Source organism: Rhododendron vialii, chromosome 8a (genome assembly GCF_030253575.1).
Source record: "Rhododendron vialii isolate Sample 1 chromosome 8a, ASM3025357v1".
Lineage (NCBI taxonomy): Eukaryota > Viridiplantae > Streptophyta > Magnoliopsida > Ericales > Ericaceae > Rhododendron > Rhododendron vialii.
Window position 1 is genome coordinate 11,119,514 of NC_080564.1, and position 143,311 is coordinate 11,262,824.

The following is a 143,311-nucleotide window of genomic DNA, read 5'->3' on the forward strand; positions in this document are numbered from 1 at the left end:
TAAAATAATTCGTAGTATGGTCTTATTGGACAAAAGGAGTATGACAAATAGGATAGAAGCCAGTAATACGGATAAGAGCAGATTTAAAGTGAAATTTAATAAAAATAATGCAAAAAATAATGATAGATTATTGTGGCAAAAAAACATATGTGTGAATGATGATGGTAGTGGACGAGGTTAACAATTTTGATGTACAAAAATAATACATATCAACATGATGTTGCGCATAAATTGAGAACTGTGACAAATCGGTTCTAATTATAATTTGATAGCATAATCATATGTGTGAGTATTATTTATCAATAGTTATCGACGATTGACTTAACTACTATGATGACCGATGGATCGATTGAGCATGTGCAAAGCATGTGTCCAAGTGTTATGTTTTGTTTGGATTGCTTTTTGAAAAAAAAAAAATTTTAACTCAAAAAATATTTATTACTTATACTTCCAATCATTACTCACCCATATCTTCAATTATTATTTTCATTTCTCTATTTATCTCTCCAATCATTACCTTTATTTTCAATTATTACTCTCATTTTTTCTTTTCACTCATAACCTTACAAAAAATTGTTTAATACTCATCCAAACAGAGCATAACATGACAAAAATCTTACACTGCATGAGACGCAAGTACTCGTCACACTGAAAAGGAGAATTTTTATTTACACCCTTGTGCTTTGAGAAAATTTCACTTAAAACTCTAAGCTTCTTTATTGAATATATATATACACCCCTCGTGGTTTCAAGTAAAGTTAAAATATTAAGTTATATATTAAAATTAAATTATCCGTTAAAATTGAAAGAAAAAAAGAAAAACAATATACAGCCATTGATAAACAGTCACAAAAATTGAGAAAAAAAGAGGAAAGATAAAGAGTAAAACTTTCTCATTGGTTCCATTAAAAGTTTTGGTTAACAAGAAGAGAGTAACTTATTTACGGAAGTGCTCAATCTTAGCCGTCCAAAATTATTTTGGATAATCCGAATTAGAAACAATCTATTACCGCTATTCTCTAACAAGAAGACATGATTGATCGATCTAGCTTGGTTTCTAACTGTTAATAAACATCCCCAAAATTTTTGTAGTAATATTTTCGGGGGAAAGAAAAATAAACGGAGGTTTTCAACTGCACAAGTCCTCAAAACAACTGTCTGAGCAGCAGTCAGAGCAACTGCAAAAAAATTAACCCCACAGAACAAAATCAACTACAGAATCGAATAATTCAATGCAAATACAAAAAAGAACCTACAGGAAAAAAAGAAAAAAAAAACTCCTTCATATATATTGGACTGAATTGGGAGATGGTGCTGTTCAGTGGTGTGCGCAGCACCGTGCTGCGCACCTCCGAGCCGTCGGATCGTGCATCTGATAGCTCGGATCTCATTTTGGCAATGAACGGTTCTCGATTGTTGGTTACCGAGATGAGATTCGAGCTGTTGGATGCACAATCCGACGGCTCGAAGGTGCGCAGCACGGTTATTAGACTGCACTCCAAAAAGGGGAATGAGAAATTACCATTCGTCTGCGATGCTGTCCAGATCATCTTCAGCTTGGCAAATCATCTCTTGCGCAGGCGGTGGTTCCATCTCTCCCTTTTCCTTTATGGAGGCCAAATTGAATCAGTACACTTTTTTTTTTCTCCCGATCAAGTAGATGAGTTCAAACGGAAATTTTTAGAGATGTTAAGCCATTACCTATGACTTAATGGTGAAGATGAACAAAAAGAAAACCTTGGTCTAAATGTATTTAGTAACAACTATTATGGTAAATTAAATAGTCATCCTATTTTGAGGACTTATTAATTTAGGTGTCCATTTTAGCTGATTTGAATAATGATGTTCTCATTTTGTAATTGATGGAATGGCCAATTATGCCCTTATTTATTAAACTATTTTTCTTTTTTCTTTTTCCGTCTGGGATTTCTTTTTCTTATTTATTATGGAAACACACACACACTCTCTCTCTCTCTCTGATCAAACTGGAAATGAGGTTGAAACCATCTATTTTCATAGTAAATTTGCAGAAATATTTCATGAAAACACATGGAATATATTTTTGCACAATGCTCACTGACATGAAAATTAAATGGTTTAAATTCACCATATTTATCATGATTTTTTCCTTCAAAAACCATCAAAATTGATCATTATAGATTTCGGAAAAAACAACAATTCTTATGATTTATTTGTCCAAATCGATCATGTTTATCATGATATATTTTTGCAAAATTATCATGTATTCAAAATTGACCATGTTTTACATAAATACAACCATTTCCAATCAATCTTCTTCAAAACCAAACCACGCCCCAACAAACAAACAAAATCTCAAAACCCACACCTTATAGTAACAAAAAGATCATTGAAAAAACCCATATAAATCGAACCCATCAAAATTGTAAAGACCCGGTATTTTAAGGGGAAAAAAAATACTACTGGAGTAATAAGAATTACCAAAAAAAAATATTATTTTGTTCGTTAGTTTATTTAAATGTGAAAAAATTGTTTATGTTGTCACACCGATTTTATTTCCGTAATCGTTTATGTGCGCGCGTGTCCGGCGAGTAATCTTTCCGAGTGTGTGCGCGTGTTACCCTGAACCACACCCAACCCTTCCCCATTTCTTATAAAATCTCGGCTGAAAATTGGAGGGAGCAAAATCCCCATTTTTACTCCTTGAAACCTTCCCAATGTGACAACACCATATTAACCAAGGCTAATACTCCCTAGGCAAAAATCCAAAACCCACCTTTATATCCCACGCCATTGCACCCTTTTGTTTTTTCCCAGCCAACATTTCGGCAGAGGAGAGAGAGAAAGCAGCAAGAGAGAGAACAAAACCATTTTCTTTTTCTTAGTTCTAGCCGAGATCATCACATCACCTTCCCATTCTTTTTATTTTCTCCATACCAAACACCACTATGTATATCCCATTTCCTCCTACCCTTCACCCACCATTTCCAACCCCATTAAGGTTCCAAAAGCAGCCCTGGAACTGCCCTGAAAATCAGCCATTTCGATTCCGAGTCGCCGCAACCGAGTCACCACCTCACCGCCGAGCTCACCACCACCTCTAATCACCACTGGAGCCATCACCACCAAACCTGGACATCATCACCACCACCGGAGCCACCCTCACGCCGAGAAAATCACCACCTCTCGTCACAGCCGGGTCACCGTCAGCCGAGCTCCGCCTCCGCCTCCGCTCCGACTCGCCACTGAAATCTCTCCGAAAACCATTTCGCCGGATGAGAGGTAGTCCAAACTCACCTCCCTACGTATATATCGTGCTCTATATTGATTTTTAGCATTCTGTGTGATTGTATTCGGACCCCACGTCGCTGGTCGAGTCCGGGCCAAAAACCCACTGTTTTGTACGAGAAATATATATGAAACCACTGTCTCGGTTTTGCTTTTCGAAAAATATGGCAGTACTGGATTTGACACTTTAGTTAGATTAATTACGATCTAGCCCATCATGTTTGAATAACTTATAGAACTACCCTAGTGAATAGGTCAATAATATTATAACTCCCAAAGTTAATAGTTCCGATTCGATGTTAGTTTAATCACATGATTAATATATTCGCATGATAAATTCTATGGCATGATAAATTTTAACGCATGAGTAGTTATTATTGTAGAACTAATTATTGTTAGTTTATTGGCATGTTCGTAAAAATATTAAATTTGTGTGAACTGTTGTGGTACTATAGATCGGACAAATAGGTTCCTGGGATTGGTTGCGATGTGTAGATTTATCACCTTAGATGTGAAAATAAGATTAATGGAAAAGGGAAACAGATGAAAGGTAATGGGCTTAGCAAGATCTCGGGGATAGCCTGATAGGATCTCGTGTTATCGAAGGTAGCTAGGTAGGACCTTGAGGGCAACTTGAAAGACCCAGTGTAACTAGGGTGGCCAAGCAGGACCTCAGATATTGAGGGTAGCTTGACAGGACATTGAGGGCAGCCTGATGGACCTAGAATTATGAGAGTAGTCTACCAGCTAGGGCTGCAAACGAACCGAGCCGTTCGCGAGCGGCTCGCAGCTCGGCTCGTTAATGGCTCGTTCAAGCTCGGCTCGGAAGTTAAACGAACGAGCTCAAGTCGAATTTTTAAGCTCGTTTTGTAAACGAGCCGAGCTCGAGCTATGATAAGCTCGGCTCGAGTCGGCTCGCGAGCCGGGGTATATATACTTAAGTTTAGGATTTTTATTGTTATTTCATAATTTGTTTTTTCCGTTTTCACTTTCTAGTCAACCAAGGGAAGCGACAACACATGCACACCAGTACACCCCCGCTCCATAGGAAAATGAAAGATACATACCTTCACAATCAATATTATTTTGGTTGTATTAGGCCTATGCGAGGATATATATATATTTTTCGTTGATTCGTTAAGACTCGTGAACAAGCTCGAGTCAAGCCAAGGCCTACTCGGCTCGAGCTCGACTCGTTAAGTTTTCACTGAGCTCGAGCTCGAGCTCCTGTTCGTTAAAAACTTAATAAACAAGCTTGAACATCGTAAAGCTCGGCTCGGCTCGGCTCGTTTGCAGTCCTACTACCAGCAGAACCTGTAAAGTATGTCAAGTGAAATTCTGAGTTAATGGCTAGTAATTGAATTTGATCGGCTGCTGCTTAAATTGGATGTTAATTTAACCGTATTGTACATGCCTTTATTTGTAAGTTATGGGTTTCGAGTGGATTTTGGCTATTAGGCATCATTGCTCATGGTACTATGTTGACCTGGTAACTCGAACGCCAGGTATTAAAGATGAAACAGAAGGGCGTATATAAAGAATGATTTGACGCTGACCGAAGAAAATATTATCGAACTCTGGTTACATCCTTAGTTGTTCTGTAATTTCAATTTAACTATTTTAATACTCTATTGTACAGTAAGAGAATTTGGCAAAATAAAGTTGATACGTTGCGATTTGACTGAAATTGACACTTTTGGGATTTTAATGCTTCAAAAATGGAAATTTATTTAGAAATCTTAATTCAATATTTTTGTTATGTCTCCAAATTTTCAGAGCGTTACAAAAATCAAACAGTTAAATAGCAACAAAAATCGTTTATCAACTAGATGACAGATCACCAAAAACATGAAAAATACTGTACAACCTTAGGACCCATATAACCACAACCACAGTGAGCGAGGTCATCGGAGAAGGAGAGATGGTGGGCGGCTTCATTGGAGCGGCGACGACATCACTAAACTAATTGGGGTTTCCGTCCGTGAAGTTGTACCCGCCGTTCGTCGACAGCTTCACAATAAAAAATTGTGGTCTCCATCGACGTGCGCGGAGGCGTGTGTTTCTCCGTCGAACTGCCGTTTCATTCCCCCACGTAGAGTTCAGTTTTACTCTCTCTCTCTCTCTTTTTGAAAGGAGTTTGGTTTGGGTAATGGAGTAGTGGAAGTCTATCCCAACCCGTTTTGTTTGGGATTATCGGTCAAAATTATAAAATAAACCATGAGGTCAAATATGAACGAAGGGTGCATGTTTTGGGTTTTTTTTTGAAATTCAGGATGGGAACATAAACATTCAAACCCACTAACTTCCCCTTCAGAAACTTCCCCTTCAGAAACTTCCCCTTCAGAAAATTATTCGAACTTCGAGATAAGGAAGCTGCTCCCAATTAGTAATATGTTTGATAAACGGAATCCGAACTAGCTCCATGAAGTGAAAAGGGCATGGAACTTACAGAGCTGTTTGAAAATATCTCAGACATTGTCTTCTTCAACGATGAGCTTCTCTCTGTACAATCATAAAGACTTTCTTGAGACAGATCGAGATTGAAAGGAATATACAGCATAATTAATACTAGTTACAAGAATTACAAAAAATAAAATAAAATAAAAAATAGTATCATATGAGCAAAGTAAATGGACAACCTTTATCAATGACTTCCTCTTCCATATCCCAGCATGCATCTAAGAAGTTCAGAGCCTTACGAGACTTCTCAAGAGCCGTTTTATAATCCGGTTTCTGTATATGTAAAAACAGTTAGAATAGTATCCGCTGACAAATGGAATCACCATACAAAAGAATTGGATAAAGATTTAGCACCGGCATCTGTATCAAGAAGCGGAAAAAAGTGAAAACTAAAAAATCAAGGGAATGTTAATTGCAGAAATGTACTACTTTTACGCATGTCAAATGTGTGCTTTTTCTTTACTAGAGGGTGAAAACTCATGAGTCAATGCCACCGCTTGCATTGGGAACTCTCTCTTTTTTTTGGAGGAGATAGAGGAAGAGAGGAGAAGAGAAAGTTCGCGTTACAAGAAAATTGACAGCACATAAGATGAAACATTTTTAACTTCTACCTTGAAATGTTCATTTCCGAAAGCTGTAATGGAGTCTACAGCACTCGTGCACCAAGAAGTTTTGTCTGTCTTCACATCAAGGTCACTTGGCGAATCAGAAGAATCATCTCCATCTTTAAAGAAGTCAGACGTTCCATCATCCGCCCCCTCAGCAATTTCTCCACAATTCACTATTACAACGTCAAGAGTTGGATAATAATTGTCAACCGTAGCTACATTCTCAATAAAACGAACCACCCTTATCCCTTTTATTACCTTCCCAAAAACAACATGCCTTCCATCCAAATGAGAAGTTCGGGTGGTAGTAATAAAAAACTGGGATCCGTTGGTATTGGGACTGCCGTCATTAGCCATTGAGAGCATTCCTTTTCTTCCATGTTTTAGCTCAAAATTTTCATCTTCGAATTTCAAGCCATAGATGGATTCTCCACCAGTGCCGTTCCTAGCAGATATGTCTCCGCCTTGTATCATAAAGCCTTTTCTGATGCAATGAAAACAGGAACCCTGCAAGGAATACTGAGCTATAATTAGTATTTACTATTTAGCAAACAGATAGCTCAGCAAGACAAATACTTTAGCAGTAATGCAGTATTAAATGCTTTCTCCAATGAAATAGGCAATTATCTACAATTGAAGTCAAAGGACTCTTAACCATTTTTTTTTTTTTTATGGGAGGATCTAACCATTTCTGAAGCTAGAAGTTACAAGACTTCAACAAGAAAGAATAAATCTATATTATTGAGAGCAGCAGTATTTATACGACATTCCATGTAATCTAATGGATACTCCTGAATCGTGTCTGCAAAGAAAACCCCCAATTTTGTGCAGTTTGGAAAGGGGAGGGAAGCAGGAGACAAAGCAACAACAGCCAAAAATAGGACAACAAGTAAAGATGAACCACAAAATATGCACTTGTTCAGGCATTATATCTGATTGCGCATACAATAGAGGAGTGTAGGAAATTCTGATTTGTGGGGCAGAATTTTTTGCTCTATCTTCAGTAGGTTGCAAAACATCATCCCATTATGGATACAGGATGCATAACGCCTTTGGTAATAAGAAATACAATCACTGTAACTTTAAAAATATCATGAAGATGTCATATAGCCCATCATTTAGAGGAATGATGTCTTTTAACACTCACAATATGAGAAGTTGAAAGCTTACTAGAAATACAAGTCATAGAAACAATTTTCTGAGGAAGGAACATTGGCGTAAGTGTAAACCTATGTATGCACAGAGATGCGTGTAATCCTTCAAGGTAAAATTTTGAGAAACTTGTTTGAAACACTTGAAGTTTAATGTGATACTTTGTGCAATGTTTCCTTGGGCAATTTCTAGGGCTGGTATTCCTAGAATCTAGCTATTAATACCTGGTTAAAATTTGACTCCCTAAGAATGATTCCAGAAAGGAATGGAATGGTCATTTCTCCTCCACCAATGGCCATTTACCTAAATTCATGAAAGACGAAACATGTTTGAAATGTGATTCTTCTTTAGCGAACCAAGTATTTAATCAAGCATTTTAAGGGAAGGAACATTCAAGTCTAGCTTCATTCCAATCCCAATCAAATGTATGATACTGTGTCCTAAAACTTGCTGTGGTATAACTATTAAGGGAGCTTTTTTGGATTCCTAGCTAGAGTCGTCTTCTCCTCCACCTGTTTTCCCTCCCTCCGTGTTACTCTACTAAGTAATTACTTTTCCCTTCTACTACTAGTGGACTTATTTAACATACAAAAACGTCACTCACTGACCAAAGCAAACAAGATTACAAAAGATGATTTCAAGAATGAGAGCCACAAATCACAAATGCAAATACATGAATACATGAATACATGAGAAGTGATAGGAACAATGTGTATAGATATACAAGAAAGAGAAAGAAAGGGGACCTTGAAATGGAGGGGAACGGCCGTGTTAGGGCCAATGCCCTTCTCGTCGGTACAAAGAGCCCTGAAGTTCTCAGCGGTTTTGGGGACAACATCTTTGTAAAGCTCCACTACAATCCTCCCTTCCACCTCTCCTCCAATGCTTATGTCCAAGAAGCACCTCGGATTCATCATTCTCTCTCCTTCTCCCTCTCTCTCAATACAGAATGAAGCAACAAAAACAATTTAAAACCTTCTGAGGTGGCTTCTCGGCAGTTGGGGAAACCCAACTGCTGCGTGCAGTTTGCCCGTGTTAGAGCTTGTGCCAGGTTTGTTTCGATGATCTAAATTATTCACATTGCAGAGCTCATTGAGAGCATCTGACAAAAATCATGTTCATCGAATACTAACTCATATCTTTTCAGAGCACATCTCCCTTGGAAAAATGAACTACTGAATGAAAACCATTTTTATCCAGTTTTCTCAAGAGAAATGTGCTCTGCAAAGATATGATTCGATATCTGAAAAACTTGTTTTTGTCATGGTTTAAGCTCTTGAAGAGTGGTACAAAGTGAACGATTTAGATTATTGAAGAAAAGTCTGTACAAGCCCTACAACGTGGGAACTGCACGCAGCAGTTGGGTTTTCCATATCATTGCCGAAAAGCCACCTCCCCTCCTTAAACCCCTGGGATACAGAGTTGACTTGTTTGTCCAGTAGGAATTGGACGATCAAGAAGGAGGGCGGGCTTAGGGGTGATTCGTTTATCCTGCAGTCGAGATTCGTGCGGTTGCATCCGGTCAGAAACTTGGCCAATAGAAAACCTCCCACGTTACATATTAACACGTGAGCAAAACACAAGACACCGTGTTTGTTCACATTGCGGGAACCGGCTGATCCGGGTGTTAATTTTTGATAGCGCTGGTATAGCAATCGTGTAGTCGCATCGGAGTACCACCGAAAAACCCGCTGTGTAGCGGCCAATGCACCACCACGTTGCGGATGATATTTAAATCCGTGGTAGAAACTGAAATCCTTCCGAGAAGTCTTCAGTTTCGGGAACTTGATTGCTCGAATCTTGCTTTCAAATATGATTTTCGATCGACTTTGGGTTTTTCTTTTATCTTTTTGAATGAAGATGACTAGGGGGTTTTGGTTTGGGGGGGGGTGTTTGGTGAGTATTACTATATGTACCGACCATGGGGGAGGGAAAATGTACCGACGGCCGCCGGTGCGTCGTCTCCGGCCACCGGACGGCCGATCCGAGCCGTCCAAAAATTCTAAAAAAAAAAACCTCGGATCGGCCGTCCGGTGGCCGGAGACGGCTCACCGGCGGCCGTCGGTACATTTTCCCTCCCTCATGGTCGGTACTCATAGGTTTTCTGGTGTTTGGTGGTGTATGGTATTCTTGACGAAACTGTGGTGGTGTATGGTATTCTTGACGAAACGTCAGAAATTCATGCTCACCCTCGATTCTGACGTGGCCGTTGCAGACACAAAAAGAATCAAGGCCATGCGGACCATGTTGTGATGGCTGATTATGCGTCTATGGAGGAAGAAAGGGCGTGATAGAAAGAGAGAATGAAAAAAAGAGAGTCGGAATGAACCAGATAACGAGAAATTTTTCAGTGACGGGTGGATAGCACGTTACTCGGCTGGCGTGGTTTCCGAGCAGGCACCGTCCATAAGTATATCGAACGGTCCAGATTGAAATACTCTCTCTCCTCTCACCCCCACATTCTCTCTTTTATTTCTCTCTCATTTTTCTCTTTCCAAATCTGAGCCGTCCAAAACCGAAATGGACGGCCCGGATGCACCGAGCAAGCGCCACGTGGTACCCGCTCGGCATTGAAAAATTTCTCCCAGATAAGAGAGAACATAGGTTAACGGAAATGATCGGTACAAATCACATTTGCACAGATCCAAGTACACTCCTTTCGGACTCAGAAAGTCTACACACACATACAATTTGAGATTGTGCACAGTGGGGCCCACCACGGGTCCCACACAAATCATCCGAGCCGTTCATTAAATGTAAAATATTTTTTCAAGGGTCCCCCATAAAAATAATCTCAATCCGATACCTATAGGTGCTCGATCCAATCATATAACGTTTCATTATCCTGAAATCTGAATTAAAAGTTAGATGGTTGGATGAAGCACCTATAGGTATTGGATTGAGCTTATTTTTTACCGGGACCCTTGAAAAAATATTTTACATTTAATGAACGGCTCGGATGATTTGTGTGGGACCCGTGGTGGGCCCCACAACAAAATTTGTTGCACAAATTGCTGTGTGTGTAGCACAGTTCCAATTTCCCTTCAGTCTAGTTTACCGTCCAGTCCGGTCCAGTTTTAGCATTCGTGGGCCCTTCTCGAGCCCACAACAATTATCAAAATCGTTCATCTTTCAGAACTCGTCGAGAACATTGGCCCCATAAACAATTAAATGGATCGAAAACCGCTTGATATAATTGTAAAGAGTTTTTTTTTTTTGTATGTTTTCATCCTTCAAACTATCACCTCTTTTTCTATTTCGTCTTCAAACTACCTGATTGCATTTTATTTAGTCAAATTGGTAACGGCATCCACGAATTTGGTCGGAAAATTGGGCTTATTACTTCTTCTTTTTTTGTCTCCGAAGTATTAGCAAACTACCAATTTGGTCTTCAATTTAGATTGCAATCCATTTAACACATTTATCTAAAACTTAATGCATTTAAAAATCATATCAAATGGTATCCGATCAACATAATTTTTCACATGGCCAATGTTCTCGATGAGCTTTAAAAGATGAACGATTCCGATAATTGTTATGAGCCCTAAAAAGGCCCACAAATGCCGAAACTAGACCGGACTGGAAAGTAATTGAGTCCACTCCTCTCATGCGGCCACACCATCTCACAGGGGCGGAGCTAGTATGGTAGTAGTGACACGTGCCCCCGTTCCGAAAATGCAAAAAAATATAATAATGATTATTTATTATAAGTTTAAATTATAAATACTTGAAGAATTCAGCACAAAATCCAGCTTGGTGAGAGTGGCAAAGCGCTTCTTGTAAGTTGCATACTAGTTGTACTGGGGTCCGAATCCCCTTGCTTGTATCCTGTTTGTTTTCCTTTTTCAATCACTCTCTCTCTCTCTCTCTCTGCACAAGTTCTTACAAGATTTGTACAGTAATTTTTTCCCACTAGTCGAAAAAGAACGTGACCCATTTGGAAATTAAATTTTTCCATGACCAATTCGAACAAATAATCTTTTTTAGAAGACTAACTAATGTGGTTCGAGTAGATATTTAGAAGTATGAAAAAAACTAATACTTTATAGAAATACTGTAAAAAAATGAAATTTAGCAATTGGTAGGTTCGGATTAAGAAAATTAATATCGTAATCTCTTGCATTTGCATACCACAAGAGAGTTGAGGCGGACCAATTTTTTTTTTTTTTCAAAGCAAAAAACCCACGGCAAAACCTAACTATACGACTTCATACTTAATTTTTTTTCTTCATATTTTTCCCCACAACATGAAATTAGATTTCTATTGAATGGTTGGATTTGTGCATTTGTGGTTTGTTTTCCCACAATCTCAAGTCTTGCAACATCATTATATTAAATCCATCTCATTTTTATGTGCAAATCAAATAGCTTTGACGTTGCCGGAGAAATGACAATAGGTGAACCTGAATTTTGCCATAGAAATTGCTAAGGCACCCTAAATGGCAATAGTTGGAGTTGCACGCATTACTGGTCAAAAAAATTATAAACTAATCTCCCATGGACAAAAATGAGACATTCTTAAAAGTTCAAATGGCCCATTGGTCAAACCAGGCCATCTTTGCAGTAGAACATTGAAAAAAGATGTCAATCGTTTCCGAGATATTTTTGGGTGCCAAGCGGGTATCACATGACTGTACCTGTCAGAGATTTCAACCGTCCAAACGTGTTTTGGACAGTCCAAATTTATTCCCTCTCTCATCCCTCACCCCACCATTCTCTCTCCTATTTTACTCTCTCTAAAATCAGGACCATCCAAAATACGTTTGGACGGCTGAAATCGCCGATGGAGTACCACGTGTGTGGTACCCGCCCAGCACCCAAAAACTTCTCATCGTTTCCGCATGAAGTTCATGAAGCTTGGCTTCATCATTCAAGCAGATCTTAAGCGTTTTTTCGTCGATTTGAGCTCAAGTATCTTGGTTTTCTACACAAAATGAGATTATTCTCGATCAAGCCGAGCTTACAAAACTAAGGAGTTTCAGAACTGCGTTTTAAATGTTCTTGTTTAGTGGAGTAAACTTTAAACTGTCACAAATACGAGCCAAGCTACCTAAAGTCAAGGCATGTAGCTCCGAAGGTACCTGCATGCCTATGGGCTATACAATGTACAACGAGAAAGGAGCTCATAGTTCAACCCCTCTTCAAATGTGATAATCTAACTATTCTAACAATATCGACTTTTGCGGATACAAAAAAATAAGTACAAGGAAAACACATGACCAAAATTTGAGAAGTTTCTAGTGGCATCCAACAGTTTCTTATTCATGCATCAGATGTTAAAACTTGCTTTATGTTACGATACACATTTCATATTAGCAAAGCCTTACGACCCTTAGAAATGCTTACCAATTAGCACACAGTTTGATTTCTAGTTCACTACCCTGCAATTCTTTCTTATCTGCCCATCTTGTCCGGTAAGCACACCAACGGTGCTCAACTTCACCATTGACGCTCCGAATTCCTTTGCGAAAAGCAAAGGGAACTTGCTGTAGATGTTCACCAATGCAGCAGTTGTGTTGTCCCCCATAAGCGCTTGGTCCGACTGGAGCAGGCCAGAACTGTTCAAGAGGTTCTTGTAATAGACGTTGTCAAACTTGGTAGAAGAAACAGGATCCAGTGGAGCCAAGTTGGTGTTTGAATCATCTCGATTTGGGCACACACTCTGCAGATTGCTTCGCAGAGATGCATCAAGGGTCGGATCAGGGTTACCGGACCCATCGAAGTTGAAGAGCCTTTGCTTGAATGTGAAGCACTGGGCAAAGCCTATAGTATGTGCACCTATATGAAACATACACATATTATATACAGATGGCTTAGAAGAGTGATCTGGATGTTAAGATGCTTAAAAGAGTAATCTGGACTCGTTGTAGTAAATATGATTTCGGATGGTTCATACCTGAGAGCACAACCATGTCTTTTATGTCTAATCCCTTTGCAGTAAATTTTGCAGTCAAATTTTTCAAAGGCTCAAAAGGTGATGGAACATCTCTGTTAGCTGCAGCCTCACTAGCTGTTAAGCCATCTCGACGACCTAAGGGTACAGCCCAGAAAGGCCCTCCAGCCTGAAAATATACGCAACAAAAATATCTGTTAAAAATAAAAAGTCACATCTAATTGCTGACATAATGAAATGACATGGATTAAGTACTGGTGATTCTTAGCACAAGTAACTTAATCAAAAAGTTTCTTACGAGAAAGACAGCCTCTCTCACTGCAAGAGTGAGTATATCAGCACAAGAAACAGTTGATGGGCATGCTTTCTCGACGTTAGCTTTTATTGCGTCAATGACCTCAAAACCTCTAGCCGAATTTTGATTAGGAAAAGCGTTTTTCTCCCCCTTAATGGTGCTAGTATCATCGAGCAACACGGACCCCTCACAGCCCTGTGCACCAAAACATATATATAAATACATGGTTAAATTGAAAGGAAGGAACATAAGTACAGTATCATGAGTTTCTAGGCACATTTCATATAGAATTCCTTCATAATTTTCCTTAACCATCATTGTCTTCTCACTGGTTAACTATGCAGGGAATACTTCCTACAAATTTTTATTTCTTAATATTTTTATGCTCTCCCACTTTAGAGAGTATTTATTCTAAGAGTAGGATTAGACGAAAAAACTGAAATGACGTGAAACACAATTGTGATTACATCAACGATACAGTCATGGAAGTGCAAGCGCAGGAGAGACGCTGCCATCCTAGTGTCATTGGCAATAGCAGACCACACGCTGAATCTGACAATCTTTGTCAGGTTCGGACACGTGGAATCATAGAACTTATAGTCAAGTTGACTCCACACAAAATGACTGAGGAACAAGAGGCAGAACAAGGGAACGAATGAAAGTCTGAAGGCGCTCTGACTCATTTCTTTGAATGTGCAGAACAAGAACACATCCAAAGGTATCACGAGATAGTGGGAAGCAGTAGGAAGCGAAAACAGCTTATATACTTAAAACAGAATTGAAGAGAATGTGGGCTGCTTAATACATTATATTTTCCGCGCAGTGGCAGATCCACTGAAGTTGTCCCTTTCAATTAAGCTGTTTGGCACAAATCCACAAATTTCCCATAAGTGGAAAAACCAGCTACCCCCACTAAAACAATGATAGAACTCCTCAGTGCATGGCAGGATGAGTATCCCTTTTGAAAAGAACTGGTAATCTACAGTGGATTTTCCACATCAAGTTGACTAGAATCTTCTTTAGACAGAGAAAAAATATGAGTTCTAGCGATTGTCGCGCTCCCTTTTCGGCTAATGTACCTTTCACCTTTGAAATAAGTCAAGGTGTGGGAGCTAGCTGGGAGCATAAATTTTCTCACAAACAGTCAATTTAATGTCCAGAAACACTAAAGTGCAATGTATGCATTATCTTTCAGACTAGTTGGATAAGGTGAAGACTTTTGCAAGAGAAGTTTCCATGTAGATTGGTGCTTGGAGATAAAGGTAGTACAATTGACCGATAAGAGTGGAAGGGAGGTGGTGGTGGAGTGGTTTGCTAATTAACAGTCTATGGTGCATGTCTCCAAATCAAGAATATACCCGAAATCCACGCTGCTTCGAGCATAAGAAAAATCCAGGGTTCATATTTCCAGTATCCCCGAAAGCCACAATATAATATCACAAGCGCTTTACATAGGAAGAGCTCGGGTTTGTAGATCCAATGTATCTTTCAATTGTTTTCCTTTTTAGACCCACCTAGGGGGAGGATAGGGCATCCAAATGCAAGAAACCAGAGGATCTGAATTCTCCCATCGCATTCTGGAATCGTTTAGTTTTGCCCGTCCACGTTGATCCATAATGTTGTGGTGATCACTTGACTACTCATCCCTATTGTAATCTGACAATAATAACCAAATAACATAACTAGATAGATAATATTTGCATTTCTAATTTAGAGTTCTTATAGTATATGGAACAGCTAGCATGCCTCTAATCCCTATTCTGATCAATTTGGTGGAGCATGGGAAGCCATAAAACCTTATTATACGATTCATACCTGTACAGGCTGTACTGGGTATCGGTACTTTGAATGCTAGAGAAGCATGCCCACTCAAATTTTTTCCTCCAGTGTTAGCCATACTTAAGTGTATAATAATTGAGCCTATTTCTTTCTATTGGTGTTATTTTCAAGCAAAGGTTGAAAGCGTGGGAGGAATATCATTCTCCGAAAGAAATTGCCAATAGAAAGGTAGAAAACTAACATATAAGCCCATATGGGGTCTGTGCGCGAGAGGGAGGGGGGAGAAAGAGAGAAAAAGCCAATAAAAACTAGAGAAAGGGTAATGGTACCAACTCGCACAAATCCTTTTTAGGTAAAAGAAAAATGATTGAAACCACCAATTTTATTTAAAATATTTTGTTTATGGTCTTTATAAAAAAAAAGCCAATCGGTATCGGTAAAGGCGTTTACAAAATATCAAATTTTGTTTCAGAATTCAGGCTTGAATTCTTAGACAAAGTTGGATGTTTCGCAGATGCCCTATCTGATACCGGATTGAGCTTAATTTTTGAAGGGACCGTAGACAAAATATTTTAAACAAAATGAGCGGCTCCGATCATTTTTCTAAAATCCAAAACGGGCCCAAAAAGGATATGTGCGTATGTGAAATCTGTACCAATAGCACATCTGTATAAAAAAATTTACTCTCTTCGTCCCCCTTTCAAAGTCCAGTATTCCTTTTGGTTGTCCCTTAATAAGTGTCTATTTTGTAAAGTTAATGGGTAAAAGTTGGTACATTTTCCATTTTGCCCCTAAAAGTAGATTCCATTTTAAAAAGTTAGTGAATAAAAGTGTAATGATGATGTCTCCATAGAGGGTAAATAGGGAAAGTTGAGATAAAAATTGATGTAAAAGATGTAATGATGATATTTTCTTAATAAATTCAAGTTACAAAGCGGAACATTTAAAAATGGACAGAGGGAGTAATAGATTTTTTTCAAGAGTCCCGGTTATGGTTAGCTCATCAACCCAACCAGATGCCAAAATCTATTTGACTTTTTGCTACTACCCTATTGTGGTCCTGTCCGGTCTTATTGTGGTCCTATCCGGTTCAATTTGGCCCCACCTGAGTCATAACGATCGAAATCGTTTATTTTATGAAAATCGTCTAGTATGTTATCCACATGCACAAAAATTAGGCTTAGTTGAATATTTTTGTGGAACAAAATTGGACGTTTTGCAAACGCCCTAATCAGTACCGGATTAAGCTTATTTTTTGAAGGAATCATAAAAATTTTTTTTAAACAAAATGAGTTACTTCAATCATTTTTCTAAAACCCAAAACGGACCCAAAAAGAATATGTGCGCTTTGGCACATATATGAAATCTGTACCAATAGCACCTCCGTAAAAACTAATAGCTCTATATTTTTTGCAAGAGTCCTGGTTATGGTTACCTGGGAGGGGAATTTCCCAACCTGGTTTTGAATAGACGCTTTGTTAGACTCTATTATTACTTTACTGTAACGAATAAAACTGATTGACGATTGACAAAAAAAAAAACAAAAACAAGAAAAAAACAACCCAACCAGATGCCAAATTCTATTTAACTTTTTGCTACTACTCAATTGTGGTCCTGCCCGTTCAATTTGGCCCCATCTGGGTCATAACAATCAGAGTCGTTCATTTTGTAGAAATCATCTATTATATCATCTCTCCGCACACAAAAAAAAACTAGGCTTAATTGAATTATCAATAGTTACTTGAACAAAACAGATTTTTACAAAAAAAAAAGTTGCCTTGAAAATAATGTGATCCAGTTATGACCTACTATTACACCACTTCGGATTATTTGGGCGAAAGATTGTATCCAAAATGTAGTACTTCTTTCACACGTGTAATTGTTTTTCGTGTGTACATGTATAATACAAAGTCAGTCTCTAATTAGCCGAACTAGTGACGAGGATATGGTAGACGAGAGATTAGTTAAGAGAGAGTGATTATTTTGGACTTGGCGGTTTGATTGGTAAGTTGTACGTGCGAGTAGATAATGTTGGGTGGATGATGAAAATGTGTAAGAAAATACTTGGTTGCCCTTCATATTAAGATCCTTCCAATGACCACCATTTCTGGGGGTGGGGATGGGTAATTGGGCAATAAATATATCCTTCCAAATAGTCCGACAAACAAACTGGCTCAGAGACATTAAACCAGTGCTCTGGATATACCTGGTTGATTACGGTTGGGTGATTAAAAATGTTGATCATCAGTATCGGTGAAAAATCATTCCGAATTGGTAACTAACGGTTCGGATGTGCTTGACAGTCCCCCATAATATGCTCACTTGGGGACTTTACTCTAGCTATTCTAAAAGTCTCCGCTAGTTGAACCGCGTCTAGTGATTACACCTTACTTTTGATATAGGCTCCTCTAGAGGCCTTCCGTAAACTAGCTATAGTAGTACTTTTTACCCCCGGGGGAAGGAGGGCCGACCGCCATCTCCTGTTCACTTTGGGGGGGGGGGGGGGTGGGGGGGGGGGGGGCGGGGTGGGGACAAGAAAGACTACTTCAGAAATTTACTTTTGATATAGGCTCCTCTAGAGGCCTTCCGTAAACTAGCTATAGTAGTACTTTTTACCCCCGGGGGAAGGAGGGCCGACCGCCATCTCCTGTTCACTTTGGGGGGGGGGGCGGGGTGGGGACAAGAAAGACTACTTCAGAAATTGAGCTAGATAGATTGGGTTGAGATAGAGGCCAATACCTCCTTCCAACATGCTTGCTACCAGAATGACTTAACTGAACCGAGAAATTGTTAGTTAATGTGTGGCTTGCTCTCAAAACCCTGGACTTTTGGTTATGGTTTAGATAAAGAGAAAATTGCTGATTTTTATGGTTCGATTTTAGATATAAGTTTCGATTTTGATTTTAACAATACCCGAACCGAATATTTGTCATCCATGCAACCCAACCAAGTATCCACATAGTGAGGATCCTAATTATAGCCGGTCACTACGGCTTTGTTTCAGAATGGGAGAAGCATCTTGTAGAGCGGTGCAAAGCAGTCAATCCGGCCACTCGTCTCGGTAATCGACGGCTCGGATTTTAACCGAGCAACGGACGGTTCAGACTTGTATTCGATTTGTATTCACTTGGCTTCGAGCCGAGCCATCTGTGCCGAGATGAATGGCGGGATCGACCGCTCTACACCCGCTCGGCAGGAAGCTGGTCGACACTAACAATGGTAATAACAAAAGAAAGAAGAGAAACGGAGCAACCAAAACTATCGGAACAATCCCAAGGGGTTGGCCAAACGGTCTTGACCCGAGACTTAAGTGTTTGCTCCTTCTTAAGGTTTCAGGTTCGACTTTTCTTGCCAACAACTCTTAAGACTATCTCACCTCCACGTGTAAGTGTGAGAAACGGCTGTGAAAGAGACTGTAGGGATTAGTTCGAGGTGCGAGCAAGCTGGTCCGGAACACCCTACTTTACTGATTAATAAAAAAAAAAGAACTATCGGAACATCTTGTCTGCTGTAAAACGCAATCTAAAGTAGTCCCAGCGGCTCACCTACACAAGAATTCCCGAAAGAATTTGCACAACATTCTACTCCAACCCCATCGCCCTCGTCCTTCTTGGCAGGTAACTTATAAAATACACTTCAAATATTGACTAATCGATCATTGGCATACTTTGTGGGTCACTTAACATTTTTGTGGTGTGACTAATCGGCTTCACTTCGTTCACTCCGCTTTCACATCTTTAAAATGTTTAGAATCCGACTTCCATCCGCTGGATTAATCCTGAAGGAAACGGAACATTTCTATCGAGCCACCGATGGGGTATTCGGCTCTAAAGAACGCGCTAATTTTCATGTACTACACCGTCCCATTGTTGGGAAGAATCGGCGTCGTCATGTCGATTGGCCAAGCTGACGACTACTTCCCCGAGGAACGAGACGGTCTGCTTCAGCTGAGAGATTTCATCAACTCAACGTCCAACCTGCATGGGAATTGGACAGGGCCGCCGTGCCACAAGAACGGCAGCCGATGGGCCGGGATCGGCTGCAGGAATGGGCACGTTGTTCACCTCGTCCTTGAAGGGAATCAGCTCACTGGTTCCCTCCCACAAACGCCATTCCTCGGTAACATGGCTTTCCTTCGAAAACTCAGCTTCAGAAACAATTCCATCCGCGGCCGGCTTCCCAGCCTCAAGAATCTCCTATACCTCGAACAGGTGTTCCTCTCCCGAAACAGCTTTTCGGGTTCCATCCCATCCGAGTACACTGACTTGCCGAGGCTAACAAAGTTAGAGCTTCAACACAATTCTCTGACCGGATCAATCCCTCCCTTTGATCAGCCGACGTTAACCACATTGAACGTCTCCCATAATCGTTTGGCGGGTCGCATCCCATCAAACCAAGTACTCGATAGATTTCCGAAAAGCTCGTACGATCACAATTCCGCCTTGTGTGGGAAACCATTAGGAATTCCCTGCTCAGTACCACCACCACATCATCGTTCTCCGGCAGCCAACGGCAAAACAAAGGGAACACGCGGAATATGGAGATTTGTTTTAATTGCAGCTTGCGCTGCTGGACTTGTTGCTTTCTTAGTTATGCTTGTCTTCCTCTGCTATTACAGGAAAGTCCGCGGAAAAGATGCAAAAGGGGATCAGTCAGGTATACGATTTACAATCACCAAGCCCCATTGTAATTCTGTTAATAGGCAGTAGTTTTTATATCTCATTCTTCTTTCGGCAGGAAAGGGATACGCTGGGATAGAAGAAAAGAAAAGGTATCGGTCAGAGAATGCAGATGATCCTGAAAGGATGGTGAAACTGGAATTTTTTGACAAGAGAAGACCGGTCTTTGACTCCGATGATTTACTCAGGGCATCAGCTAAAGTAATGGGAAAGGGAAAACTAGGCACTACGTACAGGGCAACGCTAGAATCAGGTTCTGCTGTGGTCGTGAAGAGACTCAAAGAGACGAGTGCATGGAGCAATAAGGATTTTGTTCAGCAGATGCAGCAGCTAGGAAGTATGAGGCATGAAAACCTAGTAGAGATCATTTCTTTCTATTATGAGGAGGAGAAGCTGGTCATTTATGAGTTCATCCCCCACGGCAGTTTGTTCGAGCTTTTACATGGTGAGTCCTTTTAGATTGAAGTCATTATATAAATACTCTACTTCACATGGGTACTAGTAATAGGATTTGATCACAAAACAAAGAGTTTAACGATGCGATACAATCCTAGTAAATGAACTGACTGATATATTCCGCAAAATGTTACTTATTTTCTTCAAGAATCATGTGCCATTGCCTTCTTGAAATAAGGGTCCTGTGATGAGGTTCTCAGTAGGAAATTATTTAAGCCTCAAATCTGCTAAAATATTCCAAATTGCTATTTTGTGTATGTTTTTTGTTCGTATAATTAATCAGATCGATGTTCATCGGTGATAGATAACAGAGGAGTTGGTAGAGTACCTTTGAACTGGACTGCAAGACTATCCATTATCAAAGAAATAGCAGAGGGTCTCGCTTTCATACATCAGTCCCTGCCTTATCACGGAGTGCCTCATGCAAATCTCAAATCATCAAACGTACTTATACAGTGCGATGGGCTAAAACTCCACTCGAAGCTCACAGACTTCGGCCTCTTACCCATCCTTACACCTCGAAAATCATTCGAAAATCTGGCTGTTGGAAAAACACCTGAATTCTCTCAAGGGAAGAATTTGACATACAAGGCCGATGTCTACTGCTTCGGGATTATTCTTCTGGAGATCATAACTGGGAAGAACCCGGATGAGATGTCAAGGGGAAGCGGGGGAATGTTTGATGATCTTTCTGATTGGGTTAGATCAGCTGTTAACAGTGACTGTTTAACTGATGTGTTGGATGTGGAAATACTGTCAGCTAGAGAGGACCGCAATGATATGTTGAGACTTGTGGAAATGGCACTTCAGTGCACAGATGTGACGCCAGCGAAACGGCCTAAGATGAGTGAATTTTTAAGAAGGATAGAAGAAATGGAGCGACTGAACAAGCAGACCGGTGATGCTATTACCCGTCCCACTCCAGTGAGCAGTGACCCCGTGTTCCAAATCCAGCCAGACATAGAGGAGACTTGCCTCGCGGGATTCCACTTCGAAGAAGCCGGCTTCCTGGAAACAAGCCCCAAGCAGAGTGCACCGCGTCGTTCCCGATTGAATCATGTGTTTAAACGGAACCCTTAGGTTTTGAGTTCGAAAATCAGCAGTAGCATTTTTATAACCTAAAATGGTTGCAAATAGAATCTATCTTGGAGTAAAAAACATACCCAGGAAGGTTTGAATTGCTGACCGAAGAGTACCAGTGGAGACTTCCTACCCCTGAACCAAAGGGATGCACATAAGTGGGGACCATAGGCGGCGGGCTCGCTGGCCTATGCCCAGGGCCGACCGTATTTATGCTAGGGCTCTATTCTCTGATAAAGAGATCACCAAACCACTGCTGCGCGTGGTATTGTCTAACATCTCTCTCTCTCTCTCTTTACACTTTGATTGTTCGGTACCATAAGCTAGAATCAAATCTTTGAATTCTTAAAACTTTTATTGTATTGTCTCATAGCTTTGTCACTTTATTGTGAATCTCTTGTCATTGTTGCTTTGATGTTTTAGAATAAAATCTTTAGCCTCTTTGAAATTGTTTGAGATGTTTCGCCCCTCTTTTTCATGATCCTATTTGGTCGTTGTCTCTTTTCCAACTGCTTTGTTGTTTCTGGTATTTAGATTTGCAAGAGAAGCTAAGCTGGTTTTCAACTATAAACAGGGTAACATCACCGATCACATAAAAAAATATGAGGTAACACTGTAGGGAAAAACCTTTCTGATTAGCTCTGGCTCAACAAGGAATAAGGAGCAGCTGCTACTTAAAACTAAAATTTCATGAATTGGCAGTTCAGCTGTTTGGCATCTAACTTTGAGGAGATTGAGCTGTTGTTTGGTTTCGAAATGAAAATACAATCACCTTAGAAATTGGTCGTCTCCAATCCCTGACAAGTTCAGTTTAGGTCCTTTGTGGGCTCTCTTTGAATCCATATTGTTTGGCTCGACTGTCCCGGGCCAGCTTACACAAATTTCAACTAATCTCCTTTGCGATACGATCAAAAGCAAACCATTCACGCCGAGACTAGAGAATTCAAAATTAATTTCTAGTGACCTATCCCAAAAATCAAACCAGGTGAATTGTTTGGAGAGCAAACCCACCAACTAACCAGACTAACCCTCGGTAGTTTCTTAGCCGTGTCTTTTATTTGTGTTTTAGGGTTATTTTCTTTTTCTTTTGCAGCTTCCTGTTTTGGTTGTCTACTGTTGTTTAGAGTTCAGAGATATTCCCTTGCTCTGGTTGGTTACAAATCATCAATTTTCAAGAAAAGCAAAACAAATTATATGTGCAGATTAAATACTAAAGCAAAACAATATACAGCAAGTGATAAACAATCGCAAAAATTGAGAAGAAAAAAAAAAAGAGAGGAAAAAGATGAGAGTAAAACTTTCTCATGGGCTCAATTTGAAGTTTGGTTAACAAGAGACATGGTCGATACTTGATAGATCTAGCTTGGTTTCTAAGCTGATGGCTTCCATCACTGACAGACAGAACAACCCACAAAATTGATACTAAAATTTCAGAGAAACTAAAACCAGAAGTTTCCAATTTCAACAGCAGAAGTACTCAAAGCAGCTGTCTGAGCAGTCAAAGCAGCAAGAGCAACTGCCAAAAAAATAAAACCCACTGAGCAAATCAATCACAGAATCCAAGAGTGAGTTGAATGCAAATACATGAAACCCAGTTTTTTGTTTGAAAAAAGTACTAATCGAATTCTTAATAAACACTACATATAATATCCAAATAAATCCAGTAATGAAAAAGGTATTGGATCCTCTTCGGTTCATAATTTGGATGGGATGGGACGGTTCAAATCTAGATCGTTTGCTCAGAGACTCTTACCGGTGAGGCTTTTTGAGCAAATCGGAACCATCGATTACACACCAATATATGGTCCACATTTAGATTGTTCCGTCCATTCCAAAACTTGGACCGAAAAAAATCTGAACCCAAATGAGAAATTACCATTGGTCAGTGATTCTGTCCTGTTCATCTTCTTGGTAACTCATCGACTGTGCCGCCGGTGGTTCCATCTCTCTCTCTCTCTCTCTCTCTCTAGATGGGATGTAGACTGGGGGACTTGAAACGTAATGAGGAGGGACTTTCTTTCTTTTATGGTGGGGTGAACTGTTAGGCCACGGGATTAGTGGGGTTAGAAAGATGCGAAGAGTTACCTTTTCAAAGATTTACAGTAACGATGATTCCATCTTTAGAAAAGGATTGACGCATTTAGACTAGTGTTTGACCACATCGGGAGAGAATCGAGGGACGAAGAAAATGTTACTATATACGTGAAAATTTTCCATAAAATTGTACATGAAAGGCAGACGAACTGTTCAGATTTTCATGAAACTCCACATGGAAGGCAGATGAACTATTTAGATTCACATTGTCTTTATCTGCCTTTCACGTATAGTTTTATGAAAAAATTTCATGTACTGTATCAATCTTCATTGATAGAACTTAAAATAAGGAAATTGATGCTTGCAACGTCGCCGTTTTGTGAGCGATTAAAGTTTGGTAACTAGTGTATCTCGTTACTGGGTGCCGTGGCACATCTACTAAATTATACTTCATTGAAGTACTTAAAATTATACTTCATTGAAGTACTTCAAATCAACAAACTGGAGCTAGCTCAGTTAGCCAAAACTCTTGCATCTCATTAGGAGATCAAAACCTCGAGTCTTTTCACCTGTGTGTGAGTGTTTTTCCCTTAGAGGGCTTATCATTTCTTTCTTTCTTTCTATCCTATAATAGCTTATTTCTTGTATGGGAGATTTGTTTCTATTCTATAATGGGCTTATTTCTTGTATGAGAGACTTAAATAATCATCCTCAGAAGTCACTCTCCGTAAATTTTCATCCGGCCCTTTTTTGGCACGTATGTTTCTATCCTTATTTTTTCATAATACCAATTGTGTCCTCAGATACTATATATATAGTCCGTTTCCCGTAAGGACCACCTCATTTTAATAAAATGCGGACCTCCCTTTTTCGATTGAATTTCGATGATCTGAGCCGCTCAATGTGTTCAGAACGTGATTTTAAGGGTACCCGCTATAAATCAACAAAAAAAATGACCGGAAAGGGCTTCATCCGAGCAGTTTTTGTTTGTTTTTTATCGAACGGTTCAAACAAAAACTGCTCGGATAAAGCCCTTCCCAGTCATTTTTTTTGCCAATTTTTCGCGGGTGCCCTTAAAATCACGTTCTGAACACATTGAGCGGCTCGGATCATCGAAATTCGATCGGAAAATGGGAGAAATGAGGAGGTCCGCATTTTAACTAAAATAAAGACTCCCTCATTTGAGACTGGCTGTGTGTGTGTATATATATATATATATATATATATATATATATATATATATATATATATATATATATATATATATATATATATATATATATATATATATATATATATATACAGAATGGTTCTGAGAACCCTTAAAAAAACCTCCAAATCTTAATCTCATAGTTCCCGATCAAATTTTGATGATCTGAACAGCTTATTATTGGGTTAGGTGGCACATCTACTAAATTACACTTCACTGAAATACTTAAAATCAACCAACTGGAATTAACTCAGTTAGCCAGAACTCTTGCATCGCATTAGGAGATCAGAAGCTCGAGTCTTCCCACCTATGTATGAGTATTTTTCCCTTAGAGGGCTTTTCATTTCTTTTTTTTTGTTTTTGTTTTTATCCTATAATGGACTTATTTCTTGTATGGAAGACTTAAAGAATCATATCCTCAGAAGTCACTCTCCGTAAATTTTCATCCGGTCCTTTTTTGGCACGTAGGTTTCCATCCTTATCTTTTCATAATACCAATAGTGTCCTCAGGTTCCGGAGACCATTAAAAAAATCTCTAAAAAAATCCTCCAAATCTTAATCTTGTTGTTCCCGATCAAATTTTGATGATCCGAGCCGCTCAATGTGTTCAGAACGTGATTTTTAAGGGTGTTTGCGAGAAATTGGCAAAAAAAAATAACCGGGAAGGGCTTGATTTGAGTAGTTTTTTATTAAACCATTCAATAAAGTTCAATAAAAAATTGTTCGGATGAAGCTCTTCCTGGTAATTTTTTTTGCTGATTTCTCACGAGTACACTTAAAATCATGTTCTGATTACATTAAGCGGCCTGGATCATCAAAATTCGATCGGGAACTTGGAGAGGTTTTTTTAAGGGTCCTCGGAACCGCCCCGATATATATACAATTCCCATTTGGTAGGGATGTCCTAATTTTTGCAAAATGCGGACTTCTCATTTAAGCCGTTGGATCTCATCCAACGGCTGTGAAACAGAAGAGCAACACGCGGGTAAAAAAGGGAGTGGGTCGGGTAAAAATGGTTCGCGGGTCACTCCAGGTTATAACAACTGGATCCAAACAAAACCCTCAATCCCACTGTACGCTTCATTTTTTCCATCAAACGGAGAGAGAGAGAGAGAGAGAGAGAGAGAGAGAGAGAGAGAGAGAGAGAGAGAGAGAGAGAGAGAGAGAGCAGGTCGAACGTAGATGAATCGAAGGAGCGAACGCTGAATCGAAGACTAATCAATTGAAGAATAAGAACTCTGAAAGGCCCTTTCCCATTCCTTTCCCGTTCAAACTCAAAAAATGAAATTGAAGAAGGAGGATACAAACCATGAAATCGAACCAGAAACCCTAAACGAATTGAACAAGGTAACTCCTCCTCCTCTCTCTCTTTCTCGATTTGTCGATCTGTATTTTTTAATTTCGAGTTAGGGTTTTTTATTTCGTTCTTTAGGGTTTTTTTTTTTAACTTCGAGTTAGGGTTTCATTTTTTGAGAAAATTGGTATTTTAGAAGTAGCTCATGTGTCGATCTGTAGTTTTTTTAACTTCGAGTTAGGGCTTTTTTTGAAAGAGAAAAAAAAACCAATTGTGATACCACTTATCGATCTATATTTTAGAAGTAACTATTCTGTTTTTGCTTCATATATGTTTTTGGAATACCACTTGTGGTCTGTTTCCGTAATAGCACTTGTGATGTGGTCTGTTTTTTTGGAACTCTTGGAGTTTTTGGAAATATTGGTTTAGTGCAGTTGTTTATACTTTCTGCAGTAGAATTTGGAACACATGGGTGTATTCTGAACTTATTGGTCTACGATATGAAGCTATTAAGTTTTCTGCATCATGTGTTTGAACTCTCTGAACTTAAGTAGTTGTGACTGTTTTGCACCAGTTTTGCACTTGTTGTGGATGTATGCACCGTTTGGGCAGCTTCAAGTATGCCAATTGATTCAAAATCCCATAAAAACGATGTGGTGTATAAACCGTTTTCGTTTGTGATATTTTGTATGCCATATTTAGTTTTCTAATCTCTGGTTCATTTGTGACATTGTGGTCTCTCTCTCTGGTTCAATTTACTACCAGATATCTAGTTCTTTGTGGAGCAACACATCTTATTAACTTATGGAGTTCTTGTGCAGGTTGGCAAGTTAGCTGGAAGAATATGCATTGTGGATGGCAACACGTACTGGACTAGAGCTTCAACTTAGAACTATATACTTAAAAGTACTCTTGTGTTTCTTTTCTGTGACGTGGGCAATGGGAATGAAAATATGTTTCGATTAAGTTCCCAAATGTCACAGGTTCAGCAATTTAGGATTCGGTTGCACTTTTATAATTCTGAGGCTTGTGAAATTGAAGCTCTGTAATTTGCCAAATCAAACTAGTTGGCTCTTGTGAGTTTTTGCCCCATATTTGGCTCTTGTGAATGGGAATGATGTTTTTGTGGTTTACATCTAAGTTTGGAGACTTGATACTTGATCAGGAAAATAGGGGAATTTTGTTTCTTTTTTGCGGCGTGGGGAATGGGAATGAAAATCTGTTTTGGTTAAGTTCCCAAATTTCACAGGTTTAGCAATTTTAGGATTTGGTTACACTTATAATTTTGAGGCTTGTGAGAAGCTTTGTAATTTTCCAAATCAAACCAGTTGGCGCTTGTGATTTTTTGCCCCATATTTGAACAAGAAGTGGGAATGAAAATCTCTTCTTCCTTGTTTTCATTTCGTTTTTTGCTACCTCCATTTTTAACTCCTGGGTCCTCAACAACTTGTGGGTCCATTTTTAATTGGTAATGCATGGTACAAGAAGTTGAAAATGCTAGAACCCACTTTGAGACAGATTTGTGAAAAGCAGCAACATGTAAATTGCAGAATAACAATCTCTTTTAACACGAAATAAATGCAGATTTCCTATAACACTTCAAGAAGCACAACCACCACCATAACTACTCAAATTCTCAATGTTCATAACAAATTTTCATTCCATTCATTCAGAAATCAGTTATGATCACTACAAAAAACATGTCTATGCCATTCATCCTCTGGTGGCTTCCAAGCAAACTTAGGATCTCTGATTTCTAAAAACTTCCTACGAGCAAATATTTGAGTGATTTGCCACAAACTTTCAACTTCCTATAAGTAGAGTAGGCTTTTTGTTCTCCTTGGTCACGCTTCTCAGCAAATACCTCAGATTCTCTTTACGATCAGCTGTCATCACCGGCGAAGAAAACATGGACTTTCTCAACCCCTCAAGCCTCTTCGAATCCCTTTTTTTGGCCGATTCGACCTTAACACCAAGATAATTCAAAGTTACAATTCAAACACATAATGCAGAAAACTTAATAGCTTCATAACATAGACCAATAAGTTCTTAATACACCCATGTGTTCCAAATTCTATTGTAGAAAGTATAAACAACTTCACTAACAGCTTCCAAAATAGAAGGCAGCAACAAGATATAAGTAATAAGATAACCCTGAAATCAAAGAAAAGAAGAGGAGTTCCAGGGCTACCAAACAGCAGTTGACAAATGAACTTGGATCATAACATAATCCACATCATGATCCAAGCAAACTTTCTTACCAACTGTAAATGAAATCCATAGAGACAGCATTTGGAAGCCCTAACTCAAAATTAAAAACCTTTGACAATTTTCCTAGTGCAAATCAGAGAAAGATACCTTCAAAACGAGCCCAAACAAACACACACACACACACACAAACGTGTGCCCTAATCGAAAAAACATAACTCGAAACTAGGATTTTCTTTGTAAACATACTGCTAAAATACCATTTTTTCAAAAAAAAAGCCCTAACTCGGAATTAAAAAAACTACAGATCGACTGATGAGTTACTTCTAAAATACCAATGATCAACAGATGAGTTACTTCTAAAATACCAATTTTCTCAAAAAACGAAACCCTAACTTGAAGTAAAAAAAAAAAAACCCTAAAGAACGAAATACAAAACCCTAACTCAAAATTAAAAAATACAGATCGACAGATCGAGAAAGAGAGAGAGGAGGAGGAGGAGGAGTTACCTTGTTCGATTCGTCTAGGGTTTCTGGTTCGATTTTATGGTTTGTATCCTCCTTTGATTTCGTTTTTTGAGTTTGAACGAGAAAGGAATGGGAAAGGGCCTTTTAGAATTCTTATTCTTCGATTGATTCGTCTTCAATTCAGCGTCCGCTCCTTTGATTCGTCTACGTTCGACCTGCTTGCTCTCTCTCTCTCTCTCTCTCTCTCTCTCTCTCTCTCTCTCTCTCTCTCTCCGTTTGATGGAAAAAATGAAGCGTACAGTGGGATTGGGGGTTTTGTTTGGATCCGATTGTTATAACCCGGAGTGGACCGTGAACCATTTTTACCCTACCCATTCCCTTTTTTACCTGCATGTTGCTCCTCTGTTCCACAGCCGTTGGATGAGATCCAACGGCTTAAACGAGAAGATATAGTGTCCGGATCCAGTCAGGGATCTATTCCGCGCAAACAAACTATCCGCAGATCCCAACCATTCAAAACACAATCCAACGGCTGAGGAAAGAAGTCCGCACCAGAGCCTCCGTCCGGGCTATATATATATATATATATATAACCAAAAATAGGGACGAAAAGATAACTCCGGCAATCCCCGCAATTAAACCGTCAATTGATCCCACGTTAATTTCACCTCTCAATCCCGAGATTCTCGCTATTTATCTTTACTACGGGATCTACTATATATAGCAACGATTTTTAGGATGGAAACTTAATTCTTGAAGTCCCCCAATAGAAAAGATATCGTTCAGTTCCTGTAAAACTCGTCATTAATTCAAAGCTCCCATATATCTCGGTGGATTGATCACAATCTCTCCACAAACGAAACCCCCAACCGTCCTCCATTGGTGCCAACTCTTTCGTGGCTTGCCGCCGCATCGTCGCTCTCCGCTCTCCACTCGCTGCTTGTTGCTACCGCTCACTGCTCGCCGCCGCCGCCTCACTGCTCGTCACTCACCGCAGCCTTTTTGTTTCTCTTGTCCCGATCTATTCTCGTCTTTGCGATTTGTTCTTGTTTGATCCAACAATTGAGCATATCATGCTCTTACGCGACACCGAGGGTCAATCTGTTTCTCAAATCGACCATGTTCATGGTTCTCGTTCATGATTTGGTATTTTTCATCTAATTGGGAAAGTTGTTGGTTTAGGTTTTCTTATTGAAAAACTTCTTTAGGTATTGTGTTCCAAAACAAGTTTAATTTGTGGATGGATTTTGATTTGTGGATGGTTTGGGGAAGTAGTTACAGAAAACACACTTTCTTAATTGTATGCAAATAATCCATGAAAATTTTATGATTTTCATGATAGTTATAGTCCTGATTTTAGTCTTAGTTTTCATGGTGATTTCGCATAAATAATCAATAAAAATATGACTGATTTTGATATATCCACCATATTTTGAAACTATGTTTTATGGTGAAAACATGGTTGATTTTGATTTTGCAAAATAATCCATAAAGTGGGAAAGATGATCCATGGAAAACATGGCCGATTTGATTTATGCACCATGATTTGAAATATGTTTTATGGTGAAAACATGGTTGATTTTGACTCCCCAAAAATAATCCATAAAAATATGATCGATTTTGATATATCCTCCATGTTTTGAAATATGTTTTATGGTGAAAAAAATGATCCATGAAAAACATTGTTGATTTGAGTATCCACCATATTTTGAAATATATATTTCATGGCAATTTTGTATAAATATGTTTTATGGTGGAAAAATAATCCATGAAATCATTTTACAAATTTAAATCGGTGAAAAATAAACAGAGATTTACCGGCCGGTCTTAAAAATGTGTGTAAAATTTCTGTTAAGGATTAATCATGATTTAATTTACATCTAAGTCTAGTTACCTCTATGAAGTTACATTAATACCCTTACACATCAAAACAGAAACGAACGGCAACAACTTCATTCAAACTTCGCCCCACCTCATTCCACTTTGCTCAAACTTCACTCTCTCTGCTTGCTAGCGATTTCCTAGGGTTTGTTCGCGATTTCCTGGTAAACACACACACACACACACACACACACACACACACTCTCTCTCTCTCTCTCTCTCTCTCTCTCTCTGTCTAGCTTATTGCATGACATCGATTTTTGTAGAAATCGATTTTTGAAAGCTAATACAAAAAAGTTTATTCTGATTCGCTTTCATTGTTCTGTTTTGTTAACCACTTGTTGTTGCTGCTGCGATATAATCTCTGATCTGTATTCCAGGAGAGTTAATTGGGCCCCTGTGTTGATGATCTACTAGTCTTTGATTCGATCTGGTTAATTTACGCCATTTAACTAGTGCCTCTGAAACTAATAGTCAAAAAAATTGAATTTCTATACAAAAATCGTTTATCCAAAACACTGTCAATTCTATCATTTTTACATTAGAAACTGTGAATTTTTCAATATTAAATTTGCAAACACTATTTTTTTATATTTTACGAACACTGTCAATTTATATTTTTAAATGCCGACACTGTCAATTTTATCATTTTCACATTTCCAAAAACACTATCATTTAACTGATATGCTTTTGTTTTCCACTGTTTTTGAAGAACAATATGGAGGATCCTGCTGTATTGTTGTGCAGGCGGGCCGATAAAAGTGTTGCTATCATTTTGTCACAGAATTTGGATTTTGAGTCATTGGTTTGCAAGTTGTCTCACAAATGGAAGGATTTTACTAAAGGTTGTTTTGAAATATCTTATACGCTAGATGGTCATCCAAACTGTGATGTTGACTGTGATGAAGATTTGATTGCTTTACGTACTTTAGCAAAGAAGTTTAGAATTGGTCGTATTGATGTTTTTGTTCATAACTTGAATGGATCTATTACTAGTTTGAATGTTGGAGAGTGTGGTGATAGATATAGTTCTAGTTTGAATGTAGGAGGGTCTGGTGAGTTGATATCTGAAATTGACAATGGTTCTGAGATGACATTGTCGTTATATGATCAAGAAAGGAATCAGTTGAAGTCAGATGCTTGGCGCATTGCGATTAAGGGAGTTGATCAGGTGTTTGTTAGTGGTGTGTTGTTTTCCGCGACTCTTTAAGCAAGTATTCGTTATTTCATGGCTTTCAATACATTTATGTTAAGAATGATGCTGAGACTGTGAAAGCACGTTGTCGTACATTGCATTGCACATGTTTTGTGAAGGCCAAGGTAGACAAGCCAAGTGGACTATTTAGGATAAAAGAGTTGATGAATGAGCATTCTTATGGGGCTGCATCGTTGTCGACTAGTAGTTCTCGTAGTAGTTCCGGTTTGATAGACAGAATATTTTCAGAAGCTATTCGGTTGAGTCCGTTGAAACGTCCAGTGGATGTTAGGAACGAGTTGAAGAAAGACTATGGGATAGATGTGGCTTATTGAAGAGCATGGATGGGTGTTGAGAAGGCTAGAAGTTTTGTGTATGGGAATTATACAAAATCATTTAAGGAATTAAAATGGTTTGTGAAATCCTTGAAGGCTTCAAATCCTGATAGCGCATGCAATTTAGAGAGCGATGAGGCCCAGCGTTTCAAGAGATTGTTTGTCGGGTTTGCAGCTTGCAACCACGGGTTTAAATTCTGTCTACCTCTTCTGTTTCTTGATGGAACTTTTTTGAAGGGAACTCACAAAGGATGTTTGCTCGCTGCTTGTGCTAAAGAATTATGTTGATGACATAATTCAATCGATTTAGAGTTATGATTGCCTTTCCTTCGATTGTAATCTTATAACAGATTTTATATGGCTAACCATCTCTGGCCATTCTGAACAGATTTTATCAAGAGTTATGTTGATGACACAAATTGTTCTATTGCCGCATGGGCAATCATTCGAGACTGGAGAGCTACAACAATACTCTACGACTCAAACAAAAAGTCCTCTAAATCAACATCTATCTCCATGGACTACAATGCCAATAGTACACTATTGTGCTTGACTCTTACAAAGGGTCAGAGTGATCCTCGTTTTTTATGAATGAGGTCAAATTCATAAAAATATATACTCTTTGTGTAGTTCAAAGTTGACAGTGTCTAGGTAGTGTAAAGTTGACAGTGTTTGCATAACAAATTGTTGAAAAATTATGGTAATATATACCTTCTTTTCATAGAGAAAATCCTTCCAAAAACGAGACAATTGACATTGCTATTTGATTTTAGGGCCTTGTTTCACCCTAAGTTGATAATGCTTGAACTCTGGTTTCAGAGCCTTTGAAGATTCTGCAATTTGCTTGAGGTTTTGCATTGGTTGTGGAACCTTTAAAGTGCTCGACTTGCTTTGGTCACTCAAAAAAGCAAGTATCATCTCGGCTCTTGTTTTCCTACATTCCTCAATACTTATTACTTTGCTCCGTTCTTGGTTCATCAAATATTGCTTCATCAAGAAGATAACGACGACCCCACACTCAACACTGCAACAAATATAATTGTGCCATGATATCTTATTGTTGGTCATTCATTGATAGAAAAAAGAGAATAGGTTTGAGATTTTGTAGTACTTACAATCCAACCGGTTGTTGCGGAGAAAACTGCTCAATGTGGACTGTGTTACCAATAACTTTACCAGCATTTGATTTGGAATGACTATTGATATAGTCTGCAACAAGTTTTCTTTGTGTAGTTTATGTAAACATGTTTAGCATTCAAAACATAAATGTGTAACAGAAAAAAGATGATAGATGTTTGCTCACCAAATTATTTGTTGTCTCACAGTAAAAATCTTTTCGATTCCCTTTAAACAAAGAATTGTAGAATATCCACTTTCCCTCATCTTTATGAAGCACCAGCAATGTCCAATGGAATTGATGAGTTATGGGGAAAAGCAGGAAAGTTGCATATACGGCCTTTGGCATCATCTTATCAAGAATCTTCTTCACTTTGATTGGTTGTTTGTCATTGAGGATTGACTAAAGCAATAAAATGGATCTTATGGTGAAAGGAAATTACATTAACTCACCAAAAACAAATATGCATGAAAATCACCAGAAATAAGTATAAGACCGACGTATATCACGAGTTCACTACTAGTGTCTTACCACAAAAAAGCTGGGAAACACAAAAGACTTGGCTGGTTGTGTTTCCAATATGAACGTAGGTTGCTGGTCTACGTGTTGTTGCATAAGGATATTCATGTAAGCATCAACAGACTGTATAAAAGAACAGAATCCGTATAGTTAGCAAAGTATCTGCGATCAGCAGTATTTGTATAGTTAACTAGTGAAATTTAAACGTTAGGGTTGATAATGCTGATTCAAACAACAACGTCTGTATGTCATGAGCAGTGACATGCACTAGTTCATCTTTCGAAGACCATACTTCAGTACTGCAAAAGAAAAATAACTTGTCAAAAGTCTCCAAACTCTGCGATCAGCAGTATTTGTATAGTTAACCAGTGAAATTTAAACGTTAGGGTTGATAATGCTGATTCAAACAACAACGTCTGTATGTCATGAGCAGTGACATGCACTAGTTCATCTTTCGAAGACCATACTTCAGTACTGCAAAAGAAAAATAACTTGTCAAAAGTCTCCAAACTCTGCATTATTTCGACATTACACAGAAATAAGACTAATTTTTTTTACCTGATGTCTGCTGTATTCCAAAGTGTTTCAATCGCCATCCAACTTTCATGACTTAAAAGCTTTGGTACCTCAGCATTTGCCTTCAACTTTCTCAGTTTCTTATTTTCTCTTTCGTCCTTTTGAGACTCGACTAAGTCATCTACATCTATGAAAAGTTCTTTTCCAGTCTTCGTCTTCTTCTTTACTTCTTCATAGACAAAGTGTGCATCTGTGTTCTTCTTTCTTTCTCTTGCTTTGAGTGCTATTATGTTCGAATTTGGAGAGATCAGAGATTTTACTGCCTTGCGTTTCTGTTTCTCTTCATGCACTCTAATATCTAAGAGTTCCAATTCAAGCTCCTCCTTCTCACGTTCAAGTCTTCGAATCTTCTCACGAGTTGCATTTTGCGTTACTTGATGCACTGCGCCCTCGGTCTCATCAGCATAGTATTGTGTTACCTCATGAATTTTGAACTCGTCAATTTGCATTTGTAATACATTGTTGACGTCTTGTTGTTTAGCCTTTTGCTTCTTTAGGACACTGGCTTTGTTCAAAAGTGTCTGTATGTATCTGTCCTTTGCCAAACACAGCTTTTTATTTTGTTTGTCAAGATTCTGGATTTGATTCTTCATTTCCTCTTCTGTTTCTTCAATTTTTCTTACCAATGCTATAATTTGCTGATCTTTAGATTGTAGCACAACGTCATTGTCTTCTTGCATTTTCAATTTCTGAAACTCCAATTGCTTCTTTTCCTTCTCCAGACTTTCAACCTTCTCAATCAGATCCTTCTCCAACGATTGTTTTTGGTTCTTGAGTTCATGCATCGTTGTGAGTGGGCCTTTGCTCATATCATCTTTCAACATTACAATCTGTTTGTCTTGACTTTCCACCAGTTTCTTCAATTTTGCAATCTCGTCATTGAGAGGCTCGCAAATTGATATTTTCTCAATCTCCATCTGCTTCTTTTCATTCTCCAAATGTTCGATCTTTGTGGACATGTCATTCGTAATTGAGTCTTTTTCCTTCCTCAATTCGACATTCATGGCAAGTGCATCCTTATTTGATTGTTTCTCAATCTCCATCTGCTTCTCCAAATATACAATCTTTATAGTGAGATTATCACTAATTGAGTGTCTTTCTTCTGTCAATTCATCAACCATTGCAGGTGCATACTTCTTTGAATCATCTAATATGTTATCCACAAGTTTCTTCAAACATTCATCTTCTTTTTGTGGTAGTGATTTTCCACTCAATGTATTAGGTTCAAGAGTTGAATCCGAATTATATTTGGGAAAGGTCACTTCATCACGTCTGAAACTAACAGGCTGTGATTCATCTATTTCGCAAGAGCACAATGGAGACTGAAACATATCAGTGGGAGTATTGAAATCATCCAACCCACAACTATCAGGCACGTTCTCAACTTCAGCAACTTCAACTTTCTCCTCCTTATCTTGCTGAACTTCAAATTGAGCTTCAACAAGTTGAACAAATTCATCATTCTCCACCTCATGTTGCTTGACTTCATATTTTTCCCCAGCATCTTGCTGAACCTGATCTTGCTGAAATTCACATTCAACTTTTTCTTCAATGGTTTGTTCAAGTGTTTCATCTTTTACCTACAAAGAGGCAATGCCATTAAATCACATTAAACCACGAAGTTTCGTCATAGACAGGTCTACTTATGAACATTAAAATCAAATATGAACAATAAACCACCATGTTACCTTTTCATTTGGGAGTTGATGCAACTGTTTCACGTTTTTGAGTGCTTTCCGCAGCTTTGCAATGTTCTACTTGAGCAACCTTGGAATAGAATATGGGCTCTCTTGCTTCAGGATGTTGCTATGCTCACAAAGCCAATACCGCACAACAGAATTACAACTTAAAAGGACACATATAATTATTTTTTAGACAAACAAATGTAAAGAGTTATATTGTCAATTACCAATAATAGAATTGAAGAACCTTTGACTTCTTTGGGATCTTTATGTTCCACGTGAGTAGATTTCAGCAAGTAGTTACAAATAGCTCCCGCCCAATCAAATTGTTTAATGTTATTCAAGTCTTCCATGTAGCGAACATAAACCCAATTGATTGTGGTTCCACTTGTAGAGAAGAACAACGTCCCACAAAGGAATAAACACAACAATCTTGCGATATCATCCACATCTTCTTGCAACTTGCTGTTTTCCTTTTCTTTTAAAAGCTTCTTGATTATTGAGGTATCCAATCTTTTCCCCTTTATTTGCCACTTGACTACAAACTGCACATCTTCTTTCTTACAATAACCTTGGTTTATCTCCTCATTTCCACATGAAATCCCAAAAATCAACTTCACATCTTCCTTTTTGAGCTTGACATGTTTGTTTCCCAATCTAAATGCTCTTTTATTTGCATCATACGACTCTGCAATTTTAACAACCACCTCATCAAACTTTCTACAATGATCACTCTTCACCTTTTCCTCAATAAATGCATTGATCAAATGCCAAAAATGTGGTTTTTTTCAGCGAATCCTTGAGCGCAGGAGTGATAGGAAACCCCTTCATTAATCTAATCATTGCTTGCATGTTACATCGATTAAAAGCGATGTGTTGTGACTCTTCAGTCGCTTGTGTCTCTTGAGTCTCAACCACAATTCTTGGTCTCTTTCTAAGAGGTTGTGACCGAGGCGTAGCTTATTCTACGTTGATTCCTTTATTTTTTGGCGATCTAACCCGAAGGTCATATTGAGATTGAGCATGTCTTTCATGTGAAGCCTTTGGGACAGATGATGAAGTAACTTCAATTGGTTTTCTTCCCGCCAATTTTTCCATCTTTAACTTCTTTAGTGGATTTGAGATTGTGTCAGCTTCTATAATTCCTTTAGATACTTCCTTATGAGGCAGCACTTCCTCATCATTTGTCTTTTCCTTTGTATCTTCTTCATCACTAATGTAATCTAACTGCTTTGCCTTCCCTTTTCCTCGAACTACTGCATACAAAAACAATAAGAAAAAGCTTATAACACATGTTTCCAAATGTAAAATTTTCAGTGTTTGCGAATGTAAAATTGCTATAACATTCTAAATTCAAATGAGAGAGTCTAAAACTGTCAATTTACAGTATTGTTTTCAAATTATAAAACCTAATTTATGGGCAAGTCACGTGGCGTGTCACAAAAAGTTGAGCATATCTTTTCTTTGGGAACCATCTTTGCTTGAAACAGATGTTTTGAAGCGTCACTTTTAAGCATATAGTAGCCATGTTGATGCTAAGCTTTGATTTGTACATACGCTTTCAAAAAATATGAAAAAAATCAACTGATTTTGGCACATAAGAAGGTGGAGGAAATTGAATTCAGGGCTACTTACTCTAGTATCACTATGGAGTCAGGTGGGCCTTGGGGTCAAATGTTTTATGGGTGGTAAACTGCGTAGGGTGGAACCATGGAAGATTGGAAGTGGAACCTAAATTAGTTCTGTCTCAAAACGGATTTGTGTAGCCAATCCCAAATTGATTAGGATTGACCTCATTTTATTTTCGTTCAACAAGTTCGAATGGAGCTAGCAAGAAGCTGGTACAGAAATAGAGGTTATCTTAATGACAAATGCACATAGCTCAGAGGCCCAATTTTACATCTTCACCTACAGTGCACTCTCACCAATAGGAGGTGATTTCTTGCAAGCCCTTTACTGAACGAGATTCCCTTTCCTTTTCCAACTTATTGAATCAAGGGACAATAGCTTACTGAAAATCCCAGAACCGTTTCATCTCTAACTTTATGCGTTAGAGAACATATTTTCCTAAATATCCTTGGCAAACAAGAAGTGGGAGGAACTATAAAACCTAATTTATGCTTTTAAACATGGCCAAAGGGTTACGATGCACAAAAATACTGCCACACAGCTTTAAAACAATTGAAAGAGAATTTTTTAGTCCCTAGAAACTGATGGTTTTAAGTTTGAGTTGTATTGTAGAAAGTCCCATAGATTGCTACGTGGCAATGCGAGCAATACTAGCCAAAGAAATATGGAATCGCACCGGGTAGTGATTTCATAAGTAGCTGTCTGCTAAATGCTTAACCGATTTTACTAGGGTTGATGAGAATTAGAGTTAGTGTAAATTCCTGTGACAATGGGGAAAAAAAACTCATTCATTTCAACATCTCCTCAATCCTCACTATTGAGAGGAGGATGTGTAAATATAGGATTCTGTTTGTAGCATTGTTCTTCCATTATTGCAGCTTACCTTCTGTTACCATCCTCTGCTTAGCCTCCGAACCTCGCCTTCAAATATAAGGTTGAAAATCCCAAGCGTAGGGCTAGGTCGTCGATAGCATAATAACCGGAAAGTCCGGGATCGTACCCACAGAGAATCGAATATAGCTTAATTGGATTGTAGGTTTTATATGATGGTTTCAGCATTTAAGACGGCCAACTTGGTTTTCCTTTAAACAGTGGAAAAGATAGCGAAAAAGACTAGAAATGAACTTTATGAACTAAAAGAGGTAAGTCTAGGGATCATTCTTCCCTTAACAAAGGCCGCTATTGGTTCTCAAAATAACTCTAGCGAGAGACACAACCGCGTGCTCACGCCCAGAAGATTTAACTTTAACGACTACGTTTATCAAAAGATGTGATTAAACGGAACTAAACCAACTTATTTTTGCTAATGTATCTAACACGTAGGAGGCCACGAGCCCTCGGTATGCTGCTTGCCAAGACTGCTTGACTAAATGACATAGTAAGGAGTTGAGACCTCTCGCTTAGACCAAAATGGCTAGGTTAGTTCAATTCTGAAAACCATGATTTTAAGCTCGAAGGTTCGAGAAACAAATTACCACCTAAGTCATTGGGAAAGATTACCCCAAGACTTAACCAAACAACTACTCAACCATAGCTAAAGCACAAAAGAAAGTATAAAAATGAGACATGATATTTAACCGACGGAAACGAAAATAAACTTGAGATTAAAAAAGATCTAATTCGTAGCTACAACATTAATACACGACAAAACAATAAACGAGAAAGACTTACTTGAGTTCTCAAGGAAATTAACTAAGAAAGCTTAAAAAGACATTAATGGAGTAAGTCCTAAGAAAATAATGTGCTAGGTGATAAAGGGAGAGAGGTGGTCCTATTTTTACAAAAAGACTCTCTCTCTCCTCCAAAATATCCAGAAACATACCGAAAGTAGAAAGTTGCCACTTATGGAAAGTTAAAAGCTGTCAAAAAGTAAGTCGGTAAGCCTCCCGTATCGATACTCCAGAGCCGTATCGATACGGTTCTATCTTGCTCTGAAACCCAAGATTCCCCGTAGACGACCCGTATCGATACAAAAGGAACCGTATCGATACTCCAAGATTTGTATCGATACGCTAAAGCTTGCAAAACCCACTGTTTTAATGAAGTATCAATACTCCAGGAACCGTATCGATACGGTTTAGCTTCCTGGCAGGCCAAGTTCCTCAAGCCTTGTCTTGCCACCCGACAGCCCATAGCGTGCTCCGGACACTCCCGAACTCGGATTTAGGTGTTCTTTAGACCGTTGGAAAGCTTGTCGAGTCTACTTTCTAACCCAAGTGGTTTGGATCAAAAGTAATTTGTACATAAAAAGTTATGATAATTATACCCTCAGCTGGTCGGAAGATGAGTAGCTTTGGTAAAATCCTCACTTCTCCTTCAATTCCCTTGACCCTTGAGCGACCCGAGCAACCTCCAAACCATCTCTTCTTGACTCTTCGGGCACCACATCATGGTGGCACGTGGCCTTAAGTACTTGGTTGCACCCGGAGCATTCCTTGGCATTCAAACGTGTCTTATTTATACGAATTACCTGAAACACACAAAAACCTACCTTACGTGCAATATCGCATAAAAACGACAACATATATGTACAAACATAACATACTAGAGGACTTAAGCACCAAGAATATGCATTATTGAGTGCTTATCATCCTCCATCCATTTTTTGTTAGGCAACGTCTTCTTTTTCGGAAAAGTACTAAACCTAATAAATCAGAATCAATCAATTTCATTCTAAGAACCTAATAAATCTCTAGCAAAATCAGTGCAAAACCACAGCTCGTACAGTAATACACACAAAATTAAAAAACACATACCTTTTCTCCCCATTACAAGACGATGAAGACGTATTTGGAGTCGGAGGAGTCGAAGGGAAGAGTCTGGGGAGAAGTCGAAGGGAGCGAAGACGATGACGGAGGGAGGAGTTGGATGGAAGGAGGAGTCGGATGGTGACACGCGAAAAAGCCGCCGGCCTCGACGACGTCGGAATCGCAAAACACGCAGCAGAGGTGGGTGCGGGAGGCGAAGAGGGGAGAGCTTATTTGAAAAGGGGTATTTCTTTTTTTGATCAGAAAAAGGGGTATTTCGGGTAGGGAAATTAAGGGCCATCCTTACTGGTTCTTTTAGGAATTGGGCTGGACTGCGAGGGAAGTAGGCCAAAAAAGGTAGACCGACCCGTAATTTTTTTGAAAAATAAATCGGTAGAATTTGGTTATTATGAATTTTTTTAATTTTGAAATCATCTTTTGTAATTATCTCTCATAATTATTGTGATTGAATCTCACTAAATTAGGAAATGGTTGAATCCCACCAAATTAGGAAATTGTTGAATCCCACTAATTTAGGAATGCAATATATACACACATGAATATTTTATTAAAAGGGTAAGATCGGTAATTCACTATCTAAGAGGATGAAAACATAACTATTCCAAATAACCGGAATGAATACTTACGTGAGATGGATTATGAGGATGAATATTTAAAAACTCCCTCAATAATTAATTCCATAAACATAAAATTAACAACCGGGCTTCTATGAGATTACATTTCGTTATTGTCTCATATCCACTCTACTAATTTACCTTCGGCTTAGGGGTTGTTTGATATTCCATATTCAGCACTTAAAACTGAAATAATTAAGTAATAAGTGATTAAGTAGGTTTAATAACCACATTTTACATTGCTAAACAGATTAAGTGTCACTTAAAATATAGTGTAAAAAAGTGATAAAAATTAAGTAGCTTTGAGCTACTTAATTCTGACTGAATTCTTATATGCTTGTATTCAACCACCACCAATTCACCACCACCGTCGTCACTCAACCACCACCACCACCACCACAACCGCCACCGCTCCCACCACCACCCCACCACCAACACCATCACTACTCCACTACCACCACTACCATGCTACTGCCACCACAACCACCATCACTCCACCACCACCACCAACACCGCCACCACCACACCAACACTTCACCACCAGCAACATCGTCCCCACTCCACCCCCACCACCATCTCACCACCAATACTCCCCCACCACCACTACTCCACTCCACCCCTACCACCACCACTACTCCACCACGCTACCACCACCACTACCACGCCACCACAACTACACGCGTCCCTTACCACTACTACCACGCCACCGCCGCCACACCACCATTGCACCACCATCACTCCACCACCACCCTCACCACTACCATTCCATCACCACCACCACCACAATCACCAAAATTAAAGAGAATCAGAATTAAAATTAATTAATTAATTTTTAATTCAGTACTTAATATGTTTATCAAATTGTTTTTCAACTTAAAAAAATCAACATTCAACTTTCAGTACTCAATTTTTCAGCTTTCAATTTCAGTTTTCAGTTTTATCAAACAGCCCCTAAGTACTCACCTTATAATCGACCAATTCTTGGATGCAATCACACAATTTTCATTGGCAACCACTCCACGCTAAATCAAAGTTGATTGAAAAATATAAAATTTATTGATTGATTTTGAATTAGGGAAGCCGCTATGACTTGACACAACACCGGTATTGTGACTTGCCAATTGGACCACTCCGGCCCCATGATCTATTAACCATGGACTAGTGATTTGTAAGGTATTGGAAAAATTATTAACTGTCGTGATTTAGGGCCATCACCAACACACATTAGGGGCTCAAACCACAATGTATAGTTCTCTCATCAATATGTTCACGGAAAGGTCCTCGAGCACCATGTAGAGCAATGAATAATCACTCACGGTATTGGGGCGTCGATGGACCTATTTTGGCTCACCATTTATGTAGCTCCAGCATCTCCAATAATCTCCATTATTGTTAGTCTAGTTTACGGAGTTTCAATTTTTAATGAGAAATCAATTTTATCCCTCAAGTTGCAGCCTAAATTTGAGGGTTGCTACAATGGCTCCCTCGTATGAAGAGTCATTCTTCACTCCCTAGCAATTTCGAATCTTTTCTCACTCCCCTCTTCTCAATCGCTCTCACAACTAGTCACGGCGTCACCTGCACCTGGCGAGGAAGATGCTCATCCAATTCGCCGGGTTAGAAGACATTGTCAGTAGCAACAAAAAAATCATTGTCGCCACCTGTCTAAGTGGTTTTGATTTGTAAATCAAACTTCCATCATTGTCGATCGCCGCCTGTCTAAGTGATTTTGATTTGTAAATCAGGCTTCCTCTCTTAAGTGGTAAGTTGAGGCGTTTGAATATCATTGGAGTAGGCAACGGTTGATCGCCGAAATAGATCAAGAGGAGCTCAAGGACACCGGTCGATGCACACAATCAAAGGAGATTTGCAAGTGATAGTTAGGTTTTTGAATAAAATCGGAAAGAAAATATTCTTATAGAATAAAGAAAAAGTAAAAAGAATGATGGAATATGCAGCGAAAAATGATGATTAAAAAATAACGAATATCCTTATGTGGAGAAAAGTTGGGAATATTGTTGGGCATGCACCAAGATGACAGAGAAGCCTCACATTCAGTGAATAATCCAACTATGGGTTGATACCCGCATGTGGAACTGTCGCTGAATCACTTACTTATACCGTGAGGTCTTGAGTCATTCCAATGGATGGAATATTGTGTATGGGAGCCTCAGATTATTCCACATATCACTTGGAAAGAGAAAATCTTGACCTGGCATAAGATCATTAACCTTTTTACTACAAGGTATTTTCTCAAGTAAACACGAGAAACAAAGCCGTGCGCTTGCTATACGGACGTGCGTGTGGCAGACAAAACGGACAATATTGCAAAAACAACGAGGAGGTTTCTTGAACTTCAGACAAAACGGACAATATTGCAGAAACAACGAGGTTTCTTGAACTTCACCTGAAAAGCCTTTCTTGAAGTAAATGGAGAGGCTAAATATTTTAATTTGCTAAGGAAGAGTTTTAAAATAATATTAAGGGGTCCTAGCTCTTAAGCCCTACTGTCCGTCCCCCCCCCCCCCCCCCCCCCCCCCCCCCCTGGTTATCTTGCTCCCTCTACATGCCTACCATGAAAGTCAGAGTACCAATCAAAAACTTTTCTTATAATTTCTCTTTCCTTTCTTTTCATTCAACAAAACCCACCCAGAATAGAGAGTTTCTACTCTCAATCTCTTAACAAATTACCTGTATCGAGAAACAGAGGAGTATCGGGTTCAGTAACTTCAATCTGCATTGGCTTGCGTGAAACAATCAAGAAGCAGACTGCAACAAGTTAAACTAATCACATAACCGAAATAACTAACATCAAAGAGAAACAAAGGAACTCCTATTTAAAAAAAAAAAAAAGCGAATGAAAATGAGATACAGATCACAACAAACTATAAACACTCTCCTACGTACCGGTAGGGATGGCCATTTCATCTAACCCATCCATATCCGAACCAATCCCCACCCCAAACAGATCAATAATTGGGAGATCCGTATCCGAACCAATCCCCACCCCAAAAGGATCTGTAATTTGGAGATCTATTTGGGAATTGTGAAGGATATGGGGATTTTTTCTGAAATTTTTTGAGAATCGGGTAAGAGGCGAGAATAGACGTATCCCCGCCCTGCCCCAATTCCCCGAAATATATGTAAACCTTTTAGTATTACTTATATTTTTCTACGGTTACTACTCATTCCCACTTTTCAAACACCGCATACACCTTTTGTGCTTCACTGCTCTTTGTTGTTTGGTTGCCTGTATTGTAAGCAAATTCGTACTTAGTTTACTTCAGGTTCAGCTATAAAATCCTTGAAGTTTTGCATCTTATTTTGAATCTTTTATTCATTAAAAGTTTCTTTTTTGCTCTCGCTTGTTTAGAAAATTTGTACACGAATGAGAGTAATACAATGGCAAATATATGCTCAACGAACTTCGGTAATTGATGAAGCTCTTACAGAGAAAATAGTTTACCCAAACTATGCATAGCCCAAGGAAATCTTCCAGGACTTAAGAAGCCTCATCGTACCTTCATTAAGCCTTAACAATCCACAAGAGCATGAAAAGACCCTACTAGTGCAACTCCCGACAACGTCTTCCAACATATTTGTCTAATCAAGCCTCTTATCACAATTTCCATCCAGAATTCTCATACAAAGTTATGTGGCTTTCTGTTATATCTTCATCTAACAGAAAACCCCGTTATGATTCATAATTTCAAAAATGCCACTTTCACCTCATTTTGGAGGAGTTCAAAAATTGAAAACTCGGTTAGTCGGTTTTTCTTCTATCAGAAACCATATCAAAAGAACAAATAGTTGTTCCTTCAGCTGCATCAACAACTCCTTTTCCCACCCTCTTTGCTATAGCTAGGGATAATAGCAACAGGGCTGGGATGATATGTGCTCTAACCCATGTGAGGAGGGGAAAAACTGTTTACAAAAAAGGAAAAACTGTTTGTTTGAGAGTCGCCACCCAGGTTTTGAAAAGGATTGTCACCCGAGAAATCGTTATTGAGAAAAATGTGACTCTTTTGCCCTTGATTTGGAAAAAGGTTTTGGTCTATCGAAAACAAAAAGTTTTAGGTTCGGGAGCCAGGTTACGAGAGGGGAAGGGTTTTACGGCATCCCTCTCGCCCAATAAAAATTAGTCTCTACTAATACTTGTGGGATTTAAAAATAAAAATAAAAATTTATTGCTTAACTTTTATGCCACATAAACAGTTTATAGCACGTAATCAACAAGTATAAACAGGCATGGTTGAATATTTAATTGCAGAGAATAACTAATAATGAAATGTTCCATGAAGACACCATCGTACGGCAGAGATGTGTGTCGTACGGTACTGAGCCTGATGGTCAGTAGTTTCAAAAAGGACTATTTAACATACGATAATCTAAAACAGGTATGCATGCTTATGCACTAAATGAAACAAAAGAAGAAACGAGGTTTTGGCAAAATGTATCCCTTGAAGAATCTCTGCCGTACGACAATAGTATGTGCCGCACGGTAGAGTTTGTGGGACATTAGTTTTGATTTCTTGAAAACGTTCAAACCATTTAAGCCCAGAGTTGGTATGAGGAACCAGTCTGAGTTTAGTGGTTCCTTTCAAAATTTAGGAAGAGAAAATTTAAACCTTTTTGGAATGAAAACCTTCCTTTGGAGAGTTGTGGCTCATGCGGTGGCCCTTGGTATGAATTTGGAAGAGTATGCGAGCTTTGGTACACTGGAACAGTAGTGTGCAAAGTTTGGTTGTGATTTGAAAGGTTTTTGGACTTGGTTTTGGAGTGTTTTGATGTTTCAAGGTGAGGGAGAGTGAAAAATAGCTTCTCTTTTTGGGCAGAAGGGTATTTATAGAGTGAAATTTGCTTAAGAATCAAGCAGACCGACTTATTGTCTACCGTACGGCACTAGGGTTCCACCGTGCGGCACTAGGGCACTTTATTATGGCGGTTTGTTGGGTCAACAAGGCGGTGGAGAAGTTTGACTGCTGTACGGCACTTATATGTCTACCGTACGGCACTTAGGCTGACTGCTCAACAGGCCAAACTTCGCGAGGCCGCCCCCGACACTCCTGAACTTGGATTTGGGTGTTCTTTGGACCGTTGGAAAGCTTGTTGAGTCTACTTTCTAAACCATGTGGTTTGGATTAAAAATATTTTGTATATCAAAAGATATGACGATTTTACCCTAAGGTGGTCGAAAAAGAAGTCGTTTAGGCAAAATCCTTGTATCTCTCTCATTTCAAATCGGATTAAGGCTTATTATATATCGACAAAGAGGGTTTTGAATGTACTAGAAGATGGTGGACTCCAACCATAAAAATAAGGAAGTTTGATTTATGAAAAATGGGCTGAAAGCAGACTAAATCGAAGACCGTTGGTGCCACGATGGCCAAAACACGTACTCACTCATTCTAAGTGTCACTTGGCACTCTCATACCTAGTTCTAAGGTGTTTCCTCACTCCTTTGGGTACAAAGAGCATTGTTTGAAGCTTTCAAGGCACGTTTTCATTATTGGGGAGCTTATCGGCCACTAGTCTACAGTTTTCGGAAGGTAGTGCTCCCAAAGGTTTAGATGAATCCAAAGGTTTAAATCATGCTTTGTTTATCATCATTGGGGACTTAAAAGGTGTCCGGGATTTCCAAATTGGGGTGTCTACAGTTCTCGAGAAAAGACCTAGGGGAATGACAGGAGCCAACTGTTAAGTCGCAAGTTTTGCCGTAAGGTTGTCTGTTCTCACTGGAGAAAAAGAACAGCGGGTGAAGCTGGAGCCCGGCAGTCATGCAAGAGGAAAGAAACACTACGTTTGAGAATGCACTTAAGTGTGTGGTGGTGACCGTGTGAGCAATGGGGAAGAGGTAAAGCAAAAGAAACTCACACCTGTTTGCTAGTTTTCCTTCTCTTGTTGTATGTATATTCTGAGACAGCAGCAAATGTTCAAGCTCATAATTGCGAGACTGTCTCGAAGATTCTGCTTTATTCTGTATAAAAAACACAGTTGTTATGGTACAATTCACATAGAATTAAGGCTGTGTATGGATCTAGTATTAACAACTTGATTTAAGGCTATACAGGTACTTATGTCAAGAATTTAGGTAGAAAAAGGAAAATAGAAAACTTGGAGGATTTAACCATTGTGTGCTGTTAGATCCTTTATATTTTGTATTTCCTCTTCCTTGCCCAAATTCTTACTCCAAATACAGCCTAAGAGAAAACAGGATGCATTCCTAGTCAAAGTTTACCACCAAACTCACGCCATTAAACCCTTGAGTGCAAGGTAGCACGTCCAGCTGTGAGGTACTCAAGAATGGATGTTCTAATAACTTGATCGCCAATGGTCTCTCCGCTGGATTTCAACAAAGGCAACAACGCAAGAAATCCTTCCCTTCAGGCGACAATATCTCAGGTATGGGTGGGGTCTCTCTCAAAACTTTGAACATGGCTGCAGCCTGCATTAAAGCCATGCACTTCTATTAAATGAATCAAAAACATTTACTGCCATTTACATTTGACTCCATTAGAAGCACAAACAACTTGGAGTTACATGCACGGGTTAGAAATTGGATCTCAGGCCAGCCAAACTTCAAAATAACAGTAAATGTACAAAGTGGGACAGTAAAAGATTCAATCTTTGCTTCTTCAATGCATATTACTAGCCATAAGAAGACATATATCCATGAAAGATTATAAATATGTTGGCGACATGAAGTAGTCTACATGAAGTGAGTCAAGTGACTCAAATAAAAAAATGAGATAGGAAAGCAAAATCAAAGGTAGACGAATAATCTTGATTCTTGACAAAGGCGGACAACAATGTTGAATATAAGCAATTAAGCACTCCTAGCGTCTAGATAGAATACTTAAGTCGATTAAAATACATGAAGTGTTTTTCATCCAACCTCAGATAGAAAAGGATATCCTAGAGATAAAAATCTATATCATGCTTCTAACATTACACCAGGAAAGAAACCTTGTAATTGGAGAAAAATACTGCACATCTTAGCAAAGACTGGATTTTTCTCCAGCAATCTGGACAACAGAGCTGTCCACAGTACAATGACAATGTTGTAACTACCTGCCTCAACTGACCTGCTAACCATCTAACCATTCGCCTAACCACATGGCTCAAAAAGTTAACCTCAAGTTATACAGTAGCTGGACAAAATCCCTTATATATAACTTTTCTTATTTCCAACTCCCCGATGTGGGACTTTGGAACACACGTGGGATTTCACAAATGTACAAAGGGAATTTTAGATGAAACATGTGAGAAACGTATGTCAAGTTAACAAAAAGCCAACCACAACAATTTTACCTACGTAGTCACCATTTTTGAAACCTCATCGATTTCCTACATTCCAAATAACATACAGATGCTAAACAATGTTAAGTGCTTACTGCTTCATACTCACTCCAAGGAGATTTCCCATTCAGCATTTCAATAATCGTACAACCCAAGCTCCAAATATCAACTGCTAGAGCAAGATCAGAACTAGCATCTTTCTGCATCGCGGACTGTAAAAGCTGGAGGAAAGACCACAGTGTAAGTATGGAAAGACAGCAGCTGTGCTCTTAACTCTCGAAACTGATATTGGAGCAAGAAAATACCTCAGGAGCCATCCAGTAAGGACTACCTTTTAAGGAAAGGTTAGCTGCTGGACCAGCAAGCTGCATAATACGAAAAATTGTAACGCCCAAATTTGAAAAGCATTCGACCAAAACAAACACACTAGGTGAATGCCCACAACTATAACCACAAGATACCCACCATGAAAAAAATAAAATAAAATGTGCAGCCATGTTTAGCTTTGATCAGCTCGTTTGTACAAACTGCTAATGAGGTGTTTAAACAAGTTTAGAGGCTCATTCTGCCCGTTACTATTAATAAGTGGTCGCAGTTCACTACAGCTGTCAATCCTGGTCTGGTAAAGATATTTCAACACAAGGGGAGTCACAGGCTCAAATCGTCCTTCCGGAAAGAGGACAATTACAATGACACCAATAATAGGAAGGCTGAAAAAGGTATCACTTACTAATAAGTGGACATTCCCCTCTAACATTGATATTATGTAAATACAGACCCAGGATTGATCTTTTCTTTTAATTCCCGAATTGGAAAAACAATCAAAACTCCTCCAGATATAGTAGGCAATCAAACAGTAAGCATCATAAAGTATTCAGGTTCAAGGTAACATTAGAGAGTTAAAAAAAAAAACTTTTCTAGGAAGTGACATGACTGCACTCCCAAGTGCCAAGAATCTATTATGTAGACGATATGTGATGGCATTGTCTCGCTTTCTTTCTCTATTTATTTCTGTACGCGCAGACCACAACTCCACAGCATTCACAACTGATATCCCATCTGAAACTGCATCCAATGGTATAAGTTCTACAGCGTCTATATTGTCTATTAGGTATCAATTAACTCATCAAGCAGTGTTGAGAATTTCGCGGATAGCCGGATGGGGATATATTATTCAATAGTTCACTAGCATATAATTAGTAGTAGTTCATGGTGAAGCAGTTGAGAAGATTCTAGAGTATTATTGTATTTACGTGCATAGCTGGACCTACTCTCCTACTTTCTACAATCGGGAGTTGCTTCGTGTTCCATAAAACAAGATATTTGAAAATTTTGTAACTTGCATGTTTAGCCATCCCAAAGTCAGCAAGCTTGACTACCCCAGATGCATCAACAAGTAAATTAGCACATTTGACGTCCCTATAAATCAAAACACTGTCAGATTTGGCATGCCAGAAAGAAGATATCAAAACAACATGACACTAGCTCTCAAGATGGATGCAATACAGATTTGTAGATTACATTGGCATTACACAAAGTAGAATTCAACCAGAGATGAAAATGTGAATACAGCCCACATGCTTGAATGGTACATTAATTTGGTGAGCAGAGGTGGCAGCACTAGTGTTTGAGGGGGTTCAAGCGAACCCCCTGGACTCAAAAAATGTATTATTTTTTTTACATTTAATTTGATTTTTCTTTACTTTTTTCGGCACAAAAATATTCATAGGTAGTCAAAGCAAATGGAAATTCACATAAATTTTTGAGCAAGTAGATGAACATAGCTCGACAATGCAAAACAAATTAGGCCCAATTACTTTTCACCCCCCAAAAATCTTATCAGTTTATATAAAACTTTGTATATAATAAATTTCTTTATGGTTTTGTCATCGCTGATCGAAAATTCTGAGGCCACCCCGATTGGTGAGTGAGGTTACTTAGCATTAGATTAATCACATGGCCAAAGGCAAAACCATTACTAACCTGTGTATTGTTCCTGTGCTATGCAAGTAAGCCAAACCACAGAGAATATGCCGAGTAAAACTCCGCACAACAGATTCACGCATTTTTCCACAATGATCATGGATATACATTTATTAATTGATCCAGGATGAACGTATTCCAGATATATGCATAACTGGTCTCCATCCTGTGTAGGCATTGAGTACTTATTAAGTGACCAAGAGTATCAAAGCAGACAAATGCTGAGCTTAAACAGGACATTGCATTGTGCAACAGGAAAGTTACTTACTACTTCACTACCGTAATATTGCACTATGTTTGGATGCTGTAAATTGCTGAGAACTTTAATTTCCTGAACAAATAGGAAGTCACATCAGAACAAACAGAAAAATAACGGATAAATATAAAAAGCTGGTGCCGATGAAGAGTAACATCGTAGTAGGTATGAGCACGACATTGCGAATATATATTCTGTATCCTGAATATATATTCTGTATCTTCTTGTAATATGCTATTTTAGGATATGTATCGTAATCAAATCATAGCATAATCATATCGTAATCATATCATAGCGTAATCATAGGGTAATCATAATGTAATCAAATCTTGTAATCTTCCTTTCTTAGGCATAGCTTTACTCTATTTAAAGGTGTACTCACCTCATTGTAATTCATTCATAAATAACATTAATATTTTCCGTCTCTGTTTCTCTGTTTACTATCATGGTATCAAAGCGGGTTCCGAAACCCTAACCTGCTTTCCAATCAGTCGTCTATCCTCAGATCTCTCTCCCTCTTTCAGCTACTATCGTTCCCTCTCTCTCTGTTATTCAGCAACCCAAATTACAAGAAATACCCACAGCAGTCGACACCCATCCCTCTCCAACCGTCGGTGACCTACCCACACTCCGACAACATCCAGCAGCACTTGCCGGCACTGCAGTAGCTCCGGCGACCTCTGTTACAGCTCCGACGAACCAGTCTAAGGCAGATTGGTACTCTGGTATTCTGTTTTTTTTTTTTTTACTGCATTTCTCTGTTAGCATCATGTCTGGCGATAAAAATCAGGCTATTAGTGTTTGTTTGACTAGTAACAACTACTCCTACTGGGCTCATGTGATGAAAAATTTTGTTATTGGTAAAGAAATGTGAGGATACGTAGACGGTTCTAGGCTACCTCCTTCTGATCCAAAAGACCCAGGGTATGCCACTGCCTTGGGAAAATGGAACACATGGAATGCACAGATTTTGACTTGGTTTCACAACTTCGTAGAACCAAATATTGGCATGAAATTTTCGAAATATAACACAGCAAAGAAAGTTTGGGATTATCTACAAGCTCTATATCTTGAATCAAATTTTGCTAAACGATATGAGCTTGAAATGTCCATCCGAAATACCACCCAAAACAATAAATCGATTCAAGAATTTTATAACGAAATGACTACTTATTGGGATCAGTTAGCTCTCATGAAACCTTCAGATTTGCAACTACTTGATAGTTATGTTAGATTTCGTGAGGAGCTACGACTTGTTCAGTTTCTCATGGCCCTTCGGACTCAATTTGAGCCTCTTCATGGGGCTATCTTGCATCGGTCTCCATTGCCCTCAGTAGATGGTGCTGTTCATGAGCTTATCGCTGAGGAAACCCGGTTCAAAGTGGCTAATCTTGCACCTCCCTCACAGTCTGTCTTTGCTGCTCCATCTGGCCAATATCCGACACATCACTCACCCACTCCAGTATCTCATCCTGTCCAATTTGCGGCCAAGCTAAGGCCTTAAATTCATGGAGATGAGTGTAACTATTGCCATCAAAAGGGTCATTGGAAGCATCAACGCCCTAACCGTCCCAAGTCAAAGGAATGAAATGTTACTCAGTCGACTGGTCCTCACGCCCCGCATCAGTCTCGGGCACCACAACAACATTCTCACCCTTCTGCAACCTTGGCAGCACCGGCCTCCAGTAGTGCACCTCCAGAGTTTGATTATGAGCAATTTCAGCAGTTTCAGGCTTACATGGAAGCCATTCGAGGGGGTTCCCCCCAAGCTTCAGCCATGACTACCACTCACTTAGGTTTGCGTGGTTTTCCCACCTCAGGTATCCAACCCACCACTTGGATCTTTGATTCTCGCTCTTCTCATCATATGACTCCTGATATGTCTATTCTTAGTAATTGTGTGCCACCTGCTTTTCCTATTAGTATTGCCACAGCCAATGGTTCTCCCATGCATGTTGCTTCTATTGGTTCCATTCTATCTTCTACTGCACTTTCACTGTCTATTTTCTAATGTCTTTTATGTTCCTCAGTTGTCTTTGAGCCTACTTTCAATCAGCCAATTATCCGACTCTGGTTTTGATGTTGTTTTCTCGTCCTCTAGTTGTGTTGTGCAGGATCGGAATTCCAAAATGCAGATTGGGGTAGGCCGTACGGTTGGTGATCTCTATCTTTTGGAGCACTTGCATCTCCCAATAAAACCTTCTTCCACTGCTGCGTCATCTTTTTGTTTAGATCATAAGTCATCTCTGTTTTATCTTTGGCATTCTAGATTAGGACATCTGTCTAGTGAACGTCTAAAACTTTTAGTTAAGTCAGGTCATTTGGGTCATATTTCAGTTAGTAATATTTCAGAATGCAGTGGTTATAAGTTTGCAAAAATGTCAGCTTTACTTTTTAATAAAAGTACCTCTATTTCTACTTCGCCTTTTCAGCTTGTTCACACTGATTTATGGGGCCCTTCTCCGGTTGCTACTAAAGGTGGTTTTGTCTATTATGTCTCTTTTGTGGATGATTTTAGTCGGTATACTTGGGTTTACTTAATGACACACAAATCTGAGTTCTTTACGATTTATAAGAATTTCCATGCCATCAGTTTTCTACATCGGTTAAAATTCTTCGGTCTGACTTGGGTGGGAAATATTCACACTCAGAGTTTCATAAATTCCTAGATTCGCTTAGGACTATCCACCAATCGTCTTGCACTGAGACTTCTGCCCAAAATGGTAGAGCTGAAAGAAAACATCGTCACCTTCTTAATACTGCTCGGTCTCTACTCTTGTCTTCCTCCATCCCATCCTGTTACTGGGGAGAAGTTGTTCTCACTGCAACCTATCTCTTGAATCGGATGCCCACCCGTCTTCTCTTTGGTAGCTCTCCTTATGAGCGGCTTTATGGTCAGGTTCCTAATTACTCTCTTCTTCGAGTGTTTGGTTCTACCTGTTTTGTTCTCCTCCCCAAGAAAGACCGCACTAAGCTCAGCACCCGCTGTGTCTTAGGTGTTTTTTCTGGGTATGGCATTAATCAAAAAGGGTATCGGTGTTATGATCCTGTTACCAAAAAGCTTTATGTTTCAAGGCACGTTGTCTTCTTAGAGCGTCTTCCCTATTTTACTCTTCCACCTCGCACTGCTCCAGTAGCCAAAGAAGACTTGATCCATATTGACCCCTTTCCTATGGATATGGATGTGCCTCCAGAAGAGTACACCTCCACTCTTCAGGTATCTGATATTTCTACAGCTCCCTCAGCATCACCTCTTCATGCTCCGATCACCCAGGTCTACACCCATCGTCCAACTGCTACAGCTGCTCCCCAATCTGCCTCTGCCGATCCTGATCCGCCTGCCCGCCGGTATCCCGTCCGCGACAATCGTCAACCACCGGTAAAATATGGCTTTACTAATACCTGTTTCTCATCCTCTTATCAATCCTTCCTTTCCCGCATTCACTCTTATTTTGAGCCTAGGTCCTATAAAGAAGTTTGCAATAATCCCAATTGGGTGGATGCCATGCAAGCTGAACTTACTGCTCTTGCTCACAATCAGACTTAAGAGTTGGTTTCACTTCCGAATGGTAAGAATCTAATTGGTTGCAAATGGGTCTACAAGGTTAAGACTCATTCTGATGGTTCTTTAGAACGGTATAAAGCCCGCTTAGTTGCTAAAAGGTTTTCTCAGGAGTATGGGATTGATTATGAGGAGACTTTTGCCCCCGTTGCCAAAATGACCACTGTTCGCACCTTGATCACAGTACACCGGTGGCCTCTTTCTCAGTTGGATGTAAAGAATGCTTTTCTCAATGGCAATCTCTCCGAAGAGGTTTATATGCGGCCTCCTCCTGGCTTCTCTCATCCTTCCGGTATGGTTTGTCGCTTGCGTCGTGCTCTCTATGGCTTGAAACAGTCCCCTCACGCTTGGTATTCACGCTTCCAGGATGTTGTTCTTCAGATTGACTTCAGGCCTAGCATGCACGACTCTGCTCTATTTCTCTGTCGCACCTCTCATGGCCTGGTACTTCTCTTACTTTATGTTGATGACATGATCATCACTGAGTCTGATTCTACTACTATTGTTGAAGTTAAAAGTCATCTCTTCCGTGAGTTCAAAATGAAAGACTTGGGCCCGCTACGCTATTTCCTTGGTATTGAAGTTGCTTCCTCTCCTCAGGGGTATCTTTTAGGACAGTCCAAGTATGTTACTGATATTCTTCACCGTGCTTGTCTCACGGATACGAAGACTGTTGATACTCCCCTTGAACTTCATACCAAGTTCTCTACCTCTGATGGTGTCCCCCTTGAGAATCCTACAGAATATCGCGAATTGGTGGGCTGCTTGGTTTATCTTACTGTTACTCGGCCAGATATTTCTTATGCAGTTCACATTGTTAGTCAGTTTGTCTCTGCTCCTCAGTCTACGCATTGGGCTGCCCTCTTACGTATTCTCCGTTATCTTCGTGGTACCCTTCACCAGTGCCTTCTGATTTCTTCTACATCAAGCTTAACCCTCCATGCTTATGCTTATGCTGACTGGGCAGGTGATGTCAATGACCGCAAGTCTACCTCTGGCCTCTATGTTTTTCTAGGCGATTCTCTTATCTCCTGGAAAAGCAAAAAGCAATCTGTTGTTGCTCGCTCCACCGCGGAAGCTGAATATCGTGCCATGGCCCATGCTACCTTTGAAATCGTCTGGCTTTGCTGGCTTATTTCCGATATGGAGGTCTCTGTTACTACTTCTACTCTTTACTGCGACAATAAGAGTGCTATTCAGCTTGCCCACAACTCAGTCTTCCATGAGCGCACGAAGCACATTGAGATTGATTGTCATTTCATACGTCAGCATCTTCAGTCTGGCACCATTGCTTTACCCTTCGTCTCCTCCACATTGTAGCTGGCTGATTTCTTCACGAAGACCCATACCGCTGCTCGTTTCTGCTTTCTCCTTGACAAACTCTCGATGCTCTCTGCCCTCGCACCTTGAGTTTGAGAGGGGGTGTGAATATATATTTTGTATCTTGAATATATATTCTGTATCTTCTTGTAATATGCTATTTTAGGACATGTATCGTAATCAAATCATAGCATAATCATATCGTAATCATATCATAGCGTAATCGTAGGGTAATCATATCGTAATCAAATCTTGTAATCTTCCTTTCTTAGGCACAGCTTTACTCTATTTAAAGGTGTACTCACCTCATTGTAATTCATTCAGAAATAACATTAGTATTTTCCGTCTCTGTTTCTCTGTTTACTATCAGACATCACATATCTTATTTGGAATGTAAATCTCGATCTACAGCCAGAACAGATGATGAAATGCTAAAGGGAAGCAAGCATGAGCTCCATTCAAGCCAAAAACATATGGTACAGCAAAATTTAACCAGCAAAATGTCTAATCAGAAAATCCTTGTATATAAAGCCATGAGACTGAACACATGCAGTCATTTTCTGATGTAGGGAGGCGTGTTGAAAAAAAAGAACACGCAGCAAGGACAATTATGAACAAGTATGAACTAGATCCCTCTACGAACACACAATAATGAGAAAACTCTCAATTTTTACAATCAAATAACAACCATCATGCCCTAATGCTTAGAATGCAATTTCTAGCAAGAGTTTTTTATGTTTTTATCCCTCAAACTATTACCCATTTTTCTACTTCATCCATAAACTACCAAAACCACCCATTTCGTCCTTAAACTATCCAAATCCCACCCATTGAGTCCAACTAGTCTTTTAATGAACTAATTAGTCCTTTAATGAGTCCAATTAGTCCTTTAATTAACTAAACTAGGATCATTGCAGAATATTAATCAAAGATTCTAAATACATTCACATATCTTGAGACAAATGTTTGACATGCCTGGAGTACATAACATAATATACCAAGATACCAAAATTAAATAACCAATGGAAATACAACCAGCTCCAGTTGCTTTATACCCTCTGCAGATTTCGGATCGTCAAAAAACAATTCAACTTCTTTCATTGCACATAAAGCTCCAGTTTCTCTGTTGACTAAAAGATGTTAAGTCTGAGTTTGGTCTAATGTTGGTGTTTTTGTCTTTTCTGAAGAAAAAAAAATCAACTAATATTGAAAAGCAAGAACTATGACATTAATGGCATCAAAACGAGGGTCGGGTCGTAACTCTCCTCTAGATTCTGCTTGAACCTGAAAACCAGAATTGCAACCCATTGAAAGCTCAAAATCTAGTTACCTCAAATGCAAGAAAGCAAAGCTAGTTCTTATCAAACAAAAAACATCTAACTCTAACAAAATTTCAAGCCGATGATAAGAAGTTACTAAAGAAGAGACAAGCAAACAGAGTAAATATTATGTCAGAAGGCCTTTTTAGCAACTTAAATATCTCAGTAAGTCTGAAAGGTGTGTGACAAATGAAAAGACAACGTAAACTGACTTCCAGAGTATCTCATTATCGTTTGATTCAAGATATATTATACTGCACTTTATTAGAGCACAAACACAATGGCAATAGGAAGAAGCTTTTTTCAAGTACCTCTACACTCAACAATGTTAGCTGCTGACCCCCACCAAAACTTGCTGGATCACGGAATCCAATTTGGCTTACAGGAGTTGGCTTTGATTTCCCATCTGGGCCAGAAATCTGAGACATATCCAGCAAGCAATCAGAGCATTCTTTTCCTTTCGTAGAATCGCTTTCACTAAGATATACTCCATTGAGATCTCCATGGGTTTGTTTTCCTGTCGATTCATCTCAGCATTGAGATCTCTGCGGATTTGTTGTTTTAGTTTACCCAGAATAAGAGACTTGACAGATACCGAGCCGGGTTCTGGAACACACTTCCCGCAGCTCTCTACCCAAGAACCTTGTGAACCGATCTGACTGCTAGAGGAGCCTGATAGGATACTTTGGAAGTCAGGAAAAATCTAAGGAGTTTTTCTTTCCACTCAAAGAAAGGAAAAACTTTACCTTTTGGGGATGATGGCTCCATAGCGGCAGCATTAGAGTTTTGTCCTGAATCACCTACTATCAAACTACCAATTAGTTGAAAAATGCAAGAATAAAATGAATGACAAGCTTATTCACTAGTTTGAGAGAATACCTGAGTCAACGTGCGATAGCCATCTGAAAACACTATCTGCAGACAGGGGTGAAAACCACAGGTGTAAACATGTACAAGTAAGAGCCATCATTTTGATAGTGGGTAGGCACACCCACGATGCGTTTGAGGATCTAAGTCCTTATTTGTTGAGCCCTTCTTCTGCACCTCTCCATCTTTCAAGCAATTCCTCTCAAAAAAAGGAAGAAATTCGTCTCCAAGATTTCTCTGAACTGCCGTTGTATGACAAATAAACATTGTCAGTTATAAACACAGAAAGAAGAGACTACAAATATGTAGCACCGACACTCCAAAAGGGTGCCGTGTCCACGTATTGGACACGGGGACACGCGGGGACAAGTATTGGACACGCCACGTGGTGTGTCCAATAATTTTTATTATTTTTTTATAGGGGACACGGCTAGGGGTCAAAATGTAATATTTTTTAAATTTTTGGGGGTTAATATGAAATTATTCAAAACATTTGGGTTAAACTATAATTTTCCCTTCGGAAAAAATTTATCCAATTTGTGAAATTATTCATATACAATGGTTCATAATTATTTTTTTATATATATGTACATATATTTATTTATTTATTTATTTACACACGTGGCGTGTCCCCCGCCGTGTCTGTATCCCCATTTTTTTAAAATTGCCGTGTGCCGTGTTTGTGTCCGTATCTATATCCATGTCCATGCTACATAGACTACAATGCCGACACCAATATCCTGTTTAGTGATGCAGTGGCTTCAAAAAAAGTGCTTTTCAACAAAGACCATTATAGAGGTTTGTTACTGTTCATTTGAAGCTTCTTGTAACAACTTTCACTACCTCTCATCCAACAAAGCCCACCTTACTGCTTCACACAAGGAGTTTATTGGCGACAACCCTATAAAAGCGAAAGTGCCTTAAAGATGGAATCAAACTCAGCATGATGCACTGTGAGTGCATCAATGCCATCATAAACTCTTTCGAGTTGAACAAACCGTGACACCAAATATGGCCTTCTAATAAAAATCAAAGCACCCTACTGATTAATGTTTTTGAAACAGTTTACAGTAAAAAAAGCAGCACCACATATCAATGCAAAAGTTACAAATTTCATGCTGGGCAAAGAGACCAGCCACCTAAACAACATTGACAATTTCCCACCAATCTTCTTGCCCTTTTATAAATTTTTATCCGCTACACAACAAATAAGAATGCTGTAATAAAATTGCTATAGCAACATAATTCGGGGGAATAGTAAGGTTCAACAAAAGTTCTTGAGCGGATCAGTACATTAATGTATCTGTTGGATGCGCTAGCAATAGAGATGTATTTCCTTGTTTCGGCCTATCAACTAACACGAAAACTAAAAATTTAAAAACGTTAATGCCAAAGCACAAAGGACGAAGGACCAGAACGCGAGTATGTATCAAGGTAGAAGGTTCCAAAAGGCAAGAGAAAGAAGACACGGCTACCATCTTGAATACAAGCAAGGCCTTGCTCTTCTCAGAATTTCAGTTACGCCATGGAGTAACATTTGCAGGCTAAGTCGGGAGCTTTCAAGTACAATCGAAAGTGACCAAAAGATTGTAAGACAGGGTACTATGAACTACCCATTTGAGAAGGGATTGTGCCATAGTGTTTATCTGTTCTCCATGTAATGAAAAAGAGGAAATATTGACAATTGTCCTTCGCGAGGGTAAGAGATGGTAGCCAGTTGCGTATCGACTTCTTATTTGACTTTGTTTTCTCTTCGATTATTCTAAAATGAGTCAGATGACCTTTTCATCTCTTTGGAACTGACATGTTACGGTAGCCAGTTAATGTAATAAATACCTTATAGCTAGACAACTAGATAGGAGTCAGAAACCTTACACAAAGGCTACCATGTCACACAACTGTTAAAAATAGTTTTGGTCTTACGGAAAATGCTCATGGTAGTAGTTATGGTCTTTTGACAATTATGGTCACTCTATCAAACAAGTTGAAAGAGTGTCTCTTTCCTTCCACAATTATTGGTAAACCAAACACAGGGAAGGAGACACAATCCTCCCTTCCCTCCCTTCTTGGTAAATCAAACAAGTGGAAAGTGTGTCTCCTTTCCTTCCCCTTCTAACACACACTTCCCGAGGTCTATGTATATCGAAATATTTAATAACATACCCTCACAACCAAAATCTATTGCCAAAGGAAAACTACCTATCTTGGGATACTGTTCACAGAACCAAACTAGCCAACAATTCAGTTTTAACAGTTCCTTTATTAATATTTTTTTTGACAAGTGAGTCCTGAACCTTCCAATGTAAAGTTCTGATAAGCCAACTGTTCCTCTATCTTCTTTTACCTTCAATTTCACCATGAATCCAAAACTTGGCTGCAACCCAAACCCTTACACACATTTCTCAGAAAATCCTGCAGGCTGGGTTTTTTTTTTATATCAAACCTTACTTTGGTAACTGGTTCTTCGTCGACAAACCCTGCACCCTTTCATCTGTTGAGTAAACAAAATCATCCTATATGCCCTGAGATCTCCATCTATAGTAACAACATTACACATGTGATCAGTTCACACCACCCTCAGTCGCGGACACCTAGTATAGTTGTAGGTTGTAATGATACAACACTTTTATCTCGTGAACTGATCACATCAAGAATGGAGTAAGGTGTTTGCTATATTAACCAATCATCCTCTTCAATCCAATTTCTCTCTCTCCATAGGTTGCATTGATGTTGCCAAATTTTTGAATGCATTGTTCTCAACCATACAAAGGTGCCTTCATAAAGTCACAGGTGACAAAAACAGTGGGAGGAAAGCAACTTCTTGTGCAATCTTCCGCAGAGATCACATTCTCAATCTTAAAAAGGAGTCCCAGAGTGTACAGTACTGAAAGTAACAAAAAGGATGAAGGAAAAATTACTATATTTTCCCGTAGAGCCCACAAACAAGGGCTTTAGGATTCTTTATTCGGAGGATGTAACGACAAAAGAACAAAGAAGACAGGACAGTCTACCAACAAGCATGAAAAAACTACACACTTGTTAGGTATCAGACACTTTGACTAACATAGTTAGTGTAATTACTAACTGTTCAAGATTCTCTATCGTATAAGCTTCGACAGCAATTGATACCGATGTGCAGCAAGATTGGTTCAAATCAGAAGATAAAATACGAATCATATTATTTTACCTACAACCATTTTAGTAGTTCATCTAAACAAAGTAGATACAGGAAATCTTGTACGCTGAAATTAGCGAGATGATCTCAACAAAACAAGAGTTCATTCCAGCACCATGGTAGCCGGAGAAATCAACGATAAAATCATCTCTTCACAGCCATATTTCTGGTTACATGCCCTTTTCCTTTTGGCCATGCTAAAGACAGTCCAATAGGGGGTTGTTAATCCAGGAAAATGCCAAGAAAATATGGCAAAGTCGAACATTTCCCTTGTGGCTTTTTTCTTGACATCAGTCAGTTTTTCTACCCGCCTAATGAACAAATGTAAAGAAAAGATATGTAGAGTTTCAAGGCACTTAACTTATAACAAAAGCACTTTCCTTCCGTACATTCCAAAGGACTTTTCTCCCACCCATCGAGGCTAATAACCAACTGCTGGCTACGATTAGCTTTCTCCTCTTTTATAGCTAACACACTTCTATTGGGTTTGTGAAGTATGATTCGGTTTGGTTTGCCGCTTCACGAATTCTGACTAGGTTCCACCAAAACAAGGGTATTACGGTCATTGGTGACGTGAAACCTTAGGATATATATGCAGCAGCTGGTGTATCCTATGCTCTCCTCTTCGTTCGATACATAGTGAAAAGTTGGTGTGAGCCGTGGATGTACGTGTACCCAATTGGGAAACCGTGCAAATCTTTGTGTCGTGCTTTCTTTGAGTGTTTTTGCTTGATTATGTTTCATTCAATTGTGTTGTGTTGATTTGGGTCGAATCCACAACCTCAACAACTAAGGAATAAATGAATTTTCATAGTATACAACTACAAGTAAAATATAACAAAAAAAAAAAGATTGAGAAATTAGGAAGTAGAACAAGACCCATCTGTTACTAATAAAGTTAAAATAGACAAGCAGAAGACCTTTTTTCTTTTGGAGCAACACAGATTCAGATGATTGAGTGTTCTTAAAAACCAATCCCCTAGATACTATCATTGAAGCTTCGTATCTTACACCAGTAGCCAAAAAGGTAAGTTTCTTGACTTCGAATTCCAGCGAGATGTTAGAAACAATCAAAGACAGCATCATTATAACCCTCCACATTCAGGCATCATGTTTATTGATGTCCACGTGTAGTGAGTGGGATTTCAGGTTGGACGGACATAGCTGTTTCAACTACTATAAGAAGATTATATGGATATTGCTGAAACATAAGATAAAAGCGGTAGAAAAATGACATAAAGATAAAGCAGGGAACCTGATATTCCTCCGTAACTTCCCCCTCCCTCAAGCAAAATGCGTTGGATAAAATTAAGGTCCACCATGGGGGGTTACCTATGAAGGTCATGCCAATGAGTTGCATTGGATTGGTTCCAAAGTCAATAGTAGAGGAAACCGAACTGATAGGCACAGATAAGTCAGTAGCTTTTCCATGCTGTCCTCCACCACGATACTCAAACTGTAAAATGGTTTGAGTCAGATGCAGGCTCCATGACCCCAACGTTTGTAGATGGCGTTTTAGATAGCTTGGGTATCAAGGTTTTTCCATCCTGGGCATTCTTATATTCACAATCATCTACACCTAAAATTTCCTTTTGGAAAGAAGCAGAAGACAAACTACTTGTACCAGTACTGTCTCCTAGCTTCAACCTCTCATTATCACATAGTTTGTCATCATTATCAAAAATCTGCATCTGAACACACAAATCTGGTTGTGCAACACATGCCTCAGAAGTTATGCGTTCCTTAAAATCAATACATTCCGAGTCTCCCATACTATCATTCTCACAACAGGCTACAGAAATACCCGAATTTTGATTTGCAGAATTAAAAAACTCTGATGGATTACTACGAAATGAGGTGGTAATTTCTGTAGAACCACCACATGCTTGAGTGGTAATGTCATCAATGTGATAGCAATGTCTAACATCACGAGCTCTGGTTATTTCCATTCTTGGAGAAAGTTCAGAGTTGGCAAACTCCTGAGGCCTCTCATCCTGCCCATAATTCCGTATCGTGTGATCTAAGGGTTTTGGGTAGTGTTGTTCCTCCTCCAAAGAAGCCTTTCTGACCCTTTGTTTTCTCCTCATCAAGTCACACACAGAGCATCCAACTAGTTTACTTCCATCCTGCGTGTCATAAACATCTCTGTCCGCTTGATTTCCAGATCCAGAACCTGTAAACTTACCTTCTACAGTTTCTGTGCAGCATCTACTAAAAGGTTCGAGGTCATCATTAACCTTTTGAGTCAAGGAAAAGGGTAAAGAGCCCCATAATGGGTTTCTTTTCTTGCTCTTATGGCTAAAGCTTGAGCCAATTTCTTCCCGTTCATTGTCTTGCGGAAAACGCTCAATTTTCATTTCTCATTTCAACTTTCAATGACTTACCAGCAGTAGGAATTGAGATTTGATCATCAGCGGACCCATCCACTTGGGGAATTGTTTTCTACCATGAAGGTGGTTGTTGAAAGTAATATGATCAGCAGAAGAGGATCCCCCCTTCAAGTCTTCAAAGTTATTTGAATGGTCAACAGAATCAAGAATATCTTGACACTCCTGATGAGATTCACTCTCAAAATCCATATTAGCTTTTTCCAGCACCTTATCCATCGTTGTTGCAGGCAATAAGGGAGTCAAAATTATTTCGAGTGCAAGCTAGGCAAGCCAACTTAGAAGCCTCAATGCTTCCTTCTCCATGACCTCAAGAAAAGAAATGAAAGAGACTTTCAGAGTGCTTGAAAAATTCCAATAACTCACTTTCCTTGCACAATAATCTTGAAGGGGGAAAAGTGAGCAACTTCAGGAAAAACATGGATCAAATCAGATTAAAATAGTGGATCAAAAAAAAAAAAATTTCAGATTAAAATAACCAATTCATCGAGCAAACTCTACAATGGTCAAAATTCAAAACAAAGTCTTGCAAATCAGTGACGGCATTAACTTGCTCTTTAGCATAACCCTTGAACTCAATCATGCAAAAAATAACACAATTCTAGGATCTCTTGCAATGCAAAACATTGTGAACATCAAAAGCAGGAGAAAGAAGCCATCTTTGGTAGAAAAGAAGTCAGGCATGCATGAAATAGTGCTTGTTCCATAGCATTACTTCCACTAAATGCATTACTTCCACTAAATGACATATTAATAAGAAGCAACAAAATATTTAAGCAGCAGATACTGGAGGATACCTGAACTCGGGTAGTTGTCATACAAGGCTTTGTTGGACATTGAGAGGCCCAAGTAAGAAATGTACCACTACTACCAACAAACAAAATAAACAAATGCTGCTTGTGTGTCCAAAAAAACAACGTACACTTTCAGAATTAGCTACTTCTCAAAGTAAATGATATAGTGCTTGGTTCTAGAACGAAAACAACTAATTCATTGCAGAAAAAGATTCCTTCTTCATCAAAATCTAAATTTTCAGACATATAGTGATTTGATTCATGAAAAAACAGCCCTTAGCAGATAATAGTTAGGCCCTGTGAGGCTCAAGCTAGCTCAAAAGGCAAAAAAGCAACAAAGTGCAATGCATTTGGGTACAAAATTTGTAAGCTACCCGTTTCAATGGTTTAAATTTATTGTTTAGCAAAGAGTTTTTCCCTTTTGCATGTCAAACTACCATGTTGCCATCGTAAACATCAGTTAACTTGGTTGTGTACCTGGCAAGTTTTAGGTTTTCCTATATTGAGGATAAGTTGGTTAGACCATCTCCCCTGGGCAGCAGACTGAAGGCCACCAATTTGGGGTGGAAATGGTTGGATCTGTCTGTTTCCAGCTTATAAGCCTCGGCTAAAGACCTTAAGTGATCATGCCTTCTGGGCTAAGAAGGTGTAAAAGCTAGCTTGAAGACTCTGATGCGGAATGTAGATGCCCTAGTCACGGGAGAAAGATGTTGATTCTAAACTCTTTTCTGTTAGAATTTTAGTGCTATAAATAAGAGCTTGTTTGTTGAACTGTTCAAAGTTTGATTAAATAAGATCTTGGCCTTGTGTTGGAGTTGTGGCCATTTGTGCTACCCTTCTTACCCCTTCACGTGTTGGCATGGCCTCCAACCAAATGGCGTCTTAAATCTCAGGCAACCAATACATTTTACTCGAAAGACACCGCAACATCTACAACATCCTAAATGACACTGTGTCACACCCCAAAATGAGAAGTGACCGGCCATGAACCACAAGGCTAACTCATAGGACACGAAGCCTAAAAACAATAACGTTATCAAAATTCAAATGACCAGTTTTCGTTATTAATCAAATCCAAAGCCAAATATGCCTCAAACATAAGCATGAGGAACAACTATCCCATGAACCAAACAATAACATTTTACCACCAACAATAACTAGACTTAATTACCTTTACCAAAAAGGTTTTACAAAGTGTAGAAGCAAATTAAGAATCCTAACTCTAAAATGCATCATCAACACAATAAATCCCCAAGCTACCGCCAAAGACCTTACCTAGCTCCCCAACTTGCCTGAAAAAGAAGTTGGATAAAAATTTGTCAGCTGACAAACTCAGTGAATGGCAAAGCAAGTATATTAGAATACAGTTCTAAACAGGGATCAAAACAATTTACCATGTTAACATAATTTGGCATATGCGGTGTACAAGTAAATAATTAATCAATCCCACATAATTCAACCAATAATGATCTCAATGGTGATTACCACACGGTATCCAACAACAATGCGGAGCCACAACCAATACCAAATAGTACCAAGCGCCAGTGAATAAATGTCTCAAAATGGGATCCAATATTGAAACTTAGAGTCACCACGAGTAGGCAGAATTTTTCCCTGAAGGACGATCCGGTCAATGACAACCGTTGAGAATTAGGGTCACCAGCCTAACCCAGTCTCTTCCCTATTGGCTAGAGTCACCCGCACACAGAATGTTAATTTCCCTCGACTTCCAAAATATGTTCCCAATAATATCTGCAGAGTCCTCACCAAAAGACTAATCGAACAGTAAATGGTTTCACTGATACTGCATGCCAATTTAACATAAACAATTATGTGTTTCCAATTTCAATCATAAATTTTCCAAAACAATAATTTAAGGAACACGGTGAAGTTCGAAAGTACATAACATGCTTAACCACTCACCTGAGTCCAAAAGGCAATACAACCAAGCAAATCAAAAGGAGGCTAACCTGAACAAAAAAGGGAAAATTCCAAAATACCTCCCAACCTTTACACCAAAATTCAATTAGACTCTCAACCTTTTAAAAACTTCAATTTTACTCCCAACGTTATCTTCCATTAATCAAAACGCCCCCTTCCGTCCGAATGACTAAAGGATTTCGTTAAAAGCTCCGTTAAATAGCGTCCCAATCGAATTTCGATAATCCGAGTAGCTCAATGTGTTCAAAACGTGATTTTCAAGGTACCCGCGAGAAATCAGCAAAAAAAAAATGACCGGAAAGGGCTTCATCTTAATAGTTTTTTGTTGAATAGTTCAATAAAAAACTGTTCAAATGAAGCCCTTTCCGATCATTTTTTTTGTTGATTTCTCATGGGTACCCTTAAAATCACGTTCTAATCACATTGAACGACTCGGATTATCGAAATTCGATCGGAAAAGGGGAGGTGCAGACCCAAGCAAAATCCGGACGTCCAGACTTGAACAAAATTCGGATCGATCCGCACCTCCCCTTTCCCAATCGAATTTCGATGATCCGAACCGCTCAATATGATCTAAACGTAATTTTAAGGGTACCCGCGAGAAATCAACAAAAAAAATGATTGGGAAGGGCTTCATCTAAAAGTTATTGAACTATCCAATAAAAAATTATTCAAATAAAGCCCTTTCCGGTCATTTTTTTTGCTGATTTCACGCGAGTTCCCTTAAAATCACGTTTTGAACACATTGAGCAGCTCGGATCATCAAAATTCGATCGGGACACTATTTAACGGAGCTTTTAACGAAATCCGTTAGTCATTCGGACGGAAGGGGGCATTTTGATTAACGGAAGATAACGTTGGGAGTAAAATTGAAGTTTTTAAAAGGTTGGGAGTCTAATTGAATTTTGGTGTAAAGGTTGGGGGGTATTTTGAAATTTTCCCGAACAAAAAATAGAGGATACGAAAAATAACTAAATATTCAAGTTTAGCACTGACTCGATAACTAGGAACACCAAATACTAATAAATTGCCCAACTCTAGCCAAAACCTAATTAAGTATACCAACAATAGCCACCAAAAATACTCACTTAAAGAACTCTATTCCCATCCAATGCCCAATCACCCTACCAAAGATATTTACGTGCACAACACTTGGCATGAACACATGCACAGCCAATTCCAAATCCAAAAATCTCTCTCCGATTCTCCAAATCAATTCATAGTTATGACTCCCCAAACTCTCTATCTCTCTCTCTCTCTCTCTCTCTCTCTCTCTCTCTCACACACACACCACTATGCACAAATCCTGATACTCGATCCCATACCCACATCACACCAATCATCTCCAACACACACCACACTGCACACCATCGCACACAAACTGCTCCAAGTAAATTAAATACCAAAAATATACCGTGCAACCCAACTACTTGTTCCTCTCTAACTGGTACAAATCTAAAGTAATGGAAACATACACAAATAGTATCAGTACATACCCAGTAGACCGAGAGCACGAGCGTGGAGAACACCTCGAAAACCTCTCTCTCTCTCTCTCTCTCTCTCTCTCTCTCTCTCTCTCAAATCAAAACCCTATTAACGTTATAAATATCTGTCTCCTCAAAAATCAACCACTACTCACGTTGCACCCAAAATTATAGCTAAGTAGTTAATTAGAATTTAGATGGATAAGTTGAAAAACAAAATTATTTATAATCCAATCCAACCTAAGACAAATTTATAGAATTACCATCAAGTACCACTATTTTACCCAAAATCAATATCTTACTCCAAAGATTACAATCGTGTCAACAATACTCATAGCACGCACAATAATTAGTTGGGACCCAACCATAACACCCAAATAATAAATGACAATATAAATAAATGCTAGGCTGTAACATCCTTCCCCCATTAAAATAAATTTCGTCCTTGAAATTACTTACTAACGGCTAACCTCATGCATACAAACGCGGGTACTTCTCGCGCATCTCCTCATCACGCTCCCATGTGGCTTCTTCAACCACGTGATTGCGCCACAACACTTTAACCAATAGAATAGTTTTATTACAAAGCACCTTCTCCTTCGTATCAAGAATCTCAACGGGTTGCTCATGATAGGTTAAATCATCCTGAACATGAAATCAATAACATGAGACGGACTATGCACATACCTCTTCAACATCGACACATGAAATACATCATGAACTATAGCCAAACTAGGTGACAACGCCAACCGATAAGCCACCTCACCAATCTTTTCCAAAACCTCGAACAGCCCAATATAGAGAGGACTCAACTTTCCCTTTTTGCCAAACCGAGTAATTCCTTTCCATGGAAACACCTTAAGAAACACCATATCTCCTATTGCAAACTCCAAATACCCTTCTACGAAAATCCGTATAACTTTTCTGTCTACTACGAATCGTTACAAGTCTTTCCCAAACATGGGTAATCTTGTGACTCACGTCCTCTACCAAGTTAGGTGCCAAAATTTGCCTTTCTCCTACCTCACCAACATATGGGGGATTTACACTTCCGCCCATACAAAGCCACGTATGGAGCAACTCCCAAACTCGAATGATAACTATTATTGTATGCAAATTCCATTAACATAAACTAATCATCCCATTTTCCTTTTCCCCCCAAGGTACATGTTAAATCCTCCAAACTCTATATAAACCTCTTAGACCATCAATTTGCAGGTGTTAAGCTGAGCTAAAAAGTGAGCGAGTCTACCTGTAAGGCTCCCCAAAATTTAGATACAAAATGGGAATCACAATATGCCCCAAAATTTAGGTACAAAACGGGAATCACAATTTGATACAATTGATACAGGTGCACCATGGAGTCTAACAATCTCCCTAACATACATCCGCGCCAAACAATCCAATGTATATGTCATCTTAATAGCAACAAAATGCGTTGACTTAATGAGCCAATCAACTACAACCCCTAACTTGACATTCATGCAACCGTTCCAATCTCGTTACAACTCCATATCACTCACATCAAGATTAAAAAAAATATGTAAGTAGTTATTTGAAACTCCGAAAATAATCATGCCTCCATAAGATTGAACATCTCGAATATCCAAGAACTCCAAAAATTTGCCAACCTGCCTCATTATGTTTGATATTAGTACATCCAAGTGCATCTAATCTTGTTCCAAGTGGACCACCAATACGTAAAGTCCGACATCAATATAACAATTCAAACAAAAGGATTATTGTTAGCAATGGCATCATGTCTTCTAAAAATCCACGATCGCAATGGTTCATCTCATTAATCCTTTTCATTACACACCAACATAGTTTTCAATAGGTAATCAAAGCATAGCATAAGTGATAAGACACGAATGAAATGTTTGAATAAGACCATCATAGTCAATTCTACCATATTCTCGAAACTCCAAATTAATATTTCAAACCATAGTGCATCCTCTTTTCCAATGAACACCTAATAAAAGACTGTGCCAAATCACATACATAAATCCAATTCTTAGTTTTCTCCCTAAACGTTTACCACACTCAAGTCGAGCAAACTCAATGCACTCAGAACCACCAACCAAACGAATATATGTTGCAACAAACATTTATGGATATCACAAAAAACTACTAACTCAAACAGACACTAAATCCATAAAACTAAGTACATCATCAATGCCGAAAAGTATATTTGTAAGGCAAATGCTATATGGCGCTATATTGCGTTGAATATGTGGGCCCCTTTGGGCAGATTTATGTGTCTTCCCAATGCAAAGAACTGCACGATGACATCACAAAAGCAATTTTAGGTGATTTTACATGTTTGTCCTCAATCTTCTAAACTACTCCTACAACAATTGGCAGGTCCCTGTTCCTCCACTCAGGCACCATTTCCCCTCCAACTTTTCACCATTCAGATGAACTCCACTCTTCTTCTAAGCATGGATTTGACTTTAAAAATCAAATAGTAACTTATTTTTTTAATGGTTAGTTTTGCATCAACTTTTTGTGATTTATTGATTTGTCTCGGTAAGAGGAATCGGAAAAGTATAAATTTGATCGAACTCATAATTTAAAGACAAAAATAAGTAAAAAAAAATTATTTATTTTTTTGTCTTTATTCAAAAAATAATGAGTTTCGATCAAAAAATTTTACTTTTCCAATTCCTCTCTTCGATACGAATTAACAAGTCACAAAAATTTGACGCAAAACAAACAAATGTAAAAAAAAAATTCAAATAAAGACCAAAAAAATAAGTTCTTAACTTTTCAATCCAAACCTACTCCACTGACACTTTTTGCACTTTTAGAAAAATTGCACGTTTTGTCTTTATTTAAATTTTTTCACGTTAGCTAGTTTTGTGTCAAACTTTTATAGATAATTAATTCATCTCAACGAGACGAATCGGAAAAGTAAATTTTTTTTCTTTTACAAATACCACTTTTAAGAAGAAAAAAAAAATTGTTGTTGACTTTTTTGCCTTGTTCAAGTTCTCACGTAATTATGCACATAGGAGTTGATTTATTTAAGGCTTCAGGTGTTTAATTAGGCATTTTGTGCGAGTAACAGAGTAACAAAAGTGCTACATATACAATAATTCAAACACAACACTAAACACAATCTTTTACTTATATGTGGGGTCTACACACTACATATATAACAATTCAAACACAACACCAAACACAATCTTTCACATACACGTGGAAGCCCCATATATGTGAAAATTTGTATTTTGGTGTTGTATGTAAATTATTATATTCCTAGCATTTTTGCTAGGAGTAAACCGGGAAATAAACAAGAAACAAGCAAACTTGGAAAAGCAAATAAAAAGTTTAAATTTAGTAAGGGTACGTAAAAAAGTGCGCATGGAAGAAAAAACAAGAAAAGGGTAAATTTGGCATAGCAACAAATATATAGAGCACTCAAGTCATGATGGTGACATAAAGTGATTTTACTGTCACAAGTCAGGGTGTATAAACGGTGCACTATAGCACCCGTTAGCCAGACCGTATTTGTAACGCTCCATCAATCAAAAAAAAAAAATCAAAAATCATCTTCTTTTTTAAACTAAAGTGATACGTCAAGGTTGAATATTCCATTTCTAGCCATCAAATTGTCTCTTTCCCCATCCAACTCCATAACAGTCAAGTTTCCAAAATATATGGGTCCTCCAAAGGTGGGTTTTTTTTTTTTTTTTTTTTTTTGGGTGGGGGGGTGGGGGAACATCTTACTACCATCCTCAACTACGAACCAACGACAAATCGACAAGATTATCTCTAAAATTACATTTTAACTAAACCTAAAATGACTGTGACACTGTCTGAAAATAATAGAGAAGACAATTAACCGAGCCATCAATACTCAAGTTAGAATTAGCAATCATGGAAAGATTCAAAACAATTCCAGCCTAAATCAAGTAAGCCAAGCTCTAAATATTCGACATCTACAATTGAATACTATTATCTGTACAACCTCAAAAATCCAAACTTCTACTATCCAACTTTTTAACCCTCAAAGATATTAATATTTACCGAAGTATCACAAGTCCTATGGTGACCATACCGTCCAAACAGCTTCATTGAACCATTCTCATATAAGTCTTCACAAGTCCAACAAATTATCAAATCCAGATTAAAATTTTAGGTAACAAACAAGGCTCCCGTATCTAATATCTATTTGACATATTCAACAGTGGTGGCAAGAGCAAAATTAGTCAATAAATGCAATCTAATCTGATCACCTCAACCAAAGTTCAAGAAGGCTACCTATAATATTGCCAGTGTTCTGGCGGCCGCCTAGGCGTTTGGAAGTGCCCTGCCACCATGCCAATACCCCTTGGCGTTTGATTTGGCTCCCAAGGAGGTTTGGCAGTGTTTGGTGGCCGCCTAGGCGGGCTTGGAGGCCTTGGCAGCGGCGGCGGTGTCTTTGGAGGCCTTTGGCGGCAAAAAATGTAGAGTATTAAACTAAAAGGGCCGGGTTCGGGACTTACATATGAGTTACTTGCCACCACTATGGGAGTGGATGAAGTCTTTATGCCTAGAAGAAGTGGTAGAAATGTTGGAGTACGTGAGCCCCGAGAGCTACATGAAGAAGATTTTGTATTGGAAGATGACTCCAAAGAGGAGGGAAATGAGGAGATTGACTTTGAGTCCAATGGAGATCAAGTTTTGGAGGGGTATGGAGGAGAAGAGTTAGAGGAAGGAGATGAACTTTGAACTTGACATTAGGGATCTCCAATCTCGTTTATTTCAACTTATTGTCTTATTCAACTTATTTGCTAGTTGCTACTACTTAATCTCATTTGGGTTTGTACTTTGAAGTTTGAACATAAAACTTTGCATTATGGTTATTTCTACTAATTGTCTTATTCAACTTATTCGCTAGTTGCTACTACTTAATTTCATTTGGGTTTGAACTTGCATTATGGATACATGGAATATAGTTTGATTGGATAAAAAAAAAAATCCGCCGAATTTCTTGGCGCCACCTAGGCGGCTTGGCGCTTGGAGTTGGGTCTACACCCGACTACCGCCAAGCGCCATTTAGAACATTGAATATTGCTCAAGTACAACCAAGATTTTACTCCACTGCATCATCCAAAAATTTCAAGGGTCATTATACACATCTACAGCCTTTATCAATTTACCCAAACTCAATGGTGTCTTCAAAACTAATAATCAAAATAATTAGCCGCTAGTCTCACTTCCCAAAATAACATATAATACACATCATCGCCTCAAGATCCTAACATTCAACTTGCAACTTGAAGACCAACTCCATGTACTAACCCAAAACTTATCACCACAGAATATTCCCTCGTCATTTCAAAACCACGTCTCTAAATTATCTCCAAAAGTAACAGTTTTAACCTTTTGCAGCAAATAAACTAAAAACCCCAAAACTACTAATGATCATGTCGGTAATACTCCATATTTACTTTAAAAGGCACGATAACAACTCTAATCACATAAGTTTACCCACACCATTTTTTCTCTTTCCTCAACTTCCCATACAATAGCAATACCATAATGCATTAAACTTTCCAATCAGTGCTCTCCAAAACTTCACTGTCTAATCACCAAACAAACTGTAACAATCCCCTTCCATAGACTCAAACCAACCAAAGCACTCACATGCTGATATAGCCATAGCCCATTGTATGCCAATACCAATCAAATGATCATTCCCTTGCCAAAGCCTATCTATTTTAGTGTCAAATTATCAAAACCGAAGAGCTACTACTACGATTAGAAAAACCCACTTTCAACAATCAACTACTCCCATTTTATATCCACCTGGCCGCCTAAGTTTTTTTTTTGGATTGAAGAGATGAAACATCGGAATCCTAACCATTAACGAGATCATCGGGTATTCATCTCCTAAAAAAAATCAAAGAATTCATTAAGTATTTTCTTAGATAAACATAATTATTGACCCCTCCCAACATGACATAACATAACCAAATCTCTATTAAGATACTAAGGATAGGAACGAAGGACCAATCAAAGAGCAACAATTCAACATTATGTGGGATGTACCGAGCATTACAAATAGGAAAATCTAGCACTCTCACACAACTCAACTAGCCCATCGTCAATACCAAATTGTGGCAGTCATCTAAGTTACATTCTTAAGTCTATCTCCAAGTGTACTACCACCAATACTAATTCTTAAGATTCAATAACAACCGTTGAGCATTAGGGTCACTGGCCTAACCGGGTCTCTTCCCTAATGGCCAGAGTCACCCGCACATAGAGGATTAATTTCCCTGGACTTCCAAAATATGTTACCAACAATATCTACAAAGTTCTCACCAAAAGATTAATCGAACAGTAAATGGTTTCACTGATACCGCATGCCAATTTAACATAAACAATTATGCGTTTCCAATTTCAATCATAAATTTTCTAAAACAATAATTTAAGGGACACGGTGAAGTTCGAAAGTACGCAACATGCTTAACCACTCACCTAAGTCCAAAAGGCAATACAACCAAGCAAATCAAAAGGAGGCTAACCTGAACAAAAAATAGAGAATGCGAAATAACTAAATATTCAAGTTAAGCACTAACTCGATAACTAGGAACACCAAATACTAATAAATTCTCGAACTCTAGCCAAAACCTAATTAAATATACCAACAGTAGCCACCAAAAATACTCACTTCTATTCCCATCCAGTGCACAATCACCCTACCAAAGACATTTACGTGCACAACACTTGCAAGAACACAAGCACAGCCAATTCCAAAAACCCAAAATCTCCCTCCAATTCTCCAAATCAATTCATAGATTATGACTCACCAAACTCACACACACATACACCACTATGCACAAATCCTGATACTCGATCCCACACCCACATCAAACCAATCATCTCCAACACACCACACCACACAACATCACACACAAACTGCACCAAGTAAATTAAATACCAAAAATATACCGTAGAACCTAACTCCTTGTTCCTCTCTACGTGGTACAAATCTAAAGTAATGGAAACATACACAATAGTATAGGTACATACCCAGTTGTAGAACGAGAACACGAGCATGGAGAACACCTCGAAAACCTCTCTCTCTCTCTCTCTCCAAACGTTCTCTCTAATAAAAACCCTTTTAACCTTATAAATATCTTTCTAAGTACTAATCTTAAAAACCACCCACTACTCACGTTGCACCCTAAATTATAGCTAATTAGTTAATTAGAATTTAGAAAGACAATTAATTATAATCCAATCCAACCTGAACAAATTTATAGAATTACCATCCAGTACCACTATTTTACCCAAAATAAATCTCACACTCCAAAGATTACAATCATGTCAACAATACCCATACCACGCACAAAATAATTAGTTGAGACCCAACCATAACACCCAAATAATAAATGACAATATAATTAAATAAATAAATGCTAGGTTGTAACATACCGAGTCAAGACGATGACTATAAAATGCTATTAAAAATGATTTCAAAAGCCAAGATCTACATCTGTGGCATAGGATTTTTCCAATCATTCTCATCTTTTCTAGAAGGTTGTGAAATTGGTTTTCTACTTGTGGTCATCTTAGTATTTTAGCCATCAGTCATCACCTAAGCATGTGGTAGGCATCAACATAATAACTTGGACTGCCAGGGGATTATAGTTCTAGAGCCACTTAAAGAGTTAAAGTGAGTTAATCTGTATCATCACTTAATTGTGTTCCTAAAGAGAACAATTTCAACAATCAAATGCCTCCTCATTTTTTTGAGCGGAACTTGAAGCACTTGGCAGAGCTGCCACCAATTTGGGTTGCACTTCTTTCTCCCTTCTATCCCACTCTACTATTTCTTGCCATTTCCATAATCCCCTCGTATGTTCTAGCAGAATACATTTTATTGAATGGAATGAGGAAATTTAAAATCAAAATTTCTCAAGAACTTAATTCTAAGAGATGAAATCTATAAGACAACATTCACACTAAACCAACAAAAAAGACATTTCCTGGTATGTGAACAAAAAGTCTACTTCATAATAAAAAGGCAGCAAAACAGTAACATGGAACAATAAATCATGAAAACATGGAATAACTGGAAAGTTACCTTCGCATCTGAACTTCCAATAGTCCGAGAAGTTTGAATGTCATCTACAAGCAACAGTTTGGGACATAAAGCTTGCAAACACCCTAATACAAGTTGCAACTTGCAGTTACATCCATCATCAACTGTTTATGCATGAGATAAACAAGTCCAATGGATATTCAGCGAAGTCAGATTTGGACACAAGATGAAGAAAAGAATAAAATAACAATGACAATAATAATGATAATGGCCTTGTTCGTTTAGCACATTTGGGTATTTTAGTTTTGGTAGTGGGTGGGGAGAGAAATAGGGTAATGATTAAAGAGAGGGGTAATGAGTAGAGAGAGATAGAGAGAGAAATGAAATTAATAATTGGAGAAATAGGGTAATGATTGAAGAAAGATATAGGGTAATGATTGGAAAACAAAGTTAAAACAAAGTAAATATGCTAAACGAACAAGGCCAATGTTTTCTTCGATAAGTATGTACATAAAAAGATAACCATGCTAATAACAAAAATAGTAATACTAATGATGAAGATAATAATGAGTCAATGACGACAATGATTTAATGAAGAAGAACACATAGAATCCTGGAGTTGAACAAGAAAACGGCCAAAGTACTATCTAGCAAAATATTCTCTGGCATCAGAATACAATAGCTAGCAAAATCAAGCGTAGGTTGCCCAAATAGATCATAAAATACACATGCACATGTCACATGACCACATAATAATTAGAGTGGTTCACTAAAACCAAGTAAACGCAAATATGAGTTGCCTAACGGGTTACACCAAGGAGAACCGCTAATTTGAAAAACCTATGGATCTACATGAACAAGGCATAGAAGATTTTAACTTGGATCCCTTGTCATCAAGCGGCACCTGAGATCTGTGATGATAACATTTTGCAAGAGATAGTGCTACGACTGAAGACACACAGAGAAAGCAATACTAAGCACAAGTGCGTTGTAAATATTAGGCATAGCACCTGTGTGCAGATTTGCAACACAAATGGAAGTGCATCATTATGATCTAACTAAAAAATAGAAAACCATTGCCGTACCGTCTTGGTCAAGCTGAAGTAAATCTGCACACGGAATGTACAAATAAGGTAAAGCCTGCATCATATGACAAGGAAATCAAACAGAAATAATTTTCAGTGACAGCATGCTGGTGCATTAAATTATACTTCCTCCGTCCCAGTTTGTTTGTCCAATTTCGACATACGTGCCTTTTAAAAAATTGTCTATATCTCACAATCTATAATATTTTACATAATTTTGAAAACATCATATTTTAGATCTAATTGGAATCTATCAAACAAGATCCATATTGCGTATAAAAAATATTATAAATTGAAACATATAGACAATTTTGTAAGAGGTCCCAAATAGTGAAAATGAACAAACAAATCGGGACGGAGGGAGTATAAGGGAAGAAAAATCCAACAATCTACATTTATTTTTTCCAAACTTGTCAAATATCGTTGTGTCATACACTACTCTCAAATACCAATTGACCACACTTTTGATTTATGGTTAGGTAATACTAGTACCTAATAACTGCACAAATGCGAGAAACAAGAGAATATGTAGGTTGACATGTCAAATATGAGAAAAGGCACAACACAGCAGGGAAACGACAATCTATGGAGACAATTTAATCGCATTACATACATCTATATAAGCAACATCAGACTTAGGTTCATATACTCTCAATTACTGACATCTATATAAGCAACATCAGACTTAGGTTCATACACTCTCAATTACTGGGTACCTAAGTAATTTAGAACACTGAGCAACATGTAAGAATTCTTCAATTTCCAAAGTTCTATACTACAACATTTATTATGTGAAAAGACAAACCTAAACAAGTCTAAATTACTTAGGTACCCAGTAACACCCACCAGGCACCACCAAATTAGAAAACCTCACACAATACCCATTAACACCGGATAATAGAACTTTAGTTAAATTATCACCCCAACTCCCCCCGCATTCATTTTATTTTACTTTTTTATCCTTTTGTTCCTTGCTTCCCTCCCCTTCTAAGCTCTCATTTCTCTGTGACCTTGTTATCAAAACGCCCTCCTTTTCTTTAATCGTAACATTGATATACATATAGAAGTGCATACGTGAGATATTGTCTTGTTATATTATGTCACCTTGTGAAACTTAATGACTGCACAACTCCAAAACACTCCAAACCAAGCTTCAAACCAAAACCAGATGTAATAAACATGTCACCCACATCCCGAACCCAAGTCCATCAGGGAAGAATATATGGTCCTTGGGTTCCTTTTATTGGAACTATGTTTCTATTTATTTTGTTTCAAATTGGTCAACACCTCAAAATTCATATTTTTTTTAGTGATAATCAAATACTTTTTGTCTCGCGTAGGAATATTGTGCATTGTTACTGGCTAGGATGTTTCTCTATAACTTGCACAATCAAAGGTACTTCTTACCGGTAATATCAGATGTGCACGATGTGGTACAGCTCAAGGTGCAAAAATCCAACTTCCAAGGATGAAGTAATATATACGTCCACAACTATGAAATTTGTCTTACAATTATGAACACCTTCTAACTGTCTGACTAGAATTGCTGACTGTCCGACAAGAAATTGCTGGCTTGTCTCAGAAGTGGTGCACTCCAACGAACATGCTGCATAATGGAAGTCACCATGCTTCTCATGCTGGGACTGAGATTCCAATTCGAAGGATTGGGAGTTGAAATAACACTAATCTAACTTCACTCCATTGCACTATACAAAAGACTATGTTATTGTCAGTCGAGAAGGTATTGTGTTTGATTCTTTGCCACCAATGAAAACAAATTTCCCTGCAATCAGGAAGGGAAGGGGGGTTGAGCACAACTTCCTGCTACATATGTGTTAGAGCCCTACAAAACACAGAAACTGCTTTTATGTTAATGCTAGATCTGTGAGATAGTTTCCCACGGAAAAAGGTTACTTGTCCTTTGTTGAATCCCTAAAATGATAGTGCTTAGTGGCTATGGTAGTGGTCAACGGGGCTACTCCGAAGCACATATACGACTACAGGACGCGGACAAGACACGATTCCAAAAAATAGGGTATAAATAAATCTTCATATACATATGTATGAATTTTACATATTATATAAAACATCATTAATTTCAAAATTAAAGATAAAAAAAAATCTTTGGAAAAAACAAGAATAGCAATTGTGTTTTCATTACATAGATTAATATCTTTTATCTTACAAATACAGGGTTCAGAAGAAGAGAAACAGAAAGAAGAAGAGAGAGAGTAATGATATGGATCCGAGAAAATAGAGAAACACAGAGACAGAAACAAGGGGGCGAGAGAGAAGAAACACAGAAATCTCTAGAGTGCTGAAATCTCTCTCTCCCTTCTTATCTCTCTCAGTCGCACTCTGTTAGTCTGTCTACTGGGGTTTCTAGCTATGCATATATTACACTTTTTATCTTTAAGTTATTTAGTACTATAAGTTTTTAATTCAATTCAGATTACAAATATTATATTTGTTACATCTTTTATAATTTTAAAAATTACATTACACCCAAAATGTATTCGGTATGTGTCCAGTACATGTCTAGTGCATGTCAAAGCGTGCCCAAAACACGTTCAACTCGGAAAAAAATAATTAAATCTTCAGACACATATTTTCACTCGTCAGGAACGTGCCCGAGCGTGACCATGTTTGCGATAAGAAAACGAACGGCTTGTGGGGTGGCCTGGGGGGTGATAGGTGGTGGTGGCTAGGGCATAACGGTGGTCGCGGATGAGTGGTAGTGGTGGTGGTGTGAAAATAGTTCTAACCAAAAAACGGGTTTTCACTTGGAAAAACTGGAAAAGTTATATCCCAAAATCAACTAATTTTCCATTGACCACTAAAAGCTTTTCCTTCGACTTTTGTTTGCGTCTCACCAAACACTAGAATATATCCTAAAAAATTCCAAAACAAGCAGACTGCTCAAAGCAAAACTTCTATAAATGCAATTGCATAAATCATGAAGTCAATAACTATACATACCCAGAGGAGTCATAAAATTGAAGCAGAAATAAAACTAAAAAGGAAGATGTCAACATAAATAATCCACAATTGTAAATTCAATGTTCAGGCCATCACAAGTGTATAATTTTACATCATTGGCAATGGACTGGATACATTCCTTTGGACAGACAATTGGCATCCTCTAGGTGCCTTATATCAGAGGTTTGGGGAGGCTGTGGTGACAAATAGAGGTCTTGCCTTACGTGCTAAGGTGTCTTCTATTGTTGGTCAAGGTGGACGGAACTGGCCAAGGCAAAGGAACAGAGCTGTGTTGAACATTATACGGAATACTCCTGATACCTTTTTGCCTACCGTCTCTGAGTGTGATAAGGTTGCCTGGACCTTAACTGCTGATGGTTCTTTCTCTGTAAAATCTGCTTGGGAGGCATGTAGACATCGGTCTCCTATCCAACCTTGGCATCCCTTGGTATGGTTTAGTCAAGGTGTGCCACGGTGGAGCTTTATTGAGTGGCTTGCTATCCTGGGCAGGCTGTCCACTAGGGACAGATTGGTCAGTTGGGGTGTAACTGCGAGTTCCCAGTGTGTGTTGTGTTTGAATGGTATGGAGTCTCATAATCATTTATTTTTTGAGTGTGACTTCTCTGCTGCTACTTGGGGGCAAATTATGATACGTAATGGCATTTGTATGGCTGTTGTGCCTCTATCTCAAGAGCTTGAATGGGCTGGGCAGAATCGTGCGGGTAAGGGTTTCCGGAATTACATTTATAAGCTGTCTTTGGCTGCTTCAGTTTATTTTCTTTGGGGTGAACGGAATTCCAGGATCTTTCAAGGTAGTTCCAAAGGTATCCCTGAGGTTGTTCATGCCATTTTTGATGCCATTCGAGCCAGGTTAAGTTCTTGGACTACTGTGAAGTTTACAGCCCAAAATAGAGGGTTGTGTGATGATTGGCTTCTAGATTCTCGAATTTTTGGGATCAATACGTGTAGATAGGAATCTGTATTTTTTTCGTTTTTTGAAACTGCTGTATAGGTTTGCTAGGGGTATGCCCCTATGAGGTTTTGTAGCTTCTTGCGGTTTTTGGTGTTATAAAATTTTTTACTTACCAAAAAAAAAAAAAATGTATAATTTTACGCATCATACCCTAAAACAATCAAAACTCAAACATAATGAACAAGCGATAATCAATCATCTTACTCGATGTATATGAAAACAGATCTTCTATCCAGCCGAAGTTGAGCCGTAAATTCTTGTCACAGGAACTTCATTCACTTTCCCGCCTAAAAACAACAAAAAACGAAGAGAATACACACACACACAGAGGGAGGGAGGGAGGGAGAGTTAGATTCTACTCCAAATTGAACACATAAGCTCAACAAGGAGTTTTATAAAAAAAAAAATCAATAATTCAGGTGTCCGGGCCAGCTTTCGCATACCCTTTCGCATACCCAACTAATCCTGTGACCAATCCAACCATCCACTAGCGGGCCCAGGGGCGGCTTGAGGATTTCATATCAGCGGTGACAAAATCTTATTCAAAATTTTTGTAATACTAGACTCTATATAAATAATTAATTAATTATTTTCCCATAAAGTTATTGGACGTAATTTATTTTGTTTTGTTGAGCTATAATATTAAATATTTATTTATTCACAAATTTATGCAAAGTTTTATTCACTTTGGCTACGCACGAATGACCCAGTGCTGACAATGGTAAGGAAAAATAAATTTACACTAAAAAATACAAAAGTTAATGCATTTTTTGAACCCACGGAGCATCTCCAATAGACTCAATGAGATTCTAAGCAATTTGCCAAGAAAAAGTGCACATTTTAGCTTTGTCTAGCCACCAAATATTTTTTACTACCCAATAGCCTAGACAAATCCCTACCCAAATCCCAAAACTCCCTTGATTTAGAAAAAAAGAAAAAGAAAAACAGAAAGTCTACACTTCCCGACCCATTTTCCCGATCGGAATCCCGACGCCCCGCCGGGCCCACTCCGGCCACCGGAAGGCTGATCCGAGCCGTCCAAAAATTCTATAAAAAAAATCCGAGTGGGCCTTTGCAAGAATCAACGGCATCCGACGTGTTTAGGTAGCCGATCCGAACACTCCATTTTTTGTGTATATATACACATAAAAAATGGAATGTTTGGATTGGCAACAAGTCGGATGCCGTTGATTCTCGCATAAGCCCACTCGGATTTTTTTTTTAGAATTTTTGGACGGCTCGGATCAGACGTCCGGTGGCCGGAATGGGCCCAGCGGGGCGTCGGCATTCCCCGGTCGGGAACTGTAGCTTTACTGAAAGAAAAACGCTCACCGCCACCATCCCTCATCTCCGACACCTCCATAGCCACCACACCCCACCACCAGCTATACCCATCTCTCCCTCTCTCTCTCTCTCTCTCTCTGAAATCACAAAACCCAGATGGAACCCAGCGATTTTGCACTGCCGTCGCCCAAATCGGAAACCCAACTGACCGACCAAATCAAAATCCCACAAACTGAAATCAGAAGACCCACAAATTAAACTCAACCACAAACTGCAAACTGAAATCGAAAGTCGGAAAACCCACACAAATTTAACTCAAACACAAACTGAATACCATAAACCAAACCTCAAACCCACGACGACGTCAGAGGACGACGGCAATGCTGGCAACAACAGAGCCAACGATGGCTGAACTGAACCCCGCCGGAATAGAACATGATGACGGGTGACGGCGAACCCCTTGACAACGGGTGACGCCTAGCAGATCTGGTGGCAGGGAGAGAGAGAGCCGAGTGAACAGTCGATCGCCCCTTGTGGCTTGGCACTGTAGCAGTTCGTCGGAGTAGCAAGGTTGAGGCGAGTCTGCTGCTTGAGGGTTTTTTATGGTTTCCTCGCCTCCCAGGAGAAAATGACGAGGAGAGGACGCCGTTGGAGATGGGCTTTTATAATTGCCTCCAGGAGAGTTTTCAAACTTCCCCCGCAAGTTTGCATTCAGGGGTGCATTATTGGGGTTGTTCGGACAAATAAGCCATTTAAGCTTATTTTTTGTTCTTACTTAAATTTTTTTCGTATCATTTGGCATATTATCATTTTTTGGGGATTATTGCATCCTCACGATAAGAGGAATCTAAAAAGTAAAAAATTTTGACCGAAATCTAATTTTTTTTGAATAAAGACGAAAGTAAATTAATAAGCCAATTTTTTCGTCTTTATTCAAAAAAAATTGGATTTCGGTCAAATTTTTTTACTTTTTAAATTCCTCTTGTCGTGAGAATGCAATAATCCCCAAAAAATGATAATAAGCCAAGTGATACGAAAAAAATTTGAATAAAGACAAAAAATAAGCCACTGTAGCTTATTTGTCCGAACGGGGCCTAAACAAACCCAAAAACTAGGGCGGTTCATCGAGCTTGGTTTTTTTTTTGTCAAGCGGAAAATCATTGAGCTTGGTTTAAAACCCTAATAACAAGTCTTAAAAATATAATAATAATATGTCCATGCTTTTATAGTATCCCATTGTAATAAGCAAATGTGTGTGGATAACAACAATGCTCAAAAAAACACTCAACATTGTAGTAAACAAAGTTATAAGTCTTTTAGTAAATAATCAAATTTTATTCATTCCATAACCAAACTTAACAACTTTTATCAATAACCAAAACTCAAACTCAATAACTCAAAAACACTCTACATTGGAATCGTCTTATCAAGACGAATGATTTAATGTGGTCGGATGTGTGATTGGAATTCGTTTTGCGATAGGGCAAATGTGCATTGTGTATTGTGTGAGTTTTTTTTTTAAAGAATGCAAAAATAACCAATGTGGAGGTAGATATTGTTAAGTTTGATTATGGACTAAATGGATAATCAAATACTGACGTGGCACATTTTAATTATTGGTTTTGATTATTACCATTGCGGATGCTCTTATACGTGTTTAGTTGGCATTTCGTCAACTTTCTTATTAGAAACTCGAGAGGCTGAGAGGGTAGGTTAAGTTATGCGAGTTGCAGCACTAGGAGAGTGTTATACTTTTCGAAGCTCTCTTTATGCATTTGTTTTCCTGACTGTAATGATCTCATTTTTTTTATCTTTATGATAATGAGGTTTTCTTTGTCGTTCCAAGCTTATTGGCTTGATCACAAGACGAGTCGATCACAAATGAGCTTTGATCGAGCCGATCTCGAATAGCTCAAACTTTTTAGTTTGTACAAGTAACAAATCGATCTTGAATGAGCTTTGAACAAGTGAACACAGTATCAAATTTGAGTAGCTTTTTTAGGACATGCTAAAAGTGTTAGTTGTTAGTTGTTATCAGTGAAATTTGACTCTTGATACTGTGTATAGAATGCTTATCAACCTAGCTACTAGACAAATTGCCAAAATAAATAAATTTGAGTAGTTTAGTTTGTTTAGTAGCCCATTTTGTATTATTATTTGACCAATAATGTTACAGTGCTCCTTTATCTTACAGCAAAAAGTAGTATTGCATTAATGGTTGGCATTCCCTTTAGAATAGGAGGCCACCACGTAATTTGGTAAAAAATCAAGCAACTACCTTTACAATGCACCAACTATTTTTCGAAAATACATGGACAATTCATACTTCTTTTACAAGATGGATTTGGATGAAACGGATCAGCTAAAGTAATGCGTTTTGGGCTGATGCTAGGAGTAACGTAGTGGCAGCATTCAATAAGTTGGAGAAGTAGTTTACCTTTGATACTACTTGGAGCAAGTCCAATGGAGCTTTTATAGTCATTGTTCATCCCCCATTATAAAACTCAATGTTCTAAAGGGGATGGAAAATGGCAAAGTTCTATATGGGATCGTATATTTGGGATCAAGCTCGACCACGCTTAGTTATCCTCATCAAGCCACTTACTTGATGTCTAGCTTCCCAACTCTAGCTTCTCAACTGGTAGACGATTCCTTTCCTCCTAGATCAATGAAGAAGGGAGAAGTCAATTGATTCTTTCAAAGAACCAGAAGCGTTAATGTGGATGAGAAAGAAGTAAGGGTAACTTGGTATTGTTAATTAGCAAACAAAAACTAATGTGGATGAGGATGAGGAAAAAAATAAGAGTAATTTCACTGACTAATGTGGGAAAAAAAGAAGGTAAATTTCACCAGCTCAAGTGGCGGCCTACAGGTTTGCTACAATGACTCACTCATGTGAGGAGTTATTTGTCACTCCCAAGCAATTTCGAATCTTCTCTTACCCTTCTCAATCGCTCCCTCAACTAGTTATGGCATCGTCGATCCTGATGACGAAGAAGCTCGTCCAACTCACCTGGTCAAAATACATTGGTACTAGCAACAGAAAAATCACTGCCGAGTGCCATCACCAATCAAAAGTTGTTTTGATGCATAAATTGGGCATTCTCTCTAGAGGTAAGCTGAGGCGTTGAATATGATTGGTGCTAACAGTGAGACCGAAGGACGCAAGGTAGTCAACAACAATGGTTGATCATGGTGAGAATTGATCGTCAAAATAGATCAACGTTGCCAGAGCAGCTCAAGGACATCAGTTGATGCACGATGATCAAAGGAGATTGCAAGTGATAGTTAGGATTTTGAATAAAAATGGAAAAATGATATTTAAAAAAAAAAGAAAAAAAAGGAGGAGGTGGAATATGTAGCAAAAAATGACGAATATTGCATTAAGGGAGAGTGAATCATTTATTTACTAGTAATTTAGAAACCTCGAGGTTTCTTAAACTTCACCGGAAAAGCCTGCCTTCAAGTAAATTGAAAAAGATGGAAATTCTGAGTGATTCCCAGAGTCCTGAGCGAGGCTCCTCCACCTGCGGTGGTCTTGCTCCATATGCATTCCTATCATCAATCTCAGAGTACGCCTAGTTATTCCACATCACGGTAGACCAATCACAAATTTTTCTTATACTATCTTTCCTTTCTTTTCATTCAACAAACCATGGCTTTTCACTTGGTGCATCATCCCAGCACCCAGAATAGAGAGTTTCTACTCTCAATCTCTCAACAGATTACCTGTACCGAGAAACAGATATCTGGGTTCAGTAACTTCAATCTGCATTGGCTTACACGAAACGTTCAAGAAGCAGATTGCAACTAGCACAACTAACCACATAATGAAAACAACAAAGAGACACAAAGGAATTCCTGTGAAAAAAAAAAAAAAGCAAATAAAAATGAGATACAGATCACAATAAACTATAAACACTCTCCTATGTACTGGTCATTTTGACTCGAATTGTACCCGAATAGGGGTATTACAGTGACAAATATATGTTCAACGAACTTCTGTAACTGATGAATCTGCTCTTACATAGAAAATAGTTTACACAACCTAAATGCATAGCCCAAGGAACTCATCCAGGACTAAGAAGCCTCAGCGTACCTTCATCAGACCTCAACAATCCACAAATGCAAAGACCCTACTGGTGCAGCTTCGTCCAACAATGTCTTCCGACATATTTGTCAAATCAAGCCCCTTATCACAATTTCCATACAGAATTCTCATACGAAGCGATGTAGCTTTCTGTTGTATCTTCATTTATCAGGAAACCCCGTTATGATTCATAATATGGAAATGCCACTTTCACATCATTTTGGAGGAGTTTATTAATTCAAAACTCGGTTTGTCGGATTTTCTTCTACCAGAAACCATATCAAAAGAACAAATAGTTGTTCCTTCAGCTGCATCAACTCCTTTTCACACCATCTTTGCTATAGCTGGGGATATTAGCAGAAGGGCTGGGATCATATGTGCTGTAACCCATGTGAGGAGGGGATAAGCCAGGAAGGGTCTCAAGAGTAGACCTAGGGAAATGATACGAGCCAACTGTTAAAGTTTGAAGTTTCGTAGTAAGGTTGTCAGTTGGTCTCACTGGAGAAAAAGAACCATGGGGGAAGCTGGAGCCCGGCAGTCATGCAAGAGGAAAGTAACACTAAGTTTGAGAATGCACCAAGTGTGTGGTGGTGACAGTGCGTGCAAAGGGGAAGAGGTAAAGCAAAAGAAACTCACACCTGTTTGCTAGTTTTCCTCCTCTTGTTGTTTGTATATCCTGAGACTGTAGCAAAGGTTTAAGTTCGCCCTCTCGAATATTCTGCTTTATCCTATAAGAAAAACACAGTTGTTATGGTACTATTCACATAGGATTAAGGTTGTGTATGGATCTAGTATTTAAGACATGCTTTAAGGCTGTACTTGGGTGAAGAATTTAGGTAAGGAAAAGAAAGTAGAAAACTTGGAGGATTTAACAATTGCAAGCTGTTAGATCCTTTATATTCTCTAGTTCCTCTTCCTTTTCCTTACAAAATTCTTATTCCAAATACAGCCTAAATGAAAACAGGATGCATTCCTAGTGAAATTTTACCATCAAAATCATCCCATTAAACCCCTGAGTGCAAGGAAGCACATCCATCTGTGAGGTACTCAAGAATCGATGATCTAATAACTTGACTGCCGATGGCCTGTCTGCTGGATTTCTGCGAAAGCAACAACGCAAGAAATCCTTCCCTTCGGGTGACAATATTTCAGGTATGGGTGGGGTCTCTCTCAAAACTTTGAACATGGCTGCAGCCTGCATTAAAGGCATGCCCTTCTATTAAATGAATCTAAAAACACTTACTACCATTCACCAATTTGACTCCATTAGTAGCACAAATAATGGCAAAGTCCAATGGAGGAAACGGATTCATGTAGCCGACCCCAAGTGATTGGGACGTAAGGCTCGGTTTGGTTTGGTTTGGTTAGTAGCACAAACAGCTTGGAGTTACATGCACAGGCTAGAAACTGGATCTCAGACCAGCCAAACTTCTAAGTAACAGTAATGCACAACGTGGGACAGTAAAAGATTCGATCTTTGCTTCTTCAAAATATATTACTAGCCGTAAACAGACATGTCCACAAAGAAACATAAATGTCAATGACATGAAGTTGTTTACATGAAGCGAGTCAAGTGACTCACCTAGAAAACTGAGATAGGAGAGCAAAATCAAATGGAGACAAATAATCTGGACAAAGGCGGACAATACAAGCAATTAAGCACTCTAACGTCTAGATAGAATAAGTCCATTAACATACATGAAGCATTTTTTATCCAACCTCACCAAAGCAATGTGCAACAACTACAACCCCCCACCCCCCCACCCCCCCCCCCCCCCGCATTTAGGTCTGTCACGTGAACACTTTTTTGGGTCCTATCATCGTGCAGCTAGGGCTGTAAATGAACTGAGCTGTCCGCGAATTATTCGAGGCTCGGTTCGGTAAGGGCTTGCTCGAGTTTGATTCATATATTAAATGAGCCGAAACTGAACCTTAATTTTAGGCTTGTTGAATAAACAAGCCGAACTTGAGCTAAACAGTATTCGGCTCGATTAGACTTGCGAACTTGGGATCAAAATTAGTTTTGGGTATATCTGCAAATGTTACTTCCTTTAAGATGTATATGTAATCGTCATTTATGTTTTGGACTCACTCTTTGTCCCCAAGTATAGAACGAGATAAGCAAATAAGGGTTTCCTTTACAGAACCAGACTAATCGTCTCTCCTCTCCGCCTCCTCCCTAGCCTCAATAGTTTCCTCCAAACCTTTGTCGGCATCACTCCGCCTCCTTTTGTCACCGCCGTCGCCGTCTCTTCTCCGATCCGCCTCTTCTCAAGCCTTCTTCCATAGTTTCGTTGTGTCTAGCCCTCTTCTCCATGGCCTCAGCCACGATCCACCGCCTCTTCATCTTCTAAAATCTTTTGCGTTCATGTTCTTTAAGATCTCTTCATTTGAAGTGGGTGTTGTTTTTGTTTTTTTGCGATTTGAACAAAGAAGAGATTGGATGGTATCGTTCTTATCATTGAACGTTTAGTAAGTCTCATATTTTTGGAGTGTAACAAGATAAACAGAGAAAAACATCGTTAATGATTTTGTTTGGTTGCGATTTTTTTGTTGTTTATACCAAATTTGATTTGCTACATCATTTTTCTAAAAAATACTCAGAGCCTTAGTTTCGATCGATTCGGCTCATTTAAGTTTAACGAGCCGAGCCCGAGCTTCGGGAATTTTAGACGAGCCGAACTCGAGCCTAACCTTTATTCTGCCAAACTGAACCCAAGCCTGAGAGGGTTATTCGACTCGTTTACACCCCTACATGCAGCCTTTTTGGGGACTGTCATCGTGCGGTGTTGGTTTTGGTTTAATTTTTGTTGTAAAATTTGGGATGGAATGGATCTGCTCTAATATCATGTAGAAACTTTAAGTGGAGAGGTTCCGAATGTTATTAAGTGATCTCCCATTTCGTACCCAAGCAATGTGGGAAACCTACTCTAACAAGATAGAAAAGGATATCCTAGAGATAACAAATCTATATCATGCTTTAAACATTACACCAGGAAAGAAATCTTAGCAAAGACTGGATTTCTATCCAATAACTCGACAACAGAGCTGACCGTCCACACTACAATTATAGTAGTAATGCACAACGGGTAAATTTTATATGAAACATGTGAGAAACGTGTGTCAAGTTAACAAAAAGCCAACCAGAACAATTTTACCTATGTAGTCACCATTTTTGAAACCCCGTTGATTTCCTACAATCCAAGTAAAATACAGATGCTACAATAGTGTATCAAACAATGTTAAGTGCTTACCCCTTCATACTCACTCCAAGGAGGTTTCCCATTCAGCATTTCAATAATCGTACAACCCAAGCTCCAAATATCAACTGCTAGAGCAAGATCAGAACTAGCATCTTTCTGCATCACAGACTGTAAAAGCTGGAGGAAAGACAAGAGTTAAGTATGGAAAGACAGCAGGTGGGCCCTTCATTATAGAAACTGATGTTGGAGCAAGAAAATACCTCAGGAGCCATCCAGTAAGGACTACCTTTTAAGGAAAGGTTAGCTGCCGGACCAGCAAGCTGCATAATAAGAAAAATTGTAACCCCCAAATTCGAAAAACATTAGACCAAAGCAAACACAATAGGTGAATGCCCACAACTACAACAAGAAGATACCCACCATGAAAAATATAATAAAATGAGCAGCCATGTTTATCTCTGATCAGCTTGTTTGTACAAACTGCTAATGAGGTGATTAAACAATTTTAGAGGCTCACTCTGCCCGTAACTGTTAATAAGTGGCCGCAGTCCACTAAAGCTGTCAATGCTGGTCTGGTATAGATATTTCAACACAGGGGGAGTCATGGGTTCAAATCGTCTTTCCGGAAAGAGAACAATTACAATGACACCAATAATACGAAGGTGCACTGAAAGAGGTATCACTTACTAACAAGTGGACATTCCTTCATAACATTGATATTATGCAAATACGACCCATTCTTTTTAATTTCTGAATTGGAAAAACAATAAAAACTCCTCCAGGCATAGTAGGCAATCAAACAGTGAAGCATCATAAAGTATTCAGGAATAATTTAGTATGAGAGAAAGTGAAAAAAAAAAAAAAAAAAACTTTTCTAGGAAGTGACATGACTGCATTGCTGAGTGCCAATAATCTATTATGCCGACAATATGTGATTGCATTCTCTCACTTTCTTTCTCTATTTATTTCTATGAGGATGGGTCAGACTCGGATGAGGGCGAGTTTGCCAATGAAAATAAGTTTCCTGCTCCAGGCCTTTCTTTATCCATTCAATCAAACTCGGAAAGATCCCACCTGAAACTGCGTCCAGTAATATAAATTCTATGTTGTCAATATCGTTTATTAGGTATCAATTATCTCATCAAGGAATTTTGAGAAATTCCCAGAATTGCTGGATGGGGATTTACTATTCAATAGTTCGCTAGCATATATTTTGTAGTAGTTCATGGTGAAGCATTTGAGAAGATTCTAGAGTTTCGGATGTACAGACATAGCTGAACCTACTCTCCTACTTTTTACAATCGGGAGTTGCTTCGTGTTCCATAAAACAAGATATTAGAAAGTTTTGTAACTTACATGTTTAGCCATCCCAAAGTCCGCAAGCTTGACCACCCCAGATGCATCGACAAGTAAATTAGCACATTTGATGTCCCTATAAATAAAAACAGTCAGATTTGGCATGCCAGAAAGATGATATCAAACAATATCAAAACAACATGACACTAGTTCTCAAGATAGATGCAGTACAGATTACATTGGCATTACACAAAGTAGAATTCACCCAGAGTTGAAAACGTGAATAGCGCACACATGCTTGAATGGTACATTAATTAGGTGAGCAGGGGCGACAGCACAAGTGTTTGAGGGGGTTCCAGCGAACCCTCTGGACTAAAGAAATGTACCAAAACTTTGTAATTTTTTTGCATGTAATTTGATTATTTTTTTAATGTTTCAACACTAAAATATTCATACGTAGTCAAAGCAAATGGAAATTCACTTAAATTTGTGAGTAAGGAGATAATATAGTTCAATAAAACAAAATATATTAGGCCCAGTAAACTTTCACTCCCAAAAAATATTCTCACTTTACATAAAGCTTTGTATACAAAATATTTCTTTATGTTTTTGTCGCTGCTGATCAAAAATTCTGGAGCTGCCCCTATTGGTGAGTGAGGTTGCTTTAGCATTAGATTCATAAGCATTGCCAAAGGCGAGACTGTTACTAACCTGTGTATTGTTCTCGTGCTATGCAAGTAAGCCAAACCACAGAGAATATGCCGAGTAAAACTCCGCACAACAGATTCAGACATTACTCCACAATGATCGAGGATATATTTATTAATTGAACCAGGATGAACGTACTCCAGATATATGTATAACCGGTCTCCATCCTGTGTAGGCATTGAATTCTTATTAAGTGCCCAAGAGTATCAAAGCAGACAAATGCTGAGCTCAAACAAGATATTGCGTTGTCCAACAGGAAAATTACTTACTACTTCACTACCGTAATACTGCACTATGTTTGGATGCTGTAAATTGCTGAGAACTTTAATTTCCTGAACAAATAGGAATTCACATAAGAACAAACAGAAGAACAAAATTAACAGATAAATATGAAAAGCTGGTTCCCATGAAGAGTAACTTTGTAGTTGACATGAGCACGACATCACACATCTTATTTGGGATGTACATCGAGATCTACAGTCAGAACAGAAGGTGAAAATGCTAAAGGGAAGCAAACATGAGCTCCATTAAAGTGAACAACATATAGAAAATCCTTATATATAAAGCCATGAGACTAAGGAGAGATGGACATCAGAACGAGATCCAATTTGATGCCCTTATCGATAAGAAACCCTTTCTTTCGCATCGCTCAGGTGAAAACAGACAGTGTTACAGAGATTCAGGCGTTATGAGTTCGGTTCTGCAATTGATGTATGCTTGTAGTCATTGTAATATGATAGATGGACAAGATCTAATCTGTTACTGCTTTTCTGGTAAGTCCTGATCTACAATATTACTTAATGGGATGGAAACTCATCCAAACTAATTCACCTATCAAATTACTAATTATTGCAGCAGTGCCATTTCTCATTTTGATTGCCCAAAGAACTTGTCATTTAGTGGTATCTATCATACACAGAGATGTAGCTATGAGAAGACAAAGGAGCTCCAAAACTCATTATTGATAACTAGGATAATTGCAGAATATTAATAAATGCTTCTAAATACATTCACATATCTTGAGACAAATGTTTGACATGCCAGAGTATTAACCATAATATACAAAGATACAAAAATTTAATAACCAATGGAAATACAACCTGCTCCAGTTGCTTTATACACTCTGCAGATTTCGGATCATCGAAAAACAATTCGACTTCTTTCATTGCACATAAAGCTCCAGTTTCTCTGTTCAGTAAAAAGACATAAGTCTGAGTTTGGTCAAATGTTGGTTTTTTTGCATTTTTTTTCATATTTTTGTCTTTTCTGAAAAAAAATTCAACTGATAGTCGAAATTTTATTGTAATTCGGTTTGTATCAATGAGAAAATCTTGAAAAGGAAAAATAGAGACCAAAAGGCCAAAAAAACAAGTTCACTAAAAACTAAAAAATAAACCAAGACTAGAAAAAGGTCACCAAAAACGAAAATAAACTATAATGTTACTTTTCTCTTCTCTGAAGATCTTTCAAACTACTATTTTCTTACTTTATTGATACCTCCAGTCGAGGCGAATTGAATAGAATGTTATTTTGATAAAAAACTTACAAAAATCCATTACCTGTTGGAGGCAACGTAGACACTTCCAAAAGTACCACGCCCAATTAGCTTTCCTTTTTGCCACTGTGATTTTATCGGCATAACGATCGGAGAAACGGGCGATATCTTCGTAGGTGAAGTGGCTCCGGGAGGAAGTGGCAAGCGGTGGGCAGTCGGTGAGGTGGGCCCACCAGGACTTCTAGAGCACCGTTGAGGACTCACTCTGGGACTGTGCAGAGGAGAACTCTCGACGCTGAATGCAGATTTTCCCTCAGGGGACATCTGGTATGAAAACGCTGACCCTACATGGGTATCTAATGGGCGCATTTCTGGAGCAGACCAAGCTTGGAATACTTTAGGAGATTTAAAAACGGGCGATGTGAAAATATCCCTAGGAATTCTTTGAGGGCTCCTTGATGGACTTGAGAAAGGACTACTTGGAGCACTATTGGGTATGCTGAAAAGATAGGGGTCCCTATGTCTTTCAATACAATTCAGTTCTTGAGGAGCCTTCACTGATCGCCGAGTATTTGCATGTTCTTTGTGTCTTTGACACTCGTGGCAAGCATTGTTGCTAGAAAAATGCAGTCAAATCAGAATCTCAACAAACATCAAAGGTTGTATGTTTACATTTTCGGAATCAAGTTTCCAGAACATCTATTAGAGAACCATTTCTCCAAATAAAAACGCTCATTGTTTACATGTCGTATACATTTGAGCAGACAAGAGTTCTGAGAATTTAAGAAATTAAGACTGTTTCTTAAAATAAGGATGAATTCCTGAGAACTAGCTATGAAATCATTCAAACTACAAGCATTATAAAAAGAATTCTAGAAAACTGTTTCTAAAAACAACTGCAATCTAATAAAAAGGCGTTTCAAATAGCAAATTAATGGCAAAGAAAAAGCTAAATCTGCAGAGATAAGAATTTACATGGAAATAAATACCGGAGCCATACAAACGTTGGAAATCTTTTCAAGGTACCTATGACATTGCATTAAGATAAAAAGTAAATGCATAAGAATAACTTTTAACATTAGCTACCGTGTAATGTAATGTAAATATCTCTAACCAATCAAACTCTAGGGCTGTAAACAAGTTGTGTTGAGCCGAGCTGAGTAATTCAACTGGGTATTGTCTTACTACAAAAGAAGCCTAATTACTCTCATGCATATTCGTTAAAGAACTTCTAGTCTTCTACAATATGAATGTAGCGTGAATATAAATGTGAAGCCAATCATAAATTGCTTGATTACAAAATGTATGTCTAGGATTTGTGTGCTTCTTATTTTCCAAGCTGCATTCATATCTTAACATGTTCTCTCTTTTTTTTTTGATCCGCTATCTTAACATGTTCTACGCACTCACTTTATAGCATAAACTCTTATGATTACTATCCTTTAAATCCCTCTTAACCCAACTCAGAAACATCTTTGACACTGACCCATATCCACTTCAAAGGCTGCAACTTGTAAGTGGTGAGCCTCCCAATTGTATATTTACATCCAACCTTTTGTTATATTTATTCAATGATGCCAGACTTAACATTCACACACATATTCTATCGGTAATAATGAGCAAACAAGGTCAACTGTGATAACCCAAACAGAAATTAATTATTACAACAAATGCACACGAAATGTAAGTTCTACAAATGAAAATTTCAGGGGCGACAAAAATAAATGCGTAGAAATTAACTACCTCGCAGGGGTCGCACCGTCGTCTCCTCTTTCTCTGTCCCCATCCTCTTGGCCTGTATTAGGCCGCTGCTTCGGCGACGGAAGAGGTAGGTCTGCCGGGCTCCAGCTCGTCGAGGGAGACGCTGCGGCGGCGTCGCGGCGGAGCAATTCCTCCAGTACGGGAAGAGGCAGGGGTTGCGGCGGCACCACCGGTGACGGCCGAGACGGGGACGAGGAGAACGACGAGGAATGAGGCTGGCTGGTGCTGGCGCTGGGGGACCTCCAGAGAGTGTTGTGACGGTGGTCGTCGGGAGCGGTGTCGTCGGCGCTCCGGTAACGGAGCTTGGTGGAGCGGCCGCGGTGCTGCGAGCGGAAGGCGCGGCGGGGGAATAATTTTTTTAGGACATTATCGTCGGAATGTTGGTGGTGTTTGGAGGAGGAGGTGGAGGAGGGAGAAGAGAAGGGGGATTGCCACCAATGCATTAGAATTTTTCTTTTTTTAATTTAGGTATCCGGATCCACTTACGCACACGACTAATGCATTAGAATTTGGCGACGTCGCGACGATGAATGATGCATATAACAAAGATAATTTTCTCTCATTTGTGGCGACGATCCTGGTGGAAAACCCTAGGAGGGTTTCAGGCATTTGTGATTTAGAGCAGAATCTAATGGAAATGGAGGAGGAGGAAGGATGGATTGAGTTCTCGTTGGGTTTCTCTCTCCAAAAATGCCTCTCTCTTTCTCTCTCACAATACAACCCTCTCTCTCAATGTATATACTTATATATATGTTCTCTCTCTCTGTCTCTGGATTTCTTTGGGTTTTTTTTATCCGTTCTCTCTCTGTGGATTTCGCTACCTGTATTAACGAGGCTAACGATAAAAACGTATTTTTTCCACAAGGCTGTCACAAGGTCAAAAAAGAACCCTACTATGGAAACAGACCAAAGCCACCTATGGGAGGCAGAGACAGGCACGCGAGGTGCATGTCAAATTTTATACGGATGATTTAAATTATTCAATAATTTTTAAATAAAAAATCGGGGGTGGGGGGTCATCAAAACTCCTCTTATCTGAATTCCGAAGACAATGATGGCTTACTAAGAAAAACTCTCGCCTCATAATAAACTTTTCCGTTCAATAGCAAAACTTCATACAACCATGTAGCTCCAAATTCTTGCCAGGTCCTTCAGGCCTTTCAAACCTATCGAAGGACCTTGAGCTACCAAAAGGAAAGCGACAGGTACTCCATTGCAGCACAACCAGACAAAACCTTGGTGTCATTGGACACAACTTCCAAACAACCGATCTCATTTGCCTTGCATGCCTGATCCACTGGAATAGTAGACCGTGAAGATTCTCCAAAATGAAAATTAGTAAAAACAAAGGAACCCCCACAAGATTGGTTAGGAAACTCCCTAACCTTGGAATCCATATACTCCGAGTCGGAATGGTCCCGATTGCCACGGGCTTCTTCCCACGGCTCATACTCAGAATCAAAAAATTAAACGGGAAGGCAAAACCTAATCAGATTCAAAATTCTCCGGACACATATCATCAAAAACATACCCCGTTCAAAATTCATGTCTAGAGACCTAGCAATACCCTTACCCTTGGCCGCTTTAGACAGACAATGAAAACCACGAGAAGATCCCGCAAAAAAGCCTTTTCTAAATCGCTCAATCGAAATTTTTTGGCCATCGTAGACAACATAAATCAAACAAGAGGACGGCCCAAATCAAACCGTTCACCTGCATATTTCGGATGCAGAATAGCCAAAACTCGGGACTAAAACTTTACAAACGAAGGGTCCCCTAAGCAATAATCATAAATGTAAGAGTGTTAGTTTTTTATTGCTGGGTAATTTATCATTGAAAGTCAGAGTTCTCGGAATGTGCAAGGCTTCAGTGAAGATTGAAGTCTACTGTCGATGCGATTGGTACTCAATTTTTGTGCACTTATTTTGTGGAGACCATTATGTTTTGCATAAAGTCCAAAGGTACAGATTTTATATCTGTACCAGTGTGTACAAAAAAAATTTTGGGCCCATTTTAAATTTTAAAAAATGATCAGAGTCGCTTGTTTTGTTTAAAATATTTTGCTTATGGTCCTTGTGAAAAATAAGCTCAATCCGGTTTCAGTAAAAGTATTTACTAAACATCCAAACTTTGCTTTAGAATTCAGGTTTGAATTATGAGACAAAGTTGAACGTTTTGTAGACGCCTTAACCGATACCGGATTGAGCTTATTTTTCGTAGGAGCCGAAAACAAAATATTTTAAACAAAATGAGTGATTACGATCATTTTTTTGAGACTCAAAACGAGACCAAAAGGGGGTTTGTACACAGATATAATATCTGTACCAGTAGCACCTATGTATATTTTGGGTTCCTTGGGATTTTTGTTTCTGGTTCAAGTTTTCCTTAAACGGCCAGCTAGCTAGCTAGCTCACATCACACAGATTTTGGAGATATAGAGTTTTTACCCTTTTACGCACTTTCGAACATAACAGTTTTCGAGACAACAAATAGAACTCCAAGAACATTTGGCTGCAATTGATTTTTGAGGCTCTTATTGAAATGCCAATGGATGGTATCTTAAAAAATTGGCTTATATTTTTTGGCGTTATATGCTACTGCTGCAGCTAGCTGTGGTGGTTGTTTTATGGTACTATTATTATTGATGGTCCTATTCCTCTCTGCTGCAAAATGCTGCTACTGCTGTGTATGGGAGCTGTAGATATGGGGTTCCATTTTGGTCGATTTACTGTACGTGTTATTAGGGTACAAGTAAAGATGGGCCAATTTTCTACAGATGACATAGATTTTCTACCCAATTTTCTATTTCCTTGGCTGTGGAGGTGGCGGTGCTGTTCTTGTTTTGTTTTGTGTGTTTTTGTTGTCGGTGTTCGGTGGAGGTTTTGGTGGTTGTGGTTTGGGTTGGACGCAAGGTGTGGTGGATGCGGCGGCACGGCAGCAATAGAGACATCTTCGGTGGCTGCAGGAGGCGGGAAGTTGGGATGCGAGGTGTGTTGTGGCTGGCAAATTTCGGAGCAATTTTGGGACTAGCAATATACAACGCGTGTACGACGATCCTCGCGGCGGAGCTTCAAATTATAGATATTGCATAGGGTTTGGGTGTCTTTGGGCTTTATTGTTGGTCTAACCCCTTTATTTGGACTTTTAGACATTTTCTGGCATTTGTGTTGCGTCTCATTTGGTCTTTAGTGTCTTACATGGGCTTTGTGGCCTTTTAGGTGTTCGGTTTTGGCCCTTGGGCTTTTCTCCTTTGTTGACACCTTACCAATCAATGATTTGATTCTGGATGTACGTACGCTTGTTGCCTTTCTCTTTGCTTCGTTTAGTCTTTGTAAAACTTTCAAATATTAATAAAAAAAACCTTTGCTGTTTGGAAAAAGAAGAAGAAGAAGCAGCTCTCCTTGCATACCTTTGTTATATTTCCTGATAAGCTAATTTACTCAAATCAAAAAATTCGGAGAATGAAACATCACTTGCCATGTGAAGGCAAAAAGACTAGCATTGAGTTTCAAAACATTTTGCTTACAGTTGTCCAATTGGAAGGTGGTCTTGGTTTTTGAACTATATATATATATATATATATATATATATATATATATGAACCGAACCGAATCGAACCGATACTTTATCTTATTCATGCATGCAATGCGTTACACATGTACAGTTTCTTCCACTGAAAAGTCAATGTCGGCATATGATATGTCTACCCGTTCCAGAAAATCATTTGCCATATATACGTCCGCACATACTTATTTTCAAATAAGTATTTATTTGTAATTTTCAAGCTCAAAAATAATGGACTTACTGAAATATTAAAATATGTAATATCGATCTTATTTGAATTTTAAACGATGCAAAAAAAAAAAAAATTTGTAACCTCATTTTTTTAAGCTTGAAAATTGCAAATAAATACTTATTTTTTAAGAAAGTTTGTAGAACAGACATTGCAATTTCACATACTTTTGTATACACTTTCACAAACATTTTTTTTATACACTTTTCATTATTTTTAATACACTTTTTAAACATTAATGATTTTATCATTTTCGATATACTCTTGCTATAACAGCTGCATGTTGGACTCTCTAAAATTGTGTGGTACTGCATATTCCTAATGGAAATGCTCTCACCAGGAGAGAGAGAGAGAGAGAGAGAGAGAGAGAGAGAGAGAAACAGATAGTCATAGGATCAGGTAGGGTACTGGAATGGTGACATGCAGTATCAGAATATTCAATGTGTTTGTATCAAATCCATGCACGCCATGGTCCTTCCCCCACCGGGCCACCACCCCCGGCCCCATGCCCAGCCCAAATTATCAAAAGTCAAAATACCAGAAAAGGATCGAGAAAAAAAGTAAGCAAAGGCACTATAGTTACAACATGACTGACGCTAGTATGAAGACAAAAGTGGTTCATACATACATAAACATGTACTTGTTCTACATGGCCCTATAGGATCTGCAGTACTACAGCTAATCGGGGTCCGATATCTTTTGTCCCGAAAACTCATGTACCTCTGTGCTGAGAGATTTTTTGATCGTTGGATTGTGTGATTTATAGCTGTCACTATAGGTGAAAAACTGTCACTAAAAATTTTGATACTCCAAAACTTGTCTTTTAGTGTAAAAATTATACATAGTAATGTACACTAACAGACAAATTTTGAAATGTCATCAAAAAAAATTAGAGTGTCAAAATTATTTTCCAAAATTTTTAGCAACACATTTTAAGCGACAACTTTTTTGTCACTGTCGATCTTTTCTTTTTCTTTTTCTTTTTTTTGTAGTGCCTCCAGCTAATCATCTCACGTGAATCAAAGTGTCCTCGAGACCACTGTTACTAAGGCCGGTTAGCATATTTACTTTTAACCTGCCTGTTTCCGGACCAGGAAAGGATTTGAAATAGAAGATAGACAATGCCGAACATAACTATTTTTTGGAAAAATGACGGCCCATAATTTGTTTAGATAATTAATATCTGTTAATGACATTTTCAGCATTAACAAATATTTTCATCATGTTCTTGGCGGGTATTAATTATTAATACACGTCATTGGCAGTCATTTTCCCCTACTTTTTTTAATGGAACGTGTAGATTAAGGCCCAATTTGGCTTCTAAATTAAACAGTATCTTCTTCTTTTTTGTCTTTATTCATTTTTTTTTCGTATTTGATAATTTGCGTCAAATTTTTGTGACTTATTGATTTATCTCGTCGAGAAGAATCGAAAAAGTAAAAAATTATTATCGGAACTCATAATTTTTTTCAAAAAGAAAAAAATAAGTAAAAAATACTCTTATTGACTAATTTTTGTCTTTATTCAAAAAATTATAAGTTTTGATTAAATTTTTTTACTTTTCCGATTCTTCTTGTCGAAACAAAACAATAAGTCACAAAAGTTTGACGCAAAACAAAAAATGCAAAAAAAAATTGAATAAAGACAAAAAAAAATCCCTTAACTTTTTAATTCAAATCCACCCTAAATGATGGCACCACTTAATAAAACTGAGCAGTTGAGTAGCTTCACCCTACGAATTTAGAAAAAATACTTACCGATATCCGTTGAAACTAATTTTTTATAGAGGCTCATAAAAGATTATGTTAAAATTTATGAATATTTTTCTGTATTTTTATGAGACCCATAGTAGGTCTTACACGCGTGCAATATAAATGTCCGGTAAAAATGTGCGGTAAGAGTAGACTTCATGCCAAACGAATACGGCGCCGGAGCGTTGGATAGGCGTTAGAGGACAAAAAAGAGGAGAGAGAGAGAGAGAAACGACCAATAAAGAGACAGTGTGGCACATGAGGAATGAGACCGAGCACTGTGTGCATGTGATTACAGTGTGCTGGTGAGCAATTTTACTTGCACAGTCCCGTCCAGTGTGGGTGTGGTCCAGTCCCGTCCAGTCTCAGCTAATTGTGGGCCCTTTTTGGGTCCAAAATAATGATCGGAACCGTTTACTTTTTAGATATTATCAAAAAGATTGGTCATGTCAAAAATCATATTGATCGGATATCTTTTGATATCAATTTGGAATGAATTAAGTTTCAAAAAAATGTGTTAAGCGGTTGCAATTCAGTGTTGCTCATCTTTTTTTTTACAAGATATTTTTTGTAACCCAGAATTTTTTTTACAAGATTAATGCATTAATTTCAAATTGATATCAAACGATATCCGATTAAAGTGATTTTAGGTGTAACCAATATTCTTGATAACTTCTATAAGTGAACGGTTTCGATCATTATTTTGGATCCAAAAAAGGCCCACAATTGGCCGAGACCGGACAGGACCCAATCACACTGGTCACTGGACGGGAGCCTCTCCCCTTCTTCAGGAAGGCCTAATCAGCCCAACAGCCAACGCCCCAAAACGACCTTACGAGTCGTTCGGCCGGCAGCGTTGTGGGTGGGCGCAGGTGTTGGGTCAGCTTGCAGAAGGCGACGTGTACCGGAAGAAGGTCCACATTGGAACCAAATGGATCGATTTCGGCAATGCAGCACAAGTAATGGCTCGGCCATGTGCTACCACCAGCATGGCGTTCGACAGTTTTCATGCATGACGTCACCTTGACTAACGGTTAATTGTAACGTCATGGGACACACGAGCTATCTTGGAGGCCAATATATATATGTAGCTCCCTATATAAAGTATCGTACGAAATGTCGAAATCCCTAAAAAGGTACAGTACGAAATGCCTACACCGATCGTTTCCGGCCAGTTAAGCACTAATGTAGTTCATTGCCTTGCACAGTTAGGAAGGGAAGAAGTCCCTTAGCCCAAATCCAAGTTCGGAGATCAGAACACAATGTTCCACCCTAGCTTCATCATATCATAGCGGCAAGATAGCGATCAGTTTAACGAAACGACGGATACCATAAGACCAGAAGATGCGGCATCGAGACCTGAAGGCCCAAAATGAATACCACCTCACATTGTGGTCGAATCGTTCGTTGTACGTGGGCCCACATACAATGAATAGTTATAGATATAGTTGTGTTTGGAGTTGTGTACCTAGTATTTGGTATTCTTTCCGTTTCAAAATAAGTGACTTTTTTGGGACTCTCCGTCATTTTAAAATGTTTATATATTTCAATTTATGAAATTTTATGTGATTTTGAAAACTTTATTTAATAAAACTAATTAAAATCTATCAAATAAGATTCATATTACATATTTTTTAATACTCATATTGAAATATATAAACAGTTGAAAATGACACGATTTTTCAAGAAGATCACTCATTTTAAAACAGAGGGAATATATTGTTAGTCACTATGGCCCCCGGTACTTTCTTAATTTTTAGTCATAGACATTATACACTTTGCCCTTTTCATTCTCAATTATTTTCCTCCAAAAGAATCATAAATGAGTGTCCAAACACTATTTGACAAACTTGGAATAGCTACTATCAATTTTATTTTTCTCAAAGAAAGAGAGGTACAGTTTGGATGACGAGAATCTTGAGGAGGAATCAGAATGTGATGTCATATGTTTCCATGATTTCGATGTTTAGAAGTGGCAACAATAAGAATGTGATGTCATATTTCTCTGATTTCGATATATTTGGAAGAGACGATAATAAGAATGTAATTCCTTATGACATACTCAATCAGGAATCACACATTCCTAGACTGAGTGAAAATCTGATTCCTTCCTTATTCCATAGTAATCTTAGATTTCTGGCTCAATTATTAAAAAAGGAAAATGTTGACTTTAATAAAATTTTCAAATAATTGTTTTTTTTATAAGCAATTTTTTTTTAATCTCTGAATTCAAAAATTACAAAGATTAAAAGCCAAGGGCAATTGAAAATTAAAGTTACTTGCCTTGTTCTTTTCTCTTTTCACTTTTAAAAAAGAATTTTTCAAAAAATTCCCCCTAGATTCCTCCTAGATTCCCTCTACTTCCACTTTCTCTCTCTATCTCCCTCTACCCATTACTCCTATGATTTTTCAAAAAACTTTTCAAAACACAATCCAAACACAGTATTAATCTTCCAAACTACCCGAGACCCAAGCATTGGTCAATGACCAACAAAATCCTAAAAAGACCCCCAAATCCGAAACTCCTCCCTAATGAACAAACACCGAAACCATCGCCGGAACCCAGGGAACTAGCCCTGCTAAAACAATCCCTAATGAATAATTGTTTCTTACATAAGATTACTAAATTAATTCAAACACTGGAATGAAATTACTTCAAGAATTATATTCTTAGAAATTTAATTCTTAATAATCATATTCCTATTCCTACTCAAAAAAAAAAAAATCTAGAAATTTGACTCCTAGTAAGCAGATTCATATTTTTACTGAAGATTCCAGTTATCTAAACATAGCCTAAAAAGGGTAGTAATATTACAAGAATCATACAATGGTTTCTCTGTACATTTTAAAGGGCAAAATCCACTTGAAGCAGAGTAAGAATTGAATTAAGCATTCATACTCCATATAGGTAATACCCAAATTGAAGTAGTACATTTTTAAATAGTCTCCAACCAGAAAGGTCAAAGTATAACGTAACAGTGCTTTTTGCAGTCGAGAATTTAATGGAAAGCGACCACACAAACGTGCAATTTATGTTTTCTGAAAACACATTGATGTCCATCCTTTTTGTTTGAATGTGAAGGATGATTGTTCCTCAATCACCAACCTATCATTTGGAGACTGCTAATTAATCAGCATTAAGTTTCGAAAATTACTCCTTTCGTCTGTGTTTGTTGATCTATTTTCGGCATTCGTGTTATGATTTAAATTGTTTGTATCATAGTGAAAGAATGTGAACAATCTAGTTTCATTGATTTTTAAAATGATTTCAATATGATTTCACACCAAAATCATTACTCCATCCGTCCCGTCCCGTTTTGTTCAAGTCTTTTTGGGATTTTCAACTTTTTACCCTACAAAGTTGGTTTCAATTTCCATTATTGTTAATTCTCACTTTTAAACATTTCTGAGGTTTAATTTTGGAAATTTAAACACTTTTTCCTTTGATTTTTCATAAAGGACTAGTATACCTAAATGATAATGACCAAGAAAAGATAAAAAGACACCTCTAGGTAAACGTCATGTGTATGAAGGAGAGAGTCAAATATAAAAGACATGTAAAGAAATCGAATGTTACAGTTTTGTAAAGCGTACAAATTCTTTAAACTGAAATCAAACCAAGAATTGATTCACTAGAATAATATATAAAAAATTGTAATCCGACCAATGTAGTTGTGCCACGTGCCCTTGCTCATTTATACTCTAGTATAGTTGTTTGATGCAAATTAACAAAACTTTATAAACGCAAAAACAATAATTTGAAAACTAATCTTGAAGGGTTGGGGTGTTCTAGACGTGACGGTTGAGGTTAGGTTATACTTAGGTCCCATTTGAGAACGATAAATAAGTACTTATTTTTTAAGAAGGCAATTTCAAGTTTAAAAATCATGTGCTTACACAAATAATTTTTCTATTATTATGGATATTGTTTGATAGATTTTATTGAGATCTTTAATACGGTGCAAAAAAATTGAAAAAATATTTTTTATTTACATTATTTTTGAGTTTGAAAATGTGAAATAAGTATTTATTTTTTAAAAATGTGTTCTGGAACGGAGCCTTAGTCATATAATCTTTTAAAATAGTCTACGATCGTGCTTTCAATACTTTCACTTACAAATTTAAATTGTTTTGAAAGTTATTAAGAAACGCTTTCACGCTCGCACTCTCGCACTCTTACGCGCCTTTTTTTTTTTTTTTTTTTGACGTAGGGGCCATCCGCCTCACAGTCCTTTGGGGGAAGCTTAAGGTTTAGTCACTTCGACCTGAATGAGAAAGGCAATCCTAGGGTCAACCAAAACCACTGTTTGAAGACAGGCCAATCGGAGGAGGAGGAGGACGAGAAAGAGGACCACCTGAGTATCCGTACCGGACGTGCTGGCGGTGGGAAAGTTTTAGAAACGAGCGGATCGAGGAGGATTCGATTTGACGGAAGTGCCCTTGTCTCTACTGATACGGACGAAGGAAAATTATTGGGCCTCATGGGTCACATCGCATAGGGGTACCCAAAAACTAGGATACCGAAAATGTACAATCCCATGTGAGGTTGACATTTTGGTTTCACACGAATGATTCGAAGTGTTCTTTAATTTTAAAGTAATTGTTTGAGTGGCTTTTTAAAAAAGGAGTTCAATTGGATAGGTGTAAGTTGTTGATTTAATTTTTTAAATTTCATTCAAAATTTAGAGTTTAGAATTAAAAAAATTGAAAAATTAGATAACAAAAACTTACATATCTAATTGAATTGATTTTTTGCAAAGCCATTCAAAAATTTAATCTAAAATTAATTAATGATTTGAATTACATGTGTAGGACCCAAAAGTGGGCCCTACATGCCATCGTATATTTTTGGTAGTTGTAATCGAACTCCTCATTGTGCTCCAATATTTTTTCTCCATCATATATATTTACTTACAAAATGCTATCTAGAACTGCTTTGGATAAAAGCAAAACGGTTTCCAAGACCACAGAATGTATAATTACTCCCGAGTCCTGGCTACAAATTAATCTTGCTAATTAACTTCATCATGCTTGATACTCGAAATTGTAGAAGCGTAAGAACGCGCTTCGGCCAGCCAAATTCGAACCATTTTGCTAGTACCGTCCACAAGCTCAAAGTATAGGTAGGCTTAACTATCGAATCAGAATCTTTTCATGTGATATATTCTCATGTAATTTTTACGTGACGCAGAATGATACTAACAACAGTTATATTTAATGAACTTGATCTAGTCGTACTGATCATTAAAAATAATAATTTTTACATTCTCATTTTATCTATTGGCACTCCAACTTTCTGTCTTTTATTCACGTGAAATTATTAACTTACCCTTACGTCTTGAGTCATTTTTCTATATGAAGGGTGATTTGGTACTTTTATGTAAATAAAGACCAAAAAGAGAGTGCCAATGAATAAAAAGGAGTGTAAAAATTATTCTCCAAAATCATAAGTTGAACATCAAGCTTCTATTTCTCTTGTCACACTTATGCTTCATCCGCTGGATACCAACAATATCTGATCAATCTACCTTCTTCTATGGATGGCAACTATGCAAAAAATTTACAAAATGAACAATTCAGATCATCAAGTATGATTGTGATAGGTTTCATTTTATGTCACACGAAGAGGACCCTCACCCGCTATTATATGAGTATGTGTAAGTGTTTTGTGTATATATAGTTGATATTAGAAATTCTGACGTTTGATGTCGGGTGTACGGAAAGGTTCGGATTACGATTTCCATGTCCATGAATATTAATTTGTTGTTTGGTTGCATTTTTTCAAAAGGGAACTATAGTCCACTCGGACTATGAATCCCCCAAAATGGGATTTGGCGAATCCACGGGGCCGGCATGTGCCTTTCATAGTTTACTCCGCTCCCGATTAGCATATTATTATCGCATTATCCATTTTCACTTCTTAGTCAAAAACAAACGTCGCTATAATAATAATCTCTCCACAATCTATTCCTCCAACCAAACTAGCTACCACCTTTCACTATTAATTTCTCCTTACTGACAATATAAATACCCAATCATGGATACCCGCCCCTCGCAGCGTAGGCCCACACAACTCATGAATAATAGTGCGAGCCGGCCTAAACATCTAATTATTCAAAATAAATAAGTAAAACCAAATCGGCCCGTGTTTTGTTAGCTCCGTCACCAACTAGCTAGTCAACTTGTATTTTTTTGGATTCAATAACAAACATAAATAAAAACATGGGATAAACTAATCCAATACAATGCAATTCAAATACCTTTGCTTACCAGCTACAAATCCTTTAAGTGAGCATATATATACGAATTGACAAGTGATTTTATATGTAAATTGACAACTAAAAGATCAGAAGATCACAGCCCCAAAAAATATCCATTTACGTTTCAACTGCAAATCTCAGACTAATTTTAATGGATTCGATGACGATTAACCTTCGCTGTTATTTATTTATTTTTTGGGCTACAATTATCATTCGCTATTAATTTGAATCCTCAAAGTTTGAGTATTCATTGTCCTCGGGTGGTGTGTATGCGTCCTTGCGCGCGTTGAACACAATTCCTTCTTATTGATCTTGAAAGTATACTTTTTGATGACAACATGCACTTCATTATTTTATTATTTGTCTTCTATTTTTCAAAATAGCTATATATAGCATAGTCACTAAAATTATTTTCCTTCAATTCTCAAGATCATTAATTTTGATGTCAAACAAGATTGTCCTTTGTTATTATTTTGGCAAATATCTTAGATCATAGTAAGATGTTAAAATGTTCTTTTGGCTAATGAATGTTTTTATCATTGGTAATAAAGATTCAATTATACTCAGTGGATGCAGAAAATCAACACATGCTGGGGCACTTGTCAAACATAACTTTTAAAAAAAAAAATCACAAGTTGAGCACAAATAAATAATTACGAAATTTGAACATTTATCGATCCAATAAAGAAATATAATGACTAATTTTACAAAAAATAAATGTAAATTAGAGCACAAAAATTTAAACATTGTTCACATAAAAAGTGGAATTCTTGAAGATTATAGGGTAACTTAAGATGTGGGCAGTAATTTAATATCTTATTGGATAACAAGACTTTAAGATTATAGGGTAACTTAAGATGTGGGCAGTAATTTAATATCTTATTGGATAACAAGAAAAAACTAAAAACTTACAGATAATAGCGAAAAAAATATCAAAATTCCAGGGGCACAAGACTACCCACCTCCACCACGAATTGAGTTGGATCGAATTTGACCCAAACAAAAACCCTCAATGGCCGAAAGAGGATGCTCTTAGGTTCTTAGCAGTTCAAAAGAAGAAAACAAATATTGCATTTTATTTTTTATTTATAATAAAAAGTAATAATATCGATCTTTTAGCATGGTTTTTATGACACATGAATGACAGTATGGAAAATTTATTAATGAAATGAAAACAATTAAATGTAAGTCAGGAGAGACATCTGTAAAATGCTTAAAATTGAAGGGCAGTTGTCTTGAAAGCAGTGGGCATTGAACCATCGAAAGGAAAAAGGGTAATCTGGGCAAAACGAAGCAGAATAGTACCAGGGACAAAGAGGTAACTCAGAGCCGCATTTAATCGCTCAGAATAAGAGGACCCCTTTCTCTCTCCTCTCTCTCTCTCTCTGTAACCAACCAACGCACCCCCCCCCCCCCCCCCCCTGAGTTTTCTAATCCAACGGTCAACAGCTCCCCATCCCCATCTGAACGGCACGGAGTAGACCGCACGCTGGGTTTTCCCTATCACGATATATAGACACACGCATACATATCAACGTGACGTGGGTTCCCATGGAAATGACCGTCTTCCTCTGTCTCTAATCCTCCATTTCTCTCTCTCTCTCTCTCTCTCTCTCTCTCTCTCTCTACGCTTGATTTGCGTTATCGAATAAATACATGTATATGCATATAATAATATAGTTATCGGAGTGTTTTCCTTTTTTTTCTTTTCGGGATCGGGAAACGTGAAGATCGGATCCAGCGCTTCTCGCCTCTCTCCGACGAACGAAGGTTCTTTCCAGCATCTTACGCCCTTTCCAACGCGGATTTTCGTTTCGTTTTCTCACCGGTTTTCAGTGTTCTTCTTTCTCTTCTTGCAGATGGTGTAACGAGTTTCAGAGAGAGAGAGAGAGAGAGAAAGAGAGGGCTAAGAATGAAAAAACTAGTAGTCTAACCAACAGGTAATCAGAGATCATATTATGTGATCTATTTTTTATTTTTATTTTTATTTATTTTGGCCTAGGGATGATTTTCGTTGCAATCGCTTCTTGATTTGAGGTGTGGAGTTTGGTTTGGATAAGGAAAGATCCCGACGTCTGTTCTCAAATGTAAAGCGAATAGATGTGTGATTTGATGGTTTTTCCCCTTTGAGACTACTCCTGATGGAAAACGGATCTATCAAAAAATCGGTGCACACAGTTTCGTGCATTTTAAGTTGAAGTTTCTTGAGAGAGAGAGAGAGAGAGAGAGAGATCATGATATGACCAGACAAATTCCTCCTGAATCGGCCGTTAACAATACTTTGAGGCGGCGATCCGTTAATTCAACCAGCATCAATCCATTTTTGCATTTACTGGTAGTTATTTTCCATGGTCGTTCAAATGATTCGCTTTATTTGTGCCTTAGTACTTAATTCTTGTTATTATATGCCCCCAGTTTAATTATTTGCATCAGTTGACTTACACCATCTCGCCTTTGCACACACGAAAGCTTTTTAATGGCTACATGGGGTTTCTCTCAAATCGATAAACAAAAAACTACTTCACTGAATGCGATGTAGCGTATTGATCCACCATCTTAGCCCGGCCCTTCCCTATTTTTTTACTACTTCCAAACCTCTCTCTCTCTCTCTCTCTCTCTCTCTCTCTCTCTCTCTCTCACTAGTACAATAATACCTATGATTGATGATTGGTGATGATTCTAACTATTTGTTGTCTTGTATCAAGTTCCTTTTACTAGGATGTCATCATCGAACTCCCCGTGCGCGGCCTGCAAGTTCCTCCGCCGGAAATGCACCCAGGAATGCGTGTTCGCGCCCTACTTCCCCCCGGACCAGCCCCAGAAGTTCGCCAACGTCCACAAGGTCTTCGGCGCCAGCAACGTGGCCAAGATCCTGAACGAGCTCAACGCCGCCCAGCGCGAGGACGCCGTCAACTCCCTCGCCTACGAGGCTGACGCCCGCCTTCGCGACCCCGTCTACGGCTGCGTCGGCCTCATCTCCATCCTCCAGCACCGCCTCAAGCAGGTCCAGATCGACTTGTACAACGCCAAAAAGGAATTGTCGACTTACATAGGGCCCTCAGCCATGTTACCCATCATTCATCAGCACCCGGGTGGTTTCGTACCCAACCATCCCGGAGGAGGAACCTCTTCCGGCATGCCTTACAACCTTTCGCCGATGATGTGCCCGCCGCAGAACGCTCATTTGGTGATCCGTGAACCTCAACTGCACCACCACCACCACCAAATGCTGGAGGCGCAGCAGATGGCAGCGGCCGCGGCGAGGGAGCAGCAGGAGTATTTAAGGACTTGCGAGCAGAATCAACAACAGCATCATCATCATCACAACCAGCAGCAGCAAAATCAACAGGAGCTTATGAGGTTTAACAACAGCGAGTGCGGGTTCGATCCGGTGGGACCCGTGGGTGTGGGCGTTAGTGGGTTTAACAACCACTTGGCAGCGGTTGCTGCGGCTGCGGCTATGTCGCCGGCGCTTGCTTTGGGTGGTTGCTTTGACGGGTCTTATCAGATCCAGCAGCAGCAGCAGCAGCCACAGGATCAACACTCTCATTCTCAATCGCATCACCATCATCAGCTTCAGCTACAGATTCAGCCACAACAGCTTTTGCTTCATCAGCAACAACAGCAGCAGCAGCAGCCGCAGGAACCGCAGCAACAGCAACCGCAGAGGTCCGGAAGCGACGAGGGTCGAAGTCGGAGCGTTGGTCCGTCCAGTTAATACCTTTTTCAAGCTCACGCGCGTGCCCTCTTTGCTCATTCTTTCCTCAATTTTTCGTTCCAGGTACTCTCTCTCTCCTCTCTTTTTTTTTTGGTAACATCTCTCTCCTCTCTCTCTCTCTATCTCTATTTTCCCATTTGGTGTATGTATATGTGCGTTGTGTTCGTGCATATACAAAAGTTTGGTTGCATTTGCGTAAGTTTGATGTCTGATATTCTTTTTGTGGGCAGTGGGGGGGAGGGTCAAAATTACTCTTTATTGCTTAGGGTGCAGAGGAAGAACAGACTGGTGAAAAAAGAACTCTTGTCTTTTCACTGCCGAGAAATGTCTCACTCAATAATCATAACTGACATCTATAATTTTTAGCTTCTGAATTTATCAAAGGCTATATAGGTTTGTTCTGGGTTGGTTTTTTTGGGCACGTTGCTTATAGCTGTCAGCATTTTTCTTCCTCTTCCCAACAACAAAAAACAGTTGATTTCTACTTCTAGAGAGAGGAAAATACTAGATTTCTTCATACGAGGATCAGTAAGATTTAAAAATGTGTATTAAAATTGTTTGAAGTTGTAAAGACATATACTAATTAGCATGATTGTCAGGAAAAACTTAATGAGAAATTGAATAGTGGTCATTAGCCGCGATGTTCGCATGTTGAAATATATAAAAGCAGATAAGTTCTTAGAATCTTTTTTCCATTTTTGAACCTAAAGACTGTCCTTAGTTTCATGTTTTACATTTAGACATTTGATCATGTAGGAAATAGGGAAATAGTAAAGTTGAAGTTAATTATACTGCTCCTAATCTCTAGTAACACTGTAACTGGTACTAGAGATCTATACTTCAACCTTTGAGGTCATACTCCCTCCGTCCCATAATGTTTAGCACTTTCACTATTCTAGCCTTATGAAAAAATTAACTATATCTTTTAATCCATAATTTTTTTATAAACAATATGGATCTTGTTTGATAGAGTTTAATTTGTTCTATTAAACAAAGTTCAAAAAATCGCCTAAAACATTATGGATTGAAAGATATATGCAATTTAAAAATAACACGCATTCTTGAAAATGCCAAACATTATGGGACGGAGGGAGTATAACACAATGAAAGCTAAAATTATGTCTACTTGACTCTAAGCTATCATACTAGCATAAGTTTGAAGCTAGCTTGTGTTTCCCCAAACCACTAGACAACAAATAGGTTGTTAGACGAGAAAAGAGGCCACCATTTGGAATTGTTTGGGTGATTGGAATTTGGTTGCATAAAAACAAATGCCAGGTTTTTCGATAAAGAAATATGGTGAACTTTGTATTTGGAAAAGATTTAAGTGGATGCATGAATTTAAACACGGCAGCAACGTACTCTGATGCCACTACCTCCGTTGCACCAGTGCTACCCAAAATTCACATTTTTATCTGCCAAATCCCATTACGTGTCAGTTTGAAACTGATTTTTTTCCCCTTCTTGGCCAAGACGGTCACCAAAAATTATTTTAAAAAATTTACGATTGCTACAACCAATTCTTGCTACGTATCTATCGACACTCTCAAAACCGTTACATAGTCCGCTACCGCTATGTAAAATCTTGAGAGGATGTTACCAGTAAATTAAAGAATAGATTTGATGGGGCACCACATAGTCTCTGCTAACATAAACTAAATTTCCAAAACCCAATGTGCAATTTGACTGGCTAAGTGGTAGTATTACCATAATACCCATTTCTTTGTCAGGGAGTAGCAAAATCTGCTCTTGATTTAGTGTAAACATATGGTACCCATTAATTATGGAGAGTCCACTGTTTTACCCTACCCTAGTAAACGACAATCAAGCCTTTCATTTATCATCAGGGTCAATCTGTCGCAGTCCTGATACTGCCACCAAATAAGGGGTGCTTTAAACACAAACCTGGCTTAATTAGGTTGGTGGGTTTGTGGACCAATGCATGGTATCATTGTGATGAAAGCCCTTCCTGAACTTTGACACCCCCCCACCCACACCCTCTCTCTCTCTCTCTCTCTCTCTCTCTCTCTCTCTCTCTCTGGGAAGATGATGAAGAATCTTGTCGTTTTGAAACAATTGCTTGAGAGATTTGAACGTGGTAAACGAAAACTTGTACTGAAACCTGGCCATGTTTCTGAAAGCGCAGTGCTAGGATTACTATTTCTATATCACTGTTGTCATCCTTCTTCTTTTGGTATGATGACAACATTATTTGCACTCTAAAGTGTAAAAACCAGTTATCTAGCTCCTCTAATTGAGCTTCATTTTGTATTGTTTTGTTTTTTTCGGTGCAGCTCAGTTCCGCAGTACACAAGCGTACAGAGAGAAGATGTTATGTTCACATCTGATGGGTATAGTAGGTGATTGACCATTTTTGTTTACTCTTAATTTTGTAGTTTAATTAAAGAAGACTATTCCTTGGGAGGAGTACATTTTTAAAAAAAAGGTGTAGGAGCTGCATTGATTTCAACTATAGTGTTCTCTTTCAGTTTACATTTAGAAAGTTTATTTCCTCATGTCGGCAGCACAACATTTTTTGATTCAGAATAGCTTCTTTATGGAGCTTTCCGTATCGCGCGTTCAAAGTATTTTTGGACGGTCCAAATTGAAAATTAATTTTGAACGGTAGAAATTAATTGTTATCGGTCAAAATTGAAAAGCAATCTCAATCATTAATTGTGCGAATGGATTGGCAAAATTGTGCATGCAGAGCCGTGAAGAACTTATTAATCACGACTCCTCCGTGAATAAGTTTCTCTCTTTTTTATTTCTCTTCTATCCATCCTCTTTTTTTTTTTTTTTGGTTGAGACATCTAACTATATATTTGACAAAATATGTTTACCAACATTATTCTACGAAGTGATTTTTGCACTTATTTTTTTTTACTGTTTGTATCTTTTTTTGTCAATACTTATGTGAATTTATTAAAGTATCCCTTCACCTATGAAAAAAAAGTGAATTAATAAATGGGTAGTTGTGTACATACAAAATAGTTGGTTTTGTGTGTATGCTTTATATATATATATATATATATATATATATATATGAGTCTATTGGTTTGCACGTCTTATTGGCTTTAGTTACCTAATTTAGGTATGAATTTGAACACGAATAAGAAGTCAAAATAAGGAAAGAAGAAAAAACAACAAAGGTGCCCTTGAGTACTTGCACAATACCAATGAAATTATACAATAGTCCAAAGCACTGCCACATGGTGTTCTAAATCATTTTACAACAACACATTTTTTGTGGGGTCTATCACTAAGAGTATAAATTCCACAAGAATGTGTAATTATACAGTGATTCGGAGTACTACGTAACGGAACTTCCCGACTATTGAATGTACTATTATATACGAGGTCAGAGACCGAGTCTTGTTTCCCAAGCCGAAAATACTACGGAGTAATTAGGATCAGACGTAGAAGTATCCATCAGGTTAGTTCTTTTATTATTTGGGAATAGTTGACCAATATTTTCTGAAATCTCCTGAGAATCATTTTGACTGATCCATCATTTTGTCTTCATTTGTATCTTGTTAAATAATTTGCCATTTGTTTTTGGGAACTATTCTATCCGAATCATGACGAGTCTCATTAGATTTTGTGAGATGGCTTTGATGACCATGTGCATGTATGACATTGAATAAATCAGCTTATTATAATAAGGGAAACCGGGACCCTGTAGTGCAGGGGTCCACTGCGATAGTGTAGTGCTTGATCCGAGCTTATTATATATAATATCATCGATTGTCGAGACGGACAACTCGAATCGCGCATTACACCGTCCTAGTCCACCCCTACACTACAGATATTGATATAGACAAACTCAATCAATTACATGTGGGGATGGGGTGAAGATAATTAGGGATAGGCTTGGACGTAAAGAATTCTCACTTGTGGGGAGGCTGCAAAGAGAAACTTCTTGAATTTTAAATAAGTCTGATAGATGACTGAATTGGCCCCCTTTATCTAATTCTTACTTCTCAGTACAGACAACGGTAGTACTCCTATATTTTATTTTGCTTAAGCAAGTGATTTCTTGGCCTGCCTAGAAAATTTCTGCCAAGAAATATAGAAACAAGACTGAAGATCTCTCTCTCTCTCTCTCTCTCTCTCTCTCTCTCTCTCTCTCTCAATGCGTTGAGTAGATTGTAATCTACACTACTAAAATACATTTGAATTTAAACTTTTTCAATGGGATCATACCTAACCAATTGGTTATGGACCTGTGGTTGAAGTTCAAATGAAATTTCCAATAAAATCCTAAACAGGTCAGTCAATATTTCGCCTTGAATCACTTTAGCGGGCAGTTCATATCACTTTTTTTTTTTTTTTAAATCTTAATTGGTTCAGGGGTATTTGAAATTTGACTTTCTTTTATATAATTGTTGTGTGTTTTCTTCTCAAGCTAGCTGTATAAACGTACGTGTCCATCCAATTGCATTTGTTAACTTGCACGCAATAAAAAGAGACTTAATTGGATGCCTAATTGATTTAATTTGGTTTGTCTTATCTCTACGTTGTTTTCGTTGTTGATTAAAAGTGCATAAACGTGCACTAATTCGGGAGAGAATTTATTGATGTTTGGACTTTCTTATTACTTGTTTAAATTGGGGTCCTTGGGGAAGCTCTACCTTTTTATATTTCTCCATCCATGTTAACCATTTCTTTTTCTTTTTTTAAGAACATTCAAGCAATTCATTTCGATATTCGAAGGCAAAAGATTATGTCACAATAGAAGGAATGAACCAAAACTACTGAATCTAAAACACAAGCCACTGCGAAAATAACATTCATAATTTTAGAATATCTTACAAAAACAAACCTACACTAGGTGTCAGTGTAAAGAATCTCGTCCGTGATTAAGTAGCAAAGGATTTAACGGGAACTCCAACTCAAACCACGGTAGAATAGCCCGCATGTTAACCATTCGAAAACCCAAAGCCCAAGAAATTTCATTTCATTTCCCCGGTGAACAATCGGGAAAAAGCCTAGTGGCAAAAGGAATATTGAGATTTTCATCATTTATGAGGATATGATAGAAATAGTACAGGTATACACCTAGGAATCGGAGGACAAATGGTTTTAGCACGAGGCAGTGTTTAGGCCCACAACTGTTGACATGATCAGGTATTGTACCAAATGCCCCATTTAGTGATTGGACAGCTTTTTTCCTGAGGTAGTGAGATGAGATGAGATGATCACCCCTCCCATTTTCAGTGAGCAAAATGTGACAACACAATTTGAGTATGCATCGAAAGTAGTACAGTAGTACTATTATGCAAAAATTCTGCAGCTATAAACAAGAAAATCCTCGCAATTCAACTACAAATTGAATTCCGTTCACAAAAATAACTACACTAGAGAGTAGAGATGCAACACCAAAGAAAGAAAATATCACACTCACGGGTTGTCCTAGTAGTTCGTGCAGATGTCCAGACTTTGAAAGTATTCCTCAAAGTCTAGGGTTTGATTCTCTATCGGCCGAGTGAATACCTTGAAGTAAATAGGTGTCTGTGCTTGGTGTTGCCGCAATAATTCCCTTGGAGGTTTGAATTACATAGTAAGATTAATATAGTTGCTTGAGCATAGGGCTGTTTCCATCATAAAAAAAGAGAAGAAAAAAACAAGAAGGAAAGAAAAGGACATGAGCTTCAGAGTTCAAAGAAGGTTAGGGGTGGGCACAGGTCGGACGGGTCGGGTTCGGCCCCGAACCCGAACCCGAACCCGACCAGTCGGTTATCATTTTTTTGGGACCCGAACCCGAACCGAAGGAGGGGGGATACCCGTCCGTGTGACCGATGTTTTTGGTTGGTCGGGTCGGGTCGGGTTTTGGTCGTGTCCGACCAAAACCGAAATAAACTATATGAATTCGTTGCCTTTTTGGTCGGGTCGGGTCGGGTAAGAAAAAACAGCACCCCGAGCCCCGAACCGAAAACTGATTTTTTTGGGAAATCGTACCCGTACCCGACCGAACCACATGTTCGGCCCCGCCCGAAACTCTTCGGGTCGGGTCGGGTTCGTCGGGTCTCGGTTTTTTTGCACACCCCTAAAGAAAGGTATAGAAAAGGGGTAGAACCAAAATTGTATTGGAAAATCAAGAAAATTTTATCGAGTCTTGTTGGAAATTATGGGGCCATTATATTCAGGAAGGGCAGATCTGGCACAAAGGTAAAGCTCCACCATTGCGGCCTGAAAATTCTTTTGGGAGTTTGTAGGATGCATTGGCCCGTCACTTGTTCTGCATTGGCCCATCACTTGTTCGAGGCCTAATTTGTTGGAAGTAACGACAGGGAGTCTGTCACATCAATTTGAGCCCAATAGAACTTGAATGAACTCAGACTTATTTAAAAGCTTAAGCCTGTAAGTAGTGAGTCATCCAATATTATATTAAGGCCTAGTTTCCTAAAAATACTCAAGGGAGTTTTTCCCTTTACATTTTGTGAAGGGAAAAAAAAGTGCTCATTTGGTACTTTTAAAACTTTTAGCATATTTAGCAAACTAGGCCTAAGACCCAACTTCAACTTCTATTATGTTTATCCGATGTGAGACTTAACATTCATGCATGGTCTAACAAGATCACGAGCTTGATTATGGAAACAACCACTTTGCGTGCAAGGGTTAGGCTGCATATATCAACTCTTCCCGAGATCTCGCACGTGCAGGAGCTTCGAGCACTGGGCACATCCCTTTTACATTCAAGAATACTAGCGGGAATGGAGTTAGGTTTTTACCTTTGTGGTGACGAACTTGTACGTACACTAACGAAATGAAAAGGATGGACTACAGGATGAATAATTATCGACCTTAGAAATTTCTCAAAACTATGATAATTATGTTTGTCGTATATATGCACGCATCATAGCTAATAGACGTCGCTCATATAAACATCGTCGTGCCGCTCCTATCACGACCCGTGGACGTTATTTGACACGCTTCTTTCCTTTCTTCGATTTGCTGAAATGTTTCTTTGCCTTTTTGTGTTGATCTAATACCTTAATGCAAACAAAATTTTACTTAGCAAGAAGGGCTGATTCCTAGAATCGGAGTTGTTCAAAAAATGAAGGTCCTCTCCCAGGATTCAACCTTGGGCACCCTGAATTTATTGAATGACCAAGCAAGCGTTGGCGCCAAGAGTACTCCAAATACACCATAGTAAGGAAGATATTATTATATATAATATTTATGTCTTCTATGGAAACTGAGGCCTAATTTCTGCTTAAATTTCCGGGACCTAAAGCAATCACACCTCCGGCTTCACCCCAGAACCGGTCCTGATTTCCATAACAGACAACATTGGAAGTTTCGTTGTTTGTTATTGTTTCATAATATTTCACATGGCCTATTAAATTTGGCTTGGACTTATTTTTCTTGGCCGCCTTTATTAAAAGAAAAACTAGTAGACTAGACACTTTTCATATAAATAAATAAATAAATAAAATAAATTATGGAGGCATGCCTATATAATTTGGACATAAATTATCTCATATACAATATTTTAATATACTAATAACATTCCCTCAAATCGTTGCGACCGCGACCACTTGTCCGCCCTCATTCCATCTTGGAAGTACGAGACTATGAGGCATCCCTCACGAGCAGGGCCGGCTCTGGGCCAAGGCCGAAGAGGCCGGCACCTTAAGCCCCCAAGAATGTGTAAAAACTAGGGCCTCCTATTATTTTGGGTATCCATTATATATTTTCAAATTTTTTGGGTATAACAACACTAGAAGCCCATTTTAATACCTAAACCACCTATTTTACACTTAAGAGACACATGCCCAATGGTTGGGCCCAACTTGACTTGCTCAATCAAAGGAAACAAAAAAGGAAAAAGAAAATGCAGATCACGGGCGGCTGTCTTCATGTAAAGCCGCTTGGAAAATGATCCCATGTGGTGGGTTCCTATATAAGTTTTATGCATATTCTACCCTTAACAACTTTAATATCCTGAACACATAATAAAATGGAAGAAGATGAATTAGAGACCAAAGAAGAGAAAACAGGATCAGAAATTAGTATTTGTATGGGTTTTTTCCTTATCGATTACATGCATTTGGCTTTGAAAAAATCATTTAACTACTTGTTATTTTATTGTCGTAAATTTTATTAAGAGCCTCATCGTCTAAGTTCGTCTTAGGCCACCAAAATCTCAGAGTCGGCCCTGCTCACGAGAAAGAGCAATTAAAGTTGTGTACACACAAAGGTACAGCGTGAACTTGAGCAAATCACAAGGCAAACTCAATAGTTTCGTTGATCTAATGGAGAAGTTTTTGAATCACAGAATTTAGTAGAACTAAAATCTGTCCAGTACTTCATATATACTCCTATCATGCATTATATAATCCCTCTTAAATCCTTTAGCCCATTGAGGGACGTTACATCAAACTCTTCCCTTGATTGTTTCAAGAAACAAAACCCTTCTTCTAGCTCTTGATTGATTCATGAAGACGAGAAAATGTCAGAACTGGTAAAGATTTATTGCCCCCTAAACTAAAGATAGGGCAAAAACGAAAGGAAAACTTAGGGACTCTATGTGATGATATTGTATTCCATGCATGTAATGCTCATAATCTAATTTCCTCCTATACATCGATCGCATTTGCAAAATTTCGAGCCCGGCTTTTTCTAACCATAGCTTCCCGATTTTCTCGTCCCCCTCTTGTTCCATTCCACCAGACTCATTTCGGGACGACTATAGTCCGTTTGACGTCGTACTTGGAGAATCTGGTTGTTTCCGAATGTGGATCCTGTATTTCTGCAATCACATGCTTAATTAATCGTGATACGCTGTTTTGGATCAGGAAAATAAAGGGTCAGAAAATAGTAAATGAAGTTGAAGTAAGTTCGTTCAAGTAAAATCACCTGTAGATGGCTTTTTACTTCATCGTTTGTGAGGCTATCCACCTGCATGAGCTCTTTGATATGCTTAGGCGTAGCTGCTAAAAACGTAGATATCCGGAATAAGAACGTAGCTGTTCAAATACATTAATTTGCTGTGTTGTGAATGGAGTAAAAAATTTAATCCAAACTGTTGACTTAATACCCAATATTTGTGAACAGCACTACTCGGTCGATAGTGCCCTGCTGCAAGTTCCAACTTAATAATTCGTTAAGAATGTGGTACAGGGTCCCTATTTTTTTCGGTAGCCAGTTGTCAGGACCAATTTACGTGCACATCGACTGATCTTAACATTTAGGCAAAACCCTAGTGACTCTGATCGTTGCTGATAGTGGATCTTAGACTCGAAGATGTTAAGAGAGATAGTTACCCACATTAATGGGGCATTGTATTTGTCTTGGTGAACCATATATGTTTCCCAAAACCATATTCAGATCCACAAAAAATCTTGTGTATTTATGTAAATCATTGCTTTTGATTCTTGCTATTTTCATTTCGCATTAAGGGTGTGTGCCACTAATTAAAATAAGTACGTACTAGTTTTTTGAATTAAAGATTATGTATTGTGAGAGAGTAACCTGTTTCGTAAAATGTATACTTTAGCAGAACGGGACCTAAGTAGTTCATCATGCTAGCAATCGTCAATAAGCATGTGCATATATCCATGCAACTTATAAAATCAGGTTAGAGTCGAGTCGATGATCTACTTGCCTTGTGCTCCTCCAAGCAGTCCAAGAGCATCAACGAACCGCCGATGCAACTCCGGCGACCAACACCGCCTGTGCTTCTTCTGTTGTTTAAAATGCTGCTGCTGCTGTTGATGTTGCTTTAATTTGGTAGTAGTATATGTCTTCACTTGTTCGGTAACAGAGGAAGAATCCGAATGTTTACTGCTTCCTTCAAGATCCAAATTGGTTGAACCAATTCCACCCACCGGCTTCAAAAGCAATTGACCTTGCTCCAGTAAACCAACCTTTGCCGATGTCACTTCGAATGGCACAAATGCCCCTCCCCTGTTCTTCAAATTGCAGGGCTGTGAAGGGGTCTTGGTTGCAGAGCCATCCCCTGTTTTGTCTCTCTGCCATCAATAAGCAAAAAGGAAAATCCAACCTTAACGTCTGCATTTTATGTGATGTGTGTTTGGATTATGCCATAGTAGTAGTCCTCACTTTCCTGAATGGTGCAATCACAACTTGCTTGAATAAGGTGCGAGTTGACAATGGTGCGCCCTCGCACGTGACAACTGGATCACGAGCAGGGACGGACTCACTTGGGTGACCCTTTGGTCATGTGCCTTCACTCAAAATTAAATGATTGTACTTATGGTTTTATATATTTTCAAGAAGGAAAATGATAATGTCTGTTGGTACTAAAACTCTAGTGTACAAAAGGCTTATACCATGTGCAATGTATAAAACTTTTATGCACCGAAGTTTTGATACCAACAAAAACAATTTTGAAATTATTACTACCCTAGAATAATTGTACAAGCAACAGACAATATTGAATCATGTCACTTTTATATATAGCTTAAAATGTACTCCTTCCGTTCTAATTTAAATGCTTCTTACCAAAAATCAGTAGAATTTTGAACAAAAAATACATATTTCTACATATTATTATTTTTTATTTTCTTACATCAAATCAAATTAAAGTACTCATTGAATACTTTAATTTGGTGTAAGAAAATAAAAAAAGAATTATTCTAACATCCGCTCAAAAGGTGTAGGATAATACGTAAAAAGTGCATCGATATTTGAAAAATGTGTATTGATATTTGTGAAAGTGTACTAATATCCGTGATATATGCATTGATATCCGACCTTATTTGGATTTATTAGCATATTATCATCCACCTAGTATGCAGAGCTTAGCAAGACCTATAAAAAAATAATATGTAGATTTTTTTTTTAAATTTAAAATTGCACAAATTTTCGTAGGGAGTATTTAAATTGAAAGGGAAAGAGTAAATAAATTCCTCTCATTTCGTGCATCAACTTTCTCTCTGAATGTGGTTTGCTGTCAACTTTATTGATTGTTAGTCCAGTTGGGGTATTTACTTTTTTTAATAATCACAAGAAAACATGTTAAAAAGTCACAAGACGTGTCATTCTGTAATTCTTTTAGATTAATTTTAATATATCTTTGACAATATTTGTCGACAAAGGTTTTAACTTTTTTTTATTTATTTCTTTTAGACATTGTAGACAAAATTATGCATTATAAAATTTAACTTATACCTCGTAACAGTTGTGGAACAATTTATCACGATACGGTTAATATTTTCTCCTAATGTTTATAGTATATCAAATTTCTGAATCCATCGTTGATCACGACCGACCACTATTACTAGCGACCTCAAACTCGCCACCAAATAAAAAAGCAAAGAGTTTGACCCCGCACCTTTGATAGGACGCGGGGGGCTGCTGTCCCCGAGGGGACAACAGCGTGCTGCTGCCCCAATTTTGGGGCCCATCCAGGTCTCGCTCCGATGATCTGAATCGTTCACTTTGTAGAGCTCGTCGAGTAGAACAACTATGCAAAAAATCAGCTTAATTTGATATCATTAAGTAGCTGATCGGAGCCCATAAAACTCTTAGTCCATGGGTTACAGTGGATTTAATCCAATGTTTCGGATCCATTCTTTTTAAAATAAAAAGGTTCCGATCAAGTACTTAATGATATCCAATTAAGCTGATTTTTTGCATAGTTGTTATACTCGACGAGCTCTACGAAGTGAACGTTTCCGATCATCGGATCAAGACCGGAGTGAGCCCCGAATTCGGGGACAGCAGCCCGCTGCTGCCCCTAAGGGGACAGCAGCCCCCCTCCCTCCCCTTTGATAACAGTACTACCCCTGGTGGTCCTGCATATCATACTCTAAATTTGACCAAACTGTTCATATTCATAAAAAAAAACTCCATCATCAAACGTAAAAATCGCAAAAAGCAGATTCCTCCTTCTGGTCCAATTTATTTGTCTAATTTTCAGATTCCAATATTTGAAGGAGCCAAAATAATTACTTCTACCAAAAAATGTCGAATTTCCAAGAATACCCCTTAATTTTTTTGTCATTAAATGGAACATTTTCTGATGCAAAATTTATCAAAAACTTGAACAAATATTTTGGGGCATTATAACCGTCAAAAAAAGTAGACAAAATAAATTGGGACGGGCACAGTAATAATTATCGAAGAATTTTACCGATTTGCAATTTTCACACTTAGCAGCACTACCAGCGGTCCACAGCTTAGCAGAGCTCATCCAATTCCTCTTATCCCGTGAATCACTGGAAACTTGCTCTGGTCTTCCATTTTCATCAGAATTTCCCATCAATTGTATCAACTCTTCCGTCACCGGCTCAATTACCTCGTTGCTGCTTCTCTCGCTCTGCATTCTCTCCTCCTTCAGCCTTTCAATTGCTACAAAACCCACAAAACATTTACCACGTACTCGTAAAACAAATCAAACAAAGATTGTATATATAGATGCAGAGATATAAAAGAGAGAGAGACAGACCATCGGTCAAGAGACAAATGGAGAGAGGAAGTTCACGTTTGAAGCCATCGATCTTTTTCAGTTCGTGTTCTAGCGTTTCGAGATAACTACCGATGTTCGATGGTTTCTGAGAAATTCCGCTGATCATCGAGGGTTCTTTGAGCAATTCGAATATGGGTTTGGGTGTACCGTGAATCGAGCTCAAGTCTAAGGTCAATTCTGTTGAATTCATTCCCATCTCTCTCTCTCTCTCTCTCTCACACATTTGACGGATAAACACGAGTGATACGTATATGTATATATATTGTGGGGGTTGGGGAAAGGGGTCAGAAAAGTGGAAGTGGAAAAAGCAGAAACTTGGGGATGAGGAAGCGAAGATTCGGTGGTTCCTCGTAATCGGGTCGTCGCGTCTCAGAGTCGACTCGGTTAGTGTGGCTGGGTCAAAACCTGAGTTCGCTCGGGGGATACTGTTGACTCTGTGTAGATTGTGGTGGTGTAATTATTTCTGTACCCTCTCCTCCGAACGAATGATGGGTACAACTTGGGAATTCTTGCAGGGGTTCTTGGTCTTTTCACTCACTTTCAAAAAGTCTTCGCTTTTTATGGGTACATCATTTGATGTACACCAAATACACACCGTGTTGTATGAGACCCATATCGGAATCACATAAATATAATCGGAGCCGCTTAATTTATTTAAAATTTACTTTTAAGAATCTATATAAAATGTCAACCCAGTTGCATATCAGAAGGTACTTAATCAGTTCTTTACTCAATTTTTTGACATGAATTTGAACACAGAATCGATCAAGGCCCGATATCTGACTACGTTGATTTTATACATAGAACATTGAAAATATATTTTAAATAAATTAAGCGGCTCTAATTATTTCTGTGGAATCTCAGGATATGTCATACACAACGCGTTATGCATTTGGAGTACACGAAATGGTGTACCCATAACAGCGTGGATATCCTACATAGGGAGTATCAGGGTAGTTAATGCAACGTAATCTGATTCTTTGGATTCTATATAACCTCATTTTCAACTACTGCTTTAAATACAAATCAGATTCAAGATCTACACGTTCTTCCACTTGAATTCCACACCCCTTGCATACTTACGGCATCCACATTTCTCTCAAAATTCTCCTCTTTAAACTAAATTAAAGAGCCAAAACAAGGAAAAAACATCCAAAACTCCCTTTATCAGCCTCTCTTCCTTCCTCTCTACTTTGAAGAAATTTTAGTTTTGCTACAGTAGCTCGTTTGGATAGACGAGCTTCTGTTCACTTGCCTCTGATTTTTATATTGTTTCTCTCTCCCTCTCTCTCTCTCTCTCTCATAATTGTTGTGTACCAGCGCCAGCGGTCAAAGGCAAGGGAGACTGGGAGAGTTTTTTTTATTTATTTATTAGAAGGAAGAGTTAAATGGAGTATTTAATTGAGGTGAGTTTGATTATTTATTAAGAGAAGAGTGAGAGTAAAGAGTCTAATGCAGTAGTTATTTTAAAAGTAGATAGCTAAAATAATAAAGTAACCTTTTGAGGTGTAAATTGGTCCAAAATATAGAGAGTCTGGTGCGGATGCTCTTAGAGGCTATTTCCACCAAACTATATGGACTAAAATTTTTATTTTTACGGATTTCTAGGTATGTCATTTTTCTCACGTACATCAACTAGAATACTATTTAGCAAAAATAATTTGGCTATTGTCATTAACCTAAAAAAAAAAACCCGAACACGAACCCTAGCTTAGAGCATCTCCAAAACCCCCTCTCAACTTGGGCTATGTTAGGAACCACTGCCTAGTGTAGTGGTTCCCTGCCACATCCCTTCTTTTAGGAGGTGGAGGTTTGAGCTTCTCCGTGGGTGGTTTGGGGTTAAGGCTATGGATAATTCATGTACCCTTTTGTGCTAACCTAACACATTCCGCTAACCCTTGCTAATTATACCGTGTGGCAAAAACAAAAACTTGGGCTATGTTGGTTATTATACCTAGTCAAACTCAAATTTCAAATATTCTAAAAGGCTCTCGACTTGCCTAGCCACTTTGCCTTTGCGTACTTTCACTAGTTAGTTGTGGAGAGCAAACAAGACTAACTAACTAGTCTACCCCTCTCTAATTCTGTTTACCTTTTTGGCACCCAATTCTGGAGTAATAAAATTATTCGGATATAGAGTTATTGAAATTCATTGAAAAAATTGGAATTTGCAAAGTAGATAATTTTTTTTTTCCCACTTTTTATTAGGCAAAGTAGAGAGTAGTGTTGGAGATACTCTTATCATATATCAAACCCTAAAGATTAATGTGAACACTCCACTTTCTTATAATTGCAATCCATAATTTGTCTTTTAGTGCTTGTGTAGAGAGTAAAATTTTAAGCACTAAAGAATAATAGAAAGTCTACAGACACATACAATCTGTGCACAGCTTGTGCACAAATTTCATTGTGGAGCCCACCATAGGTCCCACACAAATCATCCGAGCCGTTCATTAAATGTAAAACATTTGTTCAAGGGTCTCTGTAAAAAATAATCTCAATCCGATACCTATAGGTACTCGATCCAATCATATAACTTTTCATTATCCGAAAATCTGAATGAAAAGTTAGATGGTTGGATGAAACACTTATAGGTATTGGATTGAGCTTATTTTTTACGCGGACCCTGAAAAAAATGTTTTACATTTAATGAACGGCTCGGATGATTTGTGTGGGATTCGTGATGGGCCCCACAATGAAATATGTGCACAATCTGTGTACAAATTGCTGTGTGTGTAGCACAGTTCAAAGAATAATTTTGGACTAATGGAGTGCGTTTGTTAGAAAGTGGAGTGTAAAAATCATTACCCATGAGATTATCATCAATGTTTCGATAAACAAAAAGAGATCATCTTCAACTGGCTTATTATGTGACACATAATATGGCCAACTACGGTTCTTTTTGATAATTTAAGTCGTTCATTTTGTATGTATATTTATTTTCGTAATTCGATCATGCAAAAAAGTATGTTGATCGAACACTAATATTCATTGTACGAATCACTTTCGTTTCAAAAGCAATAGATTCGACGAGCATATACTGATGTCCAATATTTCAATAACAAGTTAATTTGAGGCTTTAAAAAAAAAAAAAAAACAACGACGACGACAACAACAACTCGGATTGGTGAACGTGACTCTAGTACTGAATCTCATTTTTTAAATTATATGAGGATCACAATAAGAATTGTTTGATGGAATTAATGAACCCTTCTCTTTTTTTCGAGAAGCACTCAGCAAATGCAGTTATATTGATAAAAAAATCAAGTACAGCTATACGTACGGTCCAAAGACCTAAACAAAAGAAAAGCCGAAAAAGAAAAAACACAAACCCCAAAGGTCCATCTACAAAAACAGTCTTCATTCTCATCCACCGTCGTATATTTAATTTGTTGCCGCCATCGTCGATATAACCGTCCTTGCTGCCATCTTTACCTTAAGATTACGATAATCAGAAGTGTATCAGTATCAAAACCGTCATCAGATGGTTCCATCTCTTACCATATGCAAACACCTTTAATTTTTCTTTGAACAACAAAACTCGTGAAGAAAAAAGTATGTTGAATTAATTGACAAGAATTAAGATTGGGGAAATAAAACAAGAAGGACCTAGCTAGTCCCTCAACACACATTTTTCTACCTTATTATAAGATTTCTATAAAACCAATAATACTATTAGGAACTTAAAATTTCTTTAATAAAGGTTTAAAATGGTTAGTTTAGGGCTCAAGGAGTGACAAAGATGTACATATGTAAATAAGGGCATATTCGTCTATATACAATTCACACTAGTGAACTGCATGATGCGGTTTGGGCACGTGACACTCACCATGAGCGGATATTCTCTGAATCTCCGATCAAAACATATTTGTTTAGAACTATTTTGACGATCTGAAAATCCAACCTTCCATAAACAATCAACAAATTTGTTTGATAAATGTGATTTTTTGTGTGCATGGTCTAGATCCTAAGATATCTTAAAGGTCGATTTAATTAGATCATCAAAGAGGTAGTTAGATGGGACCAAGCACTCAAACTTTTTGCTGCAAGTCTCATGAAGGATTGGAGAGAAAGCTGAATTTTACAAGAAAATAACACAAGGGATGCCAGTACCAATAGAAGAAAAGTCAAAATCCATTAAATAAAGGGGTTGATAATATCAACTTGATATTGCTGCTTATTAGCTCCAACCAAAGACCCAATATTATACTAAAAGGTTGCTGTATAAGAATCTAATTTTGGAGTGTACAAAGAATCCGTGAAACAAACTCAAACACAGCTAACTCGTACCGACACTTGCGGTTGCGGGGGATGAATGGGTGATAAGCTGTGTGGTTGATTCGGATAGGGTTGAACATGGTAAATCCTCTCATCAACCCAAATCAGTGGGGTTAGGGAGAAATTAATGGGTTAACAATCATAGGGGGTTTGACATCTCTCATAAACTCGAACCCTATACCTCCCTCTTAGAAACAGAAGGATACTACAACCAGATGGGCTAAGAATCACATGTAATTACTATTTTTTTTATCGGAAAAAATAACATTTTATTAGGAATAGGAAAAGAAATTTCAACCACAAGTTGAAAGTAAACAGCCATAGGGACAAGCTCATAACAACACCTAACCAAATAAATACAAATGAAGCACAAACCACCTATAAGGCCGAGAAAGCCCAAATAATACAATAAAACCCAGTCTAAAGAATACCCAAAACCTAACCCTAAAAAACAGCACAATCACCCCATCGCTTCAAACATAAACATCCACCATCATCGGAAATCACACCCCGACAACCTCCAAACCACCAATGGCCACCCACGGAAATAGACCCTTGAACACAAACATCACCAAATCTGTCGCAGAAGCTTACCCTGCTGTTAGGTGAATACCGAGCCATTCAACAACGGCCACGGCAGGAGCCAATGCCGATCGCTCCATCAAGACCCTAAATAACCCTCGCCGTTAAGCAAAATCGGAGACCCAACAGTAACTCCAACCGGGATACAAAGGGTAGACTAGCAGCTGAGAAGACGGGGACAACCACGACGAAGGTAGGGAGTCGAAAACAAAAGAGGTGAGAAGGAGAAGACATAGGATCGAGGACCATACCAGAGTCGACTCCCAAAAATGGCTGGAAGAGATGCAATCGTTGATATCTAAGGACGCTAGCCCCACCACCGGAAGCCACCATCACCACCGTCTCGTTACCTTACCGTTCGGTTTTGTGATTGGGAAAAAACAGAGAAAAATCGAATGTAGAGGGGAAGAACAGGGGGGAATGGGAAGGGAGAGATAAGAGAAAAGACAGATAGAAGAGGAGAGGAGAGGAGGGGAGACACATGTAATTACTCTTGCTTAAATAACCTTGTTAATCTTGTACACACACACTCTCTCTCTCTCTCAAAGTTTTCCCCCCCCCCCCCCCCCCCCCCCGCCTTCTGATAGTTTGTTTTTGGTTCTATTTTGGTTGTTCTCTATCAGGGACGGCAATCAGGGGCAGCGACAACAAGGTGTGGTTACAGCGACCATAGGCAGTGATGATCAGAAAGGTGGCGAGAGCAATGTGTTGTTACAGTGGCAACAAGTGGTTTTGAGGGGCTGTTGCGGTAGCGGCAATTTAGGAGCCGTAGTAGTTTGGAGATGGAGATCTGAGGTTCTATTGAGGGCGACTTTTAGGGTTTGATTTGAGATGCTTTTGTTTTTAACTTTCACTCAGTGCGTTTGGCCTACTGCTGGTTGTCACTGTTGGGAGAAACTGGTTTGGGCTTAACGGTGATGGGCGGTCCTGGCTACTAGTGGTAGTGGTGTTGTTCGCGGTTTGCCGGGTCTCCGTGTCTTGGCCCTGGCGCTTTTATTTGCATCTTTGGTGGTTTGGCGTGGTGCTGCCGATGAATATCGAATGGTTGGCTTGCGGGAGGTTTTCTCTTGCAAGTTCTAGAGGTGGCGATGGTTGTTCGTTTGGCGCTTGTGGTGGAGGTTACGGCATTGGTGCTATAGGATTTGCGACTTGCTAGGGTTTGGTTTTTAGGTATTTTGGTTTCGGGCTTGGCCCAATTAGTGTTAGGGCTTGACCCATTTGGTGTTTCATACAATGTTCTATTGGATACTAGATGTACCCTTAGTGAGTTAATTTAATACGGAGTAAAATTTATCTGTTGCCGGTCTAAAAAAAATCTTGTACTCTCGTTTTTTTTGCTATATTTAGGACTTTTTTCAAATTTGTTATTATTTGAATTTTTTCGTATTTATTAATTTTGTGCCAAACTTTTATGGATTATTGATTCATCTCGATGAAAGGAATCGAAAAAGTAAAAAAGTCAAGCACAAAACTAACAAACGGAAAAAATAAATTAAATAAGGACAAAATTTGAAAAAAATAGGAAAAGTGGAAAAAATTAGTGGAAGGGATCTAAATTCCATGACTCCCGAAAGGGCCAAAACCAACCCGGATGCATCCCTTCAAATAATTGCTCCGGTCAAATTGAGCATTGTTGTAGATGGACTGGACATCATGACAGAATCAAGGTCCACGTCCAATGTGGACCTTTGTTTCAGTTTATCTTACCAAACATTACAAGAATCTGACAAGCACCCATGCACACACACGTAAATTCCCAAATCCAACAAGAGATTCGCAAGTTGGTTGTCAGTCGGTTTCCGTGGAAAATTTCGCGGCTAGTGAAACCACTATTGCAATCGTATAGTTAGGCTTTGTATTCGCTTCTCCGACATGATGTTTTTTTTGGTTTTGTTGTGGTATTGCAATCGTATAGTTAGGCTTTGTATTCGCTTCTCCGACATGATGTTTTCTTTGGTTTTGTTGTGGTCGTGGACCTCGTGGTGTGTATTACGCTTTTTCTCTTCCTGTTAGACCAACTCTAACCAAATTCTATATTGCTTCAAATCTCTATATTGAGGAAAATTTTGTAATTTATCTCATCTTTTTTTCAATTTTGCGTTCTTTATGGAAGAATTTTGAAAGGTTTCATCATCCTTTTTAGAGATTTGGTCTTAAAATTTACTTTTGCATCTCTAAAAATGAAAGCCTCACCTTCATTTTAGAGACCAAATCTCTAAAATGACAAGTGGTCCCTCCAAAATTTCTCTATGAAGTACAAAAAGTTGAAGAAAGAGGAAATAAATTACAAAATCTCCTCTCAATACAGAGATTTGGAGCGTTATAGAACTTGGTTGGAGTTGCTCTTATAATAGATGCACATGGTGGGTTGCAACTTTGATGTTTTTATAACTTTCTTATATATATTCTTCCACCGGGGAAAAAAAAAAACAGTGGTGCTATCCACATAAATAAGAAATCTGTGCCACACGGACATATTCTTTGTGGACCCATTTTGGATTCCAAAAATATGATCGAAGCCACTCATTTTATTTAAAATACTACCATGTTTATGGTCCCTTCCAAAAATCATGATATAGGTAAGGGCGTTTCCAATCCAACAGAGGCCAAACATTCGAAATATTGTGGTCATTGGAGAGTTTGTCTGCTCGTTAACTTCAAGACTCTGAATTTAGTCGAACTGTGCACAAGCTGGCCCAGACATCTAATTATTAAAAATTTATACAAATTAGGCAAACAAATATAAACGAGAATTATTAGTGGAGTATTTGTTTGGGACTGATCCACGACATATGTATCTTATTACCACTCCCTCTGTTCCATATTGAGAGTCTCATACTCTCTCTCTCTCGCCATTTTTCAAATCAAAAAATCAACTATTTCCGCGTATAATTATTCGAAATTTTTCACACCATAATAAAGATATCGATTAGTACTTTAATTTGAGGCGAAAAAATTAAAAAAATTATACATTGGAGTAGTTGATTTTTTTTATTTGAAAAATGATACTCCCTCCGTCCCTAAATAAGTGTCCGGCGCGCAAAACTAGGCCTTCAAAAAGATGCATTTGTTTCATTAAAAAAATTAAATTTTTTTCACAAATCAATAGATAGGAATGAGTTTTATTAGATTGTGAAAAAAAATGAAATTTTTTAACGAAACACATGCATCTTTTTGAAGGCCTAGTTTTGCGCGCCGGACACTTATTTAGGGACGGAGGGAGTACGACTTTTCATAGTAGACTTTCAATATGGAATGGAAAGAGTAATAAATTTCCTTTTGGTGATGGATAGGGAAGGCCCCAAAGTCGTCTGTGTTTTCATTGATGCTATCTCATGCAAAGGACATTTAGGAGGTTTTAATCCTTCACCGTCTGTCATGTGAAGAAGGATCTCTGTACAAAGTCAGGATATTTGGCTCACCGATCATGTAGAATCATTTTGTAAGTATGTATTAGGTTTTGAATTCGGAGTGACGGAGAAATATTGGGTTAGAATAAAGTTTGGAAAAAGAAGTCTCTAAAATCTTTACATTTTTTTTTCTCTGGCATATGTAAAATCTTTACATCGATATTTAAATTTCGTAGTATTAGATCGAACTTATGTAATACGGTCCGAACACCCTGAATTATGTATAATCAGCTTTATGGAAATTCTTTGTCCTTTTTGAGTAGAGAATGTGTTTCTTTTTTTCCTCTCTCCTTTATGTATGCATGCAGCCTTTTGGCTTTGTGAAACAATCACAAGTCAAGTATTATCTAAAATTTTCAAAATTCGATTAATGCTTTGTTATCTGTAAGGATTATTATTCTTGGTTCGATCCTTCTTGTACCACAAGCTTACGGATATCATAATCTTCTTGTCTCGACAATAGGTTGTCATTTCGGATTCAAATGGTCGTGCCTATGGTTTCTGTGGGACCCACCTCGGGTTCCACACAAATTTATCCAAACTGTTCAAAAAAAAAAATTCTAAAAGTAGATTTTTTAGCGGTTCTTTAAAAATCAACTCGATCAAATATTGGTAATAAGGGCTTTTTCAAAAATTATAGCGCGAAACTGAGAGCAATCTTCTTGCTCGACAATAGGTTGTCATTTCGGATTCTCATACGTTCATTCCGGACCATAGGTTTCAAAAAAAACTCAAGTGTCATGTGTTCTTTCTAAAGACCTTTTTTTATGGAACCACAATTTCTGAGCAGGGACCATTTCACATGGGTCCCATGGGGCCACGGCCCCCACTCAATTTCAAAAAATTATGTTAAAAAATCAGTTTAATCGAATATTGGTAAGAGCTTTTCAAAAATTGTAGCGCAAAACTAAGAGCAATCTTCTTGCTTGACAATAGGTTGTCATTTCGGATTTTCATGCGTTCGTTCCAGATCATAGGTTTCAAAAAATCTCAAGTTTTATGTTCTTTTTCGACCGCAATTTCTAAGGACCTTTTTTTCTTTCTTTTCTTTTGAACAATTTCTGAGGACCTTGGCAATGCCAAATTTCCATAGTAGATATTTATGCTTGTTCTTCTTGAAAAAGCAATGGTTCAGAACCACCACAAAAACTCGTCAAGGTGCCTTAGCAAATGTGTAGTGCCAGTTTCAGAAATTGAGAGATTCTTAAAACCAGCGGTACCAAGCCATTTGTTCCTGATATTCTTCACAATCAGCCTGTCAAATCTGTATACAAATGAAAGTTTAGTTTGACAAATTCACATCACAAAAAAGAGGGAGTGATTATAAAAAAATAAAATTTGAAAACCAATTACCATTTGTTTTCGTGTATGTGTTCTCTTGATACGAAATCTTGCAACAAAACTAAAATTCCTCCATATTAGCAGGAAAGTGTTTCCCATAACGGTCCCATAACTTTCTTGGTACCTTAACACAAAAAAATTACGAAAAAGTTGATTTTTTTCATCCTTTTTTTGCAACTAACGCGGCCTTAGTGGGATTACCACTTTGGTTGGAGTAGAAATTATGAATTTATTTTTTAGTTTGTTGTAATTCTAATACCTATATTCTCCCACCACCGCTTCTAATCAAAAGGAAAAAAGAAAGAGGTCTATCTACGCACTGATCCAAACAATGCCAAATATTCAAATGACATGAGATCTCAATGTCCATGGGAAAAGAGAATCCACTTCGATGAATTTGCTCTATAAAAAAGTGCATTTGATTCCAGCGACTCACGCACCTTGATTCCCTTTGTACGTCGCGGAATATATCAGGAGATTTACCAGGGCTGTGTTTGGGTCATGAATTTATCGAGAAATTTATCGAGAGAAAAGAAACGGCAAACAAAAAGATGCAAGTGATGAAGCTAAATTTAGTCCGTAGTTTTTCGAGTCCGTTTCCTTTCCTCTGATAATTCGGCTCCAAATTCAGCAAGACAAGCATACTAAAGTTTAGGACACCAAACCACAACTCAGATCAGCATAACCGGGGCGTTGAGAGATTGCATTTATTCCAGGTAAGAAGGAATTTCCACAGAAGAAAAAAAAAAAGAATTTAGCAGTTTATCCAACAGTATCACAGATTGCATAAATTTTAACAAAAACCATGCAACAAAGATAGAAATCTGGCAGTTTATCCTACAGTATCACAGATGGCATGAATTCAACAAAAATCATGCTAAGTCTAGACAAGGTGGGATAAAAGTAGGAGGACTTGAAACAGTATCACAAATGATAACTGCCAGAATTTGGTCAGAATGGCCATATTAAATATCTCAACAAGCTAGCAATCTACACACTTAGACGGTCCTTACGTAAAGCGGATTAATTACACAAAAAGCAAAAAATAGCGGACACCCTGATAGGAACTGAAGGCTCTTGTTGAAGAGAAGAAAATTTCCAAACCGCATTGGCATTCACATCTTTCAGAAACGGAAAGCTAATCAAAATACAAAACAGTTTGCTTCTGAAGAAAGACGGAAAATTTGAACGTGTCATGATTAAGGCAGCAATGGCCTTCTTCCTTGTACATTTTTTTCTATTTTGTGTTTGTTAGATTGCAGGATGAAATACATGACCAGGATTACAAAAGAACGGCAAAAAGGGTTAGAAGCTTAGAGACTTACACTAAACTCACAGGCAAAATCCCCAAGCTCTTTGGGCATAACAAGGAGCAATTTAAGAGCAACTCACTGTTCTGTCTTTATGAAATGAACGTTTAATAGCTTTGAAACCGTGAACCCATGGAAGGTGTCGACATCAAAGAGTTCTCTCAGCTTCTCATCACTAATTATTATTCTCTTATCAGATGGATCCTTCAAGAACAAGAAAAGAACACAGTGAGAAACCATTTGAGTGACAGGCCTATTTGAAAGAGGTCAAGTGCCGAAGACAAAATAGTGAAGCATCCAATAGCACAGCTTGGGTAGCACCCATACAATGCCTCATAGAGATAAACTAATGCATCGGAGCAAACTTTTTCAGTTTCAATCGCAGAAATAAAATAATATTAACCAATATAAAATAAACTTACTCTATAGAGTGACTTCCAGTTTTTCTCAAACTTATTAGTATCATTGCAGAAGGTAGGTGAAACTCCTAAGTGTTTCCATTTCTTGGTTAATGAGTTGGATGCAAACACCTTAGCGACCCCTTATCTTGATCAGCGCTTTTGTAGTTAGACCAACTATAGCGGAAAAAACCTATCTATGAAAGTAAAACGCCCGTCATGAGTTTAAATGTTTAATGTTATGTATTCTACAAGTACTGTTGTACTTTCTACACATTTTACTGATAGTATGTTAACATTAAGAACTATTAAGGCTCCATCAGATACCATTCCTCGCTAACAGAAAGTGAAAACAAATTTAAACACCTCGTGACAAACTTCCTGCGTGCTTGTTAAAAAAATCTTAACTCAAAAAAAGGCCGTGTGACAACTACAAGGAGTATATAGAAGGTAGCAAGTTTAAAAAATGGTTTTATCATTGCATATTACGTGTAGCATTTTACCGACCAAAGTCACTAAAATACGAACAACAGTCAACACATGTTGGGAGTTCAAAGGGATCCTGCACCCATATATCATCACTCATCAGGCAGTCGTGCAGTATTCATTAAGATGAGAGTTAGCTCTCAGCTGGTGAACATGTGAGGCAGTTTTGCTATGGTGTATGGCTGAATGCTAATGTACCTACAACCTACACAGCAAATGTTCAGTTCGAGGGGAGATCAACCACACACCTGGAGGTCGTTCTGTTTTATGTATTCCCAGATTCTCTTAACAACTGCAGATCGAGGCAATGCACTTTCCCCTGTACCAAGGAACTTCACTAGAGCATCCGAGAGAGGAGTAGGTTTAAGAAAACCTGAAGTTCCTCCTTTCTGCTGTTTTTTCTTTCTTTTTGGCTCGTCCAAATCTACATGGAATTAGAATAGCGAGGAAGAAAATCTCATCAATTGCGAGTTTTACTAGAGTATGACAAATAAGCAAGCATATTCAGGGGCAGGGTCATGCAGTGGCAAGAGTGGTCACTGGACCGCACTCGCAAAATTTCAGCAATATAGGTAAATCTTAAATATTTATAGTTTATACGAATATGACCCCACAAATATTAAAAAGTTGCCTCAATAAGCTTACTAGAATTGCTACATCTGTCATTTTTTAAACCTTACTAGACCCCACTGCTTAACAATCTTGGCTACGCCCTGATCATATTCACTTAGAAACCCCTTTTTTCAGCAAATCACATAATACACCTAACCAAAGCCTAAAAAAGTGAACGGAAAAATTCTTTCTAACACTGAAGAGACAAGGTTGGGTTAAGGTGCAAAAATGTTACCGCTGGGTAACTGGTATGTAAAGCAGACAACCCTTTAGGGTCCCAAACATTATACTAACGAAACTAACATCATCTAATAACTGCAAGAACTAGAATCACTGTATGTACCTTCTTTGCACTCTTGCTTCTGTTGCTTCTGTTTCTGTGGAGGCTTAACTGGAGCTGCTAAATTATGTGAAGGCATTAAGCAGTATTTAAGGACTTCAATGCTAATAAGTCAATAGAACCAAAAAATGGAACTTAATTTGCTAAAATGAATAGTAGAACTTCCCTACATAAATAATAAGGAAACAAGAAGCTTCTTAAAAAGTAACTCTGAAATTCAGCAATTTGAACATCCCCATGGATTGTTTTAAGCCATAGACTGAATCATTTTTTAAGCATCTAAGACCCATTGAAGTCCCCGAATAAAGGGAAAAAGAAATTACAAAGATTCCATACAAAACATGGAAGACGAATCCGAAACCTGCTTGAAGATTATGCACATGGAGGAAAAGTAACCTTATATTGTCCTGTCAGTCAAGTGGAAAATATGAAACGCGTTAAAAGAAACACGATGGTAGACTAAGAGAATTAGTGTACATGTTTAATAACAAAACCTATATGTGAATTAACATCAGTGGGGGGCAGTTATTAAACACATCTTCAACAAAAAAAAATCACATTTGGTATATATGGCAACATCATATTTTCGCTTTTTTCTCTATAGCACTTGTCAACACTATTACAATTAGCTAAGACCCCAAGACAATGGTAGGATCAAAGAAGACATACAATTCCTTGAAATCACATTAAGACCATGGTGGGCCTGCAATCTTTCAGAATCCCACCATCAATGCCAATATTCCAAAAACCAGTTTGAACCCCATCCATGGTTCTTGTTTATGGGCAATCGCAATGATGGAAAAGGTAATGCCAACTACACAAGTGTCCAACAAGTGGCGTGTGCAAATCTAATTTGGTAAAAAGGTTGTCATTGTAGAATGACACGAAGTTTTAACTGTGGGATTAGGATTTGCAAAAAATAAAACTTAATTAATTGGTAAAAAAATGTACCATGATCTGAATCCAACGGCCAGATATGCTTTGTAAGGGCCTTGTTCATTTGGAACATGCCTATGCGATCCACGCCAAAAAGCCCACGTAATGTGTCATCACAAAGTATACTCCGCCTATCGCTTGGGTCCTGCAAATTCTTTTCACGAATATGGGCCCACAGTTGCTTGACTACCTGTAACAAAATAATGATCCCATAAGTTACATTTCCAAAAAATCTGTACCATTAAACCAAACTTCTTGACAATAACAAAGAACTTCCATGATATACCTCAGTTCTGGCCAATTCGGGAACCCCAACAAATTTCTGAAGCTCTGGAGAAAGGCTACATAATTTGGTAAATCCACCCCCTTTTTTCTTGACCTCTGTTTTTTGCTTCTTAGACCTGCATAGAGGACACTACCATATTTATGATACGAGAAAGTGAGTCGGTCCAAATTTCAGCAATCCTAACGAGCAGGTATCCCAGTGTAATGAGAGGTTTAGTGGCATACTAAACCTCTCCTTTAGCTGAATGAATAGAATAGGTGTGATGAGAGGAAAAACAATAAAAGTACCTTTATATGAAAATTTGTCATATAAACACACCACTGGCACCAGTAAGCTTGAAAATTATCAAATCATACATCACAACAGTAAAAAGATAGATAAGGTGTTAAATTCTTCAAAAACGAACAACTGGATTCTTTATTTTTACTTATTCTTGTTCACCTTTTCTCCCTTCATATGTTATGCTACCATGTTACAACGGACTTGCATGACATCCAACAATCACCCGCTGCTTCTCCTTTTAACAACACCCTTGCCATTGCTAGTCTCCACATCCTCTTCGCCTCCCTCCTCCTCCTCCTCTTCCTCCTCCTCACATAGTTTCTTACCATCAGATTTACACTTACGTGTATCACAATACTAAGATTATTTGAAATTGCTGAATGTAAGGAAGTATGGTAAATGGTGTTTTAGGTCACTAATTCTTTCCTGTAGTGAGTTTTCTGCAGTCTCCATCGTTCTCTCTAAATCTACAAGTGCTTATAAGGTATATTCCCCACATCTTGCTATTAGAATTAAGCTCATGTAAGTTTGTTCTTTTCCATAAATGAAGCAATTGTGTTACAGGCTTGCAGCTATACTCAAATGTGCATGCTTCACGTTGTAGTACTCGTCGGTGATGTTTCCAATGAAACTAATCAAACCGAGCCTTAAGTCCCAATCAATTTGTGCAATGGTAACAACCGTAACATCTTTATGGACTTCTTGTGAACAAATAGAAATCCATAAAATATAATGTGGAACCCATCCAAGAATTAATAAAGTTGCTCAACAATTGTGCATCTTTCTTGAATCGCCAGCCGGAAAAAAAGGTAATAGCATTCTTCCATACACAATCCCGGACAAAAACATAAAAATGGAGAGGATAAGAAAAAGAAAAAAATACTTTCCAAAACACACATCAGGGCACCAACAAAACACTAATTGAGAATCAGAACATTGACCTAAAACACAAAAATAAAATAGGTGGAGAATTGATACAAGTAGGGTAAAAGAGTGGAGAAGGCTCGTACAAGGACTATGAACATATGCATTTTATAAATGCACTTCTTCAGCTATTTAGTTACGCTAAAGACCAACAGAATTGCAACAGCTCCTTGGACTAACTCAAAAGTAGAAACAAGAACACTAAAAAGCTGTGTTGGAAAGGTCATGTTTGGAGCATTTCTCTTTCAAGCAACTAAGAGATGGAATTATGTCCAAAGTCGGAATCTAAGAACGAGGCTTCAGAGTATAGGTGAGTCAATTAGTTCCAAACAGACAAAGGACAATGACCAAGATGATTATTTTGTTCCTGGTAAATAAGGGGTGCTTATTTTGGTGGTGGCCCATCCATGGTAATAATAACGAGCAGTGAGCTGCGGTACCCAAGCATGTGTGCAGAACATTTACCTAAAATTAGTTTCAAATAATAGACTTTAACAACGATTAAATCATATACTAACTACAGCCCAAACTGAAATTTGTGAAATTAGCATTCAACTTGCTTTGAATTAGTGCACGATCAACCACATCAAATCAAAATGCCCGTTTGCCTGGTACCGCCACACCATTTCTTTTTTTGATAACTCAAGTATCTGAGCCAACTTACGCTCATCTTAGTTGACTAATCCTGAGGCCCAATCCCACCGCCCACTTGCGGGGAGCCCAATTGAAGCCAGGTATGGACTTGCCCAAAGGAATTGATAGCATTATGAGGTTTCGAACCTGAGAGGAGGGAGCAAAGCCTAAGTCCGAGGTCTTGACGACTAAGCCAACTCCTTGGTACCGCCACAGGGATATCAAAGCAACAATTGAAACAAAACAAAACCCATCTCAAACCCAAACTACTCAATACACATCACCAAACTTCCATGCAATAATCAAAAAGCCGCCACCAAATCACAGTATTACATCCTTTTCAGTAAAAACGTACACCGTGCCTCTCACAAGACCTCAATTTCATCTGGTTCCTACATATATATAAGCACGTGTAAATTGTTAAATGCAATCGACTAACCTCCTTTCAACAACACCCTTGCCATTGCTAGTCTCCACATCCTCTTCTTCTCCCTCCTCCTCCTCCTCCTCTTCCTCCTCCTCTTCTCCCGATTTTACCCCCGCCGCCGCCTCCTCCTCGTTCCCTTCCCCTTCTTCGTCATCCGCTTCGGACGTCTTGAGGTGGTTCTGGAGATAAACATCGACCTGCTCCCTTATAAACGCCTTCTTCTCCGACAAATCGATCCCGAAATCCTCCTCCAGCTTCCGGCGCACTGTACCCGTGGTCGTCGTGGTCAGGTCGGAGGTGCGCAGGAACTCGCGCAGCCGGCCGACCAGCTCCGCGTCGCTTACCATTTTTCTCCGGCGTCGTTTCCTGCTTCCGTATTTCGGCGGAGAGGCTTGATAGGGGAGACTGGAGAGGTTTGTAGGGTTTGGAAATGGCGATTTTGGGGCTGTGGAGTGGGATTTTGTCAGGGGCAGAGGGGTGTAGATGTGTCGGGGAAGGGAGGGTATTTGTGGAAATTGATGTAAAGGTGGTGTTTTGGGAAAGATCTCATCTGTTTCTCGTTGCTCGTTGCCTCGTTGGAGTGGAAATGAAGGGAATAGGGATCCAATTTATAGGAGTATTTTTTTTTTTTTTTTTTTTAAATTATGAGAGGGGAGAGACCTTTGCATTGAAGAAAGACCCCAACACTATGACCCCCCTCAACTTCGATTCACTCAACACACGGTGCAAATAATAAAAAATCTCCAAACCCTAGCTGCCATTCTTCCCCTTCGATCTGTCTCCCTCTGTTCTCTTCCACCACCGTCGAACCATCTTCTTTCTTAATCTCGCAACTGAAGTCCTGGCGTTCATTGGGAACTTTTCAGCCATATCGTTTTTCGATGACGTTCCGGAACTTCGATTTCAGTGGTTGCGGGTAAGATGTTGTCCACCACCGTTCCCAGCTTCCATCTTCTCATATCTGTGACCTGACGCCATCTATCGCGTTTGCTAGGCGACCACCTCTCAATAATGTATTCCTATTTTGTGAAGCAGAGGTGGTGGTTACGAGTTTATCAAGATGGTTGCGAAAGAGTAGCGGCGAATGTCGAGGCAGTACTTCTTTTATTTTGTTTTTTGTTTTTTGTTTTTTGTTTTAATAATGTCCTCCTTCAGGGGGTTTCTTCTTATTCTATAGGGCGGCACATCTATGCGTTTATACGCTCTTGCTGTTGGAGTGTCCGATCTGTAAACTCCCAATCTTCTCCCATGGTGATCTTTTGATGAATACTATTTTTCAACTTTTGGCAAAAAAAAAACTTTGATTCACTAAGCAAGTGGAGTGAAATGGAATGCAGTTGTGCCTCCCTTGTGCTCTCATGCATATAAATCAGGTTTGATTCCCACAAACACCCATCCCCCTCCTCAAGTCTCTAGAATAGAGTAGATTAGATTTAACAAATGGCCAAAAAAAAAAAATGAAATGATATTTCACTTTGACCCCTTAAACCGTGCCTTTAATGCCCTGTTCCACCGAAGGAAATAAGTACTTACTTGAAACTTATTTTTTGAATTAAAAGTGATGTATTATAAGAAAATAACATGTCTCGTAAAACGAATAAGTATTTAAAATATAATAACCTTAACAGAACGGGAGTCAGATTAACCTTTACTTTAGTCTTCTACTACCGAAAATAAAAGGAAAAAAGTGAGCAATACCTTCGCCCTTAACAATGAAATTTGTACATGTAAAAATGACCATAAAGGTGTAAATCGAGTCGGACCCAAGCAAACTACGTTTGGAAGGACTAGGCATGGTAGGGGTAAGACGGCACGACACCAACATTTAATTAGTAGCACAGGCTGGGCCGTCATTTTAAAGTATGTGAATTGGGTATGGAAATGTAACGTTCCGAATTTTGGGAATGTTAAAAGGACATTTTTATTGAAACTTCAAAATAGAGTCTAGCTCATTATTACATCACGACCTCCATAAGAGTACTTTCATTACAAAAGGGAGGGAAACTAGGGTTCCTAACTACAGCTCCGCCTGCTCCTCCATCCTAGCCAGCTCTTCAGCTCCAAAGGCCTCCAAGGTGTACAGCTCACCTTGATCATCTACAAAGTCTGACACATTATAGCAGCGTCGCCACCAGTATAATATGTCAGGGTCACCAAAGGTAACACCATGAGCTACGAGAGCTCAATAGAATAATCCATACCCACTAACCCTTTAACTTACACACATTAGATCATAAATTCAATGTTTTTCACATAGTACATGCTTATCTAACAAAAACAGTTACAATGACATATCCGCATTCACTATTCAACTAACGTTGGTGTCCATGATTTTTTGAGTTTCTCCTACGTGACTTCTCGTAGACCGTGTCACTGGTTTCACCTTTCATTAACCAAATCAACATTTTCAAAATCGTCATTTTAACACACCCAACCTCGGTTCCGCCGTTCCGGTCTCCCGAGTAACCTCAGAATAGTTCCGTCGCACTGGGTTCCCATTGGCACACAAAATTTTGCATTGGCTCCTCTCCGCGGATAACCAAGCCATATTACCAATGAAGCTACCACGTCCGGCCCCATTGGCAATCTTCACAATGGGCTATCAAATCCGGCCACATTATGGTTTTCACAATCCACGCAATAGGCTACCAAGTCCGGCCACATTGAGAGTTTTCATTCACACAACGGGCTACCAAGTCCGGCCACGTTGCGGTTTCCACAAATCCACACAATGGCTACCAAGTCCGGCCACATTGCGGGTTTTCTTACACACAATGGGCTACTACGTCCGGCCACATTGCGGTTTCAAAACATACCTTGCTATTAACACACCCTAGGTGCTGATGAGCAACCAAGATTGTATAATCTTGGTGCTTTAGTTCCCTAATTTGTAGTGTTTTGATTCCCTTAGATATCATTTGTATCTCATTTTGCACGTAAAGGTTTTATTTTATTTGTTTCAGGTAATACACGATGCTAAGGCGGTTCTTAACGCCAAGGATCGTAGTCGGAAGTATCCAAGGGTTCGAGGCAGTGAAGCAATTTTCCACCAAGCCCCGTCGGGTGATTAATCTAGTGCAAAGAGGGTATCGGGTCGCCGTCGGGCTGCTTGGGCCAAAGCGGAGCAAAAATTTAAGTTCTGCCTCCTATGAACCCGTACGGGGAATTGGCTAGTACCGGTTCATGCTGTCCAGAGTTTATGTTTTTCAGCTTTTGAAGACCTATGAACCGGTACTGGGAATTTGCCAGTACCGGTTCATGTTGCAGAATACAGCCACGTTTTTGCTGCTTTTTCTACTTTCTACTTTTGGGTTATTTTCCACTTTTTGCTACTTTTAGGATATTTCTTGAGATATTTTTGTGAGAGAAAGACCATTGTATATAAATAGGGTCTCTCTCTCTCTCTTCTTGATCATCCTTGTCTTTATCACTTTAAGTCTTTTTCATTTCTTAGAACTCCATTAAAGCTCTTCAAGTTTTTGTGCTTAACCTTTCAAGAACTCCTCAAAGTATTTGTCGTTTAATATTTTCTCGTTTATTAATGTTGTAGCCGCGGACTAGATCTTTTATAAAATCAAATTTATTTTTATTTCTGTCGGTTAAAATTCATGACTTATTTTTATGCTTTGGTTTATGCTTTAAGAATGTGTGAGTAGTCGTTTGGCCAAGTCTTGGGATAATCTTTCCCGAGGACTTAGGTGGTTATTTGGTTCTCAAATTTTAGGGCTTAAAAGCATGATTTATGGAATAGAGCTTAACTTGCATTTTTGGTCTAAGCAAGGGGTGTTAACTACTTGGTAAGGCGTTTGTCAAGCGGCTCCCTGAGGGCTCGTGGCCTTCTATGTGTTCGATAAATTTGTCAAACAAGTTGGTTCGCCTCCATTTAATCACATCTTTCATTGAACGTAGTCATTAAAGTTAAATTCTCCGGGCGTGAACACGCGGTCGTGACTCTCGCCTGAGTTATTTTGAGAACCGGTAACCTCCTTTGTCAAGGGTTAGAAGATCCTTAGACTTGCCTCTTTTAAGTTAATTAAGCGTTTTTCTAGACTTTCGCCTTAGCATTTCTCTCCGGTTCAAAGCAAAACCTAGTTGGCCGTCTTGAACGCCGCATTCAACCTTTTCAACCTACAATCCGTTTAAGCTATCTTGCGAATTCCCTGTAGTACGATCCCGGTCTTACCGGTTCATTATGCTACCGATGATCTAGCCCTACGCTTGGGGTTTTCTGAACCTTATATTTGAAGGCGAGGTTCGGAGGCTAAGCAGGTGCCATGTTTCTACTTTCTCGATTTATGTGTCTCGTTCTCATGCAACGACTCCGCGGTAGGACTTTTCACATACGTAATCATAAATCATTTATTGTAATCTTGAAACTAAACTAGCAAGATCATCCAACTCTATATTACGAATCATGCTCAAATCACCACTTAAAGCATAACGCCACATGTACGGACGCCTTTGGAGTGAAAATCACTTATGCTTTACAACAAGACAAGTAACGCAAGCAATTCATGCTTACATGCTCATAACCATCCTAAAGATCAAAATACGAATACTTCTATCAACGATAAAGTCTTATCTTTCAAAAAATCGTTCTTT

General features: G+C 38.5%; 10 protein-coding genes, 2 long non-coding RNA genes and 1 pseudogene across 24 annotated transcripts; 3 read left to right on the top strand and 10 right to left on the bottom strand.

Annotated features, from left to right (window-relative positions):
- Positions 1-1,040: 1,040 nt before the first annotated feature.
- On the bottom strand, positions 1,041-9,311 carry LOC131336591 (peptidyl-prolyl cis-trans isomerase CYP40-like). Its single transcript, XM_058372485.1, has 6 exons — positions 8,234-9,311; positions 6,339-6,842; positions 5,907-6,000; positions 5,717-5,769; positions 1,523-1,605; positions 1,041-1,178 (listed from the first exon to the last, which is right to left on the bottom strand). The coding sequence occupies exons 1-6, from the start codon at positions 8,402-8,404 to the stop codon at positions 1,130-1,132; spliced, it is 954 nt and encodes a 317-aa protein (XP_058228468.1). The 5' UTR covers positions 8,405-9,311; the 3' UTR covers positions 1,041-1,129.
- A 3,417-nt stretch (positions 9,312-12,728) lies between these two features.
- Positions 12,729-14,489, bottom strand: LOC131336590 (peroxidase 10-like). The gene is made up of 4 exons (XM_058372484.1): positions 14,143-14,489; positions 13,679-13,870; positions 13,384-13,549; positions 12,729-13,265 (listed from the first exon to the last, which is right to left on the bottom strand). Exons 1-4 carry the CDS (start codon positions 14,356-14,358, stop codon positions 12,856-12,858), a joined length of 984 nt encoding a protein of 327 aa, XP_058228467.1. The 5' UTR covers positions 14,359-14,489; the 3' UTR covers positions 12,729-12,855.
- A 4,709-nt stretch (positions 14,490-19,198) lies between these two features.
- LOC131336582 (probable leucine-rich repeat receptor-like protein kinase At1g68400) lies at positions 19,199-22,127 on the top strand. The gene is made up of 3 exons (XM_058372472.1): positions 19,199-20,110; positions 20,192-20,578; positions 20,894-22,127. Exons 1-3 carry the CDS (start codon positions 19,267-19,269, stop codon positions 21,667-21,669), a joined length of 2,007 nt encoding a protein of 668 aa, XP_058228455.1. The 5' UTR covers positions 19,199-19,266; the 3' UTR covers positions 21,670-22,127.
- Positions 22,128-22,955: 828 nt separating this feature from the next.
- On the bottom strand, positions 22,956-23,779 carry LOC131336593 (uncharacterized). Its single transcript, XR_009202885.1, has 2 exons — positions 23,546-23,779; positions 22,956-23,185 (listed from the first exon to the last, which is right to left on the bottom strand). It is a non-coding gene; the product is annotated as an uncharacterized LOC131336593 (long non-coding RNA).
- Positions 23,780-33,075: 9,296 nt separating this feature from the next.
- On the bottom strand, positions 33,076-34,066 carry LOC131336594 (uncharacterized). Its single transcript, XR_009202886.1, has 3 exons — positions 33,942-34,066; positions 33,409-33,812; positions 33,076-33,317 (listed from the first exon to the last, which is right to left on the bottom strand). It is a non-coding gene; the product is annotated as an uncharacterized LOC131336594 (long non-coding RNA).
- A 53-nt stretch (positions 34,067-34,119) lies between these two features.
- LOC131298546 (uncharacterized) lies at positions 34,120-37,009 on the bottom strand. The gene is made up of 4 exons (XM_058324029.1): positions 36,194-37,009; positions 34,488-36,085; positions 34,296-34,403; positions 34,120-34,228 (listed from the first exon to the last, which is right to left on the bottom strand). Exons 2-4 carry the CDS (start codon positions 35,834-35,836, stop codon positions 34,120-34,122), a joined length of 1,566 nt encoding a protein of 521 aa, XP_058180012.1. The 5' UTR covers positions 35,837-36,085; positions 36,194-37,009.
- A 9,093-nt stretch (positions 37,010-46,102) lies between these two features.
- On the bottom strand, positions 46,103-57,386 carry LOC131336601 (mitogen-activated protein kinase kinase kinase 5-like; annotated as a pseudogene).
- Positions 57,063-82,584, bottom strand: LOC131336600 (uncharacterized). Of its 6 annotated transcripts, none has more exons than XM_058372501.1 (8): positions 82,282-82,584; positions 80,868-80,950; positions 78,119-78,554; positions 75,669-75,751; positions 62,235-63,675; positions 57,817-58,046; positions 57,684-57,737; positions 57,063-57,609 (listed from the first exon to the last, which is right to left on the bottom strand). In XM_058372501.1, exon 5 carries the CDS (start codon positions 63,334-63,336, stop codon positions 62,431-62,433), a length of 906 nt encoding a protein of 301 aa, XP_058228484.1. In that variant the 5' UTR covers positions 63,337-63,675; positions 75,669-75,751; positions 78,119-78,554; positions 80,868-80,950; positions 82,282-82,584; the 3' UTR covers positions 57,063-57,609; positions 57,684-57,737; positions 57,817-58,046; positions 62,235-62,430. The 6 variants fall into 6 exon arrangements, with proteins under 6 accessions (XP_058228484.1, XP_058228488.1, XP_058228483.1 ...); XM_058372505.1 differs by having other exon boundaries at positions 57,466-57,609; positions 57,684-57,740; positions 57,817-58,005; XM_058372500.1 differs by having other exon boundaries at positions 57,466-57,609; positions 57,684-57,740.
- LOC131298547 (uncharacterized) lies at positions 79,439-80,663 on the top strand. The gene is made up of 2 exons (XM_058324031.1): positions 79,439-79,571; positions 79,840-80,663. Exons 1-2 carry the CDS (start codon positions 79,439-79,441, stop codon positions 80,661-80,663), a joined length of 957 nt encoding a protein of 318 aa, XP_058180014.1.
- A 2,858-nt stretch (positions 82,585-85,442) lies between the features above and the next one.
- Positions 85,443-95,344, bottom strand: LOC131336595 (mitogen-activated protein kinase kinase kinase 5). 5 transcript variants are annotated; one of them, XM_058372490.1, is made up of 12 exons: positions 94,483-95,340; positions 92,804-93,355; positions 92,345-92,432; positions 91,514-91,576; positions 91,248-91,411; positions 90,597-90,672; positions 89,501-89,560; positions 89,292-89,417; positions 87,026-87,232; positions 86,676-86,765; positions 86,047-86,561; positions 85,444-85,676 (listed from the first exon to the last, which is right to left on the bottom strand). In XM_058372490.1, exons 1-10 carry the CDS (start codon positions 94,941-94,943, stop codon positions 86,733-86,735), a joined length of 1,830 nt encoding a protein of 609 aa, XP_058228473.1. In that variant the 5' UTR covers positions 94,944-95,340; the 3' UTR covers positions 85,444-85,676; positions 86,047-86,561; positions 86,676-86,732. The 5 variants fall into 5 exon arrangements, with proteins under 5 accessions (XP_058228475.1, XP_058228473.1, XP_058228474.1 ...); XM_058372491.1 differs by lacking the exon at positions 86,047-86,561; XM_058372489.1 differs by lacking the exon at positions 85,444-85,676 and having other exon boundaries at positions 85,702-86,468.
- A 12,394-nt stretch (positions 95,345-107,738) lies between these two features.
- LOC131336596 (LOB domain-containing protein 36-like) lies at positions 107,739-112,538 on the top strand. 2 transcript variants are annotated; one of them, XM_058372494.1, is made up of 4 exons: positions 107,739-108,074; positions 108,164-108,244; positions 109,010-110,085; positions 112,322-112,538. In XM_058372494.1, the coding sequence occupies exon 3, from the start codon at positions 109,024-109,026 to the stop codon at positions 110,020-110,022; it is 999 nt and encodes a 332-aa protein (XP_058228477.1). In that variant the 5' UTR covers positions 107,739-108,074; positions 108,164-108,244; positions 109,010-109,023; the 3' UTR covers positions 110,023-110,085; positions 112,322-112,538. The 2 variants fall into 2 exon arrangements, with proteins under 2 accessions (XP_058228477.1, XP_058228476.1); XM_058372493.1 differs by having other exon boundaries at positions 107,741-108,074; positions 112,317-112,538.
- Positions 112,539-118,295: 5,757 nt separating this feature from the next.
- On the bottom strand, positions 118,296-122,710 carry LOC131336599 (transcription factor HHO5-like). 2 transcript variants are annotated; one of them, XM_058372497.1, is made up of 5 exons: positions 122,444-122,710; positions 122,129-122,346; positions 119,636-120,002; positions 118,888-118,964; positions 118,296-118,772 (listed from the first exon to the last, which is right to left on the bottom strand). In XM_058372497.1, the coding sequence occupies exons 1-5, from the start codon at positions 122,685-122,687 to the stop codon at positions 118,704-118,706; spliced, it is 975 nt and encodes a 324-aa protein (XP_058228480.1). In that variant the 5' UTR covers positions 122,688-122,710; the 3' UTR covers positions 118,296-118,703. The 2 variants fall into 2 exon arrangements, with proteins under 2 accessions (XP_058228480.1, XP_058228481.1); XM_058372498.1 differs by having other exon boundaries at positions 118,296-118,780.
- A 10,451-nt stretch (positions 122,711-133,161) lies between these two features.
- LOC131336598 (upstream activation factor subunit spp27-like) lies at positions 133,162-139,296 on the bottom strand. 2 transcript variants are annotated; one of them, XM_058372495.1, is made up of 6 exons: positions 138,722-139,296; positions 136,444-136,558; positions 136,173-136,347; positions 135,225-135,281; positions 134,518-134,693; positions 133,162-133,589 (listed from the first exon to the last, which is right to left on the bottom strand). In XM_058372495.1, the coding sequence occupies exons 1-6, from the start codon at positions 139,054-139,056 to the stop codon at positions 133,464-133,466; spliced, it is 984 nt and encodes a 327-aa protein (XP_058228478.1). In that variant the 5' UTR covers positions 139,057-139,296; the 3' UTR covers positions 133,162-133,463. The 2 variants fall into 2 exon arrangements, with proteins under 2 accessions (XP_058228478.1, XP_058228479.1); XM_058372496.1 differs by having other exon boundaries at positions 135,225-135,278; positions 138,722-139,295.
- Positions 139,297-143,311: the final 4,015 nt, after the last annotated feature.

Coding starts and splice junctions, on each gene's coding strand:
- LOC131336591 (XM_058372485.1), bottom strand. CDS start 8,404: ATGATGAATCCGAGGTGCTTCTTGGACATAAGCATTGGAGGAGAGGTG. Junction 6,843..8,233: donor CCGTTCCCCTCCATTTCAAG/GTCCCCTTTCTT, acceptor TATTCCTTGCAG/GGTTCCTGTTTTCATTGCAT. Junction 1,179..1,522: donor GACAGCATCGCAGACGAATG/GTAATTTCTCAT, acceptor ATTTTTTTGCAG/TTGCTCTGACTGCTGCTCAG.
- LOC131336590 (XM_058372484.1), bottom strand. CDS start 14,358: ATGAGTCAGAGCGCCTTCAGACTTTCATTCGTTCCCTTGTTCTGCCTC. Junction 13,871..14,142: donor TCCATGACTGTATCGTTGAT/GTAATCACAATT, acceptor TTTGGTGCACAG/GGCTGTGAGGGGTCCGTGTT. Junction 13,550..13,678: donor TGAGAGAGGCTGTCTTTCTC/GTAAGAAACTTT, acceptor GTATATTTTCAG/GCTGGAGGGCCTTTCTGGGC.
- LOC131336582 (XM_058372472.1), top strand. CDS start 19,267: ATGGGGTATTCGGCTCTAAAGAACGCGCTAATTTTCATGTACTACACC. Junction 20,111..20,191: donor TGCAAAAGGGGATCAGTCAG/GTATACGATTTA, acceptor TTCTTTCGGCAG/GAAAGGGATACGCTGGGATA. Junction 20,579..20,893: donor TTTGTTCGAGCTTTTACATG/GTGAGTCCTTTT, acceptor CATCGGTGATAG/ATAACAGAGGAGTTGGTAGA.
- LOC131298546 (XM_058324029.1), bottom strand. CDS start 35,836: ATGTTTCAGTCTCCATTGTGCTCTTGCGAAATAGATGAATCACAGCCT. Junction 34,404..34,487: donor TGGAATACAGCAGACATCAG/GTAAAAAAAATT, acceptor TTTCTTTTGCAG/TACTGAAGTATGGTCTTCGA. Junction 34,229..34,295: donor CTAACGTTTAAATTTCACTG/GTTAACTATACA, acceptor TTTCTTTTGCAG/TACTGAAGTATGGTCTTCGA.
- LOC131336600 (XM_058372501.1), bottom strand. CDS start 63,336: ATGAAAATTGAGCGTTTTCCGCAAGACAATGAACGGGAAGAAATTGGC.
- LOC131298547 (XM_058324031.1), top strand. CDS start 79,439: ATGAGTGGTAGTGGTGGTGGTGTGAAAATAGTTCTAACCAAAAAACGG. Junction 79,572..79,839: donor AAGCTTTTCCTTCGACTTTT/GTTTGCGTCTCA, acceptor TCCTTTGGACAG/ACAATTGGCATCCTCTAGGT.
- LOC131336595 (XM_058372491.1), bottom strand. CDS start 94,943: ATGCATTGGTGGCAATCCCCCTTCTCTTCTCCCTCCTCCACCTCCTCC. Junction 90,673..91,247: donor AGCACGAGAACAATACACAG/GTTAGTAACAGT, acceptor TTTTATTTATAG/GGACATCAAATGTGCTAATT. Junction 86,766..87,025: donor TTAATGGGATGATTTTGATG/GTAAAATTTCAC, acceptor TTTTTCTTATAG/GATAAAGCAGAATATTCGAG.
- LOC131336596 (XM_058372494.1), top strand. CDS start 109,024: ATGTCATCATCGAACTCCCCGTGCGCGGCCTGCAAGTTCCTCCGCCGG.
- LOC131336599 (XM_058372497.1), bottom strand. CDS start 122,687: ATGTGTGAGAGAGAGAGAGAGAGAGAGATGGGAATGAATTCAACAGAA. Junction 120,003..122,128: donor AGTGTGAAAATTGCAAATCG/GTAAAATTCTTC, acceptor TATTGATGGCAG/AGAGACAAAACAGGGGATGG. Junction 118,965..119,635: donor ACTGCTTGGAGGAGCACAAG/GCAAGTAGATCA, acceptor CTACGTTTTTAG/CAGCTACGCCTAAGCATATC.
- LOC131336598 (XM_058372495.1), bottom strand. CDS start 139,056: ATGGTAAGCGACGCGGAGCTGGTCGGCCGGCTGCGCGAGTTCCTGCGC. Junction 136,348..136,443: donor CCGAATTGGCCAGAACTGAG/GTATATCATGGA, acceptor ATTTTGTTACAG/GTAGTCAAGCAACTGTGGGC. Junction 133,590..134,517: donor TAAAACAGAACGACCTCCAG/GTGTGTGGTTGA, acceptor TTGTTCTTGAAG/GATCCATCTGATAAGAGAAT.